The sequence below is a fragment of the Rhyacophila brunnea genome, unplaced genomic scaffold (genome assembly GCF_057557595.1).
Source record: "Rhyacophila brunnea isolate RB1 unplaced genomic scaffold, BYU_Rbru_1.0 scaffold_10, whole genome shotgun sequence".
NCBI classification, from domain to species: domain Eukaryota; kingdom Metazoa; phylum Arthropoda; class Insecta; order Trichoptera; family Rhyacophilidae; genus Rhyacophila; species Rhyacophila brunnea.
In genome coordinates, this window is record NW_028232752.1 from 3,349,680 (window position 1) to 3,493,858 (window position 144,179).

The 144,179-nt window shown below is 33.1% G+C and overlaps 1 protein-coding gene across 2 annotated transcripts; it reads left to right on the forward strand.

Annotated features, from left to right (window-relative positions):
• The first annotated feature begins 20,292 nt into the window (after positions 1-20,292).
• LOC147078827 (neurotrophin 1-like) lies at positions 20,293-76,604 on the forward strand. Of its 2 annotated transcripts, none has more exons than XM_085949942.1 (6): positions 20,293-20,584; positions 64,519-64,765; positions 67,289-67,437; positions 68,419-68,520; positions 74,536-74,633; positions 76,239-76,604. In XM_085949942.1, exons 1-6 carry the CDS (start codon positions 20,546-20,548, stop codon positions 76,453-76,455), a joined length of 852 nt encoding a protein of 283 aa, XP_085806068.1. In that variant the 5' UTR covers positions 20,293-20,545; the 3' UTR covers positions 76,456-76,604. The 2 variants fall into 2 exon arrangements, with proteins under 2 accessions (XP_085806068.1, XP_085806073.1); XM_085949947.1 differs by having other exon boundaries at positions 20,415-20,584; positions 64,519-64,756.
• The last annotated feature ends 67,575 nt before the right edge of the window (positions 76,605-144,179 follow it).

A 144,179-nucleotide genomic window follows, 5' to 3' on the forward strand; every position in this document is an offset into this window, starting at 1 on the left:
TTCGCCCTCACCGGTAGCCTGCCTAGCAAGCTGCCGGTTAGGATAAATCTCTAAGAACTACGATGGAGAAAAATATGAAAAAAGCACTTTCTTCACCTTTCTTTCAAGCATCTTCAGTGCGAAAACCCCTCCAAATACCCCCTCTTATAAAACCCCATGATAGAGTCATAAACCCTACTTTTTCGTCAAGGTCTCTAGCCCCCACTGAGGACACCGCTATTGAGATCACCCTCAATAACCTCTCCCAGGATATGGAGACGGAATTTCCGGAACTTCAGATTCCCAAATTTCCTTTTAAGTGGCAGAGAGGCACTGCAAAGGCCCCAAAACGGCCGCTCTCGACTTCCCCAACATTTGTGCCAACAGCGAACAAATTTATGGCACTTAACCCAGAGGAAATACTCCCAACTGCCCCACCAAAACTCCCCCCCTCTTCTGCAAATCTTCCCAAGGCTCGCAAAACCCGAGTCCCTCCTGTCATTCTCTCAGTAATGGGAGAAAACCATAAGACGGTAATAGACCGTCTCAATACATTCCTGGGTGAAAATAAATGCTCCATCCAAATTAGAGGACCAAACTACTCCGTGCAAACGGAATCAGTAGTTGCGCACAAACTTCTTGTTAACGGTCTACGAGATTCTGGAGCCGTTTTTCACACATTCACCCTTGCAGAGGATAGAACCTGCAAGGTAGTTATAAAGGGACTTCCCAACATAGAACCGAGAGAAATCTCGGAGGACCTCAGAGCGAGAGGCTTTGAGGTAATATCAGTCTCTTTAATGAGATCCAAAAATCCGACCACCACCAGAAATCCCCTCTTCCTGGTGCAAATGCCCCCTGGCTCCGACATGCAGTTTATGTCAAACAAGGTTAGAGAAATTTTTCATGTCAAGGTGTCCCTGGAGAAATTCAGGGGCAAGTCAAACAATGCTGGCACTCAGTGCTATAGATGCCAACAGTTCGGTCATTCGGCCCATAACTGCAATAGAGACGCAAGGTGCGTCAAATGTATGGATGCTCATGCATCAAAGGAATGCCCCCGCCCTAAAGGTAGTGCCATAGGTTCCCCAGGAGTCAGGTGCTGCAACTGCGGCGGGGACCACCCAGCCAATTTCAGGCAATGCCCTAAGCGTATTGCCTACGCTAAGGCAATAGCAGCTCGCAGAGCAGCCTCAGCGACTCCTAAGACCAAAGCCATGCCGCACAAATCAGTCTCCCGAGCGGCAGACCCCCAAATACTATCATACACGGCAGCTCTCACGGGACCGCAAACATCTGCTTCCGCAGCAGCCAATCAGTCAAGCCCCCACAGTAGGACCATTCCTTCAACTCTGGTAGAAGCACTGAATTCACTCCTTCATGGAGGGGATGGTGTCACCATTGATGACATTCCAGCCATACTGGAATGTATCAAAATGACTCGCTCTATCCGAGCAGAGCCTACCCTGTCCATGGAGGAAAGGCTTGACAGAGCCGAATCTCTGCTTATTAAATGCGGCATGTTACCCTAAATGGCTAACACACGCCCACTAAAAATAATCTCCTGGAACGCCCGCAGCATTGCTCAGCGCGATAAGCGACCGGAGTTGACTGACCTACTCCGGGTGCTAGACGTGGACATTGCTTTAATTCAGGAGACATTCCTTAAACCAAAAGACCGTTTCTCCGTTCCCGGTTTTGACTGTTATCGTGAGGACCGCCCTCTCCCAGCAAAGGGTGGGGGTGTCATGATACTAGTCAATCAAGACTTAAAACATGCTCACATCCCAATTAAGCCTCTCATTGGATTTGAAGCCACGGCAGTTGAAGTAAACTTAAATGGACGCCTACATGCCATAATTTCGGTATATGGGCATGCCAAAGAAAAAATGAGCGAGGCAGAGGTGGTCTACCTTGCCAACCTCAGAGGCTCAGTCATCCTAGCAGGTGATTTTAATGCACATAATAAGATTTGGAACTGCCATTCCAACAACGCCCGTGGCAATGCCCTCTTAAAGATTACAGAGAAATACGATTTCTCAATCTCACATCCTGACGAGCCGACTCGTGTCCAAGCTCGTTGCAACCCAGCAGTTTTAGATTTTGTGATAGCAAACAACTCCCCAGAAACCGGTGTCCCGAGAGTTGTTAATGCTCTGAAGTCGGATCACCTGCCAATTTATTTCGAAGTTGGAGGCGAATACGATAAAGAAAGTAAAATCCAATTTGACTACTCTAAAGCCAAATGGCACCTATTCAAGAGGCATATTAATCGATGCATTGATCTCACGCCTAGAACCTTTCAAACGGAGGTAGAGATAGAGACAGCGGCCGTCGAACTCACTGATACTATTCTCACAGCGAGACGTCGCTATATTCCGAAAATCAAGAAAAATCCCATCAGGGTGGATCTTAATGATGAGGCCAGAGAGCTCATCAATACTAGAAACCAGCTACGCAAGGACTGGAACAAAGCTAGACGCACAAATCACTTCATCAAACGTGAGATCAATACTTTGCAAGGTAAAATCAAGAAGATAGTATCAGAACTACAAGCCGAGCATTGGGACAATAAACTCAAGGACTGCAGAATTTATACAGACGACCCGCGGAACTCGCTCTGGGCACTATCCAGGGCGATTAAAACGGGCCCGTCTGTTATAAAGCCCCTCAGAGAGAATGCGACTAGTCGAAATTTCGTGTACTCAGATCTCGAAAAAGCAGACGCACTTGCCGATGCGTTCGTCAATAATACTAAAATCCAGTCGGACACCGATTCAGCTACTAAAGCCTTGGTGAACAACTCAATTCTTGCACTTGCGAAAGAAGACATCGATCCCGATGATGTTAAAATTGTTGAACCGCGCGAGATCTCTAGATCTATCAATACCTTGATCGCCAGAAAGGCACCCGGACGAGACAATATCACAAATTACATGTTGAAACGACTTCCCGAGAAGGCGCGGATACATATTGCTAAGATCTTCAATGCATGTCTGCTGCGCGGATACTTTCCAAAGACCTGGAAAACGGCTCACGTTGTCGCTATAGCAAAACCCAAGAAAGACCACTCTTTGGCTGTAAACTACAGACCTATAAGTCTACTAGATGGCATAAGCAAACTTTTCGAGAAAGTGATCCTTCGACGCTTTCTCCCATCCCACAATCAAGTCCTCCCGGACACCCAATATGGTTTCAGGAAGGGTCTATCAACGACCCTACAACTCTCCAGAATTACCGGGATTGTGATGGCCGATATGAGGCAACGCAAGACCACTGGTATGGTTCTGTTGGACCTCGAAAAGGCATTTGATACGGTCTGGCATGACGGTCTAATCCACAAACTTTTTACCACAAACATGCCCGTGTACATCACAAAAATCATCCAGAACTACTTGAGCGGTCGAGCGCTTTTTGCAGTGGTCAAACGGGAGAATTCATCTCACCGCACTATCGATGCAGGGGTACCACAGGGCAGTTTGATGGGGCCTAGGCTCTTCAATCATTTCATAAGTGATATGCCAAATCCCGCCAACTGCACACTGGCGCTATACGCAGATGACACAGCCATCCTTTCCACCAGCCGCCAGACTGACACGGCGATTAGGAACTTAGAAAAGGGCACTCGACAGCTAACTGATTATTTCAGTCGCTGGAGACTTAAAGTTAACGCGGAGAAGACGGAGGCGATTCTCTTCTCGCGGAGCCAAAAATCCTATAAAGGAAAAATTACTGTTTGTGACATTCCCTGTTCATTCAGTAACACTGTGAAATACCTCGGGGTATACCTTCACCATAGATTGAACTGGACACCTCACCTATTAGAAGCCAGGCGAAAAGCCTTTATGGCGATGGGGGTTCTTAGACCCATCTTCAACCGTAGAAGTTGTCTCTCAGAAGAAAACAAAAAGGCACTATATAGCATGGTTATTAAACCAACCATGCTGTATGCATCCCCAATTTGGACTACTGACATCACTAAATCCAATTTAAAGATGCTGCAAACAATAGAGAACAGATGCCTTCGAATCGTCTACGAACTCAAGCCTCACCATAGCATCAAACGCATCAATGCTAAACACGATGGAATCGACATTGCCGAAACCATAACTAAATACAGAGAGACCTTCTTGAATAGACTGACAGAAGGGCCTCATAAGAAACCTACACTATTTGCCAACAAAATTCAAAATTTTAAGCACAAGCGCAAGGAAGCTAGGCTCCGTCATAAGATGATGCCCCCTGACTCTCCAAATCCTGATGATCCACCCCCTCCTCACTCAATTACAGGTACCTCTTCCACAGCGGATGCGGCCGGCAGTACTCTGACCCCGCCGGATCCCTTCCAGGGTCTAGCGGTAGAGGTAAAAGAATGTTTGGAAGCCCTAAGAGTTAAACTAGGTAGCTTTAGAATGTAAATCAGAATGAGACTCGGGCTCAAAGCCCAGGTGAGAGCTAAACTTGTGGAAAACAGAAAACGGGGTATACCCCCTAGGGACTGGGCGAACATCTTTGATGTTATAAAATGATCCACACAAGATCATAATCTCAAGCCGAACATCCCGCTAAAGGATGAACTTTTTGTTTGTTGGACCCATAAGGACAATATTCGGAAGAGGGTTTTTCTTAACTGTTTTCCCTCGAAAGACTTGTTTGAAAAGCGAAGGTAAATGTAAATTCAACAGCTCAATACTTAGCTAGATTACATGCGGGAAAGGGCATTAATGTACTTACAAGACCCAACCCTAGAAATAATAGTCAGGAAACCGAGGTCTGCCTCTCAGACCTCACAAGGTTTCAGTTAGAAGAAAAGGTAGGAAAAAAAAAAAAAAAAAAAAAAAAAAAAAAAAAAAAAAAAAACAATGGAGTAAAGAACACAACTGACCGAACTCTTTTGGACAATTTAGACAAGTTTTTTTCTAAATCTTTGGACTTCAATATCTGCTTTTTACATAACGGTGAGTGATTGCTGTATTTATTCAGTCTATATGTATATATAAGTCTATAAGTTTAAGACGTTCCCAACATGACATGAAACATTATTATAAAGAAGAAGAAAAAGTAATAAAAGCGATAAAAATGACAATATAAAAAAGAGAAAATAATTATAAGCAAACAAAAGCAGTGAAAATACAATTATACAATATTCTATAGAAGTTCAAAGTAGTACACCGAGTTTGCTAAGGGACACCCAATTTTATGAATTTATAAAATAGCGTCTATCTAAACTCACTTCATGCAAGTGGAATATATCAACATCCGAAGCAAATTGGTTGAACATAGTTATCGCCCTCCTAATTGGCATTATCAGTGGCAGGTTGGTTCTGCACCATGGGAGAATAATCAACTGATGCTCTCTATTTCTAAATCAGGGACACACCGGTCAACACTGCCCAGAATGGAAGAGTTCTAATTATTTATTTATACCTCGTATTAGGTCGATTATAAGTCGTAAAATATATAGCTAAATAAAAATATCTTCTAAATTGCCTATATTTTACCACGTTTTTCTTAGCTCGTATTCTTATTTGTCCGGTGGTTCTTTGTCCGGTACAAATCTTGCAATCGATTTTTAACTAACTTCCCGACTAGCTAGACATTTGAAACTTTTAGAATATATCAGAACACGATGCCAATGCATTTTTTAAATACTTTTAGCCATCTTTAAGTAGAATTGAATTAATTTTCAGTTAATTCTGTTTTGTATGAAAAGTTATTTCGGAAGAAATCTGTAATCCAATCCACTATTATTGGTTGCTAAAGAGGTGGTCCTAGCAACTTAATTATTAATATATACGTGCATTACTATGGAAATCAAAATGACATTTCAGTATTCTATATTTGTTTGTTTGTCGCAAAATAGCAAAAAAAAATATTTGTTGACTTATTTGTCCTAAATTATTAATACATAAAATTGTCAAGTTTATATGATTCAACAGATAATTTAAAAACGTGGTATGTAATAAGTTCTTTTTATCTTGTAATTATTTTAATATAACCTTGCTAAAGTGAGTATGGTTTATTATTCTTTAAAGTGATAACACTATTTTGTTGAATCGTGAACGATTTGCCATCTAAAGTTCATTAAACTCATTTTTTCACGTCTTCTGAGCCAATTATATAATTATTATCCAGGTTTCTTGTAATAATTAATGCATCGTCTATGAAGCGTTAAGCACTCTGATGCTTTTTATGGGTTAGGTTTGAAAGTTATAGAGATAATAATTTTACAGTCGAGAAAAAAGTCAAACAGTTAATGAATCTTCATTTGAAAAGTTTCATGTCATACACTTTATTTAATACTTAATGAAATCTCTTGTGACTTCAGTACTATATTATCATAATTTCATTCTCTTGAAGCTCGTAGGTCTCTTCTGCTCTTAAAGCATTTTCCCTGCTCTCGCGTGGTATAGTTTTCAATCCCGATATTCTGGAAAATTTGAATTTTTATGCACCCTTCAATTACATGCGTGGTCGCAGCCATGACCTATTTTGGGTGAAAGCTGTTTCTTCATGTCAGGCTCACCAGGCACCAATATCGAGGGCTGTGCGGCTGGTCAATGCACTCCCTAGAGATGTAGACATTTTTAGTGATGCATTAAGTATTATTTTTTTAAATTTTTATTTCATTGTTTAATTCGTATTTTTTTTTGAACTATTGTTGTTTTTTATTTTATTTATTTTCTTTAAAATTATTTTTTGGTTTGTGCTTTTTGCTCAACTAAATCACCTTTATATTTTAAATATCATATTATGAACGTCTTCAATTAATAATTTGTTATGTACTCAATGTGTCTTTTTTAAATAAATAAATAAATAAATACATACTATTATACCATGTGCAAGCCAGATTAACACTGAAATTACACATAAGTATTATATGGCCCTAAAAAAACAATATTATAACGTGTACAATTAAAAATATATTTTTGAATAATACTGTAGTTAATTGTTAATATTAATTAAATACTTATTAATTCTATCAATTATATTTACTCAAGTTTTTTTTTTTGAAACAAATGATATTTACTTTTGCTTATTCGAAAAATCTCTTTCGATCGAAATCTAATATGGAAGAAAACATGATAGTATGTACTATTAAAAATAATAAAACCACATTCTAATGCATTTATGTTTTATACTATTCCATTTGATTCGTTTTTTGGGACCCGAGTTACGCCTTTCGGCATCTTCAGGCACTATGTACAATCACCAAAAGGCAAATACACACTGACAACGAAGACAGTTTACTCTAATTTCTATTATAACAAATTAATACTATTATATAGGTAAAGACTATATCTCTCTGCTGTTCAGGTTATCCGTTCCGCACCGAATGATACTCGTATATCCATACATTGTTGAGAGCCGTTTTGATAATGTTATTTAGGCTGAAACTCGGTTGTATTTTAAATATTTATAGAACAATGTATGAATAAATCGTATAACTAAAAAATAGTTATTTGTAATAATTAATAGTAATAAAAGGAACACAATTATTTTTGACTAATGGTGCTAGTTTTTTCAACCCCTAGCTCCCTAGCTAAGTGGATCGGGCTATAACCTCGAAGGGTGTAGGCAGGCTGTTATAATTCGTCATAAATAGTAAACACTAAACTTTGTCAGTCATTCGTATTTGTTTTCATTGAAATAAGACTACAATAATTATTTACAGATGGTGTTGGTTAGTTTTTAAAATTCAATTAAACCTTGCGAAAACTAAGCCATAATAGACAATAGTAAAAAAATACTCGTCTATCCATAAATTATGCAATTAAATCATACATAACTTTGGATATTTTATAGATACAATAATATTGTTTATCTATTATAGTTTGGTTTAGGCAGGGCTTAATGAATTTCAAAAAATGAACCAATAATATTTGTAATATGTATTCTTAATCCAACGAAAACAAATAAGTATGAATGAAAAAGTGTACACAATTTTTCATATCGCCCAAAATATACAAAAACTATTACAGTTTGGTAAGGCAGGGTTTAATTGATTTTTAAATACTTGTTACACCGAATGTGCAAAATTTGCCTAATTCATGTACAGTCAAGCCCGTTGCCTTATTCATGAATTAAGTAAATTATCTGCCGAGTGCGTGAATTCGCCAGGGTATGGAATTCTTAAACTGTCAACATGACAGTAGAAAAGTAAATTTAATACGGATGGTTTTATTAGTTATAATTGGAGATAATATAATATTATTAATATTAGGTTAGGTTAGGTTTCGTCATTCTGAATTCAATTGAATGTCCATTTTGAGGTTAGCTAACAAGTGTCAACAAACTATCAAATCATACTATACAAACAAACAATCGACCATTAAACGATTGATACCCAAGCACGAATCAAATCGCGAAAATACCTTTTAATAAAATTCTGCCGTTATCATATTATAGTTCTAGATTTTTTTGGGCATAGTAATTGGATATGAACGTCATTGAAGTTATTGATTGGTATATTTTTATATAATAAATTGCATTTGACACATTTGGTTAGTTTGATTAGTTGCAAAAAACACCGCCGTAGCGCTACTATCTAATTTTCCCAATGCATGAAATAGGCACAAAAATTACTGCTGAATTCACGCACTTGGCAGATATTTTGCCTTATTCATGAATAAGGCAACGGGCTTGCATTTTTCATGATTTAGGCAAAATTTTGCCCATTTCATGTAATAGTCAACTTAGCACATTCGGCGTAACAAAAATGAATTCTGTTAACGGAAAGACGTTCGTAAACCGAATATGGAAAATGGTGATAATATTGTCATTATTTTATATAATACTAGGCACATTGGCATTTTGTAACACAATAATAACGGTGGAGTCGAAACCTGACAGTCAGAAATTTTGTATGGGCAGATCCAGCGGTGTCGCCAGACCGCTTGCAAGCAGAATGTTCATTTGAGCGTAGGATACCGATATTAAAATATGAATTTCGCCATCCGGCAGAGCCGACACAAAGTGAGTGTCATTTTATTTTCTAGATGCTTCGTCCATATTAATGTCATTGCGAACGACGGTTAAATTTGTTCATACAAAAATAATAAAATCGTGATTAAAAATGGGAGGGTGGGGGTAGGAGAGTGAAAATTTTGAGTTATATGTATTTTTTATGCCAAATAATAAAAAAAATACAAAAAAAAATAAAAGAAATTTTTTCTGGATAGAGATCCCTAATCACCTAGCGGTATGAAATATACTTGTTGACCTATTCTCATACCTAAAAAATATACATAAAAAAAATCATAAAAATCGGTCGAGCCATTTCGGAGGAGTTCGACCACAAACATCGTGACACGAGATTTTTATATATATACTAGTCGCGCCACCTGTCAGCTTTTCTAAGGACTTATTGACCCACCCTCGTACATAGCGTCACTGAATGGAATCGTTAGATCGTTGCACCGTGTACGAATTCGATGCAATATATCGTCAGTCATTGAATCTTTGTGCTTATCCCACAACGTGTCTGCTCGTCCCGGGAAACATGTAGTCAACACTATGGCGAATAGTAGACGAATTTGTGTTGCTGTACAGCCCAATGCTGCTTCAGCAAGCATATCGTCCCAGTGATTGTCGTCTTCGAGCAAGCCGAGTGCAAGGCATGCATCTTTATATGTTGGATACTGTTGCCCATTCACTTTGCGTATATCTTGAAATGATAATGAGCCGGTGACATTAACCAACAACAGTCGCAGATAGAAACACTCAATCTGCCTTGGATTGACTGTATATACTCGGCCCAAAGTGTTTGATTTGAATAGGCCGGGGCACGCAACAATTGGTGTGCCTTGCTTGCGGGGCATCCATTTTTTGTTTGATTCCATGTGAAATAGAAAGGTACTTCGGAATATAGTAATGTTCGTGCAAAGGCACCGAAAGTATCCGCACGATTACACAATTCGAAAAATTCGGTGAGTAGTTTTTGGTGGATTTATGGCACGCTCAAATGCTGTCTCGTTGGTGAAAAATACGCGCTGGCCGTTTTCAAGATGGACGGCTAAATGTATAACTGCTGGGTCCCGTTCATGAATTGGGAAACCAAAGATACGCCAGACAGCTTCATTGGAGCTGATGTACCGGCCAATTTGGTAGCGCATTATTTCGTCGTTGTCATTCAATCGAGGAGCATTCACATCGGTATTTTGAATTTGAAATACAGCCATATCGCTGCCTTTATTCACATACTTGCAAATGTATTTGATGCTCTTCACCGAACTGCAGAACTCAACATTAATATGAGCATTGAATGTTTTGCTCAGCAGAGGCGAATATGGTACCACCCAACGATTGTCAATGTCAATGTCTGCGTTGTTGATATTTAGCGTAAATGATTGTCCGCCATTATCAGTATTTCTTCGACGATATATTGGATATCCGTCGACATTTGTGATCGTGTCGTTGGTGAAATGTTTAGGAAAACGCTTTGTACATGAAATGTCAAAATAACGCGACGCTTCTCGTGAATTCTTCTCGGACATAGCGCCATCTGTCATTCAACAACATAAATAATTTCGTTCTGTTTGAAATACGAACGACGGTTCATTTGTTCATACAAAAATACTAAAATCGCGATTAAAAAATGGGAGGGTGGAAGTAGGAGAGTGAAAATTTTGGGTTATAGGTATTTTTTGATGCCAAATAAAAAAAAAATACAAAAAAAAAATTGTCAAAAAAATAAAAGAATTTTTTTTCTGGATAGAGATACCTGAATCACCTAGCGGTATGAAATATACTTGTTGACCTATTCTTATACCTAACAAATATACATAAAAAAAATCATAAAAATCGATCGAGCTTTAAAGAATTTTTTTTCTGGATAGAGATACCCGAATCACCTAGCGGTATGAAATATACTTGTTGACCTATTCTCATACCTAACAATTATACATAAAAAAAATCATAAAAATTGGTCCAGCGGTTTCGGAGGAGTTCGACCACAAACATCGTGACACGAGATTTTTATATATAGAGAGATATAGATTATATGAGTAATGATTATATTGATTATGACATTTTAAGCAAGTATTAAATTACGTGTTTTTTCCTTGCAGACGTCATAATAATATAGGCATAGGGATATTCCCGGAGGATGTACTTGGCGTTGGCGCATTGAATTTGCGACATATTATCATTGATGCGTTATCACAAAAACACTATTTTATGATCACAAAAATGAAACGTTATTTTAACTAAACATTAACTTGATTTTACCAAATAACACGTAGTGTCGAGACTCGTCATTATAGAGCAGGAGTGCAAACAGAAAAATGGTATGGGAGTCCATTTTGAAAAATTATTCATATTTTTAATTGATTTTTAAGGTCACGGGTGGGGATTGGGATAACATCACGTAACAGGTGGCACTGACTTCCACATGTACTATTTCTTATCGATTCTCGCCACTTCAACTGTAGAGTACCTACCGCACCTACAGGTACATTCTTCATACACTGACACTCCGCTCTTTGAATCTAGCGATAAACACCTAGCCTGTACACCTACGTGTTATTGCGAGCTGTCGCATCCACAATTGCCTATCGAATGCGCATGGCTTAACAATAATAATTATTCTTAGCATCGTTAGTATCAATTTGTGTCATCCGCGCTGTTTTGTGTTTTAGACTTGCCGCATCAGATTGTTAAGGCAAACAATGAATGCCCCAGATATTTGTACCAGTTGCGAGTACCTACCACCAAGAGGAGTGGGGCCAACCCGTTGAGAAGGCTGTTTGACAGTCAAATCATCCGGGGAACGACCCTCAGTCATGAGGACTTGACGAAGAAGAAGAACAACTAATATGCCATTTAACTAAATAATTCGTATTTTTTTCCTTTTCTGACTGGGGGCCAAACCCACCCCCCTTATATGTGCGCCTGTTGTCGACTGTTATCTATTGAACTAAAATACTTCGAGCGTTCACATTTTTTAAATAATATAATATAAAAGGGTTCTTTGGCTAAAATGACTGGTGAAATACAGGTTTACAAGCCTCATTGATTTTGAGGCTTTTTGAGTTTCCCCAGATTTTCTAAATGCAATTATTAAGGCATGTTTGTTTGAGGTTGCATACCGTTTTAGCGATTGTGCCTAAAATATTTAATAGAGCTAAGCATTGAGGTGAGTCTTCACGTGTGATATTTAGTAATTAGATAAATATCTGATTTAATATATTGAAGCCGAAAGCCTTCAAAACTTTTTGCGTCATTTATGTGACAAGGTAACGTTTCAATTTTTGTTAAAAAATTACCGATAGTATTTAGATAATAATATCTACCTACCATAATTCATATGATTTTAAAACATGGTTAAGTGTGAAAATAGTACATAGTAACGTCAAAGCATAAATATCTTCTTCGACGGCGCTACATCCCGGGGTGGGATTTGGCCTCCTCCACAACCGCTCTCCACTCACTTCGGTCTCTCGCCACACTTCTCCAGTTACCGGGTCTTCCTATATGAAGCCAGTCCACTTCTACGGCGTCAGCCCATCTCCTTCTTGGACGGCCTCTGGGTCTTTTCCGTTGGGGTAGCCACTTTGTCGTGATCCTTGGCGCTCTAACTTCCGGCATTATCTCCACATGTCCCGCCCATCGTAGTCTTTGGGACTTACAGTATCTTATGATTGTTTGCTGTTCAATCAGCTCTCCCAACTCGTGGTTCATTTTTATTCTGTAGTTCCCATTTTCCAACGTGGGTCCAAAGATTTTGCGGAGTATTTTGCGCTCAAAGACAGCTAATTTGTTTTCCTCGTTTTGAGTTAAGCACCAAGTCTCACAGCCATAAGTGACCACTGGCCTTATAATTGTTTTATAAATTAGAAGTTTACTTCTTCGGCCTAGAATTTTCGACCCCACCAGTCGCTTGCAAGCATGCCAGCATTTATTCCCGGAGATAAAAGATAAGATAAAAGGCGGATTTTTATCTCCTCTGCTGTCTTATTTTGGGTATTTAGGCTGTATCCGAGATACGTGAACTTGCCCACCCCTTCATATGCATGCTGTAAAAGCAAAGTGCAAAGCATAAATATACACTTTTAAAAATATCAATATACATCAGTGTTTTAAAAAATACTTATGTGTATATTGTGTACATTTAATTTTAGTTTATGTATGTCTCGAAATTTGAGAAAATTTTGTCAATTTGTACCTCATAGTCATTGTGTCGAATGTACTATTCTGCAAACAAATACAAATACAGTACAAAACTTAACACCATTAGAATTTAAATACAGATTTGAACAAATGTTATAAGGCCAATTCCCTTATGAGACTATTCATTATACAATATAAATCATTATACCATAGAACAGATTAATAAATATAATTCCGATAGGTTATATCACAATACACTATATTTTGACGCAGGGGTTTGAATGTGTGCGTGTCCTACGAAAATTAACTAAGCATTATAGACGTGCAATAGTGTGTGTAATTGTTGCAACCTTCAAATACAACAATAGCGGATGAGCGACGTATGACGTATTCTTGACACGTGTTTAAGTTTATCCCGTATTCTTCCACACTCGAGATCGGTTGCCTGCTTCTCCACAGCTGTTAGGTATTTCAGTTCCCACTATTTCTTAGTTCCCTTTCTTAGTACCAATTAGCCGGAACTCATAAGGTGTATATGTTATGCCGAATGTGTGAAATTGCGTATTACATAAAATCGGCAAAATGTTGCCTATTTCATGAAAAATGCCACCCCGTTGCCTTATTCATGAACTAGGCAAAATATCTGCCGAATGCGTGAATTCGGCAGTCATTTTTCTACCTAGTGCATGAATTGGGCAAATTAGATAATAGTGCTACGGTAGTGTTTTTTGCAACTAAACCAAATGTGTCAAATGCTCATGCATTGGTCAAAATAGATGGTCGCGCTCCGGTGGTGTTTTTTGCAACTAATCAAACTAACCAAATGTGTCAAACGTCATTGATTATATAAAAAATATACCAATCAATAACTACAATGACGTTCATATCCATTTACTATGCCCAAAAAAATCTTGAACTATAATATGATAACGGAAGAATTTTATTAAAAAGGTATCTTTGCGATTTGATTCGTGCTTGGGTCTCAGGCAATGGTCGATTGTTTGTTTGTAATAGTATGATTTGATAGTTTGTTGACACTTGCTCAGAATTAAAAAACCTAACCTAACCTAACATAACCTAATAATAATAATATTGTATTATGTCCAATTATAACTAATGTTGACAGTTTAAGAATTCCATATCCTGCCAAATTCACGCACTCGGCAGATCAATTGCCTAATTCATGAATAATGCAAGCCCGTTGCCGTATTCATGAATTAGGCAAAATATTGCCGATTTCGTGTAATACGCAATTTCACACATTCGGTCTAACATTTATATAAATCAAGCGGCTAATAAATATTATATTGCGTTTTGCCGAAAGAGATATTTATGGATATAATATTATAATACACTAACTCTCGTGTAAAGATATTGTTATAACGTTTCATTGAAGCTTGGAACTACACAATGGAAGAGTGATCACAAATTTAAGACTAGCGCAATAAGGTGTGGAAGATGCATGTTAGGAACACCGTCCAAAGAAAAAAAACAATTCTATAAGGATGGAGTACATAATAACATAAAATAATATGAACATGAAAACCTTCAACCAACGAAAATTTTATGTTTTTTTTTTATTTATAAGTTTACCTTCAAATTGAAAATATATGTATGTATTTTTCTTTTTAATGTTTTTAGATACGTGTTGATTAATTAAAACACTAATATAAGAAATTTAAATTAATTGAATGTTTTGTATTCTGTTACTGGATTTTTATAGTAGAGGTAGTATAGCTCAAACAAATAGTCTTAAATCATCGGGTATGTTGTACAATCTTCGGTTCTAGCGGGTGAACCGAAAGTGTGTGAGAAAAAAATATTCATACACAACAATACATCAACAATAAAATAAAACGTGGAATATATATAAGCTTTTGGCCGCCAGAATAATATCTTTAAAAGTGACCTACCATTGTGCCTAAAGCGCAAAGTGTTCAACCAATGTGTGCATCCCGTAATCACACATGCGTGTGAAACATGAACCCTAAGTAAAAGAGAGATCCAGAAATTTAGAGTAGCACAACGTGGTATGGAGAGGTGCATGCTGGGCATAACGCGAAAGGACAAAAAGAGGAATGAGTGGATAAGGAAACAGACAAGGGTTTGCGATGTAATAGAGTTCGCTAAAAACCTTAAATGGAAATGGGCTGGATACATAGCTCGAAGAAGGGATAATAGTTGGACCCAAGCGGTACACCACGCCCGTAAGGTAGACCTAGAGGCCGCTGGATCGATGAAATGATAAAATTCTGCGGAAGTACGTGGGAACGCAACGCACATTACCGATAGGAATGGAATCAGCTTGGAGAGGCCTCTAGCAGTGGATAGATTCAGGCTGATGATGATAATATATAAATATTTTTCGTTATGATCAGAAGTGGCCTAACAATCCAGGGCGGGTCCTAGCCTTTTCCAAGAACTTCCTCTATCCTTCCTTGTCCAGTGTTATCCAAGAGGCGCCAGGAAGTCTAGCATCTTTGTTGACATGCCAACCACCACCTAGGTCCGCCAATCGACATCCGACGGTCCGGTCTGGTATCCACGATTCCCCGCACAATCCGTTGATGCTAGGTAGCTCGCCTATCGGAGTCTACTGCGTAGAATATATGGGTCCATTCTAGAAGGGGAAGAATGGCTTAATCGACATAACTTGGAGCTCTACAACATCCTTCAAGAAGAATTCTTTAAAAACGTTAAATTGTAAATAATATTATTAATGACGAAAAATACTAAATTGTTCAATAAACGGTTGATACAATATAATATGTGATTATAATAACAATGACACATAATCAACCACAGTGTGCATACATCAGGAAGGAAGTACATTTGTACGATAATATGTTGATCTAAATCTAAAATGACGTATGAATTAGGGAAATAAAAAAAATATTTAAATATTAAAACTCGTGATGAAGTCGCCATGAATGTGGGAAATATTTTTTTGATAAGATGAATTCCCTAGATTAATATGATCACTTATTATAATATTATTATGACGTATGGCAACTCAATTTTCTGCGGTGTGTAATGCTAGTGACGTATATACGCAATAATCATTTTCCACGCGTCTTTTGTTTTTGTGCAGACGTTGTCAATCTTTATAGTCCTGGGGCATATGTAATGAAATAAAAGTCCTTACGATTTTGAATGGAGAAATTGAATAGCTACCAGAAAAATAGAGTCTGTCTTTTATAAGCTGGCGTGCGGTTCCCCCCCCCCCCCGCTTCAGCATCCATCTCGTTCCCTAACATTGAAAACTTGCAACAGTTGAACGCGATGGCACAATGCTTTCCGTGTGACGTATACGCCAGCTTATAGAATACAGACTCTACATTCTTAATGTACTTACTTGACAATCATGATGGTGTTTTGCTTGAAATCGTGGTCTGTCTGACGTCTTGAATCTAAGATGGCGGCCACTCCATAAATCAAGAAAAATCAATCACAACTCTTTTTAAAAATGTATTTTAACAATTTTGTAGGTACCTACTCAATCATGGGCCCCACATCCCGAAGCGGGCCCCCAGGCTAGGATCTTTGGCGCCCCCCCTACCTATCGCTAAGGTTAAAGGCAGTGTGACGATCTACAGTTGCATATCCCCAATTGTGTTCGAGGTCAAATTAAGGTATTTTTTAATGATTGTTTTGTATTTTTAATACAACCACTTTTATATTGTTATGCACAATTTATTATGGACTTGTCGAATATCAACAATAATCAAAAATTTCATTGCACAACCACATATTACTAAATGGTGACATTTTTTTACTATATATACCTAGTGCAATTATGTGATGTGTGTATCTCACTTGGCTGGTCGATCTACCACGTCGGGCCCCCCTTTAGCCCGGGGCCCCAGGCCAGAGCCATGTCAGCCCCGCCTTGTGGGGGCCATGTACACAATATATTTTGTTCAGAGTAAGAAAAAATTAGTCAAACTTTTATTGAACACGTATATTGGATTTTCATTATTTTAGTATTCAGGTTATTTACCTATGCATTTGTTGCGCAGGAATCTGTTACTCTGTTGATAAGTATAATCTGCAAATCTTTCCGCCTGTTTGCAATGAGCATTGTCATTCACATACTGCAAGTTATAGAGAAGGTCTCCATTTTTTTGATCCCAAAAACTTTTCGTTGATTGACTTTTTTTCAATATAGGTACTACTTTACTATGTTTTCATAGTAATACGTTGCCCTGAGGTGACACATTAAAAATAAGTTAAATTCTTTATAAAACTATAACTCATTAAGTATACTCATAATTATGAAATACCTAAACGGGATTAATGTGAAGTAGAATTTAATGAAAAAAGATTGAACGGACGTTAGTAACGATAATTGAGGACATTCAGAAAGTAAAAGAAAGTGAGTTCTCAGCAAATAATTAAAAATACGAATGTCAAGACTAGAATTTTTAATGACTTTTAGACTAAAGTATGTGTTTAAATAGTCTATATTGAATTACCTACTGTAAATAAACACTGTTGAAACTACTTCAATAAGCAGGTAAGTAACAGATAAACATTCTTAATTGTATTTATTCAGAGTACCCTGTTCCCGTTAATTGCAAATAAATCATTATATTACAAAGAAAAATAAAGAACAATATAATATTATTTTATTTGGTAATATTCCTAGTATCGACTTAATGTTAGTTATTAGTTATCATTATTATTTAAAAGATAAAAGAGGTATATTTAGACATAATTATAACCTCAACATACATGCTTACAGTATTTTTTATTGTCATTGTTGAATATCTTTGTAATATTTATATTAGAAAAAAAAGATTGAGAAACAGATGAATACAATTTCGTTTTGGGATTATCAATAATAATTATTGTTTGCACATTAAAAACAAGAATTTCAGAAAATACGTCAGTAGTGATACTGGCATAATAAGAGCCAGATCCGATTTACGGGGCCTCGAATACCCCAAAGTACCTGGAACGATAAACTTTACATGGTCCACTTTATTTTCCACTTTACTATCAGCAAAGAAGTCCGACAAGGTGATAAAATCTCACCTAAACTATTTACAGCCACCCTTGAAGACTTATTCAGGCAACTTGACTGGTATGACAAAAGGATTCCCATAAATGGAAAATACCTGAGTCATCTGCGCTTTGCCGATGACATAGTAATTTTATCGCAAGACCTAGAAGACCTTCAAAGCAGAACGCAGGAACTCGCTGAAGTAAGCAACAAAGTAGGTTTGAAAATAAATGTTACAAAGACGAAAGTCATGTTCAACTGCTTTGCGGACCAAAAAGAGATCCTCATCAATGGCACTCAGCTGGAACAGATGAAAGCTACATCTATCTGGGACAACAAGTGTCTATAGATGGATGTATATTTGATGAAATTGTTCGCAGAGTAAAGCTAGGCTGGAGTGCTTTTGGCTGCCTGAATAATGTGTTCAAAAGTGACCTTCCACTGTGTCTAAAGTGTAAAGTGTTCAACCAGTGTGTGCTTCCCGTGATCACATATGCGTGTGAAACATGGACCCTAAGTAAAAGAGAGATCCGGAAACTTAGAGTAGCACAACGAGGTATAGAGAGGTGCATGCTGGGCATTACGCGAAAGGACAAAAAGAGGAATGATTTTTTATTTTGTTTATATTAATTATTAATATATTTTTTTTCGGTCCCTTTATAGACCACCCCTGCAGGGCTATTCTAACATATCAGTCAACTCCAAAATAAATAAAAAAAGTGATTAACATGCTATGTAGAGAGTTAATTATCCCGGGATGTGAACTGCTTGGGGTTATTTTTTTTAACTCAGCTCCGGATGGCCACGTTATCTGCTTGAAATGAGATAGAGGACGACAATTAATATTAACTTTGCGATACCAGCACCACCGCGCAACGCGTCAAGCCAAAGTTGGCGTATGACATGCCAGCTACGCGAACTATTATAGGGAAAATATACCTTTGTACAGTGTAGAATAGTATAATACAATATATTATTATAAATGCCATAAGGCAGAGTTGGCAAAATAGGACCATCTAGTAAATTGGACCACCAGTATATTATTTTCCTATTTCCGAATGAAAATTTTCATAACTGACAATACAGAACGACGCATTACACTAACATTGATTTGTCGTCAAATTGTCTATCGGTGTGAATTAAGTTTGCTACTATCAATGTCGCATAAAATACTATATAATTTCTGGTGTAATATTTTAATTACACTAACAAAGCATTATTGAATGACAAGGTAGGATTTTGATTAAAATACGTTATAGTGAATATATTTTCTAAGATTTCTACATTATATTACATTGCTAATTAATTGCTGTTATAAACAATTAGGTTATTTTGTCATTATAATTTTTATGAAAGTATGGTAATTTGGGCCGTTGCTGGTTCGATAAATTGGACCATTGGAAAGGCATTTCGATTTTTAAAATATCTGTACGCAAATGGTTTTGAAACGTTTAAAAGGATACTTACCTACATCTATCATATTATTTTCTTTAAAATTTAAGCAGGAATTGTGCAAATATATTTTTTAATATTGGAAGAACATCTTTTTGGGTTAAATATAAAAAAAATATTAAAAATTAAATATTAAACTCTATACAGCACAATTTTAACATGAAACATGCACGACGAATCTATATAGTTACTATTTTGTAGCATGTTTTGATAATGACTTGAATAATTGACGTATTATTTATCTTAAGTCCAATTTACCAAATAAGTGGTCCAATTAAACCGACCGATGGGATAAAACGAACGAATTGTTATATTATTTAATTAATACATTTTTTGATAAATATAATTATATAAATACCTAACCGGTCCAATTAAACGAACTCTCCCCAATGATACAACAATAAAACAAACTGAAATATAGCGCGTATATATTGCAGTTCTCTTTTTACGTTAAACAGACGTCAAAGTGAAATCATTATTTTAAAAAGTCAGTGGGGATTGTGTAGCGATTATTAATTATTAGATAAAGATTTGGATAACTGTCTTGTATACAGAATTAACCCGAGCGATATCAGTGGTATTTCGGACCAAGAAAAATAACGAAAATGTGCTATCGTGTTAACTGGTTAGAATAGCCCTGCTGTAATAGGTAATGTAACAGCACATACACATACGTTCTGCAATTACATGTGAGCATCCCCACCATTTTTACTGCTTATAAAAATGTTTATTACACTCAGATCATTCAGTAAGCAGTTGACAGTCGATCGTTTGCGTCGTGCGGTCGAGCCATTGAGATTGGCACATAACAACATACAACAGCCGCAGCGCGCGAATTCAAAAAGTGACACTTTGAAACGACAAAATAAAGTAAATAAAACAAAAGTGTAGTGACAATCCATCAAACGTTCCATTTTCAATAATACATAAAAAAAAAACAAAAGTTAAAGTGATAGATATATTATAAAAAAGTGTGTTGACAATTTGAAACTGACAAAAATGATTCATAAGCTTGGATTTCTTTTATTTGCTGTTATGGTATGTTTACTTTATTTTATTTTATTATATTAGTGTGTATGGATTATAGATTTATTATTAAAATATAAATCAGTAGTTGTTAATGCTGTATAATTAATATATTCAAAATATTATTACAATGGTAATGGTACAGCTGGAAGGATACATTGATTTTATAACCAACCCTTTCAATGACAGAATATTTATAGTTTCATTAAAAATATTATAATAAAGAAAACATAATTTAGTGATAAGGGATTTTTTTTACTATTCAACACCCGTGTTTTTGTAATCTACGTGTGCTGTCAATAATTAATGTATTGCTAGAAATATTGTCACTATGGTGATATTATATAAAATATTAAATTTTAATCAAATTTATAGGTATATAAGTAAAAATAAATTTATCTGATTTCATAATATCTAAAATACATATTATAAGTAATATGTAACAATATATCGTCACTGTTCTGGCAGAAGACACTAATTCGAAAAAAATACATATTGAGTTAGTTATACCAAAATGTTCCTTATTTCAAACTTTACCGTCTGGAAACCTTCTTAATAAATAAACAGTCTTTATTTTAAAGTCATCCTTTTTACGATTACTTCGATGTAATGATAGACCATTTCAAACATTTTAACAACTTCAAATTCAAATTACTCAGAACTAGTTTTCTTCAGTTAGTGTGTTCTGCCAGAACAGAGACGATATAATGTTAAAGGGAAATAGATTTGTCTGGCTTAGTTGATATTATTATAATATAAAAAAAATAATTTTACTGAGAATATTATATTCGTTAATAATTATAATAATTTTATTTAAAATTAAGAGTAATACATTCTTGCTGAGGATTAAAGCAGCACAAGTGACGTATAAAAAACAACCTACGTAGATACATATTTTTATGCGTGGAACAGAACAAAATAATTGAATTATGTTTTATATAATTCTGTGTTATTGTTGTTATTATTTTCATAACAACGAATGAAAAATTTGAATATTTTCACCAATTTTTTCTTGTTTAAAGTTTAATTTTGTTATGTGCCATTCAAAATTGTAACTGTTAGTGAGTCAGCAGTGGATTCGACCGGCTAAAACAATGAGTTCATTGTTTCTTTTACATGTTAAATCTTGTTCATTTCTTAAGTTTGTTGCATCATCTTTATTGTTCCTATCTAGTAGTATTCCAATATATAAAACACTCTTCAGTCGGACTTCTCACAAGAAACATACATTGTGTACCTAGTAATATTCAACCTTATATTAGTATACCAGTAATTTTATGTTATGTGATTTTGTGTTATTAACCGGAAATAAAGGACAACATTAAATACAATTAATAATATCTTTTAATAATTCCAACCCATAACAATTTTAATAAACCAAGTTTTTATTAAATGAATAATTCACAAGATTTAAGAATGTAACATTCTTTAATGAACATACATAATTCGGAAGCACATCGGAAACAAACATTTAAAAAAATCTTGAAAAAAATATGATGCCGTATAAAAAATGTTTTAACAATTTAGCTACCTGCACCCTATCTAATTACAACTAAATTAACGAATTAATTAATAGTCATGCGACCTAAACATTTATCAAATATCGTTAATATTGTATTTTGTGGTTTGAATTAAATTGAATCATTTTATGTCAAAACAACATTGTACAAAATGTGGAAAACGGTTACTTCTGCAGAATTTGTAATCGAATAAATAAGTTGATTTACTCAACTTGCTCACCTTTGCACTTATATTCATTCAATCCTCAGCTATTCATTGCATATCAAGCGTTGAATAAAAATTTAATTTTATATATTATATTTAGTACTATAATCATAGCCCCTACATCCTGAAGCGGGCCCCCATGCTAGGATCTTTGGCGGGTCCCCCTACCTATAGCTAAAGATAAAGGCAGTGTGACGCTCTATAGTGGCGTTTTCCAAAAGGTGTACGCGGTAAAATTAATGTGCATATTTAGTGTTTTTTTGTACATTTTAATGCATCAATATGAATCATGGAGTTGTCGAGTATCGATACACAATTACAAATTATATCGTACAACCATATAATTTTAATTTGTAATAATTTGTGATGTGCATTTATATCACTTATCTGGTCGACTAGCCACGCCGGGCCCCCAGGCTAGAGCCCTGTCAGCCCCCCCTGTATGGCGACGATAACTATAATGCACACGACCGACACACGAACGGAATAAAATGATCAAGTATTACGAAAATTATTAATTTAATATTATAAAAGTGATTGCATTCGAAAGGGTTTACGAAATGGATGCATTTAAATTTGGAATCAGCTGTCAGTTGCATTATTTGTCGTTGTTCAACTGTTTACGTTTTTGGCCCGCCGGGTATAATTTAATTTTATTCGGAATTTCGTATAAAACGACCATAATAATTTGCGACAGACAATTAACTAATAATATTTGCCTGACTACGATAATTTTTATTTCCGTTCATCTGGAAATCCTTGGAACGGCTAACAGGTTCACGATGATAATAATATTATTATACTTCTATATTTCCGCGCGTGAATTTTAACAATGCTATGTACATTATAAATTGTATCGTCGAAATGTGTATTAAAATTATTTGATAATGGCACTGTGTTGCCATCATCGCGGCCCGGGGCAAAATAGTGCAACTTTCGGAATTATTCAGGATTTTTCATAACCTGCGTTATTACTATTAGAACATTTAACACATTAATACTAGGTACATGTACTTTTACTAATAATTCGCAATACGGAGCGAAAGTTTTTAAAATTGTAGGTAATTATTTTGTATCTATAAATCGTGGTCGTATATAGAATAAAATTGACTCGCAAACGAGCCTGCTCATAGACGTTTGAGTCTACTCAATTTCAGTCTTTTGTAAACAAATAAATACAGGTTCGTTATATTAAAATATTTGGGACTTTCGCGGTTGTTTATAATCTGAAGGCTATACTTCAGCTGAGGCATGGTCTAAAAAGATTGTGACTACGCGACGCGCAGATTGTGCAAACGATGCGTGGCGAACAAAATATAATTTGTCATAAAAATTCAACATGCGTCCATTTAAAGTTATATTTATTGTTATATTAGAAATAATAATAATATATTCATTGACATGTTTTCTTTTTTCAGTACATGAGTAACGTTTTTTAATAATCTTTATACGATTTAAGAATATATTATTCCTCCGACGCCATCACAAAACAAATTGACGTGCTCACATGTCGACTACCGCTCTCCGATTGGCAACGAATGCGAAAATTCATCCCACTTATTGTTGAAAATTATTTTCCGTTTCACTGATCTTCTTTCCTCGATGTTTTGGGCTCGTTGCAGATTATCTATTGAGAATGGCTTCTGCAATGAGCCTACAACGATGAAAAATTAGCTATACATACATTGAAATAAAGAAAAATCTACGTTGATATCTTTACAGTATTGTTGTCCTATTCTACTAACGTGGCTACAGCTGCATGCTTAAATATTACCATATAATATAACATATCAAATGCATTTATATATATGGCGGCTCTCGTGGTGCAGTGCGTAAGGCGCTTGCCTTCCACCCGAGAGTTCTTGGGTTCGATTCCCGATCAGGAGACACAATATTCATGTGTTTGTCTCAAAGCCTGGGTGTTTGTGATCAAAATTACTAACAAACCACCTTGTACGAAAAAGCAAGGACATGGTTATTAATAATTCTAAAAAAAAAAAAATGCATTTATATGCTATTTGAAAAATTAGCTCTACCTACATTGCAATAGGAGTGATGATTGAAAATTCATCTATTTAAATGCGGTACTTAACCGGTTAACCTTATAATTGGCTATGTCAAGAAAACGTGGGAATATAACAGTTTATGTTCATTGGAATTGTACTTGATTATAATGTGCAGTATTGTTTTAAAATGTTTTTTTCTTTGCAATTAAACAATATGATGCATTTATTAAACGCTATAAATGGTAAATTGGTATTGAATGGTAACCTATGGAATACAACAATTATTAAGATTCACGTAGCACATGTATGATCACTTAGCTGTATCACTTAGCAATAGTCAAGATAGTATTGTCATGATAATTAATGCACTTCAAGATAAATACAGTTTGAAGATATTGTCGAAAGCTAAAACGCAGGTTGCAAAAAAATAGATTACAATAATAATATGCAAGTGTAAAAAAATATGTACGAAATTTTGAATTTAAAAATAAATAATTAAGTACAAGATACCACGTTTTTAAATTTTCTGTTGAATCATAATATAAACTTGACAATTCTATGTATTAATAAAAACTTTTTATTTTACTTGATAGAAATACTGAATAAATATTATAGAATACAGAAATGTCATTTTGACATTTCATATTGATTTCCATAGTAACGCACGTATATATTAATAATTTAGTTGCTAGGACCCCAGACCCCTAGCAACCAATGATAGTATGTTATATAATTAAATATATAATTAAAAGAATGCATTGTCGTCGTGTTCTGATATATTCTAAAAGTTTCAGATGACTAGCTGGTCGGGAAGTTAGTTCAAAATCTTCAATCGTCCAATACAAATCTTGGACAAACAAGAAAAAAATTGTACTAGACAGACAAGAATACGAGCTAATAAAAACGTGGTAAAATAAAGCCGGGAGGCGGCCGTTATGCATAGCTGCATAATTTTATTTAAAATTAAGAATATTTTTTTCAAAATTATGACAAATATAATATAATATTTGTGTAGCAATTTGAAAGTTTGTGGCCGGTTTCCGGATGTGTTAGAAACACATGAATGTCGACGATCTACCTTTCGAGATAATCTTACTTAAACATTGCACTATTATCAATGATTTTGCATTTTCGATTAATAATAAATTTTGAAATCGAGTAGGTTTTAATGTGTTGGCGACACACGCATTATTAATATTAAATAAATAATCCTTTGGCACTATATTATGTTACCAAAAATGCTAAATCTTTATATTATCATAAATTTACTCGACACTGATGCAATGAGAAAAAATGCCCTAATGTATGTACGAGATGTTCATGATTTTTTTACGTTTAAAATAATATATAATATTATCTTAATAAACTATTTTTTATTATTCAACGAATAAGACACATGATTTGAGAATGTAACATTCTATATAATATTGAATATATATAATTTGAAAATATTTCATGTAACAACAACTATGTAGTTAAAATTTTCGTAATTAATTAAAATGCCCATAGCCTAATTGGAAAAAGCATACGGGCGTGAAACCAGCAGATACACGTTCAAGTTCTGTCAGGTTTTTCTACAAAATGATTTTTTCTAGTGTGTATATTCATGAGATGTTTTCAAATTCCAGACACCACTTCAAATGCGATTTACTACTCGAACGTTTGGAGTCCCGTATATACGGTTTATAGTCGCTTACGCGTATAACATATAACATAACAACGCATATAACATAACAATATATCTTACAGAGATAATGATCATTCAAAGTATTCTACGGGACGAGGAATGAGCTTAAGTTAACCCAATGCTTACGGGCCGCACAAAATTGTATTTTTGCTAATTACTTTTCAAATGCAAATTAACAAGTTAATTACAAAATTAATTAAAAGGGCCCGTAAGCATTGTGTTAATAATGATTTAACTTATTCTAATCGTCCCCTATAGATTCAATAAGTAAAAACATTTTTTAGCATAAAAACTTTTAGTTAACTATAATATTTATTAGTGCTAATTATATAAACATCTTTTTTGAAAGCTTGTTCGAATTTTAAAATCCAATTTTAAATGATAGTTTTAAAAAAATATTTGCCGCTTTAATCTTATGTACATTTGCACAGTTGGTATGGTTTATGCAGAAATGATTGCCTATTGACAATTTGTGTTAGTTATTTATTCTGCCGGTAATATTTCATTCTAGGAATAATTACTAATATTATGCGATGTAATATTTGTTTGCATAATATAACAGAGATGTATCAGTTTGAGAGAAATAACGTAATTCCAGCTATGGACGAATAAAAAACAATCAATACCGTCAATTTACTGCGATATCTCAAACACGTAATGGTTTTAAAGTATGAGACGGATCTAGGATTCATAATATTTAATATACATTATATTATTAGGTATATTATTAAATAAAGAAAAATTTAAATTCATGGAACGTCATCAATGACTAGATGTCGTTCGTCTTCACTTGTACCGTTTAAAAAAAATCGGTTAGGTACATGTTTAAACACGCACGTTAACAACATTTTACTCCCTACTTCAATTATAGTTTGTCAATTTATGGCTACGGCCGTATGTTGTAGCTTAACTACTGGGGAATTCCAAAAGAAATGGCGTACTTCAAAAAAAACACTACCTTATTCTTAAGTCAATAATTATTATAAAGCAATCATTATTCGTAGGATGTTTATCACACTTGAATGGTCAAAAACATAGCTTATAATCAGTATCTTTAGAATTATCTTCAAATGTTGTTATCTTGCCCATTTTTTGAATAATAAAATGCCTAATTCTTGTCAAATTTGGGATCACAGAGATTATCAATATAATTTTTTATCGTAAATATTTCACTATAAAAATGTCGACATAAATTATACTGATGGTTTTATAAATGCGTTTAAAAATTAACAAATGTAAAAAATCTTAACACCACTGTACATTTATGTACTGAAATATGACTATATTCTAAAACATTAGAGCGAGAGGTTTAAAAAAATACTATTTTATGTAATAAAAATACTTAATGCAGTCATAAAATGTTTAAAATAAATATAAAGGATAATAAGACTTCAAAATTATATAAATAGATTACCTATAACGTTTAAGGAATGTCCAGGATCATGCCTTTAAAATAGAAAAAAAAGCTCCATTTCGACCCACGCTGAGCACATCCGCCCTTAACGGAACACTTAGTTTATTTTGTAGGTTATTAAATTTATTAGCGCAGCTAACCATTCTGCTAATGTTGGCAACTGTCGTTAAACTGACAAGACTTGTCAGCCGGTCAGTTCAAAACAACCCCATCTTTTTAATGCGCACGGTGTGAGAAAATATAGTCCTCCGTCTGCACCTAGAACATGGCCCCCACATCCCGAAGCGGGCCCTCTACTTATCGCTATGGTTAAAGAAAAGGCAATGTGACGATCTACAGTTGCATATTCCAAATAATGGTGTTCGAGGTAAAATTAAGGGCATTTTTTTTAGATATTTTTTGTATTTTTAATCCACCCACTTTTATGTTGATATGCACAATATGGACATGTCAAATATCGACAATAATCAAAAATTGTAAGCATGGCAAAACCACATATCATTAAATGTTAGCATGCTTGCAGTGAAACAGCGACATTTTTTTAATATTAGTGCATGTTTGTGATGTGTGTTTATCTCACTTGGCTGGTCGATCTCTCACGTCGCCCCCCCCCCTCCTTGTGGGAGCCATGACCTATCTAGATACTTGACGTCATAAACATCAGTTGATGAAGTAGATTCTTTAATTATTTTAGTTTTACTTATTTTACTTCTACTTAGTAGAAGATAATTATTTAAATGTGTTGCAGTGTATAAAACCTTTCCAAATGATTGCGGAACACCTATTCAGGTTCGGCGGAACATAGTTTAGGAAACCATGATATAACTAGTAAAGAGCAGAACTAACCTGCCATTGGTGATGCCAATTGGGATGGCAATAACTCTGTTCAACCAAATCGATAGATAGATAGCGCTCTGTCAGCCCCCTTTGTGGATGCCATGAATACAATACCTACATAATAAAAGTTATAAGACTGTTTGACGAACTTCTTAATAATATTAATTAGTGCTTATCTCATGAATTACTTTTATAAGGAAATTATAGCAGTGATTACTATCGAACGAAATTTATGGAAATTGAAATTTTCCAGGTATACTTAGGAGTTGGTTTGAGCGATACGAGTTTCATAGTTCGGTAGGTAACTTTGGTTATACGTATACATTTCTGAAGATTAAAGTTTGTGACTGAATAATTATACTAAATTAACCGGTTAATTTAAAATTATCAACACTGATAACTAAGTATGTTCCCAAAACATATTATAACCTAATGTATTTTTGTTCGTTATTTTATTTTTGTGCATTAAGTGAACCATTACACTATCGTATACAAGTTTCTGGGCTCAATAATTTTTAGCTGAGTACAAGATAATTGTGTAAACTTAATTATTACTAATACGTTGAGCAAATATCTAACAAAAATTTCTCGTAAAAAGACAATTATTTAAGAAAAATATTCTCGGGTAATGGCCAAGATCTACATCGGCTCGTAGAGATAGTTTAAAAAATTCAAATTTATTTATTTTTAACATATAATGAACATAACAAATTATAAATTTAAAGCGTTGACAGTGATAAAATAAGTGTTAACAATTTTTCAAATGAAAATTCAGAGCAATGTGAATTAATAATACAATAAGTAATAAAATAAGAAATAAAATAACAAAAATTAAAGTAGATGGAAGCACACAGAGTGATCTAGGTTGATCGACCCTATCTTAAAACTTATAAAACATCGTCCACCTAAGTTCACCTCACGTAAGTGGAATATATCAATATCCGAAGCGATTTCATTAAACATTGTTATTGCCCTCCCAATTGACATTACTAATGGAAGGTTAGTTCTGCACATTGAGAGAACAAACAACGGATGCCTTCGATTCATAAGATAATTATCAGAGACACACAAGCCAACACCACTAAGAACGGCAGAATTCACATTTACGCCGCGTATGTCTGAAAAAATATGTAACTAAATAAAGATCCCTTCTAAATTTTAAGCTACAGTATGTAAGCATACCTATTGAGAAAATCAGTCGGATAGAGCCACGGATAATATCTATACAGCCGAAAGTAAAGGAGTCTCAAAAATTTCTTTTGGACTCTCTCCACCATAAGGCCGTACTTCAACTGATGCGGGGCCCAAACGATAGACCCACTCTCAAGTCTGCTTCTAACTAAGGAGTTATAGAGAATTTTTAGTACCGTGAAGTACGCAAGACAAAGCCCAACATCATCCAACATCAAACAACGGATGCCCTCGATTCCTAAGGTAATTATCAGCGACACCAAGAATGGCAGAGTTTCCATTTCCGCCGCGTATAAGTCGGAAAAAATACGTAGCTAAATAAAGATCCTTTCGAAATTTAAGCTACAGAATAATATTAATATTATAATAACATATAATGTTGATGTTTATTTATATATTTTACGGTTGTACCTAAATAATACAATATTATCATTTAATTTGAAGCGTGCCCATGAAAATTTTCACTATCCAAACAGTGCAACACGTATTCGCTATTTATTTTTATATATTTTTGACGGCTTATAATTTTCATTGTCGTTATCAAAATTACCGAGTTTGAGCGACACGTTGATTCTGATTTAATCAGTTAGAACTTCAATGTTATGTCTGGCATTATTTGTTGAAATTTAAATTATGTAGATACTGGCAGATTTGTTATACTTTTGACATGCCTAATAAATGACCATATAGCCTGTGAATATTTTGTTAAAATATTTGACGCCTTATAATCCCAGTCGTATCGCACATAGAGTTGTCAAAAAATAATATACGTATATATTTATAGTGGTGCACACCATTTGTACACTAGAGATTCCACCCCCTCGTTTTTGTTAAGGCTATACTTCAGCTGGGGCACGGTCTAAAACGATCATGACTACGCGACGCGAAGATTGTGCAAACGACGCGTGCAAAACAAAACATAATTTGTTATAAAAATTCAACATGCGTTCATTTAATGTTATGTTTATTGTTCTATTCGTAATGATAATAATATATTCATTGGCATGTTTTCTTTTTCAAGTAAATGGGTAACGTTCTTTAGTCATCTTTACACGATTTAAGAATTCATTCACCCGACGCCATCACAAAGCAAATTGACGTGTTCACAGCTCGACATTCGCTCTCCGATTGGCAGCGAATCCGAAATTTCGTCGCACTTATAGTTGAAAATTATGTGCCGTTTCACTGAAGTTTGCTCTTAGACACAATTTTATTGTATAGAAAAGTATTAATAGTTAGTCTTGTTTATTGATTTTGTCATAAAATAAAGCTTATTGATATAAAAATATTTTTCGGATGCAACCATAGATGATTGTTTCCAGACGACAGTGTTTTTTTATGACAGAATCAAATTTTCTATAATTTAATTTTTATAATTTTTAAGGATTTAAAATAAATGTTTGTAATGGGTATAGTATCACCACCAAAATTTTTATAATAATATTTTTCATGAATTATTAAATTATTATAATACCCTATATTCAACGTAGCACCATGCTATTATATTATGTCTATACACAACAATATTATCATTATGTATAGACTGGCATAGACATACAGTGGTAGGTATATACCTACATACAGTAATGTCAATATAATAGATTATAATATTATGGCTAATCCGTGTTTTTTTGTTATATATTCAATGTCAGATTATAAATTAATAATATTATGTTAGTTAGTCATAAGGATTTTTTGTCGTAATTTTCACGATTTCTTAAGGCTATACTTCAGCTGAGGCATGGTCTAAAAAGATCGTGACTAGGCGATGCGCGGATTGTGCAAATGAAACGAGCCGAACAAAATATAATTTGTCATAAAAATTCAACATGCGTCCATTTAATGTTATTTTTATTATTATATTCGTAATAATAATAGTATATTCATCGACATGTTTTCTTTTTCAAGTACATGCGGAAATTTTTTTAGTCATCTTTACACGATGGCCACGCGGCTTAACTCCGTGGGTCCCAGGTTTGAATCCTGGGTCTGGCAAGTACACATATTGTTTTTAAATTTGTGTGAGCAAGTAGCTGACATCCATTTCTCGTAAAAAACAAAAACTCTCAATACAAACCTCTACTCTGTGGAGGCCCATATGATCCTATTAGGATCGGACATGGTCTTTTACACGATTTAAGAATATATTCCTTTGACGACATCACAAAACAAATTGATGTGCTCACACTTCGACTGTCAGTCTCCGATTGGCGACGACTGCGAAATTTCGTTGCACAACTATTGAAAATTATTTGCCGTTTCACTCATGTACGCTCTTAAGATAAGTGCCTAACTTAGCGACTTGCGCCCAAGTTTGGTACTGTATCATTCGATAATTTTCTCTAGTTGGACTATTTAATTGCTTATTGGTGATTACAATGCATTATTAGAATATGTGCAGTATTTTAACAATTATTTTCAATGTATTTTTTTTTTAAATTTTATAAGTTAATAAAGAGTGATTTGCTTTAATATTCATTGTTCACTATTTTTTTAGATAATATTTTGACAGTTGTTTTGAGTCGATATGTAAAAAACATCCAATCCTAGCAGTGTGGTCAGAAACACGGGTTATTTTTTTAAAATGCATAACGAAATAAATATTTACCGTTAAATGGGGTGAGATTAGACCAATAGTATTTTAAAACTTTTTGTACCTTGTAATTCATCTTTTGAGCTCAAAATTTGGCTAAATAGTCATGCCTTATGACTATATATATTATATATAGATAAATTTTGTATATTATTATGTAAAATCATGGTTATTGCTTTGCAAAGAAAACACGTGCGATGCCGACACCTATTATCGATATGACTGCTGACACATTGACTGCTGATTAGATAATAACTAATTAATTACCACATTTAAATAGTATGCTAATTATATCTAATGGCCACCTAATCCTTACGCGCTAGGCGCGTCGTTAGCGTCCAATGCGTTTTAACCAGTGCTCTACTAAATTATACCTATATCGCATTATATAGGCTTTGACTTGTCTACGCAGGACATCACACATGTAGGTATCAAATATGATTTAAATTAAAGCCTAATATGAAATTATTTCGCGACACGTAGGTATTTTACAACGTTTTTATTAGCTCGTATTCTTGTTTGTCTGGTGGTTTTTTGACCACTATAAATCTTGCAATCGATTTTTAGCCATCTTTAAGCAGAATTGAATTCATTTTCAGTTAACTCTGTTTTGTACGAAAAGTTATTTCGGAAGAAATCCGTAATCAATCCACTATTATTGGTTGCTAAGGGGGTGGTCCTAGCAACTAAATTATTAATATATACGTGCGTTACTATGGAAATCAAAATGACATTTCAGTATTATATATTTGTTTGTTATTTTATTTACTTCATATCAAGTGCAAGTTTGCATATAAAAAGTTCTTTTTACCTTGCAATTATTTTTAAGAAATTTTAATTGTATTATTATAATTCATGTTAATATAGCCCGGGGTGAAATCCGACATCCAATTTAAATTGTTTTCTACATATAATTAATATTGACAATTAACGTCGACCTTTCGAAAAGTTTCAAAATAATCTTCAAGTATTTATTTATACGATAGGTGTATTAAACTTAGATAGTTAAATGATATTGAATGGGTTATGTAATTGAATTTTAATAGTCTTTCACCACACATCATAATAATTGCCAATATACATTATTAAATATTATAATATACGGAAGCAGTTCTCGTTATAAAAAAAACTAGAATAATATCATAATAGGTATACATTAATATCAGCATTTATTTAGCAAATTACAATGTTCTCTTTTATCGAAATAATTTTGATAAGTAATTAGATGTTTTATTGCAAATATTGATACTATATTATAGAAAAAGAAGGTTCACGACTGGTTTTTGATTAGAAATTTGATAATGAAAAAATCTGGATTAACAACTTATCATTTGCAATAATAACATATAAATAATTGCCAACATTATTGTTATTTTACAATAATTGATTTCATTTACAAAAATTGGCACGCTATTGGGAATGTTTATATGTAAATTGTACGTAAAACATTTCACCGTGGCACAGTTCACCGTGAGCTTTCTATCGGAAAGTATACGGTCTCCAATTTTATTAGATTCAATATGAATATTAATTCAATTTTCATAGCTGATTTTGACAAAATTCATAATTTCAAGAATGAAAACCTAACCTAACTTAACAAATAATCCAGTATATTGGCTATTTTCAAAATATGTTTGCTGATGGCTTCCTTTAAAGTGTAAACCGACAAAAACCGTGTTTTATTTAGACATGAATTTTATGTCAGTACTAATACGACATGATATATTTCCGACACAACTCTAATTGACGGTGAAGTGTGAAACCACAGATATAATGGTACCTACGTCGTGGAAAAAAATGTCAGCATTTTCCTCGCGATTTTACAAAATTATTTATTGTATATTTCAACCCTTAAATATTAACTGGTAACTTCAAATGAATAAATAAGAAGCATCTGTTGATATATTACAGAATATAATATATTATGTAAGGAAACTTCTCTAATATGACTTGTACAGTTATTTTATAGTTTGCTTACGGGTTTCTTGTCACTTTTATAAAGACTCGTATAAAACTATACTGTTGCTAAGTTGAAAAATAAAATAATATAAAATATTACACAAGGCTTTTAAAAGATGTATTTTTGAAAAAACGTTATGAAAAGAAAAAAATAGATAAAATTAAATTGTTATTGTCTGTGTGTGCTATGAATGCGACATTTTCAGACGTCATTCTACTCGTATATCAGTTATTTAATAAAATAAAGATGTTAGTTTTGTATGAATTTAAAAATAATAAGTAATATGTAAAATAAATTGTAGGTATTATGGTAATAAACAACTCAATCCGTGTTAGCACATTGATCGGCGATATTAAATATATTATCGAAATTACAAATTCTCTAATAATATCCATTTTCCGGAGTGTCTAATTATTATAAACTCAGTAAATAGCTTACTGCAGATTGTTTCCGCGATATCCATTTTCAACGGTTACATGTAAGTTATACGTATGCATTTCATCGTGGGACACTTATTAGTGCGCCGCAGTACGTGAAACACGAGTTCGTATAACATTTTATCAAATGACGAGTTCTTCGTTGAACATTTCACCGTTTCAACCATTTCAATGTCAATATTTGTACGTATCTTATAAAATGCGGCGATAGTTTGCAAATAGTACTGTTCCAATTAGATTAACCCTAACCTAACCTAACTTAGTAAAGACATGTCATAAAATTCGCCACATGTTGTAGCATACGTACAAACATACTCCACGGTGAAATGTTCAACGAAGAACTCGTCATTTGATTAAATATTACACGAACTCATGTTTCACGTACTGCGGCGCTCGAATAAGTGTCCTGCGGTGAACTGTTTACGTACAAATTTCCGGATACGATTTTCTACATAGTCAGCTATATACGATGACGCAAACTCCATATAGTAGCTGACTCAATTACAATAATTATTTCCTAAATATTCTTTTCAAGATATTATTTTGAATGTGAGTACGTCAATAAATAGCGGATCATAATTCATTGGACATGTCAGTCGTATATGGGTTCCCGGTCTGTTAGTATCTCAGTCTCTAAATCGCTCCGCACAACTTCTCATTCTATCGAGATTCGGACCTCGGAACAGTATCATAAGTATTGTAACATAACCACCATAACTCTTCGGCCACATAGGCAGGTGCTTCGCTAGTCCTGAGTTAGATGCTATACCTGTCTACTAAAAACACTACTGCCACATTGCAGGCTACGTGCTTAGGTACAAATTCATTTGACATTTTGGGAGCGCTCAAGTCAACAACGATATGTCACTCTCAAAACTAACCAGAAAGCTACTTCTCACAGAGAATTTAAGTTTAAAATTTCGAAAGTCGCAAATTCGAACTCGTTGGGTGCATACTGTCAATTATTCATATAATTCATAACCTCAAAATATACGGAGTTTGACGTTTGTCAAACTGAAGAAACATCCGCCATCTTGCATAATCCATAAACAATGGCAAAATCACCAGGTGACACAATAAAAATAACTAACACGTTTGTTCGGCGGGAGACTCACGAGGTGACTTATAATCACGTAGCGAGGCGCGAAGCGTGTAGCGTGGCCATTGGGATAGAATAGTGTGTGTTCGTTCGCTAGGATATGTCAACTAGCACGTAGCCACCAAGCAAGGCACCCATGTGCCTTATGTGGCCGAAGCCTAACATACTCTTGTGCCGATTGTACCCCTGCACGTATGTAACCGTAAATAAACTCTCGATTCTCCATCATCACGAACAACCACGACCGTCTTTCATCTCAACACTTATCCAACGCCGAAGTAGATACCTACAGTATTATTAATATTTGAATTATGAATCTACTGGTTTTGTACGTGATGAACTGGTGTAGTTATTTTTAATGTTATTTAAAAATAAACGAGATTGCTGGAGAAACGTGATCGAAAACCTGTTGTCCAAAAAGTCAATAATATGATGCATTAATTAAAAAAAGCATGTGACGGTGTTGTCTGTTTTTATGACGTTAGTTGTTAATATATTTTAGCGTTTTATTTATAGACTGCTGTGAGTATCAGGAAAATTTCGAAGATTATCTTGTGTGTTGTGGAATAGTTAAGATTTTCATTTTCTAATTTTACATCTTCAATGCATGGTTGGAGACAGATTGATAACATATTATATGTTTAACAAATGACTAACAACGTTTGAATAAACCCTTTTAAGAAAACGCAGTGGAGTAATGCAGAGCCTTTGAGAAAAACACATTCATATAATCTCATAAAATGTGTTTGACATAGTCTATAATTTTTAAGATATATTCATGATTGCATACCTAATACCCAGAGCCCGAAATAGACCGGTGCGCATCGGAGCGCCGTTACTGTTCATCAAATCCCCAAAATTATCTCTCCTTCTCGTGGAATAAATAATTTGACCGTCTGAGCTAAATGTACCATATAACAAAAAATCTAAAACATAATAAAATACATATAAAGTCAGATATCTATGTTTTCGTAAAATTATCAAGCGTTTCGGTTCGTAAAATTTTCTATTTCGAGCGCTGCTAATACCCCGTTTACACGTGCATGAATTTACTGCTAATAGTGCATATTATCGCGGTCATAACAAACAATGCACGTGTAAACACGAATTATTGTGAAAATTGCAAGATTGGATGCATGTATCAAACAAATTCAGAAACTTTTGAATTTTCACGCAGCAATTGGATTGAGCGATATCTGTGCATGCGCAGTAGAACGATAGTGGCGAACCTACATGTAAAAAAAAAACGAACTACACCGCGCAGAGAATCATTTTGAGGTTAACCGAGTTTCACTACCTGTCAAATAGTATCATAAAATGACAACATAGCGTCTCGCTTACTCTTGAAGAATGAGATTGGCGAGACAGTCAGCACTTTTACGAGAAAACAGTTATTATCGCGATAGTTTAAAATGCACACTATTGGTGCAAGTAAATTCATGCACGTACACAGGCGCTATAATACTATGGAGAGACTAAATGGTATTGGGTAGTTAGAAGGCGAATCCGATGAAGAGCGAGTAAAATGAGGTTACTTGGGGCTGATTTCACCCCGAGAGAAGCAGAGAATCGTGAGGGGTGGGCAGTTTTTGTCGCACATGAAAGGGTTGCATTTCAGGGTCATCATGATACTCAGTAAAGAGAAAATCTCTGAGAAGAGAGTTTCATAAATACACATAATGCTAGAGAAAGAAAATTACATACTTTACCATGTTTTTATTAGCTCGTATTCGTGTTTGTCCCGTACAGATTTTTTCTTGTTTGTCCAAGATTTTTAACTAACTTCCCGACTATCTAGTCATTTGAAACTTTTAGAATATATCAGAACACAACGGGAATGCATTTTTAATACTTTTGGCCATCTTTAAGCAGAATTCAATTCATTTTCAGTTAATTCTGTTTTGTATGTTTCGGAAAAAATTCGTTAAAAGTAATATTTACTACTCACTATTATTGTTTGATATGTGGGTCCTAGAAACTAAATTATTAATATATACGTGCGTTACTATGGAAATCAATATGTCAAAATGACACAAGAAAATTTAAAAACGTGGTATTAAAAAAGTTATTTTTGTCTTGTAATTATTTACGTTAAATCATGATATCGCTCTTGCTTCATGTCGTTGATATGCTTAAATGTATTATTGTAGGCGTCTCGCTAAGATGGCATTAACAGATTAAAAATATTTACTACGAATTGCTACGAAAAAAATAAGTTGTAAATGAAACCTTAATGGAGCAACTAATTTTTTTTAGATTATATTGGAGCCCCGCCTATTTTTTTTAGGATAGAAACTGATATACCAATTATTATTATGGGGTATGAATGGTATGATAGGTTTCTATTACTGAATAATTATTCGATTTTCTGGAGACGTAGGCTGTGTCATCTAGATAAAAGATATAAAGAATGTATAAATGATAAACTCTATGAATACGATTACGTAATCTATATGGACAGTGGACAGTGAACAGGATAGATATAATAACAGATCAACTATATTCGGATCCAATGACGTCCCGTGGGGGTAGGCAGATTGAGCGTCGCTTGGGGGCGGCAGTTACTCGAAGGGCGGCAAATCGAGGAAATTTATTTGGTATATATATAAGTAGCTACATAAACTTAGTATACTAATAACGAAAACATCATTAAACAATTCAGTTCACTGGTTGGAAACAAAATGTATTAATAACATACAAGGTTTAATAGGATTGTATTTTTTTTATCGAGTTCGCGATGTCTAGTTTACTTCCGTTGCCCTTCGAAGTCCATGGTGACTAGAAACTACAAGTGCACGGATGATACAATGGATGCTTAAGGCTATACCTCAGTTGAGGCATGGTCTAAATCTAAATAGATCGTGGCTAGGCGATGCGCGGATTGCGGATCGCGGGTGCAAATGACGCATGCCGAACGAAATATATTTTGTCATATAAATCCAACATGCGTCCATTTAATGTTCTGTTTATTGTTCTATTAGTAACAATAATAATATATTCATTGACATGTTTTATTTTTCAAGTAAATCGGTAATGTTTTTAGTCATCTTTACACGATTTAAGAATTAATAACCCCGTCGCCATCATGAAACAAATTGACGTATTCACACCTCGACGCTCGCTCTCCGAATGCCAGCGAGTCCAAAATTTCGTCGCGCCTATAGTTGAAAATGATTTGCCGTTTCACTGATGTATCGTTTCAATAGGTTGCTGTCTAGGCGGCAATGTCTGGGTGGCAATGTCCGGACGGTTTTGGTTCTGGCGGTTTTGTCGGGACTCCAATTTACTCATACACTAGGTCGGAAGTGTGGATTATTAATACGACAGTCACTTAGGTATATTTGAACACGAAAATTAATAATCATTAATATAATTCATAGATTCTAACAACTGGTAATATTAGTCATGTTATGGTAATTGAATACAAATCTTGTCTTGAGATGTTGATAGGAGATATTATTATAATGGTTAGTATACACGGCTGCATAAATAAACCAGGCATGCTGTTTGAATAGGCACTTCGTCATTATAGTGTCAACGGGTTTCGTAGACCGGTTTTTTATAATTATACTCAGAATCGGAAATCTGTACATGTATTATTAAAAATAATTAATAAGAATTCTATTTATATTACACAATATGTGGTGTGGATTCTATTGTAATCATTATTTTCAATTTCAATTTATTTTTTAAACATATTGTGGACATTACAAATTATAAGTTTAAGACGTTCACAACATGACATTTATAAACAACGAAATATAAAACAGTATTATATAAATAAGATAGGTGCAAGGAAGTACACCAGATGAGTTAAGCAGACCTTATCTTAAGAATTTATAAAACAACGTAAACCTATATCCTCACGTAGGTGGAATATACCAACACCCGAAGCAATTTCGTTGAACATAGTTATCGCCCTCCCAGACTGCAGTATGTAAGCATGCCTAAGAGAAAGTCAGTTTGATAAAGCCACGGATAGTATCCATACAACCTCAAGTAAAGGAGTCTCAAGAATTTCTTCTGATCCCTTTCCACCATAAGGCCATACTTCAACTGATGCGGTGCCCAAACAATAGACCCACTCTCAAGTCTGCTTCGAACTAAAGAATTAAATAAAAGTTTTAATACCGTAACATCCGAAAAGACCCGGGAATTACGCATGACGAAGCCCAACATTTTAAGCGCCTTGTTACAAATGGTAACTATATGGCTATTATTAGCTAGTTCATAAGAGTCCGTAGCGAAGGGTGGGGGTAGGCTGTTAAGATCCGACATAAATAGTGCACACTAAACCTTGTCAGTCATACATTATTTAGTATATCATATTTAGTAATTAAATAAAATATCTGGATTAGATAGATTTTCCCCACTTCAACCGCAGAATACTGTGTTTCCCAGTTAAATTATTCATAACCATACACTCCACCTATGAATAAGAAACTGTTGTAAAAAGATATTCAATATTAATTCAATAATGCATTTTAAATGTAGGTGTGAATAAATAATAATGTTTTAGCCTAATTGAATTTGAGGAATTTTCCAAATTTGCAATGAATCCACGTTTATTTGAAGTTACATACTGTTTTAGCGATTATGACCAAAATACATTGAGGTGAATCTCCACGTGTGATATTTAGTAATTAAATAAATATCTGATTTAAAATATTGAAGCCGATAGCCTTCATAGCCTTTTGCGTCATTTATGTGACAGGGAAACGTTTCAATTTTTGTTAAATAACAAATAATAATATTTAGATAATAATATCTACCTACCATAATTATGTAATTCACATGCTTTTAAAACATGTGTACTTTGAAAAATATAAAAATAAATTAGTGTTTTAAAAAAATACTTGTGGGTATAATAATATTGTGTACATTTAATTCTAGTTTACGAATGTCTCGTAAATTCAGAATTTTGTCGTCAATTTGTACCTCAGAGCGGTAGGAAAGAGTGGAGGTAGGCTGTTAAGATCGGCAATACATAGTTTGTTTGGACACTCACAAGTTACGATAAATGTGTACCATTGTTAAGAATATTCGATCGGTGTGATTTCGACTATCGCAATGTACCTACTCAATATTATACTATTGATCAACCACTATTTATCCAAGCTATCTAGCTGTGTTACTACATACCAGTGGCGAAGGGTGGTGGTAGACTGTTAAAATCCGACATAAATAGTGCACACTAAACGTTGTCAGTCATACGTTTTTGTTGAACTAAGACTAAAATTTACAGTTGGTGATGGTTTGTTTTTAATATTTAATTAAATCCTACCTCAACCAAACAATAATAGTTTTGGTATAATGGGCAATTCAGCAAAATAGTGCACACTTTTTCATACATATTTATTTCTTTTCGTTGAATTAAGAATATATGATGTTTTTTTAAATTAATCAAACCCTGCCAACATCTATAAAATATCCAAAATTATATATGGTTTAATGGCTTAAAGTTTTAGATATTTTATAGATAGACGAATATTTATTTTAATGGTAACATTATATTATAATCATGGCCCCCACATCCTGAAGCGGGCTCCCTAGCTATCGCTAAAGATAATGGCAGTGTGACGCTCTGCAGTAGCGTTTTCCAAGTGGTGTACGTGGTAAAATTATTGTGTATATTTTGTGTTTTTTTGAATATTTTAATTTATTTCATCCATTTGAATTATGGAGTTGTCGAGTATACACAATTAAAATTTGTATTGTAAAACCACATAATTTTAAATAATAACATTAAACAAGGAAAATAGCACTGCAGGCGACTTTTTTTTGTAACTATTAGAGAGAATTTGTGATACGTGTATCCGGTCGACTCGACACGCCGGGTCCTTCCTGAGCCCGGGCTAGAGCCCTGTCAGCCCCCCCTTTGTGGGGACCATGATTATAATATAAGGTACACAATGCAAGCATTTTGATTGTCAAGCAAATCTCGTCTAATATTTTAGCTTTTTTATGAAAAAAAAACGCTGAATTTAACGTAATACGCCAAATGCGAATTTTGCACTATATGTGGCAAAAAAAACGATAAGTTGTAACGCTATGAAGGAATTTTTACTAATTACCAAGCTGACGAAAATGCGCTGGCATGGATAGAGGGTCTACCAGTTCCCTCTCAAATGATAACTATTTCTGACAATAATATTTTGTGCTGTATGTATCAATTCACCAGAATCCAATTATTAATCGATAATCATACCAAGTATCGATTACATTCGACAGGTTTAACAACAATGATATTATAATAATTTGGTGAATGGTTCAGATGACATGTAAATGAAGCGGCGCGTGTCCGAAGCTGCAAAATAACCAGATACTTATTCAAAGACTCTTAAGGTCACGAAGCCATTGCAGTTTTTTTGCATAATTCAATTACTAATTATATAAATCGCCGAGTGTATAAACATTAGTAATGCCTATCTAATTAATTAATATTTTATTATACAACAAGCAAGAACTTTTTCATCTTTCGTTTTATTAATGTTTATATTGTCATATTTATGGTCATAGTAGATTTTTTTTTTTAAATAGGTCATTAATATTATAATAATATTATATCATATTGATACGATTTAAAATTAATCAATTTGGACTTGTTGCATTGTCTTATATCAGGGGTGTAAACTAATTTTTACATGCGATCTACTTTGGAGAAGAAAAATCCTGCTCGATCTACTTTTTCTGAAATTATAGTATATTATAATATATATATTTTTAAACCAAAATAAAATCTTACTAAGAAAATTGAATAAATCATTGTAAAGGGTGTTTTTTTAGAGGTATAGAACTTTGAAATAGAATAACACAAAGATGACTTTTTATATTGACATGAAATTTACTTTATTCGAAAGATGCTCTTCTGGCATTATAATTTAAATATGACTTCTGGCAATATGGCCGCCACGGCTGGCTCGGACGTAGTCTAACCTGGAGGTCCAATTTTCGATGACTTTTTCCAACATTTGTGGCCGTATATCGGCAATAACGCGGCGAATGTTGTCCTCCAAGTAGTCAATCGTTTCGGGTTTATCGGCGTAGACTAGCGACTTCACATATTCCCACAGAAAATAGTCAAGCGGCGTTAAATTGCACGATCTTGGAGGCCAATTCACGGGTCCGAAACGTGAAACTATGCGGTTACCAAACGTTTCCTTCAATAAATCAATTGTGGCACGAGCTGTGTGACATGTTGCGCCGTCTTGTTGAAACCACAGCTCCTGCACATCATGGTTGTTCAATTGATGAACGAAAAAGTCAGTAATCATGGCTCTATAGCGGTCACCATTGACTGTAACGTTCTGGCCAACATCGTTTTTAAAGAAGTACGGACCAATTATTCCACCAGCCCGTAAAGCACAACAAACAGTCAATTTTTCTGGATGTAACGGTGTCTCAACATACGCTTGAGGATTATCATCACTCCAAATATGGCAGTTTTGTTTATTGACGTATCCATTCCACCAAAAGTGAGCTTCATCGCTAAACAACATTCGCTTATGAAAATTGAGATCAACGGCAATCTTGTTTTAAAATAAATTTTCACAATTTGGAAGCGTTGTTCAGGCGTCAGTCTATTCATGTTGAAATGCCAAACCAAACTAAACATAAATCACTTAACAGCTGACAAAATGGCCGCCAATTAAAAAAGTGCTGCCAGCTTAAAGTTCTATACCTCTAAAAAAACACATGTTACATAGATTTTTTTTTATTTACATAACTATAGTTATTTTATTTTGAATTTGAGCTTCCGGATGCTACAGTGCTTGAATTACTTCAATCCTACATTGTAAGGTGTCAACAATTTTCGAGCAGTCTTATTGAAGTTTTTAAAACTGGTAAATAAATCTTTACCTCGTGTTTTTCTTTTTATCGGTGTTGATATAATTAAAAATTTGGATAATAGAAATATGTATAATAAATAAATTCCCATTATACCTCCAAATTATGAACTTATAAATAAAATATTTTTGACCATCGACCTTATTGACGGTCAATATTATAGAACACATTTGTAAAGTGGTACCTATAGTTGTATGACTACTAGTTCATTTCGTCGTAATTAAATACGACGCAGGTGGCTCAATTGATAAATCACGTTGGCCGGAAACCGATACAATATATACCTATGTATATATAATATATACATATTCGTCTACATAATTGCATAAACAATATTTTATTATAGTTTCATAGTCGTGTTTTTGTGGTTACATATACATTGTAAGTAAAACATTTCACCGTGGCACAATTCGCCATGAGCTTTCTTATCGGAAAGAGATGACCGTATACTATACGGTCTCCAATTTTATTAGATTCAATTTCAACATTAATTCAATTTTCATAGCTAATTTTGACAAAATTCACGAATTAAAGAATGAAAACATAACCTAACCTAACCTAATTTCAAAATTTGTTTGCTGCTGGCTTCCTGTAGAGTGTAGACCGACTAGAACCGTAATTTATTTAGACATGCATTTTATGTCAGTACTATACGACCCAAAGAGGTTGGACGGTCTTTCATATACGGTCATATATTTCCGATACTGTGATACGGCGAACTGCATGCCTACGTACAAGTTTCCGGACACGCTTATTGACACCCATGCCTTATATTATAGGATTTCTAAAGACAATAATAGGTAAAAAAATAAATGGAAACTTTGCTGGTTGCAATAACTTTTCATTATTATATTTTAAATTTTTGTAATCAAAATGTAACTGTTTGTTTCCTTAATAAATAAATAAATAAAAATAAACCGTTATTTTTCTTTGTAGTAGATCCTTCAAAATTATAAGATTATTATTATAATTTAGTCACATCCTGTAAGAGTACGCAGGCCATAAATTGCTTGGGGGCGGCAAATTATAAAGGGTAGAAAACGAAGGAACTAATACGATTATTATAACGTTTGAAAGCAGTGACAGTTTTCCATGAAGCAGACGATGCGGTCGCTTCGTTCGAAAGTACCTACATTTCATTTATGTAATTTTATCAAGAATTCTGTTGCTACAATTTTAAACTAAAAATGAGAGGGGATTGCTTTCTAAGTCTCCTAAGAGCGGTACTTTGGTTAGGAACATCAATGGTATAGTTAGTATAATTTCAATAAATTAAAATATATTATATAAGTTACGCCGAATATGTGAAATTGCGTATTACATGAAATCGGCAAAATTTTGCCTATTTCATGAATAATGCAATTTCACACATTCTTTATAACATACCTACCTCAGTATTTTATATTTTACTAAAAGTCAAAATTATTATTATATTACAAGAGTAATAATAAATCAGGGAATACAAGAATTATGAGAAGTAGATTGAATTCTGGATAAGGCTAAAACAAGGTTTATTTCTCGAGTGTAGAGAAATATGGAATAAACTTAACACGTCGTGTGAAAGATTATGTTGTTTTCAATAGTTAAGTAGGTATGTATCATAATATGCATTCAAACTCGTCGCGTAAACGAAACGCGCATTCAATAATAGTAATATTTGAGGACATTCCGGATACTGCATTTCTTGGATTTTATGGCCTATCCATTCAAGTCATAAAGAAAATCTCACTTCAAATTCTTCGTCCACGAAGACTAGCTTCACATTTCTATTAATTAATCTGTTTTGTGATAATTCTATTACGTTTGGCAGCACTGTTTACGTATATAGGTATTTCCTAAAAGTACAGTATTTAAATCACGTAGTTTTAGTAAATACCTGTGTAAAATTTCTCTCGAAAATTTGACGAATTAATATTGTGAATGTTTTTTTTTACTGTAACTTAACGTCAATTATTTTCTTCCAATTAAGCATTGGATATTATGATAATGTTTTTATTAGGTCGTATTCTTATTTGTCCGGTGGTTGTTTATCCGGTACAAATCTTGCAATCGATTTTTAACTAACTTCTCGACTAGCTAGACGTTTGAAACTTTTAGAATATATCAGAACACGATGCTAATGCATTTTTTTTAATACTTTTAGCCATTTTAACCGGTTAAGTGCCCAGAGCGTCTTTGGACGCCTTAATTATACCGATTCTTATGTTAATTACTATCAATTAACTAATTGCGGCATAGAAAGGATTAAGTAGAATTGAATTCATTTTCAGTTAATTCTGTTTTGTATGTTTCGGAAAAAATCGTTAAAAGTAATATTTACTACTCACTATTATTGGTTGCTAAGTGGGTCCTAGCAACTAAATTATTTATATATACGTGCGTTACTATGGACATCAATATGTCAAAATGACACAAGAGAGTTTAAAAACGTGGTATATAAAAAGTTCTTTTTGTCTTGTAATTATTTACGTTAAATTCATGATATCGCTCTTGCTTCATGTCGTTGATACGCTTAAATAATGTATTATTGTAGGCGTCTCGCTAAGATGGCATTAACAGATTAAAAACATTTACTACGAATTGCTACGAAAAAAATAAGTTGTAAATGCAACCTTAATGGAGCAACTAATATTTATTAGATTATATTTGAGTTTTTAGGATAGAAACGGCTATACCAATTATTATTATGGGGTATGAATAGTATGATAGGTTTCTAATAGTGCAACTTTTAGAATATATCAGAATACTTTTAGCCATTTTAAGTAGAATTAAGTTCATTTTCAGTTAATTCTGTTTTGTATGAAAAGTTATTTCGGAAGAAATCCGTAATCCATTGGTTGCTAGGGGTCTGGGATCCTAGCAACTAAATTATTAATATATACGTGCGTTACTATGGAAATCAATATGAATGTCAAAATGACATTTCAGTATTATTTCTATCAAGTACAATTTTTTTGATCGTTTAAGCTAGTCAAGTCAAGTTTATATGATTCAACAGAAAATTTAAAAACGTTGTATTTAAAAAGTTCTGTTTATCTTGTAATTATATACTTTCAAGTGCGAAACCTTGCCTGGACGCCACTGAATCATAAACTTCAACGCATTAAATTTCGTTTCTGTGAATTCAATTAACCATTTTAAATTAATGTTAATTTTTATTTGAGTATTTAGCCGCCCATGAATCCGTCCGCCCGGTTGCTGTGTAGGTCTAAAACTCTCACTTGATCCGTCTCTGTCTATTTCTATATGAGTCAATCGTAATTTGCAATACCACTCTACTGCAATACGCCGGGCATGACGCCGAGCAGAACGTCCGTATGTACAACTGGCATCAATGTTACTATATTCAATTAAATCTCGATTTGTTTGATTCGTATTACCTTGATCTTGATCCGGTCGGTTGTTTTATTGACATTAACTGAATTGTATAACATTTATTATTTTGTTACACCATTTTGTATTATGTAGGTCAGGGGTAGTCAACCTTTTTATACCTACTGCCCCCTTTTGTATCTCTATTAGTAGTAAATTAATTTTTGTATTTCTCTTAGATTGAGTCCAAGTTTCACATTCATAAGTGATCACTGGTACACTTATCACTGCCAGCCAATTTTTACTAATAAATCCCTTAAAAATATGAAATAGGAACAGAATCACAAATATTTGTGAAAACTTACCAACACAACATGTTTATCGAGTTTATCGTGAATATTTTCACACTAAAATGATAAATATTGTTTAGAAAATATAAACAGAATGTTTATTCAGTAGTTATGACGTTTACAAGAACCCGCGAGTTAATTCGTTCGAGGCCTGACGCGACATACATGCTTTGGCGAATTAACTCGTCCGTGGCATGGGTCAGGTTAAGATACAATGCGAGGTCACTTTTGATGATACTATTCAGGCACCCAAAATGTTCTCCATGCTAGTTTGGCTCTGCATTCTCGCTGTCAATTATTGACATTTTCATTTGCCGTAGTTTTGAGTCGCTCGATTTGAGTGCCATTGATTAGTATCGGTTTTGGTTCAGCAAAGTGGTTTATCTTACTTTTGTAAGTTTAAACCTACAATGTGGTTTTCATTTGCAAACTCCTGCATCCCGTTCATTAAAAAATATTAAAAGATTTCAGATAACAATTTAATTAAGAAAAACGACCTGAGTATTCATCTTAAAAATGTTGAAGTAGGTACTAGGCAATTAAAAATCATTTATAATATTCGAGAAAGTGTTTATATGTTAAAACAAATATAAGCAAAAGTAGGTTGGTAGGTAAGTATATTATTGTTCTGAATTTAATAAGCGAAATCTCAACTTTCGATAGCTTACGATGAATAATATTTATTTAAATTAAATTATTTACCTATTTGACAACTTTCGTTAGTTGCAGTCTATTCTAATGTTATTTGAACAGTGTATCTCCAAAATAAATGGTTTTGTCTATAGCAGTGTTTCCTAAGCTTTCGACATCTGTATACCCCTTCTATAATTTTAGTAACACTAAGTACTGTCTGTTAGAACTGGATACACAGTATTTGTTGCTGGAAACACAATTGCAACCAGAATGATGTTAAAGTACACTCCTTATATTTATTTGTCAAAAATCCATCTGAAGCTAATTCCAACAAATCGGTCTTCTTCCGCATACGACAAACTTTCTAGCATGTATGTTGTATTAATGCTTGTTGCACCAGACGCAGCCAAAGCCCGGTGCAGCGCGTACCCACACCAAACTCTTCTCGTAAACCAGGGGGTATGCGTACCACATTTTGGGAAACACTGGTCTACAGCTATTGTACTACAATAAATTTATAGCATTATTGTCGATTTTTATCAGCGCACTCTAGTGTGATTACACTGATTACTGATTAGCATTACATTAATTTTATATACACCTGTAAGTATATTAAAATAATACGTTTTTTATGAGTAGACTTTTTATTTTGTTATATTAATACATTATATTAAGACATTGCCAAAAAACGTCATCAAGAGATGTATACACGCAGTTTGTATGGAAGTATCTTAGAGCCAAAAGCACACTTATATCTACTTATATTTTTTTAAAGAACTGACATCACTGCAGTAGCAATTGCAAATTTCGAAAATAAATGTATTAGGTACTTACTTTAATCAAATATTTTTTCAGGAGACTTTTAGAGATATTTTTTTTCAAAGCAAATAATAGTTCAATAAATTCAACCGAATGCCTCTTTTGAGGTTAGCTAACAAGTGTCAACAAACTATCAAATCATACTATCACAAACAAACAATCGACCATTGCACGATTGATACCCAAACACGAATTAAATCGCGAAAATACCTTTTAATAAAATCCTTCCGTTATCATATTATAGTTCTAGATTTTTTTTTGGGCAGAGTAAATGGATATGAATGTCATTGTAGTTATTGATTGGTATATTTTTATATAATCAATGACATTTGACACATTTGGTTAGTTTGATTGGTTGCAAAAAACACCACCGGAGCGCGACCATCTATATTGACCAATGCATGAGCATTTGACACATTTGGTTTAGTTGCAAAAAACACCACCGTAGCGCTACTATCTAATTTGCCCAATGCATGAACTAGGCAGAAAAATTACTGTCGAATTCACGCACTCGGCATATATTTTGCCTAATTCATGAATTAGGCAACGGGCTTGCATTTTTCATGATTTAGGCAAAATTTTGCCCATTTCATGTAATAGTCAATTTTGCACATTCGGCGTAACATAATATATACTTATTATGATTGTAATTCCTATTTGAGCAGTCTCTGGTCACTGAAAATATATAGTGGGTACATATTATTATAGTGAATGATTCATTTGTTAACCCAGAAATACCATAATTTAACATGACACACTTGATATAATGCAAATTTTCTCCGAAATATCTGTGTTTATACAAGTTAATAATATCACAAGAGAAACCGTCAGTTGGAAGCCCTTGATAAAAATCCGGTCAGCTGTCATTAAACAGAAAATAATGTCATATTCTGTGAAAGTGCAAAGAGAAAATAATGTAGGTACACAATTTGCCCACTTTTACCTGGTCCGGACACTATAAGATTTATGAATATTAAATGCACACTCATATGGTATATTATTAAGTGAAAACATATCCACCATTGAAAGAGTAAACAAGATGTCAGGTTAATTGAATGAATTATAGTTGTTCATAATATTTATATATAGCGGTGGCGAATATGTTCTCGCTGTTAATTGATTATCTATTAATAAGAATACCTTAAATTATTTATGAGAATTTATTAAACAAAACTAGTAGACAAGTCTCACAAATTGATTGACTATCCATGTGTTTATTTCTGTGAGAATTCTGGCGAAGATTTTGTCAATGGAGAGCGCTTGTAGAGAAAGCGAAATTTCACCCTGTGATGTAGCACCGAAAAAGATGAAAAAGTGTTATGAAGTAAAAGAATTATTTTGGTCTCTAATTGCTTGTTTTTTTGGCTAATTTTTAATATTTATTAAACACCACCTTCCGAACAATAAATCAAGGTTTAATCAAAACTATTATATCGACTGTAGGAAGGAAAAAGGGCGTAATCTACACAAATCAAATTTTACAGGAGGCACAAAAACGTTTCCGGCCAAAGTTTAAATACAAAATAGATATAACCTTAAAGTGCATATTGAGTTAATTAAAGAAAAGCCAATAAATATGATGGTTAAGTCGTTTTTCCGACTTCACTTCCTTTTTTTTATTCCAGCTAAATTTGGACAATAAATCGGCGTTTGCAGCTCATATCCTTGGACACAACGTGTATTTAGCTATGTGCAACGTTATTATCCAATAAAACCTATTTTGAAAAAATTAGACCTTTTTCCTTTCTAAAGTCAATATGATACTTATAGCCGGGATTTCGACAGCTTTCGATAATCATTAGGTAACTCTAACTAGCTTCTTAATTTTGGACAAGCAGAATCAATCAAATATGCCGCGTTCTCACGTGGCGATTTTTGTCGTTCAATAAAATGACATGTGAACCTAAATTGATGTGGGAACAACATTTCAACACAGTTGATCAACTTGCAAGTAGAATTGAACGGAGTTAAGGTTCTGTCTAAATCTATCGTTTAACATTCTCAGTCAACTGGTTATCTAGGCGAGTAACCAAGATGATAACAACTCGCAATGGCACGTAAAACTTTACACTGTTTTATAGCTCGTTTACACGTCCATTGATTTACTGCTCAGTGCTGGCAGTACGTATTATCGAGGCCATAACAAGAAAATGTACTTGAAAATACGTATTATCATGCAAGTTGCAAGATTGCATGCATGCATTAAAAAAGTTCAACGACACCTGGCGGAAAAGATACGAACTACACCATGCAGAGCATTTTGATATTTACCAACTTTCACAACCTATCAAATAGCACCATACAATAATAACAACGCATCTCGTTTACGTTTGAAGAATGGTAATGGCGAGACAGTCATCATATTTTTGCGTGTAAACAGTTATTACCTATCACGCAAGTTTAATTTACACACTATTGACGTTCAGTAAATCCATAAATCCATGCATGTGTACAGGCACTATTAGTTTATAAACAATGTTTTTAGGCTTTAATATTTTTAATATTTTCTTTAGTTCGTTACTTAAAATATTAGAAATTACCGAGCACACGAACTAACAAATTCACATGACGCCATCTTAGTTAGGACTTTCATATATTTGGGGATATTCCGTTCGATTTCTTGTTCAATATTCAGCTTACAGTTGAACGACGTAAATCGCCACGTGAGAAAGTCTGCATTATGGTGTTTTTGTATTTTTTTTAAATATCGGCGTAATGATTCTTAATTCACTCTTCAAACGGTTTGGAAAGAACTAATCAACTAATTCTCAAAAACTATCTATTTTTACAACGTTTTTATTATGTCGTATTCTTATTTGTCCGGTACAAATCTTGCAATCGAATTTTAACCAACTTCCCGACTAGCTAGATGTTTGAAACTTTTAGAATATATCAGAACACGATTCCAATGCATTTTTTAAAAATATTTTTAGCCATTTTTAAGTAGAATTAAATTCATTTTCAATTAATTCTGTTTTGTATGAAAAGTTATTTCGAAAGAAATCTGTAATCCGATCCACTATTATTGGTTGCTAGGGTCCAAACAACTAAATTAATGTCCTAACAATGCTTACGGGCCCTTTTTTAATATATACGTGCGTTACTATGGAAATCAATATGAGTGTCAAAATGACATGTCAGTATTATTTATATCAAATACATTTTTTTTTGATCGTTTAAGCTACTCAAGTCAAGTTTATATGATTCAACAGAAAATTTAAAAACGTTGTATATAAAAAGTTCTTTTTTATCTTGTAATTATTATTATATCGGTTGATCTAAACATACATAAAACGCGGTGGTGTAGTTTCTACTAATTGCTCACACCGTTGTACGTGTATAATAAAAATAATCCTTTTTTGTAGTTAACATTTATAAGTCAGTTTTTAACCTTGTTGTTTGATCTGTTAATGGATAATGCGGTCAAACTACCACCAACTAAACGAACAATCCATATAATATTAACCAAGATTTATATAATTTATTAATTAATTAATTTTTATTGTATAAATTAACTATGTAAAATATTTATTAGAAAAGGGTTCTTTTCATTGGTGAATTATCCCACATGTCCGTGTACGCCGCAGTGATCTGGATTCCCATGGGGGTTCAAGACTCAACAAAAATCTTAAATATATAACAATAACCATATTTAACCATATATAATATAAAAATAAACATATTTAACACGAATATAAGAAAAGATTAATAATTTTGTACACTGATAAAAAATACTAATGTCTTATTCATACAAAATTAGCCGTAAATAAAAAATCGATTAGAATCTTATTTTCAATCAAAAGGAAAGACCTTGCAGTATATTAAATAACGAAATAAGTATTATATTTAATTTTTTCTCAATAAAATATACCAACCCTTTTCATGAATTAAAGAAAAATTACTTATTATAATATTCTTATTTTTTCTTTTCTTTTGAACATCCCCGATCCTAATAAGATCTTATGGGCCTCCACAGGGTGGAGGTTTGTATTAACAGATTTTTTTATTTTTCTTATTTTTACGGGAAATGAATGTTAGCCACTTGCTCAACCTATTAGGTCCATACATTATACTCTTACTTGAATCACAAATTTATCGAAAACAATGTGTTTTTACCAGACCCGGGATTAGAACCTGAGACCCACGACATTAGAAGCCGACGCGTATGATGCTCGGCTATTAATTGTGGCCGTAAATTAAGTATATAATGCATATTCAGTATAGAATTAAAAAATAATGGTGGTGGTAAAATGTCTCAGTTAAAACGTTGTTAAAAGAAATAATTGGCATGCATCTTAGATGGACTGATAGCTTAGAAGTGAAAGCACAAGGAAAGTGAAAGACGTCAGTTTAAGTCCCACCGGGTCCAATCTTTTTTTTTTAGATTTTTTCTAATTATAATGTATGTTTCTCAGATTTTTCAAATTAATTTTATTCTCTACGTAATAAAGAATTAAATATTCTTAAACCTTGTGTACATTTACTATTCAGTATTGATTAAAAAAATAAAAACAATAATAGTTAAGGCCGTACATCAGTTGAGGCACGGTCTAAAAAGATCGTTGCTAGGCGATGCGCGGATTGCGGGTCGCGGGTGCAAATGACGCCTGTCAAACGAATTATTATTTGTGATATAAATCCAACATACGTCCATTTTATCTTCTGTTTATTGTTCTATTAGTAACAATAATAATATATTCATTGACATGTTTTCTTTTTAAAGTAAATGGGTAACGTTTTTAGTCATCTTTACACGATTTAAGAATTAATTGGCTCGTCGCCATCACGAAGCAAAGTGATGTGTTTCTAGCTCGGCGTTCTCTCACTGAATGCGAGCGAGTCCAAAATTTCGTCGCGCCTACAGTTGAAAATTATTTGCCGTTTCACTGATGCGTCACATTAGGCCGTTTAAATTTTTTCTAATCGAGAGTATTTCAATTCGTGATAAATATGGCATTTATTTTCGATTTCAGAGCACATAATTATTGTTGTGAGTGTAAGGCCGACGTCTCATATACTCAGTCATTGTTTACCTACTATCTTCAGGGCGGTCCGGATCCCCAACCCATTATTGCCTGATTGACATTTTTCTTATCTCATTTGGCATGTGCTTGCATAGTGGTGGTGATCAACGTGTGTACGAGTGCACTGTGTACCTACCTATTTACTTGGCCTCACGGCTAACCGGTTGACCGATGCTTCAAACAAAATACAGGTAAGTAATAAAATATATTTACACCAGAGCAGGGAGCTGAACCAGAACTGAACCCCAGAGTAGAGAGAACCCCAACGATTTCAGATATCCTTGAAAACAAACTTTGAAATCATTATTATCAGCTAGGGTCGATCCACTGCTAGATGAAGGCTAGCTATTTCCACTATTCTTGGTCCTTAGTTATTTGCTGCTATCTATATTCACCAATCTTGGCGATCACATCAATTTAGCGGGTTTTTAGACGGTCATGTGGTCAATACATTGGTCAAGCGGTTGTCCAATCGCAGTACGGCAATCTCTATTACACTACGAAATATTGCTTCCTTATTCAGTGATTCTTTTGTAATTTTTCGTATTAAGCCCAACATGTACTTTTTCATGCCACGTTGCGCTATTAGTGTTTTAATAATATCTTGACGTTTTACATGCATACGTGAGCACTAGTAGCATGTATTGATGAACTTTAGACACAGTGGGAGGTCACTTTTGAAGACAATATTCAGACGCCAAAATTCCTTTATCATAACAACGAAATCTTGTCATTGCATCCTTATTCAGTGATATCTTTGTAATTTTTCGTATTAAGCCCAACATGCACTTTTTCATGCCACGTTGCGCTATTAGTGGTTTTTAAATATCTCGACGTTTTACAGGCACACGTGAGCACTGGTAGCATATTAGTATTGATGGAACTAAGATACAGTGGGAGGTCACTTTTGCAGACAATATTCAGACGCCCAGCAGGCCTATGTTATAACTGATGATATGAAGTCACCCGACGACATGCCGTAATTGTGACGTAAGCCAATACACGCTCGAGGCAAGCCGCCCAATGCACACTGCTCACCATAAATATTATTTTGCTGAAACACCTATTTGTGTATGGGGACAATGGATAACGCCAGTATTTTAGTGCTATTCTCGAATGCTATTATCACTCCGCTAATACGTCACAATGATGTCATGTCAACCGGGCGACTTCAACTCGCAAGTTCTATCATAAGGCCCCAGATTCCCTTCATGTCAGTTTGGTTTTACAAGCATTATCGTTATATACATATAATATTACATACTCTACTAGCTTATGGAAATGTATATTGGCTGTCATTTTGACAATATCTGAAAATGTTCATCATTTTTTGTAAATAATAAACTGTCATTTGATTTGACAAAAACTCTTAAAATAAGTGTATTCTATTAGTGTTTAAAACAGCATTCGGGATTGATTTTGCCAGAGTTTTTCTTGATGTGAGTACCGAGTTTCATTTTGACAGAACCTTGCAATTTTTGTACCTACCTATATTTTTCATTGAAACCGTATCCTTCGAAACAAAGGAATTAGACAGCTCTGATTTATACATATATCTTGAGAATATTAATACGTCGCGGCAGTGGAGCTTACTTACATGCAAGATAAATAATTATGGCTAATATAGCAGGATTGAATGACAATATTATATTGATGAGATATTCTTAATCATTATAAAATTAAACTAGTTGAAGTAAGGCCATGTTTGGATTTTCGTCAGAAAAACTAGATATTGATTAATTAGGTCATGGGCCCACAAGGAGGGGGGGTGATAGGACTCTAGCCTGGGAGCCCGGTGTGGCAAATCCAATGACATTAATATGGACAAATCATCTGGAAAAATAAATGACACTCACTTTATTGTCGGGTCTGCCGAATGGCATAATCTGTTCTAACGCCATTACAATAAATGTGATATTGCTATAAATTCCTGATGCTTTTTGTTGGGTCTGCCGAATGGTTCGGTTCGAACGGGTTCTTTCAAATGAACATTGACATTAGAAACACTGTTCTAACGCCATTACAATAAAGGTCATATTGCTATAAATTCCCGATGCGTGATATCGCATAATGGAAATTGCGTGACGTCTACCTGTACATGCGAATGCGCGAATTTACTTGCTAGCTACTGTATTGAGTGCGTCGTCCATTAATAATGTCATTGGGCAAATCAGATAAACAAACATCACACATTTTCTTTAATAGTTTTCTTTATAGCTCATTATGGCAGAATTGTGTATCATAAATCATAATAATAATATACCTAGGACAGGTAATAATGGTACCTAAAGATAAACGAACGCCAGTAAGTGATGAACCTACCTCAATGAATAATGAATAATTATTATACTCTTATGCCGGTTGTTTAAGTAAAATAAATATTGACTCTGTACGATTGTTCGCGAGATGAATATAAATTATTGTACGAATATGAGTCGAAAACTGGTTTCAGGCCGTCTTTTTTTGCAAACTCAGTCCTGGATCTTCTTTAGGAAAGCGTTTTTTAACACGCTCTCCAAATCGTTCCCTACTTTACGTCGATAATTTAATTATGAAAGGAATGCTTTTTCACTTTTTGAGATTTTGAGTAAATGAGATTTAGCGGTGTACCTATAGAAAAAGCACGATCAAAGTGAATATGTACTTTCTTTTAACGGCCCACATGCTCAGCGTAGGTAAAAATTGAGTTTTTATTGTATTTTCAAACCATGATCCTGGACACATTATATCATTTTACTCCCTACTTTAATTATAGTTTGTCAATTTATGGCTACGGCCGTATGTTGTAGCTTAACCACTGGGGAATGCCAAAAGAAATGGCGTATTTCAAAAAAACACTACCTTATTCTTAGGTCAATAATTATTATAAAGCAATCAATATTCATAGAATGTTTATCAAACTTGAATGGTCAAAGACATAGCTTATAATAAGTATCTTTAGAATTATCTTCAAATGTGTTAATCTTGCCGATTTTTTGATTAATAAAATGCCCAATTCTTGTCAAATTTGGGATCACAGAGATTACCAATATAATTTTTTATCGTGAATATTTTACTAAAATTATCTCGTCATAAATTATACTAATGGTTTTATAAATGCGTTTAAAATTAATAAATGTAAAAAATCTTAACACCACTGCACATTCATGTACCGAAATATGACTATATTCTAAAACATTAGAGCGAGAGGTTTAAAAGAATACTATTTTATGTGACAAAAATACTTTATGCAGTCATCAAATGTTTAAAATAAATATAAAGGATAATAAGGCTTCAAAATTATATAAATAGATTATCTACAACGTTTATAAGTGTCCAGGATCATGGTTTGAAAATACAATAAAAACTCAATTTTGACCTACGCCGAGCATGTCCCTCCTTAAGGGCGATAAGTGAGTAAATCCGAATCAGTGTGAAATCGCGCCTTTAGTCAGAGTCAATGACCAAAACAAAGAAAATAATTATAACAGTGTTGATGTCTAACCAATAAACGTCAGTTTTTTAATCAATCAGCTGTTGCAGTGCCGCCATGTTGTTCAAGTCATTGTGATATGCCTATTAGTTATAGTTTATAGTATTTGCAATCCATGTCCGAAAATTGTACGTATGCAGTTGGCCGTATAGCAGTTCGATGTGAGATATTTTATCGAAAACTGATAGCCGTATAGCATTGAGATCAAATTAATGTTTAAATAAAATACGTAATAAAAACTATGGGAGTACAAGAGAAATACAGAAGAAAATAGCTTGATAGGTAAATTACAAATTTAATACAGCCATATCGTAAATAAATTCCGAATGATTCAAAAGTAGATGGTTATCAAGTAGGTGCTCGTAAGTATCAATTCGTACCTATAAAATATCTGGTAATGATGGTGAGATTTCGGATATTTGATACTAATTAATATCAAATTAACGTTTTTATTGAATGTAATCGCGTCATTTTTTGATCTTAATGCTATATGGCCATCTCTTTCCGGTATGCTCGTGTTGAAATGTAATAAGTGAAATTTACATGTAACCTTTACAATCAACATGCTATGAATATAAATAAACATGATAACCGACACATGATAGGTACTTCCCTACATTTGAAGTATTGCATAACACCGAAAATTAACCCTGAATAAAAAAACAAAAGGTACAAAAAGGTCTCTTCTGTCACATGTGCTCCGCATACATACAGTGGCGAAGGGTGGATGTAGGCTGTTAAGATCCACCTTAAATAGTGCACACAAAATTTTGTAAGTTATACGTATTTGTTTTCATTGAAATAAGACTACAATTCCCAGACGGTGTTGGTTAGTTTTTAAAATTCAATCAAACCCTGTGAAACCGAGCCATAATACATAATAGTAAAAAAAAATACTCGTCTATCTATAAAATATTTTAAACTATGCAATTAAATCATACATAGCTTTGAATTTTTTATAGATAGAATAATATTTTTTTATCTATTATTATAGTTTGTCTTTGGCAGGGCTTAATGAATTTAAAAAAAATGAACCAACAATATGTGTAATACGTATTCTTAATTCAACGAAACCAAATAAGTATGAATGAATAAAAGTGTGCACAATTTTGTCGTATCGCCAATAGTACAGGATATTGGTTTAGGCAGGGTTTAATTCAAGGCCTGAACAAAAACGATGCATGAGTAGGAGTGAGAAAGTATTCGGTACCCTTACAATCTCTGCGACACGCGCTAGAGTAAGATAAAAGGTCTACTAGCTACAAGCCAGTTTCCAAAAGTATCGCCATCAAATCGGGGCGAAACGCTTCACATAGCGTCGATAACTTGTGAGCTCGTGTTGCTAAAATTGATATTTTTTGTGCTAAACATACAGTCAGTGTTAAATATTTTTGGTTAATTAAGTAGAAAAGATGGTTCTGTGTGTTGTCTTAAAATGTGGTAGCCGTACTGATAAGCAAGAAGATGGTATTACGTTTCATAAGTAAGTTGATACATGTTCGTGATAATTTATTTGTATTTTATTATATATTTTAATATCAGTGACCTAGTGTTTCTTTAAAATAACTTAAATTATGGATATCTTTATCTAATGGTTGCATTTTGACCGCTTAAAAATACTATATAACGTAAAAAAAATAGAAAATTATATTTTAATTCTGAGCGTCTAGTGCGAGCACTTTGGGCGAGTACTAGCAAAATGGTCTATGGTCTCGAACATTTGTAGACGAATGCGTTCGCTCGCTCACAAACCAAACGCAAGGCACGCGGCTTCATTTAGCAATGCAACGGGTGGCGTCTAAATGTATCTATAGTCTAAGGTTTAATTGATTTTTAAAAACTAACCAACACCATCTGTAAATTGTAGTCTTCTTTAGTTCAATAAAAACAAATACGTATGACTAACAAAGTATAATGTGCACTATTTATGGCGGATCTTAACAGCCTACCTCCACCCTTCACTACTAATATACACACCCACAACATTCCTCCCTACCTCATAAAAATAATTAATACCGTGTTTAGTTGAATCCAATAACCTCATGCATATTTGTAAATATTATCAGTATAACATCTTGGGTGAACCTTGATCTGGTTACATTCAATCTCCACTGTGGGGCTCTGTCTTTGAAGATTAGCTTCCAGTTCCGGATACTGACTATAGCCTCACGAATCCTTGGCATCTAAATAACATACAGTTGTGCATACATGATAACGCAATATTATAAAGAAACTATTATATAGGTATATTCGTTATTAGGTAACAGAAACATTTGTAAGAAATGTCATAATATTATTTTTTCAGAATGCAAACATTGAAACATTTCGAAAGTTTGGTTTCTGAATGTATTTTGTGTTGGGATATGAATACGGTTGGCATTATTGACAAGTCAAAATAAGTAAGACGATGACGTTTCCATGAAGCGTTTGTCAGGTCAGTTTACCGTTAATTTACCAATATTATTGACATACTATTATTGCACACAATATAATACACACTGTTCAATTAATTAAACGAATGCCTTGCACATTTGAGGGATTTAAGATAAAAAAAAATTCTATATCATCCGTGAACACTTCATAATTTAACAACAACAAAACACCTGTCAAATAAACATCAGCTGTTCACTTGTCGGCCATCTTTTAATGGAATATCGGTTTAATTGCGACAATATTATATAGCAAGGCTCGTTAACAATATAAATATTATGATAGATTAGCAGTGATTCAACAGTTTCTAATAACTCGAGGAATTCCTACTTGGCCTACAAATATTAGTATAAGAGCGGAATGCACAATCTAAGATTTCGTTCCTAAGGATAAGTCGCCGAAAAGCATGACTTAACTATAGACAATCCTGGGTATAGAGTTAAGGAATCCTTAACCATAGACTACTTTTGTTATGAACACGCCCCCTTCTGTATTACCATTTACCACTGACAGCTGCTGTCAAAATAAATTCGCATGTCTATAACACAGTCCATACACTCAAATTCATTTAACAATGTATCTCAATATGGATATTGATAGTGTTAATTCGTTTGGCATGTACTTGCAGAATATTATTTTATTTTTATACGCCAGCCCGCAGAAATACAAAATACCAGATGAAGAATGACACTTGATGCTAGTGTTACCATGTTAAAAAAAATCTTGTGGTGCCTGTGGAATCACGTATAATGACTTATGACGGAAACATAAGAGTATTATAATTAAATATTAATATATATTTATAGTTATTGCATTTATAAAATGCAGTTGTCATATTTTTGTCATCGTTTAACGATTATAAAATAATTTACCTAATTTACCTAACGAGAAATTTTAAATATGGTATTATTTTCAATAAAAATGATCTTAATTAAGGACAGTGTTTCTGCATAGTGTTTTCTGCTAAGGAAATTTTAGTTATGACAAATGTTTCTGCATTCCGCTCTAAGTCTATATACGAAAATTATAAAATAATAATGTAAATGAGTAGGTAGTGATATACAGAATCAGAGCCGTTTGACATAAACGCTTTCTTTTACTATTTTACATTATTTTAAGTCTAACAGTAAATAACGTATTAGTGCCGCAGGCAAATTTTTTGATAAAATAGTTATTTTAACTTACCTACCCTTTGACCAGAGGTATTGGGCAGGCCAATAAACTCACATTATTATACAATAAATAGTAAATCGCAGTAGCGAAGGGTGGAGGTAGGCTGTTAGGATCCGCCATAAATAGTGCACACTAAACTTTGTCAGTCATACGTATTTGTTTTCATTGAACTAATACTACAATTTACAGATGGTATTGGTTAGTTTTTAAAAATCAAAAAAGAGTAAGTGGCTGACTCAATTTAATAATTATTTCCAAAATAATCTTTTCAATTATTTTGATTGCGAGTACGTCAATAAATAGCGGATCCATAATTCATTGGAGAGGTCACTCGAATATAAGTTCCCGGTCTGTTAGTTTCTCAGTCTTTGTATCGCTCCGTACAACATTTCATTCTACCGAGACTCCGACCTCGGAACAGTATCATATTAAGTATTGTAACATACTCTTGTACCGACTGTTTACGCTGCAAAGAAAACTTGCTCCTCCATCCATCGGAACAACCACCAAATCTCGACTTCATCATCCACCACACCATGACTCCCACAGTGGTGAACCCGACATTCCACGCAACCTTCTACCGCCAAGTTCAGCAAGGTGCAAAGGGGAAACGATACCTTACCACATATCTATAATTTAAAAATAGATTACAATTATTTAAATAAAGTAAAAAATCCATTAATGACATCGTATGCGACGTATATTATATTTCTCTTATTTCATCGACTGCGATGATTTTTGTGATTGCATTAATATAGCCAACCTATATATAAATACATAAAGGGACTCGTAAACGAGCAACTTTTGACGGCAATTGTGTTGCCGTTAAAAGTTCCCCAAAATACAAAAATAGTAGTCTACGTTGCCGAAACTTTCCATCTATTGCCTTTGCTTTCTGGTAGCATGGTTGGTCGATATATCGAATATCGAACTCAATCGAAAATACGGCAATAATAATTGCTAGTTAAATCTATTTCATTCTCGCTCTGCTCCATATGTGTGTCTCTGTTTGACCTCACCCCTAGCAACAATAAAAACATTTGTGACAGCCGATTCGACAATATATTGCTATAATTTTTCGCCGTGTCGTTATTAATATTATTATGGCGTTATTACTAATCGTCAGTTCACACTACATACAATGAATAAAAATGGACAAACGACAGGGTATTGGAGCTTATTAATGTGGTTTATTTAGTCCGGAGCTATGGAACATCGAATCCAAACTATAATAATCCTAATATGAAAAGGCCAACTACAAAGCTGCACAAATGTAAAATTTCACTAAAGGTCATATTTTGACATTTTTTTAAAGTTTTTAAATACATAATTATCAATAACTAATTCCTGGTTCATATTACTTATTGTTTCACGTTTGTTTAAAAGTAGGACCCGATCCAAATCCTTCTTTCATTTTGGATTAATTTGTTTAGGTATGTGATTAAGTATTTTTTATATGGTGCAGAAACTTCATTGCCAGCCGTTGTTGTCACGTGTACGCATAAAATACACCAGCCTCATTTCCCCGACACTGATGACGGGTCATACATTGCCCAGCAACTGGGCAATAGTTGCATCATTTTTTTTGACAATTGTATTGGCGATCTGCAATTTTTGATGCTCATTTACGGGCCCCTTTAGACTACTATCGTACATATAATAATATGATACAAATAAACAACAAATGTAAATTAAAACATAAGTACTGGAAATGGTCATGTATTCAAAAATATTTAATACTTATAGAAAATTGATCGTTTAAAAAACGTTAAAATTTGTCAACAGAAATACACGTGTGTTGACAAAATTCAACACTATTATGCTAATAGATTACGTAATATTTATTAAATTATGACGTTGAAGATAAATGAGGAAGTAAAAAATATTGCTGTAAGATCAATAAAAATAATTAACCGAAATTGTTACAAAATCTTCATTAAATATTATAATTATTAACACGTCACTCTATAATAAAATTATAATATTATTTTTTTTTAGAATTATTAATAACCATGTCCTTGCTTTTTCATACAAGGTGGTTGTTAGTAATTTTGAACAATCACAAACACCCAGGCTTTGAGAAAAACACATAAATGTTTTTGTCATGACCGGGAATCGAACCCAGGAACTCTCGGGTGGAAGGCGAGCGCCTTACCAACTACACCACGAGAGCCGCCTATTATGAGTTATTAAAAACAACTAATTGCATCATTTTGAAAATCCTCGAAAAAATATAAATTATAAAAATTTTAGAATAAACAAAACAGTGTGGAATTCGAATATACGTCATTCATCTGTCATTTTCCTGGTGAGTATTAAGCTGCTTTGTCACGTGTCGATTTTTGTCATACAACTATCTGTTGAAACTCACTTGATAAGTGGGAAACATATTTCAATCAAGTTGATCAACTGTAAGTTGAATTATTTAATGAAGTTGAGGTGCTTTCTACTTTTAATTAATTCAACTGTAAATCCATCAGTCGAGTTGACAATGCATCGGCGCGTGGAAACAACTTATTTCGATTTGAATGAGCCCACTATGCAGTGTGTCACAGAGTGCCTTTGTTAGTTACTAACAAATTCACTTGACGCCATCTCTATTTTGACTTTAGATTAACTTAAAAAGCTATTCCATTAATATTGTCGACTGAGGGTACTTGGTGGAATTCGAATTTAAATTATAATGTATTTAAGTTTTGTACTATTCCATTTGAGCCGTTTTTTGCGACCCGGGTTTTGCCTTTCGGCATCGTCATATGCGCACTCACCAATGGCTGGCTACTTTCTGCATAACTATGTCCAACTTATGTTCTACTTTCCGCCTATCGATTGTGTTATTAGTGAGTAGTTATCTAATAGGGTTTTAACGATTTATACGCCTATTGAATGCAATATTTTAGTAATTAGGTAGGGTTTTTTTTACAAACATTTTAACTGTTATCATTAACCATAATTTGTTTGGTATATTGATTATTGTGAGCCTTGACTTGATAGGTGGGTGATAAAGTTTTTACATACCTAGTTTATTATATAAGTTAGAATTAACTGTATTCATTGTTAGTGTGTATTTGCCAGTGGTGAGTGCGAATGTGCCTGAAGATGCCGAAAGGCGAAACCCTGGACGCAAAAAACGACTCAAAAGAAATAGTAAAAAACTTAAATCCATTAGAATTTAAACTATTCCTACCAATTTCTTTTAAAACATTCAAAACAAAGTTGAACAACAAAAGTCGAAACGTGAGAACGCGGCATTAGGCGGCTCTTTTGGCGCAGTGCATAAGGCGCTGGCCTTCCACCCGAGAGTTCTGGGTTCGATTCCCGGTAAGGACACAATATTTATGCGTTTTTCTCAAAGCCTGGGTGTTTGTGATTATTCAAAATTACTAACAACCATCTTGTACGAAAAAGCAAGGACATGGTTATAAATAATTAAAAAAAAACGCCGCATTAGGAATCAAATAAGAGTTATGGTGGTATAAAATAGATTTTTTCCGACAAAATACGTTTCCCTATATTAAAAATTGTTTCGAATTCCAAGGCGGCACAGCCATAAATCAAATCTTCTAAGAACGCTACTCCGATGTTACATAGCGCACATAGGCACCTAACGACAGTCGCGCGTAACCTCTCGAAACGTAGATATTAAATTGGGATGCGGCGACCGGCGAGCCGGTATAGGAATGACCAATTCGTATATGCCCGTATGCATTCTGGCGGCTTCGACTCGCTGCCCGAGATGCATGCGATTTGTTGCTAGCGCACTGGATGTTTTTATCAAACTAAACAGCCGCATTCCATCAATGTGCAGAGCTCCATTTGGCAACGTGTGTTTTGTGAATAACGAGATGTCACATCGACGTATTCGTCACGTGGTACACGGACGAGTTATGATATATCCACTATGTCTGATTAAAAAATGACTATTTATTCTTACAGGCGATGGTGACCGTGACCTTTTCAAAGCCTCAAAGTCGAGATCGGCAATCTTATCCGTACGAGGGCCCGCGAATCGACGACAGAAACTTCCCGAGCAGGAGATCTCACGAGAGGAACACTCACAGCAACCTGGTGGAAGGGGGCAACTTTCACGTGGCCAGTCGGGTGGGGGCCGACGACTCCAGACCTTTGAAGAACGTCACTTCCAAGATATTATTCGGCGCAAAGCCATCGCGAGGTAAGCGAGGTAATCATACGAGCACTCATATAACGTAACAAATAGTAGATTGCACTTGTACTAACATATTATGCTTCTTAGGAAATATCACGGTTTTAATTAGTAGCAAAAGTAGAGCCTGCAGTGGTGTGTAGTGCTAAATAAAATATGTAATCCAATTTCAATTATATGTTAGTATAATATGAGGCACCAAGACCAAACGGCCTTTTAAGCGCGAATCAAATTGGGGTGCATGTCGCCTACTGTCACGCTGTCGCGGCGACAAATTTATGGTTTCGTCATTTTGCAGAATATTTTGAACCATCACCATGTCTGTAAATTCTAAAGAATGACACTGACGAAGAGTGCCTACAATAATGTATTAGTAATTATTATTAATTATTCATGCAAATTTCAATTAATTTTAACAGTTTCTACGTATGCGTACCTACGTTAAAATAATTGCGGCATGACATCCATAGATAATATTTTGAACAGAACCCAATCTGTAGATCATAGATAATAGACAGCATTCTTATCGAAAATACATAGTGTCAACCGTTAAAAACAAAAAAAAAAGATTTTGACATCACATTCGAAAACTGTAAGCATGTGGAATATGATTAAAACGTTCAAAACGTCATGCAGGTGTCGATGTAGTGCAGTTCAACGTAAGGTGACCTCATTGTTGTTTTAGTGATTTCGGAAGATTTTGCCAACTGACAATGTTCGTTTAAGGGTTCAAAATGTGCTATGGTATGAGAACATAACATGTTAAACACCAATAACAACGACATTACACACTTTTTTCCCGTAGCGGCAGCTTACTGTGACGTACGTGATAGTCCGCGACATGCACCTCAATTTGGTTTGTGCTTTGAACTCATTCACACGTTTCGCGCCTACTTCGGGACCATTAAGGCCCGTTTCAGACGGGACACCGGTGTCGCGCTCGTATTAATATAGAAGGTCTTTGTATTCGAATAAAGGGGCCTTTGTATTATGTTTATGAACGCCCCAGAGCTAATGAGTTAACGCGTGTCATATGTTCATAAACATAATACAAAGGACCCTTTATTCGAATACAAAGGCCTCCCTTATTATATACGAGCGCGACACCGGTGTCCCGTCTGAAACGGACCTAATGGTGTAGTATTTATTATTCCTTCTAGAAGAGAGGCGGAAAGGGATCGTATTTATTGAATTGTGACTAATATACACCTACTATATAAATATTGATATGTTAATCGAGAGTTAGACGATTTAGACATGGACTTCGAACCGAACAAAATAGCGAAACAAATTAATATAATATTATTAAAAAAATATATTGATTTATATACCGCATTAGGACAATTAATTTTCTATTCACTATTTTGCTCAGTTGGAGGTTCAGCTCAGGCATAGATGCATCCTTCTATCGCGGATTCTCTATATCGATATCTGAGGAGTGATAAATTATTATAGATTAAAAAAATGGATAGTGTAATGCTACCTTGCATACATAAAACAAATGATTTTAATAATAATTGTAATTCATTTTTTTTATAAACTTTTTCTTTTATTCAACGAATAATTCACAAGATTTGAGAATGTAACATTCTGTATACTGAACATATTCGTACATAATTTAAAAATAACTTAATAGTAGCTATTGGCTAAAGTCTCAAGGGGGATCCTATATGCCAACAGAGAACCTAGCTGAAAATTACGAAGCTTGCAATTTTTGATAATTTACAATTTCAACTGTATTTATTAATAAATATGAATCTGAAAACATTAAAAAAAAATTTCAAAGTCAAAGATAATTTAAATTAAATTAAAATGTTCATATAGTCATGCAGGTGTCGATGTAGTGCGGTACAACGTGAGGTGATCTCATTGTTGTTTGGGTGATTTCGGCAGATTTTGCTAACTGACAATGTTCGTTTAAAAGTTCAAAATGTGCTACTGAATGAAAGCATCAGTCTGATAACATTTAAAACACCAAGAAAAACGAAATTACACACCTTCCGTCGAGTACCTATTGTTATGTTTCTTCTTCTTATTGTGCCATCCCATAGCGGAGGTCGGCCACCATCAAGGCGATCTTATATTTGTCCTCTGCTACCCGGAATAGTTCGGTGGAACTGCACTCGTACCAATCACGGAGGTTCTTAAGCCACGAAATGCGGCGCCATCCTGTGCTACGCTTCCCATTGATCTTTCCTTGAATGACAAGTTGGGGAATGCTGTATTTTTGTCCTCTCATAATGTGGCCGAGGTATTGTAGTTTCCTGGTTTTGATACTACGTAGAACTTCTCGGTCCTTCCCCATTCGATTGAGAACTTCAACATTTGTCACCCGGTCAGTCCAAGGAATTTTGAGGATGCGTCTATACAGCCACATCTCGAAAGCTTCAAGTCTCCGTGACATCTCTTATTGACATCTCTTGTTATGTTTAGACTAGCTAATTAAATATTGTGGTAGATTTGTAGTTTTGAATTTGATTTAGAAACCAAAAGTCGGTTTCTTGATAATAAAAATTGAATATACCTAATTATTTTTTTCAGAAACATCTGACATAATATTTCCAGGACCTATCGGGAAGGTCATGGCCCTTGGTGAAATAATGAACTCACCCTGTGGACCTGAGGAGACCTTTTGTGAAGCTGTCCCGAACTATCCCTTAGAAGTCATTGAGAGCATCATCAAACGATATGTAAGTTGGTTTGACTTATCTACTTATATAGTTTTGCCGGTATTGTCAAATATTTATAAATAAAATGATTTCAAGTTATACACATATTTTTTTTTTTTATAAAAATCGATGTTTTTTTGAAATATAAACTATGAAATTGAATTGAAATATAAACAAATACAAACTATGAATTACTGAAAATTCTCTTCATGACATTATAGAAAATTTGATAAACTAAATTTTAATAATAAATATGACCATAGAATAATATGTAATAATAAGACAAATTCACATTTATTTTGTTTTTATATATATTTTTTTTAAATTTATATATTATATATAAAAAAATTATAATTTATATATCAGATATTTACTAATTTATCAAATTAGTAAAAAATCTCGAATTGCAAGTTTAGTATTTTTCCGCTAGGTGGTCAAGTTAGATTTAATTTAATAAACATTGCAATAGAAAAATTAAATCAAAAACTATTATATTGATCCTCTGCGACTTATCGATTTGACAAAGTTAGCGCCGCAGGCAAAAATATCCACAAGAGGGGCATATAATATTATGTATTATACATTTAATTAAATTAGTCTTTCTATTGTAATAATTAATAAAAGCAATGAATTAAGAGAAAAAACATTGCGTTTCAACTTTTGTATTTTGATACTACATGCTGTTAAGTGTCGGCTAGACGCTCATGCTTTACCACAAGCTTACCTGCGCTAAACGGTTTGTATCGGGAACCCCGTGTGTATGGACGAGAAAACTGTAGCTCGCGCAAACCGAAAAGCGATGTAAAAGTAGTTTGTACAAACTATACCGCGCAGGCAAGTCGCTGCCGTCTAGCCGGCGTTTTAGTAAATTCACACTAGCATAGCACTCTCGAATATTAACACTAAAAACTGAATATGGCCCACGAGTCTTAAACCCGTTAACGCTAGATAAGTAAAGTAAGACTTGTCAAGTAAAACATTGTTTATTGAATTTATTTTCAGGCAAATGAGTTCTTGGAGTTTAATGGTGTCGATGACGTCACTGTCGAGCAAAGAATATCGTCCAACACCGAATTCATCGAGCTTTGTGATGCAAACAGAACCGTAAGTGTATAATTTCTCTTCCGTTTCTAGGGTCGCTGTGAGGGGTAAATTGTACCCTTAATCAGAAATAGACTACTAAAAAATCGTAGTCATTTATCAGCGTCATATTTCATTGATTCAGGTCTATAACTCCTTTCGGTTAATCACCAATATGAGTCATTACCAGATATTGACGTGTAAACAGCCTGTATAAACCATTTTAGTAAAATGTCAAGCGAGTATAACAGCTGATACATAATAACCGTAAATTAGCAATCATTAAGAGCGTACATAAGTGAAACGGCAAATAATTTTCAACTGTATGTGGAACGAAATTACGGCTGCGTTGCCATTCGGAGAGCAACAGTCAAGGCGTCTGCACGTCGATTCGTATTGTCATGGCGTCGGATGAAAATATTCTTAAATAGTGTAAAGATGACTAAAAAACTTAACGTATGTTCTTAAAAAAGAAAACATGTCAATGAATATACTATTATTATTACGAATATAATAATAAACATAACATAAAAAGGACGCATATTGAATTTTTATGACAAATTATATTTCGTTCGCCTCGCGTCATTTGCACCCGCGACCTGCAAAACTGTACACCGCGCAAACCAAAAAGTGCGGCCTGCGCAAAATTTGAAAAAAATCTTGCTTGAAATTTGAACTGCGCAAACCGAGTTTTACAAGTCGCGCTCAGTTCGTCGAAGGTTACGGTCTTTTCTCATTAATACTTATTTGTTTTCGTTGGATTAAGAATACATAATATTACACATATTATTGTTGGTACGTTTTTTTAATTCATTAAGCTCTGCCTAAACAAAATCACAATAGATAAAAAAAAATATTATAATTATCTATAAAATATTCATATTTATGTATAATTTTAGATATTTTATAGATAGACTAGTATTTTTTGACTAATATCTATTATGGCTTGGTTTTCGCAGGGTTCAATAGAATTTAAAAAACTAACAAACACCATCTGTAAATTGTAGTCTTATTTCAATGAAAACAAATACGTATGACTGACAAAGTTTAGCGTGCACCATTTATGGCGGATCTTAACAGCGTACTTCCACCCTTCGCTACTAGTATATATTATATTTAACCAAAAAATGCTGATATATATGCGAGCGTATGTTTCTTCTCAATAGCCATTGTTTGGTCCACTTGGATCTGGAGGATTTATTTCTCTTTTATTAACCAATAAACAATAAAAAAACGCTTGTGACAAAAACAAATCGTCACTACACACGACATTGCTGCAATTCCGAAAAACAGTGTTTTCACGACGACGACTTCTGTTGTAGCGTAATGAGGTTTGCGCAGTTTTACTTGTGCCGTGTGGCCATGCGAGATTGTTCAGTTTTTTTCGCACAGGCAAAACCGCGCAGGCAAGTCGCTGCCGTGTATAGATCTACCATCATAAATTGGCGTTTCAGCGAGGGCGCTAGTATGACATTGAGAATGTTGCCATAACTAACAAAAAATCGTAATTTATAATTTTTTATTGGTAGTAGATATAGGTACAAATATTATTAAAATAAAAAATTAACACAATCAAAATAAAAACGTGTTACTTCTTTTATAACCATGAGGAAGAAATGCATAGTTGGAAAAATCAGAAATTGGTGTATATTTTAGTCATGGAAAAAAATATAATAAAATAAGCGAAAGTAAATTAAATTAACTCTAAAGACAGTAAAATAGTATCAACATAAATGGAATTTTAAATGAAACCCGATAACTATAAATTACACAAACAATGTAGAAATTATATAACTACTATAATGGTTCAATTCCAGATAGACTATCATCCGATTCTGTGTCACTCTTAGGACCATTTACAGTAAAAATAAAACCAGTCGAGGTCATATTATGGAATTCAAACTTGTAAATGTCAGTTTAATTAATACACTAAATTTCTTTATAAATCCGTTTACATACACAAATAATAAGTTAGTATTCATTTATATTGCTATCCGACATTAATTTTTATTTATATCATAACTTTGAACAAAACTAAAAAAAAATAAGAAATTACTTGCGTTGTAATATAAATGCAACTTGGTAACACTGAACAACTGTCATGGCGACTTGCCGTTGTATTCCATTATCGATATAAATAATCATTTCGTTTTGTCCTTTTTCGTCATCGCAGAATTGCCATACTTTTAGAATGATGTCTCTGACATTTCCACGAACTGTTTTAGAACTACTTGCCATTATGCACTATACTTATTTCTTCTGTATTTTCAAAAACAAAATATATACCCCGAATCCTGCACACTGACGTTTCAAAATGTAAACATTTGACTCAGTCTGGAATAAATTTGTCATAACGCCCAATCGCCCGGAGTTATTTTCGGATGTCTACATTAATTTCTTCGTGGAGACATAATTCGTTGTTGATTATATTAAAATATAGCTTACTTTAAATACTTACCAAATAATTGGTGCTAAGTAGCTATCGAATAATGTCAAATATTAAAAGGTCACATTCGTTTATTAATAATCTAAAATGCTCTTTATGTTTTCAAATGTACAAACAATAAAAATCTTGCGAGCAAGAAAAATAGCGTACCTACCTAAATTAGCAACAAACACTCATTCGATTATAAAATACTATATCAAATATAAAATTATGTATTAGGTATATTCCTTATTTAAGGAAAAAGGTTTTTTCACTTGTTGATCTCTTTTTTTAATAGGTAGGTATATTTTATTTATCAACACTAAATATAATGTGATTTTGATATTTTGACGCCATGAGAGCTAAATAAACGCAAGCGCAATCCATAATTCGAGAAACATGTTGTAAAATTAAATGGCATTTGTGACAAATTTATCCTTGATACACAATTTTAGTTTCAAATTCGACCGGCTGCCAATTTACGATGGTAGATCTATAGGGGGCGCATTAACGTCACACACGTTCTTTTGCGGCGTTTGGTAGAGAGTGAAATCGAGACGTTACAAAAGTGTCCGACAGTATGAAGTTAGCTGCGAATCAGTCAGCTGTATACAAACGCAAGTTTGATAGTAGAATTGTTCCGTTGCCTAGGCAACGAATTTATTATCGTCGGCCATTTGAAATTCCTTACGTAAACAAACGATTAAACGTCAGAGTGACATTTGTTACTTTAAGGCATAAAGTCCACTAAAGCAGGCTTGCGGGGCGCTCGCGCATTTTCTATGTGAGTCATCGAAAATACAACGTAATCAAATACGCCAGCGCACACTGGATTTGACGACGCATTGTGCCCGCCTGCCCCATGAGTCACCGTTTTTCGCTTCTCAGCGATACGAATTAACGAAAATACAACGTAGTTCATTCATTGAACATGGCAAGCAAAATCACGCTCCTCGAAGCGTCGTCGATAGACGGGCGAGAAACCATTATTTAAGAACAGTGAACTCTTTGTTTAGTTATTGCGTGTCCGATATTAATTACAAGCCCCGAGAAATCTAATAATATTTTGATTGCTTTGTTATGAGAGACGCTGATAATAATAATTATTTTGTGCTCCTTGAGTCCCTTATTACATAGGTGAAGGGTAATGCGCGGGTGGGAGGGGGCTTACTCAGTAGTGAGCGCACCGAACGCTTTTTTGGTGGGGTTTATGCCTAAAAATAAAAGCAACGAGAAATGATTATAATATAATTTAGTAATATAAGTTAAAGTGTATAGAAATAAACCAACGGCGCTCTAATAAGCGGCCCATTTTCTTAAGTGTGTAATTATTTGACAAGATAATAATTAACACCTAGTCGAAGAATCTACGTTATCAATAATATTATATAATTTTGAAAACACTTCTGAGAAAATAATATATAACCAATGATAGAAAAAATATTTTTTTTAAAAGAATGTTACCTACATTGATGTTGTGCATTATTCGTTTGAATAAAAAAGATAGTTAATTATTAATTGTATTGATGCAGTGTAAGAACCCAATGAGTTGGGCCAAATGATCAACTATGCATTGGAAATCAGTGTGTTAATATTACCTACACTCTCTGGAGGTCCATATGCTCTGATTAGGAGCAAATATGGTACCTAATTTACGCACATACTTTCATGTTGGTGCATGACTGGTGGCAAATCAATAATTGTTAATAAATTACATATTAATTGGTAATAAAGAATGTTGGGAAATTTGTAATTATCAATAGAGCATTATACTGATGTGAGATGGATTTTCCAGTCATTTTGGAAGACATATCTGTATTAAAGATTAATAATTATTGCGTATTGCATAATATGTGGAGTACATAAATATAAATAGAGAGAGGGTATTGTCAGGTTGTATGCGGCCATTTTTTGTGCGTGATAATATGAATATGACGCACAGTAAAACCTCAATAATTATCCAAAACAAATTATTATGATGGAAGTACTCCAGCTATTCTAATATACCTATCACTTAACACCCAAAAAGAGCTGATAGTGATAAATTTATCACTTTATGTATTCAGGCGGTTGATTATGTAAATAAGTTAACCAAGCGCATGTATTTTGAACTATTTGTGTGATTTAATTCAAGAGATACATCATAAATAAAAAAAATGTGTCTATGGGCTATCTACTTTTTTTCCGACCATGTCCGATCCTAATAGGATCATAATATATGGGCCACCACGTAGTAGAGGTTTGAGACCCACGGCGTGATAGTCCAACGGCTAAGGCGCGCGGTCACCGCGGGCTGCCTACTTAGGACTCTTAAATCCATGCTGTTCATTCGTTGTGAATGACTCAAGTTTTGGAGAAATTAGGGTGTGCATGATCGTGTCAAGAACTTTTGCTAGTACAGAGATAACAGCTACCTGCATGTAGTTATACACTAATGAATCTGTAGGAACCTCTCTTATGAATTTGTGTAATGGTAACCTTTGACATCTTCCACGTTTCTGGAAAGAGACCATTATCCATTGTGATATTAAATGTATTATGTAAAAATGAATATTTTTTACAAAGTCTCAATTAATAATAATTTAAAAAAATTTGGGACAGTATCTTTTTTAGCTTTTTCAGTTACCTTCTTCTTCAAATGGGATAGATTTCTGAAATATTTTGTGAATATAGTCATCCATAATTACTTGATTGTAAAATTGTAAATATTATCAGTGAATTCTCAATTCCAATCAATATATTTTTGACATAGAATAATGTAGCCAGAGAATTTCGTTATTTGGTTACCTAGGTTACAGATTATTAAAGGAATTTAAAATGATGTATGTCCATAAATTCGAATTTAGATAATGTATTGAAAATTTCAAATATTGACGTGAATTAAATCCACAGAGCAGATTAATAAATGGAATTCTGATAGGATATTCCCCAATACCAATAACTATCTTAGAAATAGAGAACATGAGTTGTTTATTCTCCCAAGGTGCAGAACCAACCTGCCACTGGTAATGCCAATTGGGAGGGCGATTACTATGTTCAACGAAATTGCTTCGGATGTTGATATATTCCACCTATGTGAGGATGAGTATAGGTGGACGTTATTTTATAAATTTTTAAAATAGGGTCTGCTTAACTCATCCGGTGTACTTCCATGTACCTATCTAATTAATATTTTTGTATGTACATATTTCTACTGTTTAATAACATACTACGAGTATCTATCTCTTTTTTATGTAATACTGTTTTATATTTCTTTGTTTCTAAATGTCATGTTGTGAACGTCTTAAAGTTATAATTTGTAATGTCCACAATATGTTAAAAAAAATTGAATTGAATTGAATACACTACATCGTGTCCTACGAAAATGAACCACACATTATAGTCATGCAATAGTGTGTTGCAACCTTCAAATACACTAATATTGAATGAGCGTCAGCCCATAAACCGAGATCAGTTGTCAGAACAAAAGACAAGCGTACTCTTTACAGCCTTTTGAGCCATTAAAACCTGGACAAATTATGCGTTATAAATTATTATGATTATTTGAACCTGAAAATTATTAAAAAATGATTAAAACTCAGTGATTAAAATAAAAATTTACTTTGTGATTCCAGGACGTGGTACCCAAAACGGCGGAGACACCACAGGGTTGGAGATATGTCGTGAACACACCTAATTTTACACAAATCTTCCAAGTTGAGAAATGCGAAAGGTGAGTAACTTTATATATGGATTCATTATTTTTAATTGGATCTGTTATATTTAAGAGCGTACTTCAGTGAAACGGCAAATAATTTTCAACAGTAGGTGCGACTAAATTTCTCACTGGTCTCCAATTGGAGACCGACACCTCGACGTGTCTGCACGTCAATTTGTTTTGTCATGGCATCGGATGAAAATATTCTTAAATCGTGTAAAGATGACTTAAAAACTTTACGTATGTACTTAAAAAAGAAAACAAGTCAATGGATATACTATTATTATTAGTGATATAACAATAAATATAACATTACATGGACGCATGTTGGATTTTAATGACAAATTATATTTCGTTCGGCACGCGTCATTTGCACAATCCGCGCATCGCCTAGCCACGATCTTTTTAGACCATGCCTCAACTGAAGTACAGCCATAACAACTCCAGAGTCAGTGTGTCTTAAGTACGATTTTACCGAAATGAGTAAATTGTATACACATAAGAAGGATCATAATATTATTATATGCCAACAGAGAACCTAGCGGAAAAATACGAAGCTTGCAATTTGAGATTTTTTTTTTGATAATTGACAATTTCAACTGTATTAATTAATAAATATGTACCTGAAAACATTAAAAAGATTTTTTAAAGTCAAAAATAAATATACAATTGTAAAAAAAATGTGAATTTGTCACATATTTGGTACATAGGTTACATTATTTTTATAGCTATATTTAATTTAAAAATTTAGTTTAAGTTTTCAATTTTCAGAGCTTTGATTTTTGACTAATTCATAGTTTTAATATTTTTTATATCTATTTTAAAAAAACATTTTTTTTTATAAAAAAATATAAATGTGTATAACTTGAAATCCTTTTTTATGACATCGTATTTAGGTATGGTCTGAAGCGAAATCCGATGATGGTTTTATTTTTTTGCTGAAACATTCGGTTTATGTCTCGGCTGTTAAGCCCGGGTGTTGAATAAAATACAATCATGAATATACATTATTTGTTTATTTGTTTGTTTGTTTGTTTGTTGCAAAATAGCAAAAAAATGATTTGTTGACAATTGCCTTATTTGTCCTAAATTATTAATACATATAATTGTCAAGTTTATATGATTCAACAGAAAATTTAAAAACGTGGTATAAAAAAGTTCTTTTTATCATGTAATTATTTATGTTCTATGCTTAAATAGAACGTGGCGCGAAAAATGTTATATAACGAGCAAATTCAGTCGGTCCCGTCTTCCTCGTAATAACCAAGTTCGAGTGTAGTTATAAATCATTATATAATATGTTTCGGTTATAGAGTTATTGTAATGAGCTTCCAATATAATATAAATGTTGCCTTTGTGCAAAGCCAGTTATAAATTTAAATTATAGGTACTAATTATATTATTTTATAACAAGTGAAAAATATTATATTATTTAATGCAGATGTACACACTTGAAAAAAGACCTAGAGATTAAACCTAACCTCATTAGTTTAATTCATAGCTTATCTTCCTGCAATGCAGCGTATTATAGGCACTCTTTGCTACTGCTATAATAATATTAAGGTATTATCTTCATAAAAGAAGATTTTTATCATATTAAATATGTCTTTTTAATTTCAGACAAAATTCACAATGCAAATTCAACGAGAACTTTCCGAACAACTACAGAACGACTTGCGTGCAAAAGTTCATCTACAGGAAGATCTTGGTGGCGGTGGCTGTTGATAAGAAGCCAGAAGTGCAAAAGGTCAAGTTCCCCAGCTGCTGCGCTTGCGTTCTGGAAGCAGTACCGCCGCTTGGGAGCCGATTTGGTGCTCCTAAGATGACGCCCGCATGAGAAACTTTCTATTAGACGCAATGAATTAGACTTTATTGTTATGAATGACAAACACACCTGAGTAATAATAACTTTGGCAAAATATTGCATTCTTGATTTTGTGGAAACGCGGTTTGAATGAATGACTCATAGTGGCAAGAGATATTTAGATAAAAATTACGAATTACAGCGAATTTTGAATTACGAATTAAATAGGTTTTTGAAATATGAAGCCGTTTAAGAGTATTTTGAAATTAAGTACATTTCTGCCAGTTTTCTTAGTGTGCTTCAAATCCTTGCACATTTGAAGTCGTGTCAGTTTTCTTTGGATCTATGGCATGAATACTGGCATCATTGTCATTCCTGGCATTAACCTAACTTAAGGGGGATGCTTATACTATCAGAGGCGAAAAGAGGCACCTAACGGAAAAATACGAAGCTTGCAATTTGAGTTTATTTTTGATAATTTACAATTTCAACTGTAGTAATTAATATATATGTATTTGAAAACACTAAAAAGATTTTTTATTTTTTTTTAATTTATAGATAAACTGGCAATTGTAAAAAAATTTAATAAAATGTGAATTCATTGCAGGGTCAAATCTGATTATTACATTATATTTTATGGCCATATTTATTATTAAAATTTAGTTTATTAATTTTCAGATTTTATGTGGTGTAGATTTTTGACTAATTCATCGTTTTAATATTTTATATATATATTTTAAAAAACATCGATTTTAAAAAAATATATAAATGTGTATAACTTGAAATCCTTTTTATTTATATCAAATTTTATTTTAGGCATGGTCACAATATTGAAGCTCGAGTTGATATAAATAAAAAGGATTTCAAGTTATACACATTTATATTTTTATAAAAATCGATGTTTTTTAAAATATATATAAAAAATATTAAAACGATGTATTAGTCAAAAATCTACACCACATAAAATCTAAAACTTAATAAACTAAATTTTAATGATAATTATGACCATAAAATATAATGCAATAATAAGATTTGACCCTGCAACGAATTCACATTTTATTACATTTTTTTACAATTGTAAGTTTATCTTTAAGTTTAAAAAAAAATAAAAAATCTTTTTAATGTTTTCGGATACATATTTATTAAATAATATAGTTGAAATTGTAAATTAAAAAAAAAATCTCAAATTGCAAGCTTCGTATATTTCCGCTAGGTTCTCTGCTGGCATGCGTCTCCCCCTTAAACATTTAATAAAGTTTTTTAATAGAATGGCAAATCTCTTGTGTTGAAGAGAAAGATGCGATGTAAAATGAGCTGACATATATGGTTTATTCCCATACGACAGACATATTATTATTCAAACCAAGTTTCTGTATTATTAAGTGTGACGCCTCTCGTATGTACAACTTTCTTAGTTCTCAGAAAAGGAAATCTTCAATGAAAGAACACCTTTTAAAAAGGTTGATTAATACTGGGACCTCTAATATTATGTAAGTGTACATTATGATTGGTAAATGTGTTATTTTCCATATATCTTTCATGCAGTAAAAACATATTATGTGGGACGCTTTTGGAATAACATCAATAATATTTCCCAGAAGCAACAAGCTTTCTTGATGCAGCGTTTCACAAATGTATATGTATGCCGCGGCCCCGTACATTTCAATATAATTTGTGTTTTGTAATGATAATATTATGAAAATAATATGTTGAAGTACTTTTGGACTATATTATTAATTATTATTAGGTAGGTGAGTGTGTGAAGTAATTTTCTAATATTTATTTTATTTTTAGATTGTACTTGCAGGTTGTGTCTCAGATTAAAACAATCAGCAGGAGAATTGTTACTATTCATTAGACATTTTGTAAAGTAACTTAATCTATTCTCCCTGTATGACTAATTAAAACTGTAAAATTATGAACAATACAATTAATTATAATTGTTTTCATAATTTGAAAAATACGTAATTTAAACTCATTGTTCAGTTTTTGTTGTCAGTGAGTTTTTGAAGTTTCATTGAATTAGTGTGTTGTTGTCATTAATATGTAACTATTGATTAGTAGTAATATTGTATTATCTTCTAATTTCTCGTAAGTGTGCCTGACAAGTGTGCTCTTTTTCTCAGTTCTCCACAGCCTACCTCTTTCCAAAAGTCACCCTTCGCCAGTGCTGTATTGTAATTTACCTACTTGTTACATAACATGCCATTATTGTGAGACTAGGGAAACATCATTTGAGCAGTTATATTTTATGTAGAATCAAATAGAAACCATGCTACAAACAAAATAAACATAGTCAAATGCTATCTTTTAATTAAGATAATCCTGTTGGCTGTTTTATTATTTCACGCAGGAATGAAAGACAAAAAAATTAGCTTTTTTGTCAAATACATGCAAGCAAAATCCTCAATATGTCATAATACCGTATAATAATTCCAATTGAAATTTGTCTTTATATCTAAAATTTAGAATTATGAATTAAATTACATAATATTAAGAATAAATTTTATGAAAATAGTGATTCTGCATTTAGTTTTTGGATTATCACCATATATGCCTCCTTATTCTTTCTTCGATATCAGTAAAAGGTTACATGTAAGTTGTTCGTATGCAGTTCAACGTGGGACACTTATTCGTGCGCCGCATTACGTGAAACATGAGTTCGTATAACATTTTATCAAATGACGAGTTCTTCGTTGAACATTTCACCGTGGAATACATTTGTGCGAATCTTACAAAATGCGGTGATGGTTTGCAAATAGTACTGTTCCAATTAGATTAACCCTAACCTAACCTAACCTAGTAAAGTCAACTCATAAAATTCGCCACATGTTGTAGCATACGTACAAATGAACTCATGTTTCACGTACTGCGGCGCACGGATAAGTGTCCTGCGGTGAAAACTGTTTACGTACAAATTTCCGGATACGTCTGTAAAAGTCTCAAGTATTAATATTTTGTATCGGAATATTTACAATATTTATAATTTTAAATGCATGAATATCAATGATTTTACTTTCAATAATTTAACAGTGAGGATAAGAATATGTATTTATATTTTATAAGATTATCTACCGTTGTCGAAAGATGTATTGACTTTTTTGAATTAATATGCCTGTGGGTCTATTCTATAGTTTTTTTTTGACCATGCCTAATCCTAATAAGATCATATTATGGGCCTCCACAGAGTGGAGGTTTGTATTGACAGATTTTATTTTTACGAAAAATGGATGTCAGCCACTTGCTCGAGCTATTAGGTCCATACTCTGACTCACACACAAATTGAAAAACAATATGTGTACTTGCCAGACCCCGGATTCGAACCTGGGACCCTCTATACTTATCGACCGCTATCACTTTACCTATTTATGTATTGAAGTATTATAATTGTTACAATAAGTTAGCCGTGTAACTACACAGTCTATCTTGCTCTAAAGTTAAGACAGCCAAGAGAGGTGCTGTTATAACATAGCAATTATTGTAACAATTACAACTAATTTATCGTAATTGTTACAATAAGTGTTAATATTATGATACAAACCTATCCTAGATAGCTGCCGTAGCGGCGGAAAAGCAGTCTTGTGTATAGGGATAGACGTGCTGAAATATGAACATATGTATGAATTTATAAGTGGGCTGCTAATCCCCCACAATGCTCCACCATCTTATGTTACGGAAGTGGAAGTCAATATATAACTTGAACAACGGCATACATCACATTAAATAATAAAATTTTAATTAATAATGAGTCCATAGAATGACTTTTCTAAATATTATTTAAAATATTTATTAAGTATAATATGTTTGTACATAAATATATCATTTTCTATGTGTGAATCTGTTGTTGTGTCGGAGAGTGTATGGATATTTAAAGATAATATAGTAACTCATTATTGTATTTTGTGACTTTATTGATCTTATGGATGATTGAAAATGTATATGCCTACAATTTATTATTATGTTATTGTTGGTCAGATAGAAAGTGCTGAAGACAAAATTGAGATGATTAGAAATAATTACAAGATAAAAAGAGCTTTTTATATACAAAGTTTTTAAATTTTCTGTTGAATTATTATGCTCAATATGCTTAAACTTGTACTTGATATGAAGTAAATAAAAAACAAACAAACAAACAAATATAGAATACTGAAATGTCAATATGACATTTCATTTTGATTTCCATAGTAACGCACGTATATATTAATAATTTAGTTGCTAGGACCACCTCCTTAGCAACAAATAATAGTCTTTTTAGATTTTTCTGAAATAACTTTCCATACAAAACAGAATTAACTGACAATGAATTCAATTCTACTTAGAGACCAGAAGCAAATTCAATATGTGTGTACACAGATGATTAATGTTTACGATAAATAATTACATGATAAAAAGAACTTTTTATATACCACGGTTTTAAATTTTCTGTTGAATCATATAAACTTGACAATTCTATGTATTAATAATTTAGGATAAATAAGGCAATTGTCAACAAATCATTTTTTTGCCATTTTGCAACAAACAAATAATATAGAATACTGAAATGTCATTTTGATTTCCATAGTAACGCACGTATATATTAATAATTTAGTTGCTAGGACCACCCCCTTAGCAACCAATAATAGTGGATTGGATTACGGATTTCTTCCGAAATAACTTTTCATACAAAACAAAATTATCTGAAAATGAAATCAATTCTGCTAAAAGATGGCTAAAAGTATTAGAAGAATGCATTGGCATCGTGTTCTGATATATTCTAAAAGTTTCAAATGTCTAGCTAGTCGGGAAGTTAGTTTAAAATCGATTGCAAGATTTGTACTGGACAAACAAGAATACGAGCTAATAAGAGATTTTGAGATGAATAATTTATAATTACCATTGAATGTTCTTTTAAATTTTTCATTGTATTTTTTAGTATGCAGCTAAAAATGAAACAAACCCATGATACATAAATGGTACCTACCCATTTCAATTGTTAGTTGTACCAACCAGGAAACACAAAATTAATGGAAAATGACTTACCCGATTGGGTCGTACGCATTAAAGTTTGACATGTAAATGTAACGCGCATTCTATATTGAGGGCAGTCAGCACACTTTGTTATAATACTTGGCGATTGCTTTTATATTTCTATTTATTAATTCAAGACTATAATTTCTTAATGCTATGATAAAATTCTTCATTGGATTACTGTGGTATTATTTAAGTGTTTGGTTATGGAGACATGGTATAAATAAACATGACAATAAATTCTGTGAGTAAAAAGAGATAAGTCTAAAATCACTATCATTCAGGAGAGCCAAAAGAATATTAAGTTTTGGACAATGTTGTGTGTGAACTTCTGTTTCTGTGTAAAATTTACTTATTTACCTTCAGTCATTCAACATGTCTCTTTTACATTTCACTATTTTTTTTATTGCAACCAGAATTATTGTTTAAAACAGCTGCTGATATAACTGTACAAATGGCAAAGAGAGATAAGTCTTCAAAATTAAAAATTATTTAAATAAATCAATTGAACTTCTAACGCATTAAAGCATAAATGAGACATAGGATGATTCGTATCAATGATTAAAATCTAGTAAATTTTACACAAAAGCATAATACAGTCCAATTCTAAGAAAATCATATGGGTCTCCAGCCATTTTCTCAACCTAATAGGTCCATACTCTGACTCCACAAATTGAAAAACAATAAGTGTATTTTCCAGACCCAGGATTCGAGCCTGGGACCCACTACACTATAAATCGACGCTTAAACCGCTTGGCCATCGTGGGCTCTCCTAAAAAGTGATGATTTCAGACATATCTCCTTTTTCTTACGGACTTTCTCAGTAAAAATTTTGATAGTATTTTTTTTTAATTCGATTTTGAGAGAAATAATACGGAGATACTTATTATTGTTAACCCAAAGAAAACAAATTTGTCCTTCGTTAATGATGAAAGTTAACATTACAAATTATTTATTTCATTGGTGGCTTACAAATTAATAGTTGAGTTAATCCGACTTACAGCATATTTTTTAGTATATGTATGAATGTAATAATTAATGATGGAAAGTCACCATGATATTTTTAATAATATTAATACTTTCGACCGAAGGTACTTGATGGAATTTGAATTTAAATTCTTATGGATTCAAGCTTTGTACTATTCCATTTAAGAATGGAATAGTACAGAGCTTGAATCCATTAGAATTTTTTAATAATAATATATTATATTACATTTCTTATGCATATGGCGACATCATTGATAATAATTAGCTCTGAATGCACTTAGAGATGTCTATAGGTATAATAATATTTTTATGTATAATATTAATTTATATATTTATAGTAATAAAGTAAAAAATTGCTGAATAAAATTTGTGTGAGAATATCAAAATTTTGTTTGTATAAAAATTGTGAAAGAATTAGTTTTTATAGTGCCAAAGGTTTATTAATTGTTACTATTATTTTTACGTACAATATTTTCAATACATATTGGAATTTGATAATAAAATGAATATAAAAAACGAAATCTTTTATTTTAATTTTAATAAAACAAAATATATTGTGAATCGTAATAGATGCTTGTGTTTCCACTACGTATACTTCTTCCTTCTTTCCTCAACGTTTCAGGCTCGTTGCAGGGGTCATTATCAAGAGATATGTGTTATGATGAAGTGCAGTGTAGGTGTATGAATGCAAACATCGCTCTTGATCATCGAAATTGAAATAATTATTAACTATTATGGTTTTTTTTTGTTGAGAATTGAATTAAATTAATTTTAAAAACTAACTATAAACATACCACATGAGCGTGAAGTTCGATGGTTTTAACAGAAAATATGACTCTCAGCGACCTCTGGTTGGGAATCGCTGCTCTAGGTCTAGTGTATTAGAAGGTAAGGCGATTTATATTAGGGTTAATGCAACCGTAAAATTGATAACATAACAATACATTACTTTATTTTATTAAAGAAATAATAAAAGTTGTTACGACATCTATTGAATATGTTTCGAGACACGTATTGATAGCTTTGGCTACCAACCGATAGATGATAGACGTGTATATATATTTTTTAAATGGGTAGCTGGTAGATATTGCATTTTATAATTCGATTGTATTTTTTATTGACCATCTAAAAATTAAATATTGTACCGTTACAAACCCTTTTGGAATAATATGAAAGAAAAGTCTAACTAAACAAAAAGGATGTCAAGTTATACACATTTATATTTTTATAAAAATCGATGTTTTTTTAAATATATATAAAAAATATTAAAACTATGAATTAGTCAAAAATCTCCTCATCACAATTCATAGAAAACTTAATAAACTAAATTTTTATAAGTAATAAAAATATGACCATAACATAATATGTAATACTAAGATGATCTTTTAACCTATTCACATTTTATCACAATTTTTTTTAAATTTATTGTAAGTTTATCTTTGACATAAAATAAAAATATTTTTCTTTTTAATATTTTCAGATTCTTAGGTAGGTACATTTATTAAGGGGGATGCTTACACTATCAGAGGCGAAAAGAGGCACCTAACGGAAAAATACGAAGGTTGCAATTTGAGATTTTTTTGATAATTTACAATTTCAACTGTAGTAATTAATAAATATGTATCTGAAAATACTAAAAAATTTAAGAAAAAAAAATTAAAAAATATGAATAAAAAGGATTTCAAGTTATACACATTTATATTTTTATATAAATCGATGTTTTTTAAAATATATATAAAAAATATTAAAACGATGAATTAGTCAAAAATCAAAACCACATAAAATCTAAAACTTAATAAACTAAATTTTAATGATAATTATGACCATAAAATATAATGCAATAATAAGATTTGACCCTGCAACGAATTCACATTTTATTACATTTTTTTACAATTGTAAGTTTATCTTTAAGTTTAAAAAAAAAATAAAAAATCTTTTTAATGTTTTCGGATATATATTTATTACATAATACAGTTGAAATTGTAAATTATCAAAAAAAAATCTCAAATTGCAAGCTTCGTATATTTCCGCTAGGTTCTCTGCTGGCATGCGTCTCCCCCTTAATTAATACAATTTAAATTGTAAATTATCAAAAAAATGTCTCAAATTGCAAGCTTCGTATTTTCCGCCAAGTTCCTCTGTTAGGTAGAGGATCCGTCTTAATAACAAGAAACTGACCACTGACGTAACCCGGAAGTGTCTTTCCGAACCCCAATTATCAGAAATCATGGCAGAGGCAATTTTTGCGCTTATATCGATGTCGAATTAGGCGACCGCATCGCAACGTCGCATATTATACGGACTATGGCTCCTAACGCTACTTATCGGAAGTCAGTATATCGCAGTAGCCTTTGATGTAAACGCTGCCACGCGCTCATACCGCTATATCAAAGTATTGAAGTATGGGCGACAGGGAAACACAGAATTAATATATTATTTTCCTCTGGGCCTAACTCAATATGAAAGGCGAAGTCTGCTACTGCATATATACTGGAGGCATCTAGCGACAGAACACTGAAGATGCACATTAAAAAGATTTTTCAAAAAATGTAAACTTAAAATAAAAAAAAGCTTGTTAATAATAATTGTGCATTGGTTGAATGTATACCTTCATTTTATTTTTATATAAGGTGCATTGGGGTAATTCCGAATATGGGTATATTCCGAAAGTTCAAAAATTCTACCAATCGAAGCGATATTTTCCTATTGGCAACATTTAGTCTAGACACCATGTTCATTGTGCTCGCCTCGACAGTCGTCGCTAGTCGCTAGTGTCAACAATGCGTGCATACCATCAAGTTTTTTCGGAGAAGTGTTTTTCGCGCCATTTTTGCTGATTCGTAATTACCCCAACTTACATATCTCGGAATTTTGGTAAGTTATTTGAATAAGTGATTGCTTTTACGATAGATTATCGTTTTTTACGAATTGTGAGAGGAACTCAATGTCCTAGCTCTGTTTTTAATTTTTTTTCGGAAATACCCCTTTAGGGTTATTCCGATATATATTCATTCCGCAATAGCCCACATAACTTTTTCATAGTAATTGGCAGTGCTTCTCAATCTGTAAAGATACTAAAATTATATCTAATTTAGATGTACATAATATACTTAATTAAATTAATATTAAAGTAAGTAAATTTAGCGTCGTCCTAATAAGAAGCTATCGCACGTCCTATTATATATAATCTTGGGTAAGTGCGGTAACACCAGCCATCACTTAACAGCATAACTAGTGTATCCGACATCATGAGCGAATATAGCGATTCTGATATTATAGATTATCTTGATTTTGAAGTATTGATGGATGAATACTCTGAAGATGATTTTAAAATATACATGGAAGAACCAAGGTCACAAAAAAAACAAAAAATGTGAAATATTGTGAAAGTTTAACTGACGAAAAGATGCTCACCAACAACGATTCAAATTCTCTCTGTACTAAGAGTAAAGGTGTTGGCAAAAAAGTAAAGGTAAAGAAAACCAAGCGGATAAAACAGACAAAAAAAACGAAGAGAAAAGACACATTGAAAGAGATGACAAAGACAACGTTGATGTTTTTATAAAAGGAAAAAATATGACAACTAGAGAAGACTCAGAAGAAAAGGGCAAAGATGAACAACTGCTACTAAAACTGAAAAATAAAGATATAGTATACAAAACTCAAGAAAAAGACCCTCAAGAAGAAGGAAAATTACAAATTAAATGATTCAGTGCTTGTCAGATATTCAATCAGAAAAAAATGAAGGTACTATATTGGGTTCATAGAAGAAATAATAAAACATGAGGAAACATACTTCTCTATCAACTTCTTAAAAACTATGAGACCACAGCAGCAGCTAACCTTTATTACGACCAAAAGAAAAGATAGTGACGAAGTTCCAGAGTCATTATAGTGAAGAAGATAGATATACAAAAAAAAGTGCTGATGAAAAAGAATATTACTTATCGTCGCTATAGGATTTGTTTCCCGAATAGACCAAATGTCAATTTTACAGGAGACGAAAAACAAATTTCATTGTCGTATATTTTAATATCAGTAGATGTATCAATCATTCTTTCTACACTGTATGATTGCAACATTATCTAAGAATAGATTCCAAGAATAATAAACTGGTATAAATCATTAAATGCACAGAAAATGCGTTTTATTTACAAGTACTCACTGTGGATATTCGGGAAATTTTTAGCGCTCTCTCAGAATAATGGATATTCGGGACAAAGCATGGACGTTCGGGATTTAAGACCGTAGCGTATTGCTGCACGGCCCACAGATTACTGAGTGGTCAAAAAGTACGCGCCTCAAATGTTATATTTATTTACACGATAATTGTTAATAATTACCTCTACTATTTAAATACTTAATGATCGTAATTACCCAAGTTTGTATGTAATAATAACATGCGGCAATCGCTTTTTCGATTTTTTTTTCGGATTAAGTAATTAAATAGTTTTTAAGTAATTAACTATTTTTTTATTGAACGAATAATTCACAAGATTTAAGAATGTACCATTTTAATAATTGAATATACTTACATAATTTTTTAAATCACTTCTGAGAAAATATATTATAAGGTATCTACTACTTCAATTACTAACCGACGTCACGGTCATTTCTCCAATATTTTATGATGGTACTTACTCGTACTTGCTAACAATTTTATATTAATACTTTTTCCAAAAAAAAAAAAAAAACTATTTATATATATCCGTATATTATTATATCTATATATTTCTATAATTGACAATTAAACTTATTACAAACCACCAAATAAATATTATATATTTACCATTGTAAGGAATAACAACACAAAATAATAGCATGTATAAATTAATTACCATTAGCTGCTAATATTAGGTAGGTATCAATATCCTTAGTATATAATATCCACCAAATAAATAGTTACTAACATACATATTAAATTAAATTAACTATCAGCGCATTCAAAAATAAATAAAAGCATCGCCTTTATTTTCATAGAAATACCTAGATTAAAAGTAAAATAAAGACAAACAATGTTTGATTAAAAATAATTTGAAATAATAATTATTTTTTACGTCATAGTAGTTGCCGGGTCATACTGTAGAATTCATATAACCGTTGGGATTTTGTGTCATTTATCAAAACAAAATGCAGTTATTTAGGTAAAAATACTCACTTCCACAACTCTACTGTAAGTTCAGCGCGAACTAGAGATGTATCAGCTATGAATGATCTCTTCAAATTTGATGAATTCACTATTAAAACAATAGTAATGTTAAAAACAATATCAATAAGACGAAATTTGAAAGAAGTCTCCGGACGGCCAAAAAATATGAAAGTGGGCGTGATTGTTTTAGAGCTAGACAGCATGAATGTGGAAGCGAGATGCACGGCGTGAGCGCGGTTTGATTGGCTAAAGTCATATTCGGGAAATAAACACTCAGCCAGAGATATATTTCAACCGAAATTAACTTGGATATTCAGGTACGAATAGTTGGACATTCGGGAGAACACCACGGAGTAATTGTAACTTAACATGGCGTATTCGGGTTTTTTAAAAAAATATCTCTGTTCCTAGATAAAAATATATTTGTTTTATAAATGATTTCGGTAGAGTTCGATAAAAGAAATTGAACTGCATTAAAATGTCGATTTCGACAAAAATGGATATTCGGGAAACAAATCCTATAGCGACGTTATGTAATGATAAAGATAGAATTTATTTTGACTGATTGCGTACCAAACCAATAGATCATTATTATGTATATGTAAGGCTTTCAGACCGTGTCTTAATCAATTCTGTTATATTTTTTTTAACAGTGTAGCCCGCATTTTAGTTTTAGGTTTGCTAGCAGGAATAAATTATAAGTTTATGCCATAAAAGTAGATGAAAATGATTAAAAAGACAAGTTCCGACTTTGATTTAACGTTTTTAATGTTGACTAATTTAATTGTATGGGTATGAAGAAAGTTTATTTTGCTATGCAAAAAGCAGTAAGTAAACAAAAGACATCTTTATAAAACATATTGTTCTATCAAGGTAGGCAAATAAGAATGTACACTCAAATAAAAATTGATTTTTAAAATTATCACTTTCTTTGATTTTCCTCGTCTTTATTTTATTGATTTAAGGTGGTAGGTACTTGTGTCATATTGAGATATTTTTTCTCATTATTTGTCACCGGTGGGAACAAAACTGGTAGTGACAACCGGGAATAAACCTGCTCTGCTCCATCCCGTTCCACAATCCCTATAATCCTAAGTACTTAACTGAAATGTTGAGAACCACTATCTTTTTGTGGGGTAATTCCGAACTAATAGTATCAAAAGTTAGGGATTATGGAAAATATTAACAAAATTGATGATATTTTGTGTTAGGAGTAATTACGGTCGAAAAAGAAAGGTAAACCTTCGGTCAAAGTGCAATAAAATCAACTTTTGAATAATTTCGGAATTACCCCAAGATAGTTCGTAATTTCCCCAATGCCAAAAAAAAATGACTCAATATTTCAAATTCTCAATTTAAAGAACCCAACTATATATTCAAGAATCTAATATATATTTATCATACATCTTTTTTTTAAGTACACAGGGGTAAAACAATAATGGCAGTAAATATAAAACACTTTGAATAATTAACCGAAATATATAACCTCTAGTCATCTCATAGAAATTCCTGTCGGAATTACCCCAATGCACCTTAATATTTTAAGGTTATTTATATCACCAAGATAATATCATCTCTGTTCTGGCAGAACACACTAACTGGAGAATACTAGTTTTGAGTAATTTGATTTTGAAGTTGTTAAAATGTTTGAAATGGTCTATCATGTGAGTTTATTAAGTAATCGTAAAAAGGATGACTTTAAAATAAAGACTGTTGTTTATTTATTAAGAAGGTTTCCAGACGGTAAAGTTTAAAATTAGGAACATTTTGGTATAACTAACTAAATATGTCATTTTTTCGAATTAGTGTCTTCTGCCAGAACAGTGACGATATAGTTTATTATCTTCTCTCGAATGATATTGGTGAGATTTTTGAATAATGCATGGGTTTAATATGAAAAAAAAAATCGATTTTTATAGAAAATAAAATTGTGTATAACTTGAAATTTGTTATATTTATATCGAATTGAGATTTGATATTGTTACTAAGATATTATATTATATCCAATGACATTATTAATGCACAACGCACTCAATATAGTATTAAGCTAGTAAATTCGCGCATAGCGACATTCGCACATGTATAGGTAGACGTCATACAATTTCCATTATGCGATATCACGCATTGGGTATTTATAGCAATATACCTAAACTATTTACAGCTACCCTTGAAGACTTATTCAGGCAACTTGACTGGAATGAAAAGGGATCCCCATAAATGGAGAATACCTGAGTCATCTGCGCTTTGCCGATGACATAGTAATTTTCTCGCAAGACTCAGAAGACCTCCAAAGCAGAATGCAGGAACTCGCTGAAGTAAGCAACAAAGTAGGTTTGAAAATAAATGTAACAAAGACGAAAGTCATGTTCAACTGCTTTGCAGGACAAAAAGAGATCCTCATCAATGGCACTCAGCTCGAACAGGTGAAAAGCTACATCTATCTGGGACAACAAGTATCTATAGATGGATGTATATTTGATGAAATTGTTCGCAGAGTAAAGCTAGGCTGGAGTGCTTTTGGCCGCCTGAATAATGTCTTCAAAAGTGACCTTCCACTGTGCCTAAAGCGCAAAGTGTTCAACCAGTGTGTGCTTCCCGTGATGACATATGCGTGTGAAACATGGACCCTAAGTAAAAGAGAGATCCAGAAACTTAGAGTAGCACAACGTGGTATGGAGAGGTGCATGCTGGGCATAACGCGAAAGGACAAAAAGAGGAATGAGTGGATAAGGAAGCAGACAAGGGTTTGCGATGTAATAGAGTTTATTAAAAGCCTTAAATGGAGATGGGCTGGACACATAGCTCGAAGAAGGGACAATCGTTGGACAAATCTAGTCATCCAGTGGTATCCAAGAAGTACAAAACGTCCACAAGGTAGACCTAGAGGCCGCTGGATCGATGAAATGATAAAGTTCTGCGGAAGTACGTGGCAACGCAATGCACAGGACCGAAAGAAGTGGAAGCAACTTGAAGAGGCCTTCATCCAGCAGTGGATAGACTTAGGCTGATGATGATGATCACCTTTATTGTTATGGCGTTAGAACAGTGTTTCTAGTGTAAATGTTCATTTGAGCGAACCCGTTAGAACCGAACCATTCGGCAGACCCGACAAAAAGCATCGGGAATTTATAGCAATATCACCTTTATTGTAATGGCGTTAGAACAGATTATGCCATTCGGCAGACCCGACAAAAAAGTGAGTGTAATTTTTTTTCCAGATGCTTCATCCATATTAATGTCATTGATTATATCATACTAGATTCGTCTAATTTTTTTATTCGAGACTGAATATGCACAAGCTTTCAGAAAGTAAAATTAATTTGATTGCCAATACATAGTTTTGAATAAAAAAATATTTAATTAATAATGGAGATGAAATAGAAAGTAATAGTGTTTGTACATCTAATAGTCGTTATAGTGAAAGAAAAGTAGAGACACTTTTTCTCACCTCCCTGTACCTTCTAAATAATTTGATATATGCGTATGTATGCCAATATTATATACAGCCTAAATGTAATGTTATAATCTGAGCTCTAAATGAAATGAACACAGGAAACTTGAGAACCCCCGAGTTATTTTGTGAGCTTTTGACTTAAATTCTTGAGAACTCCAAACTAAAACCGGAAAATATCGAGATTCTAGGGGTTTCATTGGTTTTTTTTTTAAATTTTGTAATGTTTTATTATATTGTTGGCGTATGCTGGAGCCAGTTATTCAAAAATGAATTATAAAATATTTCCTTCATCAGAAGCTCATGACTGAAGAGCGTGACCAGATGATTTGGCTCTCTGACAGCTTTCTCCATGATTTTGATCCACCCATCTCGGCATTCAGAGGTACGCAGGAACTTCGTCAATTTGAAATCGATTGCATTATTGATTTAACTCCATTTGGATACATTGTTCAGGAAGGAGAAAAAATTTAATAATTTAACTATCGAGCGGAATTTAACAATTCCAAAAATATACTTGGATTTTTTTTTTACAAATAAGCTGCACTATGGATTATTATAAATACACTATTTAGCTTCCCTTTCACATCCATATAAAGAAACATTATATAAAGAGCGAAGTTGTTCCATTTACAATATTAGAATTATGGCACCTGCAGTTGGCTGTTTTGTTCGAAGAACGATAACGCATTTATTTACAGGTTTAGGAGTTTGAAAGTTTGTATGAGCATTGAAAACATGCTTTATAACAAAATGCCATTAAAATCTCATTTTAGCCCTCTCCGAGCTCCGACGTGATCCAATATCGATCAAATATCACGAATTTTCAAAGAATCGGAACCGAGCCCCATTCAATTTTACCTCTAGAACCGAACCTATAAACAAATTGGGGTTCTAAGTGTTCTAACAGCTCTGCTTATGATCTAGATTCAACGTGTAATTAATAATTTATTTGTAGAGTGTAAATCATATATCATAATATATCCCAAGCTTTTAGTTGATACCCATACAGTACCGTTAATGGAGCTTCCGGCCACTAACATCCTGTTTGCAGCCATTTTCAATTTTGTGAACCTATAAACACGCAATATAATACATATATGGAAAATAATTATGAGTTTTACGATGATGTAATGTTATAGAATAAATATTACGTCATTTTAATACTACGAAACACTTACCGTTTAAAAAAAAATCGGTTAGGCACATGTTAAAACACGCGCGTTAACATAATTTTACTCCCTACTTTAATTATAGTTTGACAATTTATGGCTACGGCCGTATGTTGTAGCTTAACCACTGGGGAATGCCAAAAGAAATGGCGTATTTCAAAAAAACACTACCTTATTCTTAGGTCAATAATAATTACAAACTAATCATTATTCATAATATGTTTATCACACTTGAATGGTCAAAGACATAGCTTATAATAAGTATCCTTAGAATTATCTTCAAATGTGTTAATCTTGCCGATTTTTTGAATAATAAAATGCCTAATTCTTATGTATCAATATGTATGCTAGAAAAAAATTCAAAGCCATCCGAAATATAGAACATGCACATAAAGCACAAAGAAATTAGCATTATGCCTGATTTTACAGGGCATGTCAAACTTTCAAATTGCATTTACTCCATAACATGATTTCGAGTAGGAAGTAGAAGTTTGACGTGCCCTCTAAAATCAGGCATAAATGCTAATTTATTTGTGCTTTATGTGTATGTTCTATATATCGAATGACCTTAATTTTTTTCTAGCATACATATTTATATATAAACAAATAATGCATTGTTAACTCTAAATACATAAATTATCGACTTACCAACTTTTGGCAGCAACTCCACGTAATATATTGAACTACATGATATAATAATTACAGTACTATAGATAAAAAAATACCAAAAACGTGCTTTCATCTTAGTACATAAATTATTTTATTGTATAGATCAGGGATGGCGAACCTTTTTACGTACGCGTGCCAAAATTTCCCAAATATTTATTTTTTACTGTCTGACGTCCCGAGCAGTTTTTAGAGTAGTTAAGTGGTAGGAAAAAAATAGTTATAAGAGTTCTATTAAAAAAGTTATAAGTAAATAATTAAATTCTTGAGTATTACTGAGTGACCGCGCGGCTTAAGCATTGGACTATCACGCCATTGGTTCCAGGTTCGAATCCTGGGTCTGGCAAGTACACATATTGTTTTCCAATTTGTGGGTGTCAGGGTATGGACCTAATTGGTTGAGCAAGTGGCTGACATCCATTTCTCGTAAAAAAACAAAATCTGTCAATACAAACCTCTACTATGTGGAGGCCCATATGATCCTTTTAGGATCGGACATGGTCGAAGAAGAAGAAGACCTACTTACGCACAAATTGACGCCAAAATTACTCGGATCAATGAGGCATCATCTCCGCGACGCGACTTCTCCCGCCGCCTGATAAGGTCAGTGCTATAATATTATTATGTGTGACGCATAAAACATAAGAACCGATCTATGCAATTTAAATTAATCATAAGTAATGGTTATTCTTGAAGAGTACATATATAATATCTGCCTGTTATATTTTATACAATGCGATATGTCATTATTTTATACATGAATTTCGTCGTTTCCGTTTGCGCATCGATTGATAAATATTATTTAAAATCGAATAAATTACGCATTTTTAATATTATATCAGTAATATTATATTTTTAGGTGTTTGCAAAACTTTTTTTATATAAATATAAAACATTCGCGTGCCATCCAAAATCATCTCGCGTGCTACTGGTGGCACGCATGCTATAGGATCGCTATCCCTGGTATAGATCGATCCTAACTGAGAAATGAATGTATTAGCGATTACGGGTTAAATGTAAAGATGTTAACATTGTGTTTGTAATTATGAACAGTATACATATTATGATAGTTTAACAAAATATTAAACAATATTATAGCAACGTCTTTTTTTAATATAAATTGATATTTCAGATATAATAACAAATTTTATTAGATATTGTTAAGTACAGGTAGACCGTAGTAGATTTTTAGGTTTCCACCGTGTGTCCTTCTTCCTTCTTTACTCGACGTTTCGGGCTCGTTGCAGAGGCCATTATCAAGAAATGATATGTTTTATGATGAAAATGTAGTGTAGGTATATGAATGTAAACGTTGCTCTAAGAATGTCAAAAGGAATCCGATTAGTTCAGAGCAAACATTTCTCAGAGTAATATGTCAATCGTTACGACCAGAGATACCGGCTCGAATATTGGATTTTGCTGATAGTGTCGGAAGCCATGACGTTTTTAACCGTAATCCATCATCCCTCTTAATATTTTCAGGGTTTCTATGGATTTCAATGGCCTCCTTTACCAATCATGCGAAATATCCTTTATTCCGACCCAATATCTTGGTTTCAAAGTCAAATTTGTGTCCTGTATCTATCGAGTGCTCGGCAATTGCTGACATCGTGTAATGTTGAAGTCGGTATGCCCTCTCGTGTTCACTCACACGCTTCTTTACTGTTTTAGAAGTTTGGCCTATATACTTTTTGGGCATCCGTGACAGCTTAACTGGTATACACCTGTCGAGTCCAAAGGTTGCGAGTTCTTTACTGATCTTAACATATTTCGGACCTTGATGACCTTGACCTCGATGTTGAGAATATTGTTTCGATTTGTTATGTTTGTATATTGTTTCGATTTCGAAAAATTTACTACGATAAAAAAAACAACCGTGAAAGCCTCAAACATTATTTATACAAGTAGACCATTGCGCGATTTACGTTTAACAGTTTGAGAAGCACTGCTTTAAGAAATTTTCTTCGAAGTAATAAAGTCGGTAGTTTGGGGACACCAGCGGATGTCGAACAAACTTCAATAAGAGAAAGCAACTTTTAAAGGCTTGCACTTTTACATACGTTTCTACTTATAATCAGGGCTCGAAATGGAAAAAAAATGCAATACAGAGCGCTTTATAGTTTTACGAAAATATTAAGGCTATACCTCAGCTGAGGCATGGTCTAAAAAGATCGTGACTTGGCGATGCGCGGATTGCAAGTCGCGGGTGCAAATGACGCAAGCCGAACGAAATATTATAATTTGTCATAAAAATTCAACATGCGTCGTATTTATGTTATGTTTATTATTATATTCGTAATAATAATAGTATATTCATTGACATGTTTTATTTTTTATGTACTTACATAAAGCTTTTTAGTCATCTTTACACGATTTAAGAATATTTTTTTCCGACGCCATGACAAAACGAATCGACGTGCAGGCACCTCGACTATCGCTCTCCGAATGGCAACGCGGCCGTAATTTCGTTCCACATACAATTGAATATTATTTGCCGTTTCACTTGCGTACGCTCTTAAAGCATGTTCGATTGAATGGGCAAATGCAATAACATTGTTTAAACGTCTGACATACATACTACTGAAAATTGTGGCAGAATCATTCTCACTTTCGTATTGCCGAAATAAAATACAAAACAATTATGGCGATCGTAAGTTTTTATTAAACCGTATTTCCATTTTTTTAAAAAAAATATTTTTTTTAACCATTCATCAGTCGCTGGCTATAATGAAGACAATGTTTATTTAACAGGAACACCATAATATAAAACATACATATTCACGTAAGACAGAATTTGACCGAACCGATTTTTTTTTTTTTTTTTTTTAAACGGTACATGTTCAAACACGCGCGTTACCATGATCTTACTCCTTACTTTCGTTTGTCAATTTATGGCTACGGCCGTATTTAGCTTAGCAACTGGGAAATGCAAATAGAATTGGCGTATTTCAAAAAAATACTACCTTATTCTTAGGTCAATAATTATTATAAAGCAAACATTATTCGTAGAATATTTATCACATTAGAATGGTCAAAGATATAGCTTATAATCAGTATCTTTAGAATTATCTTAAAATGTGTAAATCTTACCCATTTTCTGAATAATAAAATGCCTAATTCTTGTCAAATTTGGGATCACAGAGATTATCAATATAATTTTTTATTGTAAATATTTCACTATAATAATGTCAACATAAATTTTACTAATGGTTTTATGAATGCTTTTTAAAATTAATAAATATAAAAAATCTTAAAACCACTGCTCATTTATGTACTGAAATATGACTATATTCTAAAACATTAGCCGTAGCCATAAATTGACAAACTATAATTGAATTAGGGAGTAAAATGATGTTAACGCGCGTGTTTGAACATAACCGATTTTTTTTAAACGGTACATGTTCAAACACGCGCGTTAACATCATTTTACTCCCTACTTCAATTATAGTTTGTCAATGTATGGCTACGGCCGTATGTTGTAGCTTAACTACTGGGAAATGCCAAAAGAAATGGCGTATTTCAAAAAAATACTACCTTATTCTTAGGTCAATAATTATTATAAAGCAATCATTATTCGTAGGATGTTTATCACACTTGAATGGTCAAAGACATAGCTTATAATGAATATCTTTAGAATTATCTTCAAATGTGTTAATCTTGCCCATTTTTGAATAATAAAATGCCCAATTCTTGTCAAATTTGGGATCACAGAGACTATCAATATAATTTTTTATCGTAAATATTTCCCTATAATAATGTCGATATAAATTATACTGATGGTTTTATAAACGCGTTTAAAAATTAATACATGTAAAAAATCTTAACACCACTGCACATTTATGTACTGAAATATGACTATATTCTAAAACATTACAGAGAGAGGTTTAAAAGAATACTATTTTATGTAATAAAAATACTTTATGCAGTCATAAAATGTTTAAAATAAATATAACAGATAATAAGGCTTCAAAATTATATAAATAGATTATCTACAACGTTTAAGGTATGTCCAGGATCATGCTTTGAAAATAGAAAAAAGCTCCATTTTGACCCACGCTGAGCACGTCCGCCCTTAACAACACTTCACATGTGTTGTTATGTTGAAAAACATTAAAGATTTAAGTAATTAAAACATTATTCTGAATAATATGCCCGAAATAGTCTCCAGAATAGCATTTTCTGGTAGTGCGCAAAGGTTTACTTTATATAAAAAGAAGACAGCTTAGGTGTAAATGGCTGAAACGTCTAACTAAATGTTTCTTGATTTATTTATTCTATTTCTCAAATTCACTTAATGGATGTTACCATCGTACAAATTATATGTAATTTTTAATTTATGTTAAACTATTTACAAATCATCAATTTCATTTATAAAATTTCGTAAAATCAATATTGTGTTTTATGTATTATAAATGAGATTGCTTTTTCTTATAGTAAAGACTTAATGAATGGGTTAGTGAGATTTAAAATAGTAAAGCAAATCATGGTATATGGCCTTTCCGCTTCATAAATCTAATTAGTCAGCCAAATATGAAACTGCCGTGAAACGTATTAGATCATGGTGGAATTACTTTGTTAAAAGTGCGAAGCATTGTTTTTTTCCAATCTTTCTCATTTTTATTAATTTATGTGAAAAATAAAATGAATTGGCAACTTACACATGGGTAATAAATCAAACTTCATTCATACTGAGTTTATGTCTAATGTAATTACTTTGTAATTAGTTATTTGTTATTAAAAGTATTTTTTATGTTATATTTTCGTTTTTATTCTATTTTCCATAAAAATTGATAATAAAAATCAATCCCAAAAGTTTCTGGATTATGTTTACTAATTCCGGGATTCATAGGTATCGAAAATAGTTCGGGATCCCTGGATTAGAATCCCTAGTTGCTACATCAGTCCGGTGTAGCATCGCTCCAGGACAAGGAAGTGTGGCACTAAAACCTTTCATTCTGACACGTTTATAGCATCATGGAAGAAGGCCGTGCACAAACCGCGGCTGCATATACATGGCGGGTGGAGATGGGGCAACTCAAATCATAGTTAACAAACAAATGAATTTGTTACCCGACCGATGTGTCCATGTGGCGGAGAACTACATGATGTAAACCAAATCCTCTGAGAATGTGATCCGAAAGAGAAGAGATGTTCAAGTCAGTTCAACCAGCTGTTGGGTCCATCGGGCTGTCTGACCTGGTCGCCACAAAGACTAACTATAATGCTTAAAAAAATGCGGCGTCTTATTACAGACGTGTTCACACAGTTTAGTATGTCTTAGTCTTTATCTTTGTTTTTACAAATATGTAAATTGATTAGAATCATTTATTTATTTTAATTCTCCGTGCTCCTCTCTTCCACGGGCACTTTTATTAGAAAGTCTCTGTAAACTCAGTCAAAGTATACTTAAGTGCATGGCGACGTCAATTTTGGGCATTCATTGCTCCTGAGACATTCCCTGAAGTAAACAACTGGTGATGCTTCACACCCAAACCTATGACCTCGTGATACGCTCGATTAAACTAAGTGTGGTGCGGGGCGGGTTGGTTTGGAGGGAACTATTATGCCTTGCCCACATGGCGCGGGTCTCGCCGCGATTCACCGCGAGTGCATGTGGACGGTTCAATGAGGCCACATGCACCTAGAATGCACGCGAGTTAAAACGCGCCATGTGGACAAAGCCTTAGGTAGTTAACAAACAAATGCATGAAAAGTGATGATTGCGAATTCAAATATCCCAACGAAGAATATTGTATTGACTCTACAATATCGTGTCCGGAAACTTGTACGTATGCAGTTCGCCGTATCACACTTCACCGTGAAATGTTGTATCGGAAATATATGGCCTTATAAAAGACCGTCAAATTTCTTTGGATCGCATAGTACTGACATAAAATTCATGTCTAAATAAAACACGGTTCTTGTCGGTTTACACTTTACAGGAAGCCAGCAGCAAACAAATTTTGAAAATGGCCGATATATTGGATTATTTGTTAGGTTAGCTAAGGTTTTCATTATTGAATTTGTGAATTTTGCCAAAATCAGCCATGAAAATTGAATTAATGTTCATATTGAATGTAATAAAATTGGAGACCGTGTAGTATACGTTCATCTCTTTCCGATAAGAAAAGTGCTACGGTGAATATTTTACGTACAATTAACCCTACAATATTATGTCAGAGTCAATATTTTGTTTTGTACATATCAACTGAATCACATACTAAACAAAGTTGCAGTCTTGTCAATTGTGTATGTGCGATGTCGCTAACTGTAGAACTTACTCTCAACCACTTTTAAGTTAGAAACCTTCAACGAACACAACTTGGATGTTAACAAATTTAATTAAATACTGCTGGAATTTAGTAAATAAATGTTATTTCTAGGAATCTAATGAATCTTTTTATTAACGTCACTGTGAGTACTTATATTGCTCACATCGCAGTTTCACGTGCAATATGCATTTGTAATGTAAAACGCTAGCACATTGCGGTGTAAACTCAAAGCTTGTAGATTATACAAAGAATAATAATATGAATGCTAAAAATAATTGAATTAATTATTTAAATATTCAATAAAGTTAGAATAGTAAAACTATCTTATTATAGATGACACACGTACATAGAAGAATAATATGTGAGAGACAATGTCCATAATATCATCATCATCATTTTCATCTGCTGGATGAAGGCCTCTCCTAGGTATCTCCACTCTTATCCGTCCGTAGTTCTTCGCTGCTACGTTATCCATTGAACTTTATGAACTCGCCTATTAAGCGGGTTCACGTGCGCGGTGACCGGGTGGGTTATATGAAAATTATTGTATGTATAACATTTCACCGTCAGCTACCAGAAAAAGATGGCCGTATAGCATTGAGATAACAAAAGAGTATATTGCAGACAGCAATAAGAACATTATTAGATATTAATTACTATCATAAATATGATAATAACGCTGTCATTATTATCAGACATTTTTGATAAATACCTACGACTTAATATATACGAAATAATTGTTTTTTACTTTACTTACCATATATTATTTTCTTCTGTCTTTCCTTTGTATTTCGATGGTTTTTATGTATTTCGTATTTTATTTAGACATGCATTTGATCTGGTCGTCTATTTCTGATACAACGGATCACGGTGAATGTGATACGGTCAAATGTATACCAACAAATTTCCGGACACGGTCCAGATGGCAATCGCCCTGTCGTCAAATCGGCCGTGTCCAGTTAGGAACGTCGAATCTTCACACTTCCTAAGAAGCGAGCCATTGTTCTGTTAAATATTTTTTACTTATGGATGTAACGACGATGTAAAATAATACGTATTAGTTCTGTAACTCTGAGCCAAAAAGTCTCTGGTTAAATTTTGTACAGATTTTTTACATAAATTATCATGGCCCAACTCATACAATGAATCTATCTATCAGTGGCGAGGGGTGGAGGTAGGCGGTTAAGATTCGACATAAATAGTGCACATTAAACTTTGTTAGTCATACATGTTGGCTAGTTTTTAATATTCAATTAAACCATGCGAAAACCAAGCCATAATAGATAATAGTAAAAAAATACACGTCTATCTATAAAATATCTAAAATTATGCAATTGAATCGTACATAACTTTGGATATTTTATAGATAATGAATTTAAAAAATGAACCAACAATATTAGTAATAATATATTCTTAATCCAACAAAAACAAATAAGTATCAATGAAAAAGTGTACACAATTTTGTCGTATCGCCCAAAATATACCAAAACTATTATGGTTTGGTTTAGGCAGGTGTCATGTTATTTACACATGACACACTTTATTCATATGGCAACAAAATGGCAAAGGATAACCTGAGTACGCATGCGCAATACGATAGTTTGAAGACAGTTCGTAATCTATTTCCGGCGCTAAAGAAGCAAAAAGCGGCTTTTTAACATGAAGGCGGAGCGGGAGTCAGGCTCTCAGTTCCGATCGTTCGAGCGAAGAAGACCTCCTGAAGACGGCTCTTAAGTTTTGAGCCCTGGGCCGGACCACATGGCTCTCCGTTCCTGACGAGTATTATGGCCAACCGAAGGAAGACCCTCTCAAGGCCAGGGAGATCGAAGGAAGCCCAGGGTTCCGAAACATTTGAAGATGAGCTGAGATCATATTATTTGTTTTGTGATATTTATTAATATTTTCATTACGGTACGGTCCACCGAACTAGCATTTTATTTGTATTCTAAATTGTCTAAATATTATATTACGTTAGACGCTCGTAATTGATTTGATTAATTTACACATTTATACACTTTCGCCCGGTAGTAAATTTTATATATTAATGATACATCTGTTAAAGTTCTTCACACGCGTTTTATTTGAATTACCTTTTATCACTATTGTCTCTATGCATTTCATAGAGTGGCTCTCAAAACCGAGATATTCCTAATTGCATTTATATGTCATTTAATTATTACAGAAAGTAAGTGAATGGGTGAAGTAACCGGACAGGTAACTGAGGTTTTAGAGGTATTGTCAAACCACCCACGACCCTGCAACTCCCAAGTCTCATGCTCTATTATCTCATCCAACTCCAATTCACTCCTCTTTTCCCTACGTTACAATCTGATCAATTGTCACAATTCCCACCTTCTCCTGATCCTCATCCTTTTCTAATATGACATAGGGTTTAATTGAATTTTAAAACCTAACCAATATCGTCTGTAAACACTCACAGTCTTTGTACAATAAAAACAAATACGTATGACTAACAAAGTTTAATGTGCACTTTTTATGGCGGATTCAGCCTTCCTTCATCCTTCGCTACTGCTATTAATCTATCTATTGATAATAGAAACTCAAAATTATTAAAGCATTAAAGTCGTAATAACATTAACACGATAGACATAAAAAATCGTAAATTACGTTCTTTCAAAAATGTTCTTTTTAGAGATAATATAGTCTCGCTCTTAGATAGAGAGTTTATTAAGGGGGGGCATGCTCAGCGTAGGTCAAAATGGAGCTTTTGTTCTATTTTCAAAGCATGATCCTGGACATACCTTAAACGTTAAAAAAAATCGGTTAGGTACATGTTCAAACACGCGCGTTAACATCATTTTACTCCCTATTTCAATTATAGTTTGTCAATTTATGGCTACGACCGTATCTTGTAGCTTAACCACTGGGGAATGCCAAAAGAAATGGCGTATTTCAAAAAAACACTACCTTATTCTTAGGTCAATAATTATTATAAAGCAATCATTATTCGTAGAATGTTTATCATACTTGAATGGTCAAAGACATAGCTTATAATGAGTATCTTTAGAATTATCTTCAAATGTGTTAATCTTGCCCATTTTTTGAATAATAAAATGCCCAATTCTTGTCAAATTTGGGATCACAGAGATTATCAATATATTTTTTTATCGTAAATATTTCACTATAATAATGTCGATATAAATTATACTGATGGTTTTATAAATGCGTTTGAAAATTAATAAACGTAAAAAAAAATAACACCACTGCACATTTATTTATGTACTGAAATATGACTATATTCTAAAACATTAGAGCGAGTGTTTTAAAAAAATACTATTTTATGTAATAAAAATACTTTATGCAGTCATCAAATGTTTAAAATAAATATAAAGGATAATAAGGCTTCAAAATTTTATAAATAGATTATCTACAACGTTTAAGGTATGTCCAGGATCATGCTTTGAAAATAGAACAAAAGCTCCACTTTGACCTACGCTGAGCATGTCCCCCCTTAAGTACATACCCTTAAGTATACTTCATTGGTTACCAATATTTTCGACGCACATTTAAAACTACATTTTTTTTCACAGTAATGTTTTCCGAAAATAGTAGGTATATAGCGTCCATTTTTACGGTCACGTATTCAACCGAGATATATATAATGCGATGGAAAGTAATACGTTTTTACAAATTAATATTAAAATATAACATTATCTTGGTATTTATAGGAATACAATAAAATAATATTCATTTCCGTAGTATTAAATATTATTTTTGTCCAAACAAAGCTATGAATTAAAAATCATTGTGATTATAATTAACAATTGACTAATGATCCAATTAACTAATGAATTAATTTACCAGTTATTGGATTTTAGATTAAAAATATTATTTGAGTGATTTATTAAAAATTAAATAAATAATTAATTTATTGATTGTAATTAAATTTACAATAAGTTGTGACGTAGAATCAGAGCCTTGCAAACGTTTTGAAAATCACCTTGTTATCTAGATATATATTATGAATATTAAAAAATATTGTATGAATTTGAATGGCAATTGAAAATCAAATAAATGTAATAATTTCTCGTAATAAAAGTTTAAAAGAGTGATTTTCACGCTAATCACACTTTTCTCAGTGTTCTCTATTTTACAACGTTTTTCTTAGCTCGTATTCTCGTTTGTCCGGTGGTTGTTTATCCAGTACAAATCTTGCAATCGATTTTTAACTAACTTCCCGACTAGATAGATATTTGAAAATTTTAGAATATTTCAGAACACGATGCCAATGCATTCTTTTAATACGTTTAGCCATCTTTAAGCAGAATTGAATTCATTTTCAGCTAATTCTGTTTTGTATGGAAAGTTATTTCAGAAAAATCCGTAAAAAGTAAAAGACTATTATTGGTTGCTAAGGGGGTGGTCCTAGTAACAATTTTTTAAATATATACGTGCGTTACTATGGAAATCAAAACGAAATGTCAAAATGACATTTCGGCATTTTATATTTGATTGTTTGTTTGTTTGCTTTTTATTTACTTCATATCAAGTACAAGTTTGAGAGCATAATAATTCAACAGAAAATTTAATAACGTTGTATATAAAAAGTTCTTTTTATCATGTAATTATTTATCGTAAACATTGATCAGCTGTGTACACACATATTGAATTTGCTTCTGATCTCGATATATTCCATTTATGTGTGGTGAATGGTCAACATTGTTTTATACATTTTTTTTAAATAATGCATCTTTAACTCACTTTATAAAATTCACTATTTAAATAGTAATTTTTTATAAAATAAAATTGCGAATCTGTCAGATTATGTACTAAATACTTATAATTATCTTGTAACGAGTAAACAAGACGACTGTCAGAATAATAATACATATGTTCGAATTGCTGAAGTGGAAACTGTTATATTTAAATATGCACAGACGCGAATTAAAGAGTCCATCAAAATTTTAAAATTGCTTTACATATCAATCGAAATCAAAACAGAAATAAAAACTAAACTAAACAAAAAATTAATTACAATAACCATGGATGACGACTCGAGAGATTAATGTGACATTTCAAAGGGGGGTTTGCGCGCAAAACTCGGGTGGTAAAATAATAGAAGAAAAACTGGATATATTATTTTCTAATACAGATTAACGTTGCATAGCAACGAAGGATTGCACTTACCAAAGGGTGGCAAATCGAAGAATGAAAACAAAACATATTTTTAAAAATATGTTATAATTTGTTTATATTTTGGAATTTAAAATATCCAACTGATGCATCAATAAACATGCACAGTAAAACAATAAAGCATTCTCTCAAAGTCTCAATACAATTGAATAAATGCATAGATAGTTCGTGAAAACATGTAATTAGTTATCATATAGTTCTAGATTTTTTTTGGTCATAGTAAATGGAAATGAACGTCATTGTAGTTATTTTTTTTTCTTTTATTTTCTTAGCTGTCAATTCATGATGGAACTGCATTGTATTGTTGTTTATATTTATTAAAACGCAATTTTTTTATAGTACTTATTCCACTATAGGGACATTTTCAACTGAAAATGAAATGAACTGAAAATGTCCCTCTGAGGCGGACGAAACCGGTCCTAATCTCTTGATTAAAAGTGGAATAAGTACTATAAAAAAAATTGCGTTTTATTAAATAAAAACAAAAATGTAGCTATTGATTGGTATATTTTATATAATTGTCAAATGTCATTGATGACATTTGACACATTTGGTTAGTTTGATTTGTTGCAAAAAACACCACCGGAGCGCTACCTCACTACAGGACCTAAAATACAGGAACACTACAGGACCGGATCTAATTTGCCCAATGCATGAACTAGACAGAAAAATTACTGCCGAATTCACGAACTCGGTAGATATTTTGCCTAATTCATGAATAAGGCAACGGGCTTGAATTTTTCATGAAATGGGCAAAATTTTGCCGATTTCAAGTAATACGCAATTTCACACATTCGGCGTAACATATATAATAATAGTATAAAAAGAACCACAGAATATAAATAATATATATAAGAAATGAAAATATAATTAATATTAAATTCTACAGGTTTTTTTAAAAAGGTTTGTCGATAGCTATTTCGGTTGTAACACCATTATCAAGACTATTCAGATATGCCGTTTGCCTTTGCTTAATACTATACGTGTATAGATAGAGACAGAATACATTTTCTTATTCGTTCCAGCAATATTATGAATTTTTACATTATTATTAATTGTAATATTATTAATACTTTGAAAACCCTAAGTGGGTTTTTTAAAATGGATATCGAAATTTTCAAAATTTATCAAAATTACAGTGTTCGATGGTTATTTATTGACATTATTAATCAATTAAAATATTATTAGTATAATTGTCTTAATCGTGTGTTTAGATTATATTTAATAGTGGCGACGAATACATTACCAAATTTTCATTAATTATGTGATTACTTTTGGATAATTCGCGATTAATTTCCAACTGTTCAAGTAAATTTAATTTTAGACCTTTATTACATATATGCAAACATTGTGGCGTTTCATTGTTACTGATGCTATGCGAGTTTGATATCAAATGTTTAACAAACTGAGAATCTGTTTTACCATTCCTAAAAGACCGGAGGTGCTCTTCAAAACGAGTTTTAATTATATTTTCATTTGTTGTAAAATGGAATTCTACCAAGTAAATGCTAACTCAATTAATAAATAATATATATCTTATATCGACTGTTAAAATGACGTTTTTGTTATGGTTTTCGGTCAAAGTTAAAATATACTATATACCTAAATCTTAAGTGTATGCATGAATATTATTTTAGCGTTTTATGATCCTAGTCTGATATTAATTAGTATTTGTAGAATTAAAGAATTCAACAAATATAAGTTAAATTTAGAGAATAATTCTGCATTTCCGGCCAACATCGTTTTGATAACGTGTATTTAGTCACGTTAAATGTTATTATCAATTTTGAAAATACTGAGGGTGAACTCCTTTTTCCTTTCTTCAATCAATAAATAAAGTATAAGTTAAGGCTATACTTCAGTTGAGGTATGGTCATCGTAGCTAGGCGATGCGCGGATTGCGCAAATGACGCGTGCCGAACGAAATATAATTTGTCATAAAAATCCAACATGCGTCTATTTAATGTTATGTTTATTGTTATATTACTAATAATAATAGTATATTCATTGACATGTTTTCTTTTTTAAGTACATACGTAAAGTTTTTAGTCATCTTTACACGATTTAAGAATATTTTCATCCGACGCCATGACAAAACAAATCGACGTGCGCACACTTCTACTATCGGTCTCCGATTGGCGAGTCTAGGCGACGAGTGAGAAATTTCGTCTCACCTACTGTTGAAAATTATTTTCCGTTTCACTGAAGTACGCTCTTGAAGACGTTATGAATCCACCAACAGCTATAAAATCTCCCCCAACCCCCTTGCGACATATTATAGTGTACCCAAAATAGTGGCTTCATTACCCCTTTGGATTTCCATGTCAATCCCTGTCTCAGATACTTACCTATGTAAAGCTCACAATTTTTTACCCCGTAAAAGACGCCCAATTTTTTCATATTTTTTAAATGTATAATTGCTCCCGAATAACTGTAATTTATTTAGATATCACACGTTGCTCTATAAACCTCAGCTCATTGATAAAATTGTAGTGAGATATACTTATATTTACTTGCTGTTACATATATGTTACGAGTATAATAAATGTAACAAAGACGAAAGTCATGTTCAACTGCTTTGCGGGTCAAAAAGAGATCCTCATCAATGGCACTCAGCTCGAACAGGTGAAAAGCTACATCTATCTGGGACAACAAGTGTCTATAGATGGATGTATATTTGATGAAATTGTTCGCAGAGTAAAGCTAGGCTGGAGTGCTTTTGGCCGCCTGAATAATGTCTTCAAAAGTGACCTTCCACTGTGCCTAAAGCGCAAAGTGTTCATTCCCGTGATCACATATGCGTGTGAAACATGGACACTAAGTAAAAAAGAGATCCAGAAACTTAAAGTACCACAACGTGGTATGGAAAGGTGCATGCTGGGCATAACGCGAAATGACTAAAAGAGGAATGAGTGGATAAGGAAGCAGACAGGCGTTTGCGATATATAGATAGTAATAGAGTTTATTAAAAGCCTTAAATGGAGATGGGCTGGACACATAGCTCGAAGAAGAGACAATCGTTGGACAAATCTAGTCATCCAGTGGTATCCAAGAAGTACAAAACGTCCGCAAGGTAGACCTAGAGGCCGCTGGATCGATGAAATGATAAAGTTCTGCGGAAGTACGTGGCAACGCAACGCACAGGACCGAGAGAAGTGGACGCAGCTTGAAGAGGCCTTCATCCAGCAGTGGATAGATTCAGGCTGATGATGATGATACTTACTGTATTTTTGATGCGGAATACCTTTATGAAATAATTGGTCACATACTGGGTGCTAGGGAATCCAATACCGCCCCAAAATTACCGACCTGACTGGTCCAGGATTGGCGTTTTTTATAGTTAATTTTTTTTATTCATACAAATAGCAAAGATAAAATCGGTCAAAAATGTTAAGTATAATTTTTACTATTTAAGACATTTAATGTTAATATTGTGTACGTTCAATCTTGGAAATATATGGGTTTAACTGAGTAAATAATATTGAAATATAGATAATAATGTGAAAGTAAAACAGTTTTATCTCTAGCATAGTAAAGAACAAAATCACCAGCTGCCAACGCGGTATGGAACGTAGTATGCTAAATATCAACGAAAGACAAAAAATAAGACAAACAAAAATAAGAAATATTTCTAAAGCCACAGACGCTCTAATCCATGCTCAAAAACTTAAATAGAAATGGGTGGGTCATGTAGCGCGACTACAAGATGAGAGATGGACAAAAATAATTACTTCATGGAACGGCCCAAAAGGGAAACACTATAAAGGAGACCCCATGCGAGATCTGATGGCAAGACGACATCATAAAAACAGCGGGCCCAAATTGGCTACAAATAGCCAAAAACAGAGTCCAGTGGGACTCTTTGGAAGAGGCCTTCACCCGAAGAGGGGTTCTTACAAACCAAACAAACTAATTACATATCATTGTCTAATTTATAAATATTATCTAATAGTATTATATACAAAATAAAAAAATCTTAATATATATATATGTATTATACAAAAATAATAATAATTAATTTTATATAAACTAGAAAATAAGTAGATAATACAATCATAGATAGATACGAGTATATATTCATAGGTTATATATTATAGAACATATATTATTTTGAAAAAAACACTTTCTGATAGAGTATATAATAACCAATAGAAAAAAACTTTTTTTGAAAAAAGTAAGTCACCCCGACGGGGAATCGAACCCTGTATCTCCCGAGTATACGCCTCATCCGTCGCATTACCATTATGCTACGGCGTGACATACTAATAGCGAACAAATTTTAACTATTGGTCAATTACTATACCTACCCATCAGCGTTCCTTCCAAATCAGCTACTTTGGCAATCGATTTTTGTTTCTTAAATCAAAGTAGGTACGAGTATATTACTATTACTTTTTGATTACTAACCGACGTCGTGGAATTTCTCCAATATTTTTTAGATGTAGCTACTTGCACTTGCTAATAATTTATAATTAACTATTTCTTTTATTCAACGAATAATTCACAAGATTTAAGAATATATCATTCTGATTATTGAACATATATTATTTTGAAAAAAACACTTTCTGATAGAGTATATAATAACCAATAGAAAAAATCTTTTTTTGAAAATCAGAAAGTGTTTTTTTCAAAATAATATATGTTCAATAATCAGAATGATATATTCTTAAATCTTGTGAATTATTCGTTGAATAAAAGAAATAGTTAATTATAAATTATTAGCAAGTGCAAGTAGCTACATCTAAAAAATATTGGAGAAATTCCACGACGTCGGTTAGTAATCAAAAAGTAATAGTAATATACTCGTACCTACTTTGATTTAAGAAACAAAAATCGATTGCCAAAGTAGCTGATTTGGAAGGAACGCTGATGGGTAGGTATAGTAATTGACCAATAGTTAAAATTTGTTCGCTATTAGTATGTCACGCCGTAGCATAATGGTAATGCGACGGATGAGGCGTATACTCGGGAGATACAGGGTTCGATTCCCCGTCGGGGTGACTTACTTTTTTCAAAAAAAGATTTTTTCTATTGGTTATTATATACTCTATCAGAAACGTTTTTTTCAAAATAATATATGTTCAATAATCAGAATGATATATTCTTAAATCTTGTGAATTATTCGTTGAATAAAAGAAATAGTTAATTATATATTATATATTCATTAGATATAGTCAATTAACTGTCATTTACTTTTGTTTGTAAGAAATAAAAAGGCTTTTTATATTTATATTTACGAAAAGATAACATTCATAAAATTCGACGTAGAAAAAAAGTAAGTGCCTGCCTGCACGTCCGTGGCACTGGAGGTGGTTAGATGCCGTTCGCGTGCCAGAACGTCAGTGGCACCAAGCTGGTTATATGAACGAATTAATTATTTTTCTGATGTTTGTATGACAACAAACAATGATTATGTATTATCCATGAGCATCCGGCGATTCCCCTTCTAACATGTGCAGGTACATACACTTCACTAACATAATTTTGTACACATACTAATTGATTGCGATTGATAAAAAAATTAATCCCGAAAGTATCGGGATTATGTTTACTAATCCCGGGATTCATAGGTATCGAAAATTTTCCGGGATCCCGGGATTGGATTCCCTACTGGGTGATTGTTGGGATGTTATGAAATCAGTTGTAATTTTTAACAGCCAAACTTCAGCAGTTTATATTCAGTTAGAAAGTCAAAGGCAACAAAGTTGTTAACAGGATACAGAGGTAGCGCAGGAAGTCTGAAGAGGGGGTGTAAGATAAGCCGAAATCGCGTCAGTCTATAAACTTCCCTCGGCAACAAATAAATGCAGTCAATGAATGTAACCGTCGCTTCATTTCCCAACCCCCAACCCCAAGACAAATTTTACGTTCAAATATACACCTGCCTCCGCGACGTAGGTTACTGCCAATTTATATAAACAATCATGCTAGTCGTAAAATTTGTTATATTTTATGAGACAAAAAAAAATATTCGGTTTGAATGCTATTACGTCTTTTGTGAATCGGTTTGATGGTTTTGGTTATATTTCCTTCGAAAAAGTGTTTTCGAGCACATTACCGGACACATAAAAATGTACAGAAGACTCGAGTAGATTTACGGCTATCGATTTTATGACGTTTATGCCAACGTGCATTGAAGATAATGCGAACATTTTGTTTTATGTCTCACGCTGTTCTGCGATCGTAAAGGGTGGGATGACTGAGCACTGGAGAGAGATAAAACAGTCATAGATATTATCCTGAAAACAGGAAACTTTTACATAAGATACTTAGACGTAAACGAAGAAGATAGGCGTGAGAAAGTAGTTTTTTGCATTACGTCAAGTTATGTCTGTTTCATAGCAATAAAAACTGAAAGTAAACATCGGAGATAATACGTAATATACGGTATTTAAATACATGACCGATTAATAATTAAATGACAGATCAACAATTAGGTAGTTATGACTAGGGATTCCCTAGGTAGTTATGACTAGGGATTCCCTAGGTAGTTATGACTAGGGACTAGGGATTCGGGATCCCGGGATCCCAAGCTATTTTCGATACCTATGAATCCCGGGATTGATAAACATAATCCCGGAATTTCGGGATTGATTTTTTTATCAATTTTTATGGAAAATAAAATAAAAGCGAAAATAAAACAGAAAAAATACTTTTAATTATAAATAACTACATTAGAAATAAACTGAGCTTGAATGAAGTTTGATTTATACCCATGTGTAGGTTGCCGATTCATTTTATTTTTTCACATGAATTATTAAAAATGAGAAAGATTGGAAAAAAACAATGCTTCGCACTTTTAACAAAGTTTTTCTACCATGATATCATACGTTTTACGGCAGTTTCATATTTGGCTGACTAATTAGATTTATGATGCGGAAAGGCCATAAGTACGCCATGATTATTTGCTTTACTATTTTAAATCTCGCTAATTCATTCATTATGTCTTTACTATCAGAAACAGCAATCTCATATTAAATTCACATTATTATTTATATTACAATATTATTTACTCCTTTAAACTTGTGTATTTCCAAGATTGAACGTATACAATACTAACAATAAATGTCTTAAATAGTATAAATTATACTAGATTTATTTTTGACCGATTTTATCAATGTTATTTGTAAATATAAAAAAATTATATTAACAATGGAAAAAAATGCCAATCCCAGGACCAGTCCCGGGATCCCGGGATTGTCAAATTGTAATCCCGAAATCTCGGGATCAGAATTTTGGCTCGGGATTGGATTCCCTAGTTATGACCATTAGCGGCTTCTCCCTTAGGTCATTTGGTCATTGACCTTCCAAAAATAAATATCTTACAATCTATGTAGGTTATAATCTAAGATGTAGGTACAATGTCTTATAATTATCGGTTAACTCGTCAACTCGGGACGCACGCTAACCGTGTGTATAAAATTTAAACAGAAGGAATCACGATCGGTTGCTGTGTAGTGTATACCTTGGGTCATTTCGGAACCTGCCGGGATAAAATATTTATAAATATTTCTCTTTCTCTCTCATTTTTCCTATGTCAGACGAAGAGAAGAACAAAACCTTTTTCTTTTTCTTCATATTATTTTGTCGCCGTATTAGGCGTGACTTTGGTCATTGCCAGAAATGAAAGAGATGTAAATTTTCAATGTGTTAAAATGAAACAGGTATAAAATTAGCGAGCGTGTTTTGTTTTGGTAAACCTTTTTATACTTATTTGTTATCGCTTCCAATTGTTTAAAATTTGCATTTGCAATTTCAATGTTTGTATGCAGTTTAGTTTAAATCCAACCTTTGAGTAATACGCATTGATTGGATTCATTGTGTTAAACCATTGTATACAAGTTATCGCTTAAAATGTCATCTGCCATATTTATCATAAAATTTACCTTCTAATAAAATCAGTGGAAATATAAAAAGTGTTTTATATATATAAATGATCCCGCCGTTCCATATCAGTACACAACACTTTTTCTGACAGTGACAGTTAAATGAAAAATGAAGCTAAAGAGCTACGGTATTTTATTAAATGTGTTTGATTGTTTGATGTGAAATGGACATTTTTTGAAAAGTAAGTAGGTACCTATCTATAACAATTTCTAGCACTTTTTTATAATGTTTAAAAACCCAATTCGCATTACGTTTTTTAAGTATACAACGAAAAGCCAAGCTCCAATAATATTATTACTTATTTAAAAATGACCCCCTAAGTGTTCTACCTAGGGCCGCCAATGGTTATGACCAACGATCCCTCTAATTTCTGTACTGTGTGTGTGTGGATCATCAATGTATCTGTGCAGTGGCGTGCAGTGGGTTGGTGTCACCCATCACCCGGTGTGTGTAAATTTACACTCTCCCCCACAAACACATACAATTTTTTATTGAAATTTAAAGGAGTTTACTAAATTCAGTGATTTTCTATAATAATAACAATAACAACGATAATTTTAATAATATTGTAAGAACTGTGATGTTTTTAATTTTTAAACGAGGACTACAATGGGATTGTACTGAAAATGTTTCTTGCAAGTTGAAATATGTCAAAGACTAAGAAATGTAAAGGATCCGGCACGCAGGTGGTCATTGATAAACACTAAAATACATAATATATTCTTTTCGTATATTTTGGCACGCGATAGAATGGGACGGAAATAGTGATCCCGCTTGACGTAAAATTTCACTTGCGTGCTCGCGTTAGTCGCACTTGACCTTCGCCTTTTGATAAATGAGTCGAAGAATTGTGCATGTGATGGTTTCATGCATTCGAGCAAAACTAAAATCTGGCAAAGGAAACTTTTTTTTGCAATATTTTTGTGTGAGGACTGTGCGGGGGATGAAAACATGTGTGCGGACACATTTTGGTAAGTGTGCGCGTGCACATCCACACACCTTATAGGGAACATTGGTTATGACCATAGATAATAGTTACGACAGCGGCGTTGTATGGAGAAGCCCTGACGACTAGGGAATCCAATCCCGAGCCAAAATTCTGATCCCGGGATTTCGGGATTACAATTTGATAATCCCGGGATCCCGTGACTGGTCCCGGGATTGGCATTTTTTTCATAGTTAATATATTTTTTTATATTTACAAATAACATCGGTATAAAATCGGTCAAAAATAAATCTGGTATAATACTATTTAAGACATTTTTATACAACGTTTTCATTAGCTCGTATTCTTATTTGTCCGGTGGTTGTTTGTCCGGTACAAATCTTTCAATCGATTTTTAACTAACTTCCCAGCTAGCTAGACATTTGAAACTTTTAGAATATATCAGAACACGATGCCAATGCATTCTTTTAATGCTTTTAGCTATCTTTAAGCAGAATCTAATTCATTTTCAATTAATTCTGTTTTGTATAGAAAGTTATTTCAGAAAAATCCGTAAAAAGATAAAGAATATTATTGGTTACTAAGGCGGTGGTCCTAGCAACTAAATTATTAATATATACGTGCGTTACTATGGAAATCAAAATGAAATGTCAAAATGACATTTCAGTATTTTATATTTGTTTGTTTGTTTGTTTGTTTTCTTATTTAATTCATATCAAGTACAAGTTTGAGCATATTATTTAGTATAATAATTCAACAGAAAATTTAAAATCGTTGTTTATAAAAAGTTTATTTTATCTTGTAATTATTATTGTCAATTGTTCAATCCTATTAATACATAAGTTTAATTGAGTAAATAATATTGTAATATAAATAATAATGTGAATTTAGCATGAGATTGCTGTTTCTGGTAGTAAAGACTTAATTATTGGGTTAGCTAGATTTAAAATAGTAAAGCAAATCGTGGTGTATGGCCTTTCCGCTTCATAAATCGAATTAATCAGCCGAATATGAAACTGCCGTAAATCTTATGAGATCGTGGCGGAATTACTTTATTAAAAGTGCGAAGAATTGTTTTTTTTCCATTCTTTCTCATTTTTATTGATTTATGTGAAAAAATAAAATGAATCGGCAACTTACATAATATGGGTATAAATCAAACTTCATTCAAACTAAGTTTATTTCTAATTTAGTTATTTGTTATTAAAAGTATTTTTTCTGTTATATTTTAGTTTTAATTTTATTTTCCATAAAAATTGATAAAAAATCAATCCCGAAATCCCGGGATTATGTTTACCAATCCCGGGATTCAAAGGTATCGAAAATAGCTCGGGATCCCGAGATTGGAATCCCTACTCACGACCGATTTGTTGTACATTATAATACCAAGTCTCAGAGTAGGTATAATAAACAATTGCCATGTAATATGATGCAGCACCTGCAGAATATTTAAACTTGATAAACACAAAGCTCGCGGACGGAAAGCATTGTGTCATCGCGTTCGACTGTTGCAAGCTTTCAATGGAAGGGAACGATAGGGAATGCAGTGTTCAAATGATGAAGCGGGGGGAAAACCGAACGCCAGCATAAAGAACACGGTCTCTACTACAGATTTAGATAGTCAATGTTAAAAAACCATTTTTATCTTTACAAAATATGCTGTCAAAATGTTAACTATTTATCCTTCTTTATCTTATTGTTGTTCTTGTTTTTTTTTTTTTTTTGCTGTACTTATTCCACTGTTGCTGGAACCGTATAAAATTATCATTAATCAAAATTTATGTTATTAATTAGTTATTGTTACTAGTATCGTATTTTAGTTAGCACGTCCTGATAGAATGTAATTATTATTTTTATAGTTCTCGAACCAGTGGTCTCAAGGATTTCACTAACCAGAGTTGTGCTCCGGTGCGTTTCTGTCTATTTCGAGCGCTGTTTGGGACTCATGAGACTAGAGTTGGGTTTCGAGAATTTTCCGACGAGATTCTCCATCCCGAATCTCGAGTATTGAGATTTTTAACATTTCGGGAAACCCCGGATCTCGAGAATCTTTTCTCGGGATTTTAGGATTTTTACAGGTTTTTTTTTTATTTTCTCGAGAATTCTTTCCTGGAAATCCCAAATCTCGAGATTGAGATTTTCTCGGGAAATACCCAACTCTACTCATGACTGTACTACTGGAATAAAATGCTACCTATTTCATGTTTACTTTAGGAATAACGAGAAGATAAGGGAGCGAGCAAAGCAACCTCTCATCATGCTGAGAGTAAAGAAGCGACGTTGGACCTGGGTCGGCCACGTGTTACGATTGCCTGAAAGAAACGTCAACTTAGCTTGCTTATTCTTCAAACCAACCGGACAGGTGGTTAGACAGGGCTTAATTGATTTTTAAAGAGTAACCAACACCATATTATGTAAATAATTGTGGTCTTAGTTCAATAAAAACAAATACGTATGATTAACAAAGTTTAATGCACACTATTTATGGCGGATCTTAACAGTCTACCTCCGCCCTTCACTCGTAGTAGGTATAGTAGGTATTTGTGTTTTTATGAGGTCAATTCCTTGACTTCTACATGTCGAATAAACGACTAAACAATTCCTAGTCTAAGTATATATACTATATACCCATATACAATATTGCACTGGCGAAGAGTGAAGGTAGTCTGTTAAGATCCGCCACTAAACTTTGTCAGTCATACATACTTGTTTTCATTGAAATAAGACTACATTTTACAGATGGTGTTAGTTAGTTTTTTAAAATTTAATTAAACCCTGCGAAACCAAGCCATAATAGATAATAGTCTATAAAATAATAAAATATCAAAAATTATGCAATTAAATCATACATAAATTTGGATATTTTATAGATAGAATAATAATTTTTATCTATTATAGTTTGGTTTAGGCATAGCTTGATGAATTAAAAAAATGAACCAACAATATGTGCAATAAGTATTCTTAATCTAACGAAAACAAATAAGTAAGAATGAAAAAATGTGCACAATTTTGTCATATCGCCTAAAATATTATTATTTATTATTATTATTAAACTGGCGCAAGGGGTCGTTCAGGTCCATGGCCGACTGCACAACGTTTCTCCAGGAATCTCCGTCCAGCGCTCTCTCTTCCCAGTTGACTATCCCCAGCCTTTCCGCATACCTTTGAATGTTGTCCGCCCATCTCCGTCGAGGGCGGCCAAGAGGTCGAGTGCCAGCTGGTGTGCCTTTGTAAATCCTATAGAGAGTTCGAGATCTTTCAGATCGTACTACGTGGCCCGCTAATCTGAGCCTTCTTGACCTCAGAATATTAATGATTCTAGGTTGGTATCGGTCGAAGAGCTCAGCGTTTGTGCGAATGCGCCACCGGTGGTTCTCATTGACGGGTCCAAGTATTCTCCGGAGGATTCTTGGACACTTGGAGCGCCTTTTCTTGTTTTTCCGTTAAACCCCACTTTCACATCCATACATGACGATCGGTTTGATGATTACGTTATACACCCGGAATTTCGTTTTGATGGACAGCATTTTGGACCTGAACAGACGACTCAGCGCGAAGTACGCTGCATTTCTACTTCTCAGTCGGTCAGCGAGCTCTGGGACATTTCATTTTTAGAGGTAATGTTGGAGCCCAAGTACTTGAAGAGAGAGGTTCTCTCGAACGAGGAGTTTCTTATTCCAATGTTTCCAGAGGGTTCAATGCCTCTTGTCATTTTCAAATACTTGGTTTTTCCCACATTTACTTGTAGATTCAACCTTTTCGCTGTGTCCTCCAGAAGAGTGAAAATATTTCTGACTCATTCTTCAGATTCTCCGAGCACCACCAAATCATCTGCGTAGCCCAATATTTTATGGGACCCATTCAGGGTAACTCCACCTTCTGCTTTCAAAGCTTCTCTAACGGCTTTCTCTAAAGCTAAGTTGAACAGCATTGGTGATAGGGAGTCGCCTTGTTTTAGTCCTGCTGTCACCTCAAAAGATTCTGATATACTACACTGCATATGAATTCTACTTCTGGATCCGTCCATGCATGCAGCCTAAAATATTTCAATACTATTATGGTTTGGTTAAGACAGGGTTTAATTGATTTTGAAAACCCAACCAATACCATCTGTAAATTGTAGTCTTATTTCAATAAAAACATATACATTTGATTGAAAAATGTTAATGTGCACTATTTATGGCAGATCTTAACAGCCTACTTCCACCCTTCGCCACTGTAAAATATTGTGATCAAAAACACATTATATTTTTGGGTATTGAAAATTAATCGCAAAATTATAATACTCGTAAATCTATAACGACGTAAGCTAGAGTATAAATACATTATCTGTGATTATTTAATATTTTGTATCCCGTTAAAAATACATTTCTTATTCCAAAACATAAAACGATTTTTTTCGTGATAGCTGTCGGTCAAATCGTAAACGGATTTTAATTACTTCACTGAAAAATCATCTGATTATTATGTGGGATCGCGCGTGCGCATTAGCGAAGAAAATAAGATGCGAGCTTTTATCAGCAGCCGAAAAGCATTCAAATCAAAAAGCTCAGTCGTTTGTGCGATTTTGCGACGGACGGGTCTATTGAATATTGTACGAACAGATCATAAAAGTTTTCTTCAAGCGATATATGTACGATTAACAACTAAGTCTCATATCGTTATAAAAAAAACCATATATATTATTGTTTTATATTGTGCAGTAAAAAAAATAATTGACCGGCTTATCCCGTTATTACTCTGGTTAAAAGTTTTGTTAAAGTTTAACGTGTTTAAAATACAGTATCACGTATTGACAACAGTTAAAAGTTATGAAAGACATTAAAAGTGTGTTTTAAAAATGATTCTGTAATCATTCTGAAAGTATGCAGACTACGCCAATGCCAATTTGAACTTTTTTTAGAGAAAGACAGTCATCAAAAAAAACTGTAAGTATTTTTGAAATGTTTTTTTTTTAAATATGTAACTGTGGCTATTTTTATGATTGTAAAAAAAATGATAAACATGATGAATTATTACCAATGCATCTTTGTATATGTATAAATTAAAATTTCGTACTGACGTTTCTCTATAATTATGATATATGCATATTAAAATTAATAATAATGTGCAATAAATAAAAGAAACGATTAAAAGTTAGATTGAACCCTTAAATGCATTAACTTATTTATTTTTAATTAACAAATATGGTAAATATGTGATGGATATATGTTACTATATAAAAAATAATTATACTTAACAATATTTGTTATTTTTTAAAAATATATTATATTTTCATATTAATACTATCGACTGAAAAAGTAGGTACCATGTAAGAGTATTATTAAAGACTAATATCTCATTAGTCAAGCCCATTAATTATTTTTCTTAGAATTGACGATTTACATCTCTTGAGTGTAGTATTTATATTGTTTATAAAGAATAATGATCTATTATTAGGTTTTGACGATTTCTTATAATATGCTATCGAGTGTGTATTGTCATTAATAAGATAGGATTTTTACTAATTAGGTTTTTTACTTCAACTATTCATGATTTGTTTATTGTATTTTTTGTGACCTTTGACTTGATAGGTAGGTAATGGAGTTTTTACCTACTTTATTGTATTGATTTATTTAAGCTAGAGTAAAGAGTGTTTGTTGTCAATGTTTGTTTTCCTTTGGTGAGTGTAGACGGCGCCTGAAGATGTCGAAAGGCGAAACCCGGGTCGCAAAAAACGACTTAAATGAAATAGTACAGAGCTTGGATCCATTAGAATTTATATTATATTTTCGTTAAAAACCCTCTGTACTTAATATAATATGCCACCATTGGGAAATTAAAATGTGATGTAGGTATGTACAAGAAAGTTTACTGATAATCGCTATAATAAATTAATTTGAAATTTAAAATAGGAACATGAGACTATTTCGTGCTAAACTTTTGTTGGGAGAACTTTCATGAACTGGACATTTTACATATTTATCGTTATAATTAATCACAAACAACCGAATTGAGAGTTGATATCAATATATCACCGGATAAAATATTTTATACGCTTACTAGGTCTTTGTATGAATAATCGTCTCATTTTGTTAGTGCGTAGTTTTTTTGAATGTGCGTATATTATCTGGAGTCGTTATAAAGTTTCCTGCAAGGTTATTTTAGAGAAGAAATAATTACTTCGATTTCTTTATTTGCCTTTCGATAATTCTTCAAACGATTATTTTCCGACTGTCTTTCTATAAGACATGTTGCTTTTCACTCTCTTGAATCTTGAATCTCGTTAGGTCAAAGACATTTCTGCCTGTTTTCACGAGGGATTGTTTCTAATCCTGGCATTCTAAGGTATTTAAATTTATATTACGTGGTCGCAGCCATGACCTATTCTGGATAAGAACCATTTTCTTGTGTTAAGATTATCAGACACCATGAGCGAGTGGTGCCAGACTAGCCAAAGCGCTCCTCAAAACATAGAGATTTAATCAAATTTTAATTGTATAATATTGTTTTATTTTCTTTTCTTCTGTCCTGTGAGGTAAATATTATAAGCTGTATATTAGATTTGTTTGACAAGAACCAGCTTTAAAAAAAATGAAATCTATTATTGTGAACGTACTGAATACTTATTTGTTATGTACATAATGTTTTTTTTTTTAATTAAATAAATAATTATTATAATTTTCCGATAACGGAAAAGGGTAAAATTAGGTATACATTGGACACCATTCCATATAAATAATACAGAACAGCCATGGTAATCGCCATTTTATATGGTCATTAATAATATTTTAATGAATGAAATTTTCTGATAACAGTCTAATTTCCACTGAGCTGTGAATAGTGAAATGAATGGTGGTAATATCCTTCACAACTAACAATAATATATAAAACGTATAATGAACGTATTTGCGTTACGTGTATTGGTAATATAGGAATTGTCCAGTTCACGGCATATCCAATTCAATGTATTTTGCAACGTTTTTATTACCTCGTATTATTGTTTGTCCGGTACAGATTTTTTCTTGTGTGTCCATTACATTTTTTTTCTTGTTTGTCCAAGATTTGTATTAGAAGATTTTTAACTAACCTCCCCACTAGCTAGACATTTGAAACTTTTAGAATATATCAGAACACGACGACAATGTATTCTTTTAATATTTGTAGACATTTTTAAGCAGAATTGAATTCATTTTCAGTTAATTCTAATTTGTATGGAAGGTTATTATTGTTGGTTGCTAAGAGAGTCCTAGTAACTAAATTATTAATATATACGTGCGTTACTATGGAAATCAATATGAAAAGTCAAAATGACATTTCTGTATTCTATAATATTTATTCATTATTTCTATCAAGTACCTACAATAAAAAGTTTTTATTAATACATAGAATTGTCAAGTTTATATGATTCAACAGAAAATTTAAAAACGTGGTATACAAAAAGTTCTTTTTATCTTTTAATTATTTTAAATATTTAGGGCATTATTATCAATACCATATTGTCTAATACATTTTGCTGGAAAGACAGTACCTATTAGGTTTCAATTTTGTAGAATTTTTGATTCCAAACTAACCGACTAAATCATTTACGTTTATATACATCATGATTGTGCAAAGTAGATGCTTAGTCAGATCTAAAGATATTTTAGATTTTTTTGTTTTTCCAATTTATAATAATATAAGTAATATGCCAATATCTAAAACTGAGTAAAATCCACTTAAAATGAGCGATCGAAGCCATTATAGATAAGATTTTTTTGCTCCGTTTGGGTAAAAGTACTTAAGTCACTAGTCAATTTTAAGCTGTTAATAATCTATGTGAATTAATGGAAAAGAAAAACAGAATTCTTATTTCGTTGAGTGTGTGTGGTTAATATTGTTTTAAATTTTCCAATTTACTAAATAAACTAATAATAAATTGGAAATTCACGTGATGTTATTGTTCAATGCGCGTTCAAATTCGGAGTTTGAACCTAAACATCAAATGTAAATTGAGAATGTGGCTAATATTTATTTCCTGTAAAAAATCTGTCAATAAACCTCTTTATCAGGCAAGTAAAATACACTGATTGTAGACGGGCCACGTTTGAAAACTTCACGACTTCCGGTAAAATTCTATGTCCGGTCTGGCATCTCCATAAATTTACTAAGACTTTTTTACTCTGAGAAACGATCGCTGTCACAAAAAAACGTGTCAGACAATTATTTTTTGGCATATATTTATTTTTAATATTCATATATTATATCTAAAAGTACGCTTTACCAAAACATCTCTTGAGAATGGATTTTGTAACAAACCTGACCGACGAAATATAAGAAAATATAATATGTTCATTTAATAATATTATTGTTGTTTAATTTAATAAAACGCATTTTTTTTGTAGTACTTATTGTAAAAAAATTGCGTTTTATTAAATTAAACAACAATACAATGCAATTCCAACATGAATTGGCAGTTAACAAAATAAAATAAATTAATAATATTATGTTAGTATAGGGCAGTGGTCGGCAAACCGCGGCTCGCGAGCAACATATGGCTCTTTGGCCCCTTGAGTGCGGCTCTGCCACAAATGCCGTCTGCCATATTATTTGACATGGCTACAAAGAAGACGAAAACCGTGAATTTAAAGTTGATAGGACCGAGACTTTCGCGTTTAATCAAAATTTAAATAGCTTACCGACCTGTATTATTTGTCGGGAAAAATTGGCGCATTCAAATTTAGATAGACACTTAATAACTTAACTTAAAACTAAACACGCGTCATTTGACACTAAATGTCCTGTCGGCGATGCAATGAAGAAAGCAGTTGAGAAGAAGAATCAAGAAAAATAAAGTTCTGTATTTAATAAGATACTGAATACAAACTTTCACAATGTTAATATTGCAAGTTTTGTGGTTAGTAAAGAGATTTCTAAGAAAGGACATCAAGAGTAAATTATTGAGAAGTCGATTTATTATTGATGAGAAACTGGAATCATGCTTAAAATTAAAAACAACAACATACAAACCTGACTTATCCAAACTTTCCAAGGAGATGTAAGGCCATTATTCATATTTAGTGTTTGTCAGTCATTGTCATGATTCAATTTTATGGATACCTAACTTACAATTAAATTTTTATCGATAAATATGATCATTATTACATATGATACTTACCGTAAAACCCCCTAACTTCGCCCGGTTTTTTAACAGAAAGTCGTTTTGCCACCAAAATATCCACCAATATGAAGTCTTATAGATCTTATGTAATGCACAATGATAGTGTTTAATTTTATTTATATTGAAGTAATACCCTTTTCATACTAAATAATACAATAAATCACTATTTTTTATATAGACGAAGTTACGGCACGATTCCCTAACTTCGCCTAATGTGTTTTAGTAGGTACAATAAAAAAATATTGTCTATGGATACTCACGAAATCTATAATAAAAAATAGCCTTAAGCAAATTCAAGTCTTATGCTAGAGACAATTTGACATATTTTAAAGAAATATCTACGTTGGCGAAGATAGGAATCACTTCAATGACTGTTTCATACAACCTACCAATTTACGCTAGGGCTGCCAAAACCCAAAGCATTATAGTATCATTTTTATGTGTTGATTTACATAGTAAATTTTTAATAAAGGAAATATGAGAAAAATCGTTAACTGGTGATTCAAAGTGATGAATAGTTTTTAGTCTAAAAACAATAAAAATAAAAAAAACACATTTATTTCAAGAAAATCGTTTTTTTGTGACAACCCTAAAGCCAGGGGAAGTGTAGGAACAAGTAGTTCAAAAAACATAGCCTGACATTGCATACTCAAATAATTGATGTTTTATTATAAATATCGGAAATCGCACGTTACATTTGGCAAGCAGACTATATCACTATATTATATTAAAAATATGAAGAACCTACCTTTACAAGATTCGTAGAAATCAGCAAAAGTTCAGAGGTATTCCGAAAAAATCTCTTCAAACCGGACTCGAAAAAACGGTACTAACACAAACACGGCGAAAAGAATGGCGGTTTGAAAATTGTGTGGTGACAGGACGAATATTATCTTTAAAATCGCCTCAGTGACTTAAAGTGGTGCAATAGTAAAAACATGAGTTTTTAGTGTTTAATTGATTTAGGTGAAGTTAGGGACACTTGGCGAAGTTAGGGGGTTTTACGGTACCTATTTAGTTTTATTCAGTGTACTTATAGTTTAAATACGACTATAAACATTAACTAAAGTTTATTAAGTTAATAAACAGTGTACCTACATATATAATTTAAGTTTAAGAAATTTGGCTCTCCAAAGAAATCTCAATCGTTGTACTGTTGATATTTGGCTCTATTGACTAATGAGTTTGATTTTTTACGTCATAGCAGCCATTTTTTTATGATTCCCACCAAAATTGACATCTTTTTGTTTAGTGTTGTTTGAAAAATAATCATGGAAAAATACATAGTTGTACAGCGTTTACAAATTGTTAAAATTTAGTACAACAACAATGAATCTATTCGAGCTACATTTCGGGCATTACGTGAAATTTATGGTCATATCGATCTGCAGATATTACTATTTGTAATTATTAATTTAAAAAATCGAGTCAAATGATTTTTTTGATGTTAAAAACCCAACCCGTCAAAAACGTAATCGTACTGCTGAAAATATCGATGTTGTGAATCAAAGTATGGATGAAAATCCAGAATAATTAATTACCCGTCATTCTCAAGAACTTAGACTTTCTTATGGCACTACTTGAATATTCTTCACATTTAAAGACATATAAAATACAGTTAACACTAGAACCAAACTGAATCACCATTTGGCACGTCGAATTTTGTTGATTGGACTTTAAAGCAACTTGAAACAGATCCATAATTTCATGAAAAAATCATTTTCAGCAATAAAGCTCATTTTTGGTTCATTAATAAGCACAGATGTTGGATTTGGAGTAATGCAACGCACATACTCTTCTTAAAGAAAAGTTTGTTGTGGTTGTGTAATTGGACTGTATTTTTTTGAAAACAAAAATGGCATGCAGTTACTGTCAATGTAAAATGCTATAGAAATATTATAACTGATTTTTCTGGCATGAATTAAATGATTTTGATTTCGACGATATGTGGTTCCAATAAGATGGTGCAACACGCCATACAGCTCGTTATACAATCAACTTAATGAAATTTAAATTAAATATATATATCTCTTATTTGATAAACTCTTATTATGGTTACATAAGTAAGTGTCCCATAATAATTAGCGGTATTTTCGAGTTTGACGATGATCTATGATGGTAGAGAAAATCCTTCTTGCCATCCCCTATCGGTGGTTGGTCACCACCTTTGCTCTTGTATCTGCTACCCGGTGTGGTTAGCTACACTAGTAATAATCATGGAAGTACATGTAAATTATACGTAAAACATTTCACCGTGGCACAGTTCTCTGTGAGCTTTCTTATCTCTTCTCTAATTTTATTAAATTCAATATGTATTAATTCAATTTTCATGACTGATTTTGGCAAAATTCACGAATTCAAGAATGAAAACCTAACCTAACCTAACAAATAATCCAGTATATCGACTATTTTAAAAATTTGTTTGCTGCTGGCTTCCTGTAAAGTGTAAACCGACAAGAACTGTGTTTTATTTAGACATGATTTTTATGTCAGTACTATACGACCTAAAGAGGTTGAACGGTCTTTAATATAAGACCATATATTTCCAATACAACATTTCACGGTGAAGTGTGATACGTCGAGATGCATACGTACAAGTTTCCGGACACGAATTATTGCATGGTGTTACCTTACGCTTACAGTAACCAGCTGTACCAATTATTCTTTGTATTTTTTATGTGAATGAAATTTTATTTAATGCTGTACTGTACACCTCACCGGGAATCTAACCCAGAATCCATGAATAATAGTAACGCAATATTGACACATCTCATTCAATGTAGCCAGTTTCTAGGATCCAGTTTACTTCTTGATTTGAATAGGGAAAACCGTACTTTAAATTCCAAAATCATTACGATGGTCAAATAATGTCACCGTTTTTTAGTACTAAGAATGCTTTAATAATTAAATTAATCCACGACAACTTTGGATTTGATTAAAATTCAACTTAAATCCATTTTGACTAATAATTAGAAATTTAATACAAGAAACGTGATCCTATTGAATTACTAGAGTAATCAGGCGACAGAGTTTCTGAGAAAATTAAAAAAAGACATTCAAATTAAAAGTGGGTAAGTACGGAAAACATTAAAATTTAAAAGTTTTCGATGTTTTTTCAAAAGACCCAATAATCTTAATTGGCATAGAAACTCTGAAGGAAATACTTAATATCAATTAAAATTAAGGTACAAATCTGCAGAAATAATTAGATACCTAAGTGAATTGATTACTGGGTAGGTATGTTTTGTTAAAAAATAATACCAAAGAGATGTTCAATTTTTTTTTTTTTTTTTTTTTTTTTAAATATTGTGGACATTACAAATTATAAGTTTAAGACGTTCACAACATGACTTGAAACATTATAAAGAAGAAAAGTAATAAAAACGATAAAAATGAAAATATAATAGTTACAAAATAAAAAGAACTTTTTATATACAACGTTTTTAAATTTTCTGTTGAATCATATAAACTTGACAATTCTATGTATTAATAATTTAGGACAAATAAGGCAATTGGCAACAAATCGTTTTTTTGCTATTTTGCAACAAACAAACAAACAAATATAGAATACTGAATGTCATTTTGATTTCCATAGTAACGCACATATATATCAATAATTTAGTTACTAGGACCACTCCCTTAGCAAGCAATAATAGTGGATTGGATTACGGATTTCTTCCGAAATAACTTTTCATACAAAACAGAATTAACTGAAAATGAATTCAATTCTACTTAAAGATGGCTAAAAGTATTAAAAAAATGAATTGGCATCGTGTTTTGATATATTCTAAAAGTTTCAAATGTCTAGCTAGTCGGGAAGTTAGTTAAAAATCGATTGCAAGATTTGTACTGGATAAAAAACCGCCGGGCAAACAAGAATACGAGCTAAGAAAAACGTGGTAAAAAGAGAACATAATAATATAAACCTACAAAAGCAGTGAAAATACAAAAATTATATATCTATAGAAGTTTAAAAAAGTACACTGAATTTTCTAAGGAGACTCTATTTAACATTGAAATTTTGCATATATATGATAAGAGTTCAATCTTATACCGCCTGCCCAGAACAACTTGCTATGGGTGGTATGGTGTGAGATTTGTTATTTTCTAATGCAAAATAAACTTGGATATTAGAATATAGGAAATTTAATGTTTGTTTTTATTTTACATAAAAGTTAAATAAAATACAGAAATATTTAAAAAAAAAAATTGTAAATAGGTCATTACTGTTTAACTTGCCCATTTCACGTGCAATTTTGTTATATGGCAATTCTTATGTTGGCTAAAAAACTGAATAAAAATTTATAAGTCGACAGAGAAATATATTTTAAAATTTCTCATTGCAACATGTTTTTTCGATACGTTTTTAAAGTCAAAGCAATCAATAAAAGAAAGTACGTTTTAAAAATGACAGTTTTTGATATTAGAGAATGAATTTATTGTCATATAAACTTATACTCAGTTTACATGACGTGCATATATTTACTGTGCACAGTAAGAAAGTGTATGGGGAAACATGTACTATCCTACAGTTGGCAAGATTGCATGCATGATTCAAAAAACTTTGGAAGCTTCTGAATTTTCATGTGACAGTAGGATTATTTCGATCTGCGCTTGCGCAGTAGAACGATAGTGGTGAACCTGCCGGCAAAAAAAACTACATACGAATTTTCAGGTTGACCGATTTTTACAACATGTCAAATAGTATGAAATAGCACCATAAAATGACAACATCACGTCTCGCTTATGCGTCAATTACATTGAGCTACTTTACGAGCTGCTTGTTGGCGAATTTACAATCTGCCTGTAAAGTCGCCCAGTGTCATAATTGATCAAGCTAACATGCAGATTGTAAACGATCTACAAGAAAAGTTGAAAGTCGGTCAACTTTACACGCTACACGCCGGCGTGTGGGCCTACTGCGTCTGCGCAGTAGAGCGCAGTAGCAACCTCCCGGTAAAAAAAACAAACTACGTTCTGTCAAAATAGTCGCTGGCTTCTCAGCGAATGAAAAGTTTTGTGTGTCATCTCACAATCGCAGTAGCTGAATCGCTCGCTATTAAATTCGCCAACAAACAGCTCGTAAAGTAGCTCAATGTAATTGACGTATTACTCTTGTAAAATTAGATTGGAGAGACAGTCAGCACTTTTACGTGTAAACAGTTATTGTGACGATAGTTTAAAATAAGCACTATTGCCGCCAATAAATCGATGCACGTGTACAGGCGATAATAGTTTGTGAGAGAACAAGCAAGTGACAGAAGATGTGATGTTCCTTTTTTTTTTTTTTTTTTTTTAAATCTTGTATGAAATGAGTGGATATCAGAATAATGCATTTTGAATTGAGAATGGTTAAAAATAAAAAATAATGTATCAGAAACATTATGTTTAATATAATGATATGATTGCATTTAATATTTTGCATAGTGTTAATTACTTATCAATCAGATATATGTATTGTAGATGTGATCTCATCTGGTATTGAATTCGGAGTTCTAGAATGAGAAATCAGTACCTGCCTTAAAAATTGCTAGTCAGTGTGACGAAGATAAAGGCACACCTGAATTATTTTGATATTACTCTTTGTTGAACAACGTTCATTCGTGACAAAGATACAACAGATTATTTGAATACATCAATCACGCGGCAATGTTTTCCTTCTCAAACAAATTCTGAAAGTAATTCGCATAATTTTACACGAATTTTCACGTGAAATCGCGCGGAAAAAATAGCTGGACAATCTGTCATACCTTCGTAACTCCAAATCTTTTTGACACAGGTAATATGTCATTGTATTTTGAATGAATACATTAATATAATGCTATATTGTATAGGTATAATGGTAAAGCTGTCACTTGAATAATGTTATCGTGCGTCTTGGATACAAACTGTGAACGCAGCTGGACTGGTCGATCCATTTGAAAGGAAGATCTTACTGTAGATAAAGAGCAGTGGGTGGGTGAGGAATGTGGAGTTATATCGTATATACCGATCGTCCCAGAAGTACCCGACCTGACGTATAGATAGCAATTGTTGTTTAAAAATAGTGACCATAATAGAAAGTACCAACCTTATAAAGCCTAAGTTTGAAGTTTGACGACGCTACGTTGTTCACTAATTATTTGTCAGCCATCAACAGTGAACGCTCTCAGTGAATTTGTAAACATGGAAAAAATTAGTCAAATTTATGTGATACAATACTTTCATTTGAAAGGCTTCAGTCCAACCAATACCAAAGCGGCGCTAGATTCTACTCTGGGAGTGTCTGTTCCTTTGTTTACAATACTAACATATTGGGTGAGTGAGTTTAAACGAGGCTGTACGAGCTGCCAAGACGAACATCGTAGTGGTCGACCAAATGAGGTGACCATGCCAGAAATGGTGACGAAAATCCACAAAATGGTATTGGATGAACGTCGACTGAAATTGCGCGAGCTAGTAGACATGGTAGGCATTTTAAAAAGTGCTGTACATCACATATTGACTGAAAATTTGGACATGAGAAAGCTGTGCGCAAGGTGGCTGCCGCGATTACTCACAATGGAACAAAAACAGCATCGTGAGGATGTTTCAATCGAGTGTGTGGTAAAGTTTCACAGCAATAAAGCAAAGTTTTTGCATCTATTCATAACCATGGATGAAACATGGGTCCATCACTTTACACCTGAGACGAAAGAATAGTCAAAACAATCGACTGAAAGAGGAACATTGACTCCAAAGAAGGCGAAGACAGTTCTAATAGCAGGCAAGATCATGGCGTCAGTTTTTTTGGATGCTCGTGGGGTAGTTTTCATTGATTATCTTCAGGAAGGAAAATCAATCAACGGCGTGTATTATGCAAATTTATTGCTGCGTTTGAGTGATAAAATCAAAAAAAAACAACCGTATTTGGCGAAAAAGATAGTTTCGTTTCATCAGGACAATTCATCAGTTTACACATCCATTATCGCGATGGCCAAAATCAATTAGTTAAAATTCGAATTGCTTCCTCACACACCTTATTCGCCAGATTTAGCCCTCTCGGACTATTTTCAGTTTCCAAAATTGAAAAAATGGCTCGGTGGTAAGAGATTTGCCAACAATGAAGAGGTGGAGTCGGCGGTTGATGGCTATTTTGAGGAGCTCGACGATTCTCACTATAAATAGGGTATTAAAGCTATTGAACATCGCTGCAAAAAGTGTATCGACCTAAAAGGAGACTACGTAGAGAAATAAAAAAAAATCCCAAATTTTTGTGTTTTCTTTCTTATGTCGGGTATTTCTGGGCCCACCCTGGTACCAGGATTTAAAACTCTCCACTTTTATCAAACTAATAATTATACTGAACTGGTAAGACGAAAGGTCCAAATGCATTATGATCACGTTATGTGCTGTCACGTGCTGACCCAGTAGGTTACCGCAATGGGAAAAAGTGTGTAACGTCGTTTTTCTAAGTATTTAAAATGTTATGAGACTGATGCTCCCATCCCGTAGCACATTTTGAACCTTTACACGAATATTGTCAGTTAGAAAAATCTGCCGAAATCACCAGAATAATAATGAGGTCACCTTACGCGTATCGCGCTATATCGACACCCGCATGACTCAATGAACGTTTTTTTATCATTTTATACATGCCTACACATTTTCGACTCATGTCAAAATCGCGTGTTCACTGGCACGACGACTAATCTAGTCTATGGTTTCGTCATTCTGCAGAATATTTTGAGTGATCACTATCTCTATAAATTCAATAGTGGAAAGTGCCAACTCTAATTTATTAGTATTTTGAATTATTATTAGTTATCCATGGTAATTTCGACTAATTTTAACAGTTTATATGCGTGCATACGTTAAAATGACTTGGGATATTGCATCTATAAGTAATATTTTGAACACAACCCAACTAGCAGTGAGCAGACCATAGATAATAGACGTACACACCAGACACAGATAATAATTTAATAAAAAAAAATCATAGGGAAAACGAATAAAAACAAATAGAAAGCCCTACCGGCATAAGAAGACACGCGAGATGAAGCGGGGGGAAAAGAAAGAAAAATATTGCCAGGTTCAATACATATTTTGCCTCGTTAAATAATTAATCTTTGCTTCTAATAATAGTAGTTTTATAGAAGTCCATTTGTGTAATAATTAAATTATAATACATGGAATTTTAACGAAATCATGTGTAGGTATAGAACGTATTAAATATTTTGAACGTATAATGCACTATTAATTATTGATGAATGAACTCATTCAAAAACTCAGAACATTACATCACCTTAAAAATGTATGTGTCTGAAAGATTTAAGAGCGCGATGCTCAATTCGTACTTACCATGAAATAACAGTAAAAATTGTAAGTAGCCGAAATCCATCTGTTAACTATAGATTATAGAGATAAGGAATCCTTAACCATAGACTACTTTTGTTATGAACTCGCCCCCTTGCCCCCCTTACGTATTGCCATTTACCACTGACAGCTGCTGTCAAAATAAATTGACGTGTCTTTAAAACGGCCAATACACTCAAATTCATTTAACAATTGATTTCAATATGGGTATTGAACAACTATTAAATATCCGTGACATTTAATACGACATATTTTCCTTTAGTTTCTTGATTCTGTACATGTCTTAATTTAGTAAAACCGATTATCGAATTGAAATGTCAGTGTCAATGAATTATGAATTAACTTTTCTTATTCAGATTTAGATATTTATGTAAGATTAAACCAATATATAGGTAGTTGAAATATATAAGTACTTAGTTACCTACACACTAACATGGTAATATTAGTTTTAATCACTCTATATAATTATTCACATCATGGCATATATTTGAAATAATTGTAAATGACAAAATCTGACATTTCAACGGCAAGTGTTACCGTATCGGGAAAAACATGGTCGAAAAATAACTTATATTATTCACTAATTGCGGAGACATTTAATCATTTTTATTAAATATTAATTGTGTATTTATAGTTATTGAATTTATTTTGTATATTTTTCATATTTTTGTCATCGTTTAACAATTACAAAATAATTTACCTAAATTATGAAAAAGATAATTTTTATATATGGTATTATTTTCAATAGAAAAACGGAATGAAGCTATTGCAGATCTGGTGGACCATAGACAACTCGATCATAACTATGAAAGGCTTTCTGGATAGTGTTTTGTTGTAATTTTGTTGTAATTATGACAGACGATTGTGCATAGGGCTCTAAGACAGTACTTACATACAAAATATACTTACCTAATTGTTTCCAAGAATTTAAGTAGGTATGATCCATGTGTTTGGGACTTTGGGCAGTTTGGAAGTATTTTAGGCGATTTAAAAAGCAGCAAGGCCTATTGTTAATTTAATTGGTATGTCGGTCTTTGTTATTGATACGAAACATGAATTTGGTAGGGATATAATAATATGATTTGATATAAGTAGGTACATAATATTTATAAAAATTTCTTATTTATTTGACACTCCTAAAACAATGAAAAAATAATAGCGTACATAAAAAGAATGGATATTAAGTGTATATAGGCGGGTACTTTTTGTAGTTATAAGTGTAGATATTATAATTTGCGCAAGAAAAAGAAAATAGTTGGTGTGGGTCTGAGTGGGTACTAATAGAAAATACAATAGTCATATTAAAATACACCTTTTCAAACACTACTTAGAAATCAATGTCGTTTTGAAACTATTACAAGAAATAAAAATAAAGCTTAATTTTTTTCTTTAAAAAATATCAAACTAAATATAAAATTATTAAGTATATTTTATCAGCGTATGGCAACATTAACATATATAACAAGACCGTACATGTCATCATGGACGCTCTAAGACAGAATTTTGCAACGTTATAAAACAATCTCCCTGGCAGGTTCGGGTATTGGTTTTCCAGACTTCGAAGTCATTTTGTATGAGATATTGTTAAAATACTGGAGATGTTCGCGGTAAGTGTTTATTGAATGCAATGTGTCGCTGGACATGAGTGGACCTACCACTACCCCCACCTTTCGCAAGTCTTTCCTCTCACTCCGCTTCATCTCGCGGGTCTTCTTATGCCGGTAGGGCAGCACGTATTTTGACGTGAAATAATAAAAAAACGTTCACTGAATTGTGTTGTTGCCGATATAGCGCGATACGCGTGAGGTGACCTCATTGTTGTTCTTGCCATTTCGACAGATATTGCTAAGACCGTAATTCGCAATTCTGTGCCGCGGCCTGAATATAGTCGGAGTTGGGACAAGGAGAAATTAATATGAATAATAAAGGAACATATTGAAGTGTGAAAAGTGGACATAAAGCGACCATAGACTATGGCAATGAATGCATATTGAGGTCGACAAGACTATGCAATGTGATAATTTGGCGGAAATATGAGGCAGTGAAAAAATTGGGTCGAGATGTGTGATATGGCCCAGATTAGCCCTTTATTTAGTAGAGACATCCCCAGCTGTTCATAATCATATAATTTATTAATATATAGTATTTACGAGAACGAGTATAACAAACCTTGAACTGGATTCAACATCAAATAATATCCATTAACTAACTGAAACCCATTATCGGCATTGATTACCAATATCGTATTAATAATAATTAACAGTAGGTATATAAGTTATTTATAATGTAAATCTGATAAGTTTAACTTTCGATTTAAATTCAGCGCATGCTTTTAGTAGTAACTTACAGCTATTGAATTGTTATTTTATCTCAAGCCGATTAAAGCACTGTGACAATTCAACTCTAAAATACAGCTTCCCAAGAGTCGAGACCCCGTTTAACAGCAGCCAATAGCTATTCATTAAGACTTGATTTTAAATAATAGTACGGTAAACGAGACATCCTGAATGCCACAATGTTGTATATCTCCTTGGGCATCGAACAATCGTATACATTATTTATATCAATTTTTAAGTGGCCGTCTTTTCTTTTTCCATATTAAGAAACGATGTACAAGGTTTTGACCACTGGGGTAATACAGTGGCGCACCCAGAGAGGGAGGGGGGAGGCAAGGAGCAAAGGCACCCCGAGAAACATTTCTTAGATTTTATTTTCTAACACAAAAATTTCAAAACACTAATGTCAGTTTTTTTAGAGACCCAATCCTTAATGGAACTGTCAAAAAATTCTCGGTGTCCACCCGAATTCCGGAGTGGTGTAGGTCATGGGTGGGGAGGGCTGGCAGGGCTCTAGTCTGAGAGCCCGGGCTGTGGGGGGCCCGGTGTGTCGGGTTGACCAGATAAGTGAGATAAACACACATAATAAATTAGCTAGGAAAAAAAGTCTAATCTTATATTTTGGAACCTCAATAAAAAAACCAAAAATCGACGATAAACATTCGCCAAAAAGAACGACTACACCCACTACAGTCGGTGGTGGTGTAAATCAAAAGAACATTTTTTTTAGTGGAATTCGGCATAAATAAATATTGTAGTTCTCTAGAGTCTAGACCAAGCGGGGAGCACAGCCGATATTATTTGAGTAATGTTTTAGCACACTAGGCGCACATGTCCAGCGTGGTCGCTGTTAGTCACTTCCAATCCGCCAGTCGCTGATGATCGACTCGATCAACGGTTACTGCCACTATGCCTCCAATTTAATAAAAACTAGGAGAAACTGTAAAAATATACTGCCGTGTATTGTAAAAATAATTATATGAAGAAGAAAAAGAGCCTATGGGACTAATTTATATTCTCCTCCTTGGGCCTCCCCAATGTTAAAATCTGAGTGCGCCACTAGGGTGGTATACAGTGTTATTGCAGGGATATCTATCTTTTTTGTATCATATGTAGACCACTCAAAATAATCTAAAAAATAAAATATAAATGTTATTTGCATTACTTATGATGACGAATAATAAGGAATATATTGAAACCGTGATCGATGGACTTCTTCTTAAAATTATTCATAATGAAATATACTTAATTAAAAGTTATATTATAAATAACATTCATTATAATCAATGAGCAGGATGAAATTGTTTATGTTGAGACAGATCATAATAATTTGGTTTTTAATTTTAATCTGAAATTCGGTTCCACATCCAAAAGCCTGTTCCTTTTTACCACGTTTTTCTTAGCTCGTATTCTTGTTTGTCCTGTTATTGTTCATCCAGTACAAATATTGCAATCAATTTTTAACTAACTTTCCAACTAGCTAGACATTTGAAACTTTTAGAATATAATATCAGAATACGATGCCAATGCATTCTTTTAATACTTTTAGCCATCTTTAAGTAGGTACAATTGAATTCATTTTCAGTTAATTCTGTTTTGTATAAAAAGTTATTTCGGAAGAAACCCTTAATCCAATCCACTATTATTGGTTGATAAGAGGGTAGTCCTAGCAACTAAATTATAATTATATACGTGCGTTACTATGTAAATCAAAATGACATTTCAGTAGTCTATATTTGTTTGTTGCAAAATAGCAAAAAAATTATGTTGAAAATTGGCTTATTTGTCCTTAATTATTAATACACAGAATTGTCAAGTACATATTATGATTCAACAGAAAATTTAAAAACGTGGTATATAAAAAGTTCTTTTTGTCTTGTAATTATTTGACTTAATGTCTACAAATGCTGAAAAAGCAACTTCACAATATATATATATGAAGTTGGAAAAGGCAAGATGTATTTCAGGAATCTCCCTATTAAAACTGGATATACATGTTTTTTTGATACACATTTGCAACCAGAATAATGTTAAAGTACACTCCTAATTAAGTAACACAGCTAATTCCAACAATTGCAGTTCTTCCGCAAGCGATAAACCTTCTAGCATGGATGTTGTATTGATGTCGTGTTAACGCTTGTTGCACAAGGCCCGGTGCAGCGCGTACCCCTACAAAACTCACCACACTTTGGAAAACACTGGTCTAAGTATAACATCCATGTTGCATCTCTCTCATACGCGCTGAACTTAATCAATTAGTCACGTTTAATTTACATTTTTATCACACGATTGATTGCGTAAAAAAACACCGGCTTTATCGACATTTATATTGGTATTCAAATCGAAGTGTTTTTTTAAACTAGTTACTAGGTAGGTATATATTCTTTTGGTTATGATATTATTAGGACAAAAATATAGCATTCCCCAACTTGTCATTCAAGGAAAGATCAATGGGAAGCGTAGCAGAGGACGGCGCCGCATTTCGTGGCTTAAGAACCTCTGTGATTCGTACGAGTGTAGCTCCACTGAACTGTTCCGGGTAGCAGACGGCAAAGATAACATCGCCTTGATGGTGGCCGACTTCCGCTAGGGGATGGCACAATAAGAAGGATATGATATTATTATAGATTTTGAGAGGTCGCGCCGCCACCTGGTAATTAGTTTGGAATACCTCATAGTAAAATGGCACTGAATGAATATCGAAAAACATTATTTTGTGTATTTATAACTAGAGATTATTATTTACATCTACGATATGTTCTTCCTTCATAATACTTTTGATGTATTCATTCAAAATAAAAACGATGTCAGAAATTTTTATTTTTAAAATTGATCGTCCAATCACCAAAGAAAACTGACCGCTATCATAATCTATCTATGTCAGTCAACTTATAAATCATATTATATTGTACATGTAACTTTTAACGACCAAACGATGGTTTATATAATTGTTTTTCATCTATGGAATATTTTAATAAGATATCGTAACGCGAAGGTATATTATAATATATATCTAGGGTGATAAGCTATAAAGATGAAAAACACAGTTTATAATAATTATTTTACAAGTGACCTTAATTAAATCTACATAATAATATACTAATAGTCCAGTCGTGTTAGGCATAAAGCCCATTGACGCAGCGAGTGCGGCGCTCGCGCAAAATTTCTACAAGTGGCGCGTAAATCATCGAAAATACAACGTAATCAAATACGCCAGCGCACACTGGACTTGACGATGCTTTGTGCCCCGCCTGCCGCATGAGTCACCGTTTTTCGCTTCTCGGCGATACGATTTAATGAAAATACAAAGAAGTCCATTCATTGAACACGGCTACCAAAATCACGCTGCTCGAAGCGTCGTCGTTCGACGGGCGAGAAGTCATTATTTAATAACAGATAAGTCATTGTTTAATTTTATTCCGTGTCCTTTATTTCGCTGGTTGAATAATGTCGTCGTAAATATTAATTACAAGCCCCGAAATAATATAATATTTTTATTGCTTTGTTATGAGAGACGCTGTAATAATAATTATTTTGTGCTGCTTGGGCCGCTTATTACATAGGTGAAGGGTAATGCGCGGAAGAGCCGTGTGATTATGGTTATGAATAAACGCTTCATACGCCGACTTCGCCCGCTCGACGCGTTCTATGGGCACTATCGCTTAGGGTTTTATTTGGAAATAGTTAACCTTAAAGGGAGAATTTTTTATTTATTTAATTGCTATTACCTTAAAACACAGACCTTGGCATTACGTTTGAGAGTAAACTGACATTTATTAGCCACTTATAGTTACCATTTGTAACGAGGCGCTTAAGATGTTGGGCTTCGTCCTGCGTACTTCCGTTACGGTATTAAAAATTGTTTAATTCTTTAGTTCGAAGCAGGCTTGAGAGTCAGTCTATTGTTTGAGCACCGCATCAGTTGAAGTATGGCCATATGGTTGAGAGGGTTTAGAAGAAATTCTTGAGACTCCTTTACATGAAGTTGTATGGATACTATCCGTGGCTTTATCCAATTTACTTTCTCTTAGATATGATTTTAGAATAAAGCCAGCAATTTAGAAGATATATTTATGTAGCTACGTACTTTTTTCGACTTATACGAGGTATAAATGAGAACTCTGCCATTCTGGGCAGTGTTGATCTGTGTGTCCCTGATAACTATCTTAGAAATAGAAAGCATCATCTGTTTATTCTCCCAACGTGCAGAACCAACCTGCCACTGGTGTTGCCGATTGAGAGAGCGATAATTATGTTCAACCAAATTGCTTCAGGTGTTGACATAGGTATTTCAATTGTGTAAGGATGACCTTAGGTGAACGCTATTTTGTAAATTCATAAAATAGGACCTCCTTAGCAAACTCGGTGTACTTCTTTGAACTTCTATAGATGTATACTTAATTGTATTTTCACTGCTTTTTTATGTTTATATTATGTTCTTTTTTATATTTTAATTTTTATCGCTTTGAATATTTTTTCTTCTTCTTTATAATAATGTTTCATGTCATGTTTTGAACGTCTTAAACTTATAATTTGTAATTTCCACAATATGTTAAAAATAAATAAATTGAATTGAATTGAATTTTTAATTCACTGTGCATAATATTATAATGCACCATTTCAAAATAATGACTGAATATTGAAATCATCAAATAAAATCTTTGAATAGTTGGTAGGTTTGGCGAAGAGGAGGATTCTGTCTCTTTTATGTAAGTTACTTAAACAGAGATAAATCATTTTATTAACAGGTTGGTCTGACAACTAAAGTAGCTATCAATTAATAAACCAACCTGTAGAATTCAATATTTTAGTTAGTATAATTATTATAGTTTTGTAAAATTTAATTACTGAATATTAACATGCTGTTTAAATCAGAGAACATCTAACATCAACAACAACATAGCCAAATATAAACAGTACAACGATCGAGATTTCTTTTCAGAGCCAAATTTCTTTGAAATTATATAATATGTAGGTACTGATACAAAATACCATAATGCCTAAATCGCCCATCAAAAATCCTCCAATCGACAGAGTTGCGAATATAATGATATTATTATTGTAAATGTAAATGAGTCAAGGTTAGACCAGGATGCACAGCGAAACAAACAAAAAGAAAGTTACCGTTATCTGTTTCTGGGCGGACGGAGGATCGAGAGTAGGTACAAGCAGTCGGAAACCTACCCTAAGCCTTAAACGTCGCCTCTAAAATATAATTTGCTACCATTTTAGCGCCAAAGCGTGCGTTTACAAATGTTGTTAATAATTAATTGTTATCTGTCCAGTGAAATATACTTACGTAATACTAAATGTCCCTGAATCAGTGTTTTTAATAAATGAAAAGTATAAATCAACACCCTACGTAAACCCAAACCTATCAGTACCTACACTGTTTATTAACTTAATAAACTTTAGTTAAAAATGTAAGTCTTAATTAAACTACAAGTATACTGATTGAAAATTGATATCATACTTAATAATGATATTATGTCTTGATAAAAATTAAATTGTAAGTAAGGTATGCATAAAATTAAATCATGACAATGACTGACAATGTGAATAATAGCCTTGCATCTCCTTGGAAAGTTTGGGTAAGTCAGGTGTGTATGTTGTTTTTAATTTTAAGCACGATTCCAGGTTCTCATCAATAAGACAACTTCTCAATTTACCCTTGATTTCCTCTCTTAGAATTCTCTTTACTAACCACAAAACATGCAATATTAACATTGTTGGAAGATTTTATTCTGCAATTAAATACAGAACTTAATTTTTCTTGACTCTTTTAAAGTTCTTCAACTGCTTAGTGCTAAATGACGCGTGTTTAGTTGTAAAGTGTCCCTCTAAACTTGACTTCGTGTTATGCGCCAATTTTTCCCGACAAATAATACAGGTCGGTAGGTCATTTAAGTTTTGAATAAACGCAAAAGTCTTGGTCCATTCAACTTTAAATTCACGGTTTCTTTGTCTTTGGTTTAAAAATGTCCCTCTGAGGCGGACGAAACCGGTCCTAATCTCTTGATTAAAAGTGGAATAAGTACTACATAAAATTGAGTTTTATTAAATAAAAACAACAATTTAAATTCACCGTTTTCGACATCCGTTTTTCTTTGCTTCTTCTTTGTAGCCATGTCAAATAGGGTAGAGGGCATTTGTGGCAGAGCCGCGGTTTGCCGACCACTGCACTGAACCATCGAAATACAACTTACTATAACTGGCGACCAACGTGGGTCCAGAGTGTTATAAATAAATAAAAAAACCATCCTTTACTATAAATTAACAACAATGTATTATTTTTATTATTGAATTAACCAAAACTTTTGTGATAATGTGGATCCTTCGGGAGACATAGACATGTGTAATATTTTTTTTATACGCAATAAAATAAGGACTAAGTTTTAATTAGTTTGGTAAATTTCTTCTTTCTCACGTACTGTGGGCGAAACCACGCTTTTCCGAAAGAACTTCGACCAAGCCTATACTATAATGTAAATGGCTATCGTAAGCGAAATTAAAAGTTAACGCTGGAATTCAGCGTGAAATTTTCACGTCCGCAAGTTTTTCATTTAATATTCTACAGCAGTGGTCTTCTAGAGCACACTGTACAGGTGTTATCATCATCAGCCGGGGGTCAATCCACCGATGGATAAAGGCCTCCCCAAGCTTCTTCCAACTATCGGTCCTGTGTCATTCGCTGCCACGTATTTCCACCGAACTTTACCAGTTCGTAAATACAGCGGCTTTTAGGGCGACCCTGTAGCCGTTTCGTGCCCTTTGGGTACCACTGGATGACGGCATTTGTCCAGCGGCCGTCCTTTCAGCGAGCAATGTGCTCCGACCATCTTCATTTCAGCTGTTTGGCAACGTCTATTACATCGCGCACTCCTGTCTGCTTCCTAACCCATTCGTTTATCTTACAGTCCTTTCGCGTGATGCCCAACATACACCTCTCCATGCCTCGCTGTGCGACTCTTAGCCTTTGGACATCTCTAGTGTTGAGGGTCCACGTCTCGCAGCCATACGTGAGCACGGGTAGCATACATTGGTTGAACACCCTACGTTTAAGACATAATGGTATGTCACTCTTGGAGATACTATTCAGACGTCCGAACACAGGTGTACACAAAGGTGAACACAGGTCCGACAGGTGTTATATTGGTTTCTTACGTTTTTGGGGCTATTTAACTCACTCGGTGTAATTACATATATTTTACAACGTTTTTCTTAGCTCGTATTATTATTTGTCCGGTGGTTGTTTGTCTAGTACAAATCTAGTCTACTAGTACTAGTCTAGTAACCTTGTTATCTAGATATATATTTTGAATATTAAAAAATGTTGTATGAATTTTAATGGCAATTGAAAATCAAATAAATGTAACGATTTCTCGTAAAAAATAATCGATAAAAGTTCAAAATAGTGGTTTTCACGCTGATCACACTTTTCCCAGTGTTCTCTATTTTACAGCGTTTTATTAGCTCGTATTCTTGTTTGTCCGGTGGTTGTTTGTCCAGTACAAATCTTGCAATCGATTTTTAACTAACTTCCCGACTAGCTAGATAACTTGATAACTAGAAACTTTTAGAATATATCAGAACACGATGCCAATGCATTTTGTAATACTTTTGTAGAATTAAATTCATTTTCAGTTAATTATGTTTTGTATAAAAAGTTATTTCGGAAGAAATCCGTAATCCAATCCACTATTATTGGTTGCTAGGGTCCTAACAACTAAATTATTAATATATACGTGCGTTACTATGGAAATCAATATGAGTGTCAAAATGACATTTCAGTATTATTTCTATCAAATACATTTTTTTTGATCGTTTTAGCTAGTCAAGTCAACTTTATATGATTCAACAGAAAATTTAAAAACGTTGTATATAAAAAGTTCTTTTTATCTTGTAATTATTTAAACTTTTTTTAAAACGTTATTATATTACGTATTCGTAATTCTACAGCATGTAATTTTTGTACGTGTGCAGTTCGCCGTGAGATTTTGTACCGATTACAGATGGCAGTAGGTATATTATAGGTATATGCAAGGAAATTTGTACGTAGACAGTAATAATGTTCCAATTAGATTCAATAGCATCATTTAAAAGTGATTATTATCAAATATCAGATAATAATGATGTTTAATACGTCTTCTTTCTATCTCGCTCTCACTTAGATATTTTTATGCTTTCTCTTATGCGTTAGAGGTAATTCAGGAAAAGTATATATAAGGTAATTAATTATTATACTTATGGGCCCACATGCTCAGCGTTGGTCAAAATGGAGCTTTTATGGTATTTATATTTGTTATATTTATATTTGTATTTATGGATGTTTATCACATTTGAATGATCAAAGACATAGCTTATAATCAGTATCTTTAGAATTATCTTCAAATGTGTTAATCGTGCCCATTTTTGAATAATAAAATGCCTAATTCTTGTCAAATTTGGGATCAAAAAGATTATAAAATATATTTTTTTATCGTAAATATGTCACTATATAATGTTTACATTAATTTTACTAATGGTTTTGTAAATGCGTTTAAAAATTAATAAATCTAAAAAATCTTAACACCACAGCACATGGATGTACTGAAATATGACTATATTCTAAAATATTAGAGCGAGAGGTTTAAAAGGATACTATTTTATGTAATAAAAATACTTTATGCAGTCATCAAATGTTAAAAATAAATATAAAGGATAATAAAGCTTCAAAATTATATAAATAGATTAACTACAACGTTTAAAAAATGTCCAGGGTTATGCTCTGAAAATACCATAAAAGCTCCGTTTTGACCTACGCTGAGCATGTGGGCCGTTAATTAAAATTAAAGGCGGTCGATCAGGAGACCTGAATATTTTTTAAGTATTTATATTGTGTGTAATATTTGGGGATCACTACCCTTTATTCAAGATCATTTATTTAATGGTACAAAATAAATTCGTGAATTTAATGCAATATTTAAAAAAAACTTTCGAATCGTTTTTGTATAACATTTTACCAAACCATACAAGTAATGAATTCTAAACTTAACATTTCAGTCATCTTTAAAATATAATTGTGTTTTATTAATAATAGGCAATTTATAGAAGAATATTAAAAAAATGTCATATCTGAATATGTTTAACATGTAAAACTTTCGAAGAAAAATTCTTAAAACGATATCAGATGATTATGTTGGGAAAAAATCGTACTACAGTAGTTTCAGGCACTCCAGATCAAAACTTTTCTGAATGAAAACTAAATCTATTCAAAATCCTCAGCTGGCCCATTGTGTTTGATAAATTGTACAGATTTGCAGTTATTATGGATCGGTAGTTGCATGGATAAAAGCACTTACATGGCATTGAAGTTTAATTCTTTTTTTTTCTTTTTAACATTACGGCAGGCGGTCCAATTATAGTAGTATAGTTTGTAATGTAAGTGAAAAATCATAAACAACCAGACTTTGAGAAAATCATATAAATATAATATTGTTGAACCCGAAGCCGCCCGATGATAGGCCAGTTCCTTACGCTCTGGAAACGAATGGTTCTACTAAACCACATCCGGTTTTAATATGACATATAAAAGGGTATCCAGCAAATATCGGTATCTATCCGACTTGGTTGCTTACAAAGGCCAATTATCTTGCTTTTAAAAAAAATAAGTTTTGCTGTCCGTATGATTAGCTTAATTTGTTACATATAGTTTAAGTTATTTTTATTTTTGTAATTTCCACGAGCTTTTCTCTCCCCGACACTTTGAATTTAAGTAAATTCTTTAAACTCAGTCAGAGCTCACTTAGAGCGTAGCAACCTTAGTCTTGGGTATCTGCTCCCAGGACATTCCCAGTCATTTATTAAATATATGCTTTACATCGCCACTGTAATGTCCCATGATACGCTCGATTAAGACCAAGTGGTGCGGGGCGGGTTTGGTTTCGAGGGATTAACTTCAATGACATCTATTGCAACTGTGAGTGTCTCAGGAACAGTTGCCCGAGACTGAGGTTGCTACGCACTCAAGTATTATGTGAGTATAAAAAATATTGAACTAAGTATGCCCATGGGAAAGTGGAGCATTAGGGAACAAAAAAAATATAATAAAATATAAATAGCTAGTTGTACCGACTTGAGCAGCTCTTCCCTATTTGCACACTTTTCATGACACCTGGCAATACAAATACAGACATATCAAAACCACATCACAAGTACCACATCTGGTTTTAATTTAATTAATCAACGCGTTTAAATTTAAGTGTATTTTGACAGAGTTTACAACTCTTTAAGTTTAAGAAAACCCTTTTGAGAGAGAAATACGTAGAATAGACAAAAATGTAATACAATAAATAACATACTACATACTGAACGAGTTAATTAGTCAAAGTTTACACGTAGGTACTGTCAAGCCAAAAACGAGATAACTCGCAACTTCATGGATTTCATGAAAACTGAATAAATTAATAATATTTATCATTTTAGTCTGAAAGTATTCACCTAAAAACTCGAGACATGCGTTTTTCATATTTATTTTGTAGTTTTTTTTTTTTCAAAAATAGTTTGCTTAGTCAAATTTTCTTGGCAGTAAAAAGGTTAAATGTTGCACTATAAAATATTTGATTGAATTTATAAATGAACTGTCGTTTTATTATGTTTTTTTAGACCGTACTGTAAAGAATCGATCGGCGATATTCTTTTAGTGGTGTGAATAAGAGCGTGGCCCTTTTCACATTACACGGGGATGGTTAAAAACCGAAACGGCGCCGTATAGCAGCCATCCATTCCACTGTATTCACGGCACCCGGACGGCCACCGATGACTCTGACTCGGACTGACGTGAAATAATGCACGCTTTCACATTAGACAGTTTTAAATCGTACTGCAGTGCATAACACTCAACCACAAACTGAGCTTGTGACGGAAAAAATCGTGCATAAACAGTATAGTGTGGAAAAAGCGTGAAATTGTTGCCGATTCGGACTTTTACCATTCGATTTTTTTCCGTACGGTTAAAACCGTATAGTGTGACAATATAATAAGGGTTAGAGCGCGACTCCCAATAATTAAGCCCAATCTGTCTAATTGCCTTAAGACCAGGCCAGGGTAAAGACTTTATATAATCAATATTGTTTTTTTGTGTTATACAATTTTTGTTAAAAATAAACTTTTGTCATTTAGTTTGACAGCATATCGTACAAAGTTTAATACTTATTTTAAATTGTTTATTCAAAAATTTTCCTAAAAATAATTCTTGAAGAATGCGTGGTGGCCCTAA

Bases quoted from the DNA above. Each gene is read 5' to 3' on its own strand.
- LOC147078827 (XM_085949942.1), top strand. From the start codon at position 20,546: ATGATTCATAAGCTTGGATTTCTTTTATTTGCTGTTATG. The intron at 20,585-64,518 runs GTATGTTTACTT...TTATTCTTACAG, and splicing joins TTCTTTTATTTGCTGTTATG to GCGATGGTGACCGTGACCTT. The intron at 67,438-68,418 runs GTAAGTTGGTTT...ATTTATTTTCAG, and splicing joins AGAGCATCATCAAACGATAT to GCAAATGAGTTCTTGGAGTT.